Genomic DNA, 144179 nt, shown 5'->3' on the forward strand with positions numbered 1-144179 from the left:
TTGCTGTCCTCCATAGAAAAACACTAGCCTGGCCGGTAACAAACCAGGGGCCCGATGTAGGTGGCCCATTACCAGTCGGTAAACCCGAAATTCTGTAAATTTTAGGCTTACCGACCGGTATTGAGCCATTTCTGATGTAGTGGATGATTCAGTAAATACCGAATCGGTATATAGAGATTTGGTATTTACCGAATCATTATTTACCGATTCGGTATTTACCGAATCGGTAAATGGCATGTAGGAAGCACTTTTAAGAGTGCTCATGTGCTGTAAGGATTTGTTATTTACCACCAACTATTAGTTGGTGGTAAATACCGAATACCTTTGAAAATGCAAATCTGTGCATTTTCAACAGTGCCATGTGGCAGACATACATGCCCTTAGGGCATGCATGTGTGCCACATGTGCACACAAGCACTATTCAGGGGTGCAACAGGGTGTCAATGTGACACCCTGCCACCCTTGAATGTTTCCCTATTTTACCAAAGCGGTATTTACAGATTTGGTAATTCACATTCATTCCTATGGGCCTTTAGGCCCATAGGAATGAATAGGAATTACCGAATCGGTCAAATATCGATTTGGTAAATACCGAATCGACTTACCGAATTTTTATCTACATAGCATTTACTGATTCTAAAATAACGAATCGGTAAAATTCGGTATTTTAGAATCAGTAAATTTTCATTACCTACATCTAGCCCAAATGAGGTGGCAACCCTAAATGTGGTTGAACTGACTCCATATAGATATGCAGTCTGCCTGACTCATAATAGATCCCTAAACCTCTCATTCCTAGTGAAAAAATTACATTATAAAAATTGCACCAAGAAAAGACAAATTATGCGGCATAAAGCAGCACATTTTGTAATAGTACTACTTCATCATTTCGTCATTTTTAAACTTTTTAAAGCTGTCTGGATATTGGTTGCACCTCAAAAGTACCTCTTTAACACCCGATATACTATCAAGTCAAATAAAACAACTCCCTTTGGATATATCTCATTGGATTTTACACTCAATTTACATTCCACTCAATGTCCTTCCACATATTTCCCTGGAGACACCAAGGTGGAATCCCATGACTGTACACTTCTTTCTTTATTTGTAAGAGGCACAACATTTATACTAAATACCAAAAATGTCTTACACATTTTGAATTTTTTTCAATTTAAAACTGAATAATATATATAATATAATAATATACATATATAATATATATAATATACTGTAGTGGGGCCTACTCCCTCAATATTACTACTTTATTGGCATACACCCCTTCACTGGAGGAGAAGTGTTGCAGTATCTGGCCGGAATTTTTCACCAAACTTCAGGGTCACAGAATAGGGATATCTGGGGAATACACATCAACTCTATAAGAGTGTGTGAAATATAAGTCACCCAGAACTTCAGGAACATGTAGGAAAGCTTGACACAGTCAGGACCACACAACTAAATGATTGAGACTGCATAGAAGGGAAACTGCTATCTCTGTACTTCTCAGTGGATCAATAACATCTCAAATTCAAAGGTAATTTGCAAATAACTAAACTTCAGCAATGACTGGAAATGAATCTACATTCAGCAATGGCTATAAAGCAGCATTCTATATTATAATGCTCATGGTCACACCCTAAGGACACACAACACCTCTGTGGAAGAAGCTGAAGAGTCAGTCCCACAGTAACCATTTCTATGTCACTGGTAGGTGGGCTGTCTAGTTAGGCTTCAAGTGGCACATGCATGTACCGCCCATTTATATGTCACATTCTCACAGGTGATACCATTAGTAACATAACCTCAAGGGGTTTGCACCATGTCAGTGGCATGTCATGGCAGGCCAAGACTGAAACTGTATTTAGGAAGCTGCTAAAAACTCACTTGTTTATCCAGTAGCCTTTGCTTTCTGCCGCTCCGTCACTCTCTCCACAGCGCGGGGACACGCCGGGATGGCGTCACCAGTGCGCTTTATAAGCCCCCTTTATATATTATATTATTATGTCCACATCAGACTAGAAATAATAGGGCAGAGTAGGTAACTCAAAGTACTGTATCAATATCACAATTTTTTCTTAAAGTTATGTTTAATTAGAAGTTGCTTAGCATGTGGAATTTGTGTGATGCTGGTGTTCAGTGCTTTCAAATGTCACTGATGAGTTTTGTACTCACATTACTTGCCTTCTTAGGAAGACTCGGACTTCAGATAGAGGCTGGGAAGAATATTTCTTTCCTGCCCAAAATGCAATATCAATTACAGTGTTCCTGATTGGTGATTTTGAGTTCAAAGTCTAGTATGCATCAAGGGGGAAGGAAGAGGGAGAGGTTGAAGCACTGGAATCCCTTGACAGAGATAGGACAGGAGGACCACAGAAATAGTCACTGCATAGTTTCAGCTGGTGTTTGGAAGTGGGGCTTAGAGGCAGTCTTGCACAGTGTTTGTGAAATATCTTGTAAAGAAAAAAAGGAGCTTTAAGATCACCCACTACTTACCTTTACTTAGCATTGGCTGGCTCCAAGTTGTATGTGATTTCATGGAAAAATGGTTTAATGGAATACCATTACTGTGAAACCAATTCATCTAAAAGGTTTAATGAAAGATAAATAGCATTTACCATTTCATAGAAACCAATTCATAGGAAGTCTTTCTGTTCAAAAGTGGCTTCTGCATAATTATTTTTTAAGTATAAATGAAATGCATGCAGGTCTTATTTTCAGAAATATTTTTGTCAAAGGTATTTAATTCAATCCTTTACACCAGGGAGCATTTTTCGGATTTATATCTTATATATTGTAAATTAGTTTGGATGCTCTCAATTTGATGATCCCTCACTACCCCTAAACACCATACATGTCAGCCCCTTAAAACTGCTTCCCCATGCATAAACTATACACATCTCTGACCCCTAAACTCCACCCATTCTTGAACCCTGAAGGCCCCTTCTGTTCCTAAGCTCTACACATCCCTAAACTTAAAACTCCCTCACTACTGCTCAACTCCAACCATTTATGAACCTTAAAATCCCTTTTCTACATCTAAACTCCATACATCGCTGAACCCTTAAAATCTTGCAACACTCCTAAACTTCAATCATAACTTAACCCTAAAATGGACCCTCACCACCCCTGGAAATCATCCATTCATGAACCGTAGATCTTCTCACCACCCCAAACTCTAGCATCTTTAAACTCTAAATACCTTTTCTGCATATAAACTCTACCTATTCCTGAAGGCTGAAAACTCCACACTACCCAAAACTCTACCCATTTCCAAATGCTAAAAACTCTTCACCGCCCTAAAGTCTTTACCCATCACTGAACCTTTGAAGCCCTCACCTGTCCTAAACTGCACCCATCCATAAAACCTAGGAGAACTCTACACACCACAAATCCCTGAACTCTAAAAACCTCTCACTATCCTTAACAGACTCATGCCTTTCGCTTAAATGATGCAAATCCATTCAGTAGTTCCTGAGAAAATCACAATTGAAAGTACATATATATCTATTACCGCAGTGGATCCGCGCATCCTGAGCGCACCCTAAGCGCCCAGGTTCCATCACGCACTGAATGCTAATTGGCTGTCAAGTGGTTGTCAACATTCGAAACCAGGAAGTGTTGGTAGCCATTTTGTGCCTTGGTAGAAGCGAGGGTCTAGAAATCAGTGGAACAAGAGTTCAAAATGTATAAAGGGGGCAGGCCGAAATATCTTCACCCTCTAGACCTGCTTAGGGGGTCCAACAAGGACCCCTAGGGCCCAAAAAATTGTTTTTAATTTTTTTTTTAAAACTTAGAAATGTGTGCAGGGTGCATGGATCAGCCGTAAAAAAAAACAAAAAAAAACGAAGCGCGGGCTCCTGTGGTTGTTACAAAACTAGCTACCTGGGCCAAATCCTGGGGTCTAAAATATTAAATTTGATGGGGGTCCAAAGGGCCTGGTAGCCCTGGGACCGCCATCCCTCGGTGCTACAAAATAAACAGGTGGGGGGCTCAAAGGTACTCCCCCAGTAAAATACTCGGGTAGGGGGGCTTAAAGGCCCTCTCCAGCCCCTGGGACCGCTACTCTTTGGGGCTTTCAAAAAAATGGGTGGGGGGGCTCAAAGATCCCTCTAAGCTCCGGGGATCACCACCCTCCGGGGCTTTTTTGCATGGCCCCTATCCTGGGTAACACCAATCTCCAGGATCGGCTCCTGCTGTGTCTCAGGGTGCCTACCCCTGAGACACTGCTGTTTGGAATGGCAGGGCATGAGTCGAGGTTTCCACTCTGTCATAGCAAACTTGAGGGCATATTAACAAGGGCCATTTTGTTGCATTTTTTTAAAAGGCAAAAATGTGGTGAAAATGATATCGCCTTATTTACTGTTTAGACGTATATACAACGTTGGGGAACGTGGGTGGAGCCCGAATGTCTCTATGGTCCTAGACAGCTCCCACGTCCTTCTGAAGCCGCCATTACTTTTCCACACGAGGACCTGCTAATATGCAGCTCCCCGTGGGGAAAAGCAATCTGCTTGGCATTTTGAAAGAGTGAGCCGGGTTCCCTGTTATCTCTTTCAAAATCCAGACCAAGTTTGCTATGGCAGGGAGGGAGCCTCAGCTCACACCCTGCGCAGGGAAAATGTGCGCGTCCACATAACATACTCAAACACCAGAAGTACCCGGTTAACAATAAATCCACAGCTCAGCCGAAGGGGGGGGGGAGACAAACAGCATTGTAGAAAAAATCTTCCGGTAAGGCAACAAAGGATTTTCAAGTCCATTATCTCCATTTTAGCAGCAGTTTGCTGCTGCTAAAGAGGCGATAATTTTAACACTGTCCTTTCAAATATCAAAACACACAAGATGATGGACAGAAAGTTGCACAATGGCAAAACATTCCCCCCGGTCACAGATCTGGGTTTAATCGTTCGTTATTTTGCTCACCAAGCCACCCCAGTTCAGACATGGCCATATGCAAATCAGCCTTGACCCTGTGCCTCATGGGAACTGTCCAGCCCGAACTGCCAAGCCATGTCTTCCCTGGACCAGAATCAAGCATCCTAGGACCATGTTCTTGCTGTCATCCATCTTCAGCCAGGTCACACACGTCATAGTTAAGAATTAGCATTTAAAAAACCTTGCAAATTCACTGAAAAAACCATAGGTTTCACACACGTGATAGTTAGGAATTAGCATTTAGAAAACCTTGCAAATTCACTGAAAAAAACATAGGTTTCACACATGTTATAGTTAGATGGACATTTCACTCATACAAAACCTTTGAAATTCCCCCATTATAGTTAGTTCAGCTAACTATAACTCCCGCGCCCGCAATGCACTGCTGATGACGTCACATATTACATCACTCATCACATGGTCAGTGACATCACTGATAACATCTTAAATGACATCACTGATGACATCTCAAATGACATCACTGATTAAATTATCCACTGAATGTGTGTCGATCTGAAAAATAAATATTTTTGTATATGTATATCTAAAGGTCGATGGAAGAATAAATGGGTAAATAAGTTATCTGAACTAACTATAACGGGGGAATTTCAAAGGTTTTGTGTGAGTGAAAAGTCCATCTAACTATAACATGTGTGAAATATATATATATATATATATATATATGTGTATATATATATATATATATTTTTTTTTTTTTTTTTTTTTTTTGGAAGATCGCCACACTGCAGACTGCCACTGCAAACATCCAAAATGACGAGGAGTGAACCCAATAGTTTGCTGGTGCAAACAAGTGATATTTATTCCATAGTTGCCAGCGCTGCCGCCATGACGCGTTTCGCCTCCAAGGAGGCTTGATTACATTATAGATATATATATATATAGTGTCTCAGAAAATGGGGTCATATATGAGGTTTTGTTTTTCCCCATCTTGCATGCTTTACATATAGCGCACTTAATGAACCCCTTACTCTTTTGCAACCAATCGTCATTTTTGGCTAATTCTGGGCTTCTCTTCACAAGCATATCGCTCATTGACCTGGCTCTACTGTAGGTTATTGCTGGGTATTCTGCCAGAGTTTCACCAATTACGGGGTCCCCCTTTATGATTGGCCAATTTCTGCCAATGATTTTGTGTATCTGCTTGTGCTGGCGACTGTATGCTGTTATCAGTCTTGGTTGGCCATTCATGTTTTTGGTTACTTTATGGGTTCCATCCGGACACCCCTCCAATTCCGTGGAGGTACCTAGTTTGTTGGCCCTTTGCATTGCTTTTTCAATTATATTCAGTGAGTAGCCCCTCGCAAGAAATCTCTCTTTACTGCTTGCTTGTGCTACTGAACATGACTCCTCAGTGCTGCATATTCTCCTGATCCTGACCATCTCCCCATAGGGGATGCTCCGGATCAGGTGAGCAGGATGGTGACTTGATGCATGTAGGACCGTGTTTCCCGCGGTGATTTTGCGGTGCAACCTCGTCTGTAATTTTCCTTCCTCAATGTGAACCTCAACATCGAGAAAGTTGACATGATTCTCACTAATTGCCCCAGTAAACCTCAGATTCAAATTGTTTACATTGATGTCAGAGATTAATCGCTCAATCTTGGATCCCCTTCATACCAAGAAGAGATCATCTATAAATCTGTCTAGCGACACTATGTTGTTTTTCATTGTATCAGCAAATGCGACGCCCAGGACCTGCTCCTCCCACAGCCCCATGTGCAAGCATGCGTAGCTGGGGGAGAAGCAGGCCCCCATCGCAACTCCTCTCAGCTGCTGAAAAATCTGATTCTGGAACATAAAATAATTGTTAGTGAGGCACAACTCAATCATTTCAATGATCATGGCATTATGTTCTAGCATACAAGCTGGTCTTTTCTTTAAAAAATGAGTTATTGCTTTCAGACCATCCAGATGATTGATGCTTGTATACAAAGCCATCACATCAAGTGTGATTAATAAATAATCATCCTGCCAAATCACTTTTACTTTTTCCAGAAAATCCATAGTGTCTCTCAAGTATGAGGGTAAACTCTTAACATGTTCTTTTATATATATATATATATATATATATATATATATATATATATATATATATATATATATATATATATGAAACAACAACGGGGTCCTTCCGGGATCCTTCCTCCCCAGTCAGGTGGCGTCACATTCGGCGGACCGCACCGACCGAAAAAGGCAATAAACAGCAGGTTGCTTGTGAAGCAAAAAATACGCACTCAGGAGTACTGCAGCAATGAGGATTTATTTGTCCAAATTTACACTCTCTGGACAAATAAATCCTCATTGCTGCAGTACTCCTGAGTGCGTCTTTTTTGCTTCACAAGCAACCTGCTGTTTATATATATATATATCTATATCTATCTATCTATATATATATATATATATATATATATATATATATATATATATATATATATATATATATATATATATATATATATATATATATATATATATATATATATATATATATATAAACACACTTTCACCCCACGGAGAGAGGCCACTGCACGATGATAGTTCGAACTCTTTTTAATTGCAGCTTGCCAGCAGGGATTGCAAACCAGCACACAGCAGAAAATAAATGTTGCCAAACGCGTTTCAGAACCCATGTTCTTTCTTCAGTGGCAAGGTAAAAGTTACTGCAGTTGGGAAAGTCGGCAATATCAGTTTTTTTAGTCCTGCCTTAATAGGCGTGGCCAAACACATGGCCTGCTGGATCTAGTAGTCAAACATTATTTCTCCAGTGTGTCCGTTATTTTTTCATTATTTCCCCAAAGCATGAATTTTGATTCCAAGTGGCACCGTGGGCAAAGGTTTCAATCACCTGCTTCTGCTTTACAGATGCAATTGCGAACATCCCGCTGTAAAGCGCCGTGCATCCACTGAGCAAGCACCGAGTGGCGCCTGCCTGGACCCGTAGGTACACGATGAGCCTCTCCCAACAGCAGCTGGGCGCAGCCGCTAATTCAATTAAACACACTTTCACCCCACGGAGAGAGGCCACTGCACGATGATAGTTCGAACTCTTTTTAATTGCAGCTTGCCAGCAGGGATTGCAAACCAGCACACAGCAGAAAATAAATGTTGCCAAACGCGTTTCAGAACCCATGTACCTACGGGTCCAGGCAGGCGCCACTCGGTGCTTGCTCAGTGGATGCACGGCGCTTTGCAGCGGGATGTTCGCAATTGCATCTGTAAAGCAGAAGCAGGTGATTGAAACCTTTGCCCACGGTGCCACTTGGAATCAAAATTCATGCTTTGGGGAAATAATGAAAAAATAACGGACTCACTGGAGAAATAATGTTTGACTACTAGATCCAGCAGGCCATGTGTTTGGCCACGCCTATTAAGGCAGGACTAAAAAAACTGATATTGCCGACTTTCCCAACTGCAGTAACTTTTACCTTGCCACTGAAGAAAGAACATGGGTTCTGAAACGCGTTTGGCAACATTTATTTTCTGCTGTGTGCTGGTTTGCAATCCCTGCTGGCAAGCTGCAATTAAAAAGAGTTCGAACTATCATCGTGCAGTGGCCTCTCTCCGTGGGGTGAAAGTGTGTTTAATATATATATATATATATATATATCTATATATATCTATATCTATATATATATATATTCACAGAAAAAACCATAGGTTATAGTGGATATATAGTTAGGAATTTGCATTTACAAAACCTTGAAAATTCAATGAAAAAACCATAGGTTATAGGCCATATATAGTTAGGAATTAGCATTTACAAAACCTTATTTTACTCGCATAAAACCATTGAAATTCCATATATAGTTAGCTAACTATAAGCGCTAACTATATATCGCGCACCCGCAATCCACTGCTGATGATGTCACATATTACATCATTCATGACATGGTCAGTGACATCACTGATGACATCACTGATGACATCTCAAATGACATCACTGATGACATCACTGATGACAACATCCAGTGACTGTATGTTTCTGTAAAGTTAAAATATGTCTTACATATTGAAGAATGAGTGGATGTATAAGTGTCTGGATGAAGGATTTAGTAGGTGCATGACTGACTGTATGAGTGAGTGATTAAATGTGTCTCACTGAGTACATGGGTTAGTGACTAAACTGTCTTAATTCGTGCATCAGTATGTTTGTTGTTGTGTAAGCTGCTGCATGTGTTGATCAGTAGCTATAAGAGTGGCCATATGGGTTATTGATTGGTTGCCCAAATATTTGAATGGGAGGCTGAGTGTGTGTGTGGGTGGCTGGGAGGTGCGTGACTCTGTGCATAGATGTGTAAGCAGTTGATTCACTAGGAGTATGAGTTCAAGAGTGCATGTGGAAACAGCTATATGGGCGGTTGACTGTGCATGGGTGTGTTGGTGAGTGAATGGATTTCTCATTGCTACATGTGCAAGTAAGTACGTATGTAAAACACAATACATGTGAGAGTTGAGATATATAAATAACTGAACATAAGACCCAGTGAATGTGTGAGTGGCTGTATCGATCACTGTGAGCTTGTATCAGGGATTATATAAGAGAGTAAATATGTGTTATTATATGTTTGAATAAGTAAGATGTGTATAACTGTATAGTTGAGGAAATGGAGGTGTGATTGATTCTTTGCATGACTGACTAGGTGTGTGAGTAACTCCATGGATGAGTGACAGTCTGTGAGTGTCTGTTTATACTGAGTGTATGTAAGGTTATATTAGAGTCTGAAGAGGTTCATTGTATTATCACATGAGTGATGTGATCAGTGATGACAAATGAGATGTCATCAGTGATGTCATTTGAGTTGTCATCAGTGATGTCATCAGTGATGTCATTTGAGATGTCATCATTGATATCATTTGAGTTGTCATCAGTGATGTCATTTGAGATGTCATCAGTGATGTCATCAGTGATGTCACTGACCATGTCATGAATGATGTAATATGTGACATCATCAGCAGTGGATTGCGGGTGCGCGATATATAGTTAGCGCTTATAGTTAGCTAACTATATATGGAATTTCAATGGTTTTATGCGAGTAAAATAAGGTTTTGTAAATGCTAATTCCTAACTATATATGGCCTATAACCTATGGTTTTTTCATTGAATTTTCAAGGTTTTGTAAATGCAAATTCCTAACTATATATCCACTATAACCTATGGTTTTTTCTGTGAATTTCATTGGTTTTTTAATAGCAAATATGAAAAGCTTTAAAATGTCAAGTACGTGATAGATAAAAACATTTTCGTATTTATGCACGCTGATGTGCTTTGAACGCTGCCCCCCCCCCTCCCCTCTTTTGCCTTAGTAGTACTCTCTCTTTGCAGATACAGAAGGGTAGTTAACGCAGGCCTTTACCCCCGTTGTAATCCGTCGTACCTCCTTGTCTCTCCATTTGATTGATTGTTGTCCAAGCATTTACTGTTTTAGAATTGGTTCTCTTTGGATCATTCTCTATTTACAAACAAGCACAAAGTCGCAATACTCTGTTTAGTCTTTGCAGATAGTGAAAAATCGTGTAAAAAAATAAAAGTAATCGAGCAAAATCAGTAGGCCACTAATTGGATCTCTTTTTGACCTCGCTAAAATAGAAATATTAGGAACAACCCTTCTTGAGAAATACGAAAATAGTGAGATGAACTGAGCTCCACACCATGAGGGCTGCAAGACAGCTCGGCTCCATCACCCATCCCGCACAAAATAATGACAAACCCTATGCAAATATTAAAAATATAGACAACACACCAGCAAAGAAACAGGGTAAAACATTTTATTAAAAAACTATTTACATAACGTTGGTTTATAAGATGATGTCAGTAGTGGACCGATGTGTGAATAGATCGAAAACAGCACAAGGCTCCAAGATCCGGATAGCAAGCTCCTGGATGTTGGGTGCCATAGTTTAGAGTTCTGAATTTCAGCCTTTTTCAATGCCTGTGCTTTGTTGAATCAAAATGGCGGCTTGACACAAAGCTGACTCAAGCGTTGTTACTGATGCTATGCAGACCAAAACTGGTTTTCAGTTTGTACATTTTTCTAGATTTTTCAATCCAAGTTTGGTTGACTTTGTAGAACGATGGCTTCAGATTTTCAACATACGGTGTGGTGGCGCTGACTGGGAGGGGGCGCTTCGCTCCTGCCCCCTCCCCAAGTAAGATTTTCATACGTGAAAGTACGTTAATGGTTTTGGTCCCTGAGATGCTTCGATGTCACTACCATTCTCAAATAGCATAAGTTCTAGATGTTGGGTGCCATAGTTAAGAGTTCTGAGCAGCGCTTGTAACACTGTCTGAAGCTTATTTCCACCTACTGCAGCTTCACTATTCTCAAAGTAAGTGAGTGTCGTTTGTGGACCTGACTGCATTAGAAAACAATGTGATATGTTACCTTCCTAAACAGCTTGACGGAGGCCCCTGAGGGGCACTGTGATGGCCATGGACTCGGAGAAGACGCTTGGCTCCGACACCCTCCCCAAGTCTTATAGCACTGGTGTAGCCTGAGATCGCCCCCGACATAGGCGGCCGGCTCCCGGGGTCCGGCGGTACTTTTTGCCTTTTGATGACTCTTCAATTCTGGACCTTGTCCCACAATCCGTTTGACCTGAAGACAAGCTGTAGTGAGGCGCCCCTTTATCGTTTTAGTTGCCATTCCGCCCGCTTTTGCTACACTGTGCCTCTTCCGCCATTCAGCTGTTTTCCGCCCGCTCTTGCGACTACAGCGTCTCGCTCACCATGTAGTTGAGATGCGCCCGCTCTTGCGGTGCAGCGATAGGCGGCTGCCACAGGACTCTCAAAATGGCGGCCGGCTCTTCGGTTTTGGGCCTGGTCCACTAAAATGGCCCTGGGACACCTTGGAACTCGGACGCTTGTCTGCTAGGGCTTGGGTCCCATTCTCGAAAAGCGTCCCCTCAGCCGTGAAGATTCTACAAAAGTCTTGGGGGCCTCCGACTCCCGCAGGCTTCTGGTGGGGAGCGGCTGCCATGATTGCTCGTGGAATGGCCACGACGGAGCTACGAGATGGTAGTGGTCTCATGCTGACGCCAGCTTTAGTCTGAAACATCCAGAAACACTGTAGACTACCAATTCGATCAGTTCCGGTAGCGCCCCAACATGACCCGGAAGAGAAGAACTTGCCCTCCCCTCTTTGACTGATGGTTCTTGTTGCCTGTCCCCTCTGTTGTCATTTAACAGAACTTTTTGGACTGCTGAAAGGGGTTGTGTTCTGAACGCTGGTTGGTGGAGACATTTAGACTATATTCTTGACCTACGTTGTCGCGTAATGCGTTTTATGACACGCCGCGTTAGCGCATCCGGAAGTAATCCGAGGCGCGGCGCGCAGCGCGTAACGTAAGCATAACAGGTCATGTGACTTGTTAATAAAACTTTTCATTGGTTCATTTTACTTTTGTTAATTTAATGATGAAAAGCTTGGTCATATGACCTAAAAATTACGCTTTTTATTATTTTCGAACAATATTTTTTTTTCAAACATATGTTATAATATTCCAGGCTAATGTACTTTCCCGGAAAATTTACAACTGTCTTGCAAGTAAAATATATTCCTTTTTCGAGAAAAAGGGCGTTTCTTCCTTCCATGACGGAGCCGTTGAGTAAAAGAGATTCGGCCTGCTGTCTTAGTCGCCGATACGCCTGATTATCAGATTCTTATCGATCACTTTATGTTGCAGACATGAAAAACACAACTGCCCTTGACCATTTATCTTTACTGCGTTCCTACATATTATACCTTTTATCCGTCATGTAATTGGACTGCTTTATTTCACTTGCCTTTTACTGATTCGAAAACAGTCACTAAAAGTAAAAACTTTACAAATGAAAATACTACTACCGTGTTTTGTTTTAAAAACCTTTATTGTGAAAATGTCAGTATACAAATACGGGCCTATAACCACGTGGGCCGGCCACGGAGCAAACTCAAATCGTATATGATGAGGAGACATTTACACTGTAGAAGAACGTAACGAGCGGGCCATTAGGTGACAAGAACAAAGGTGTCTAACAGTTGCGGAATCGGTGGACGTACATTTTGTAATTAAAATACGACAGGGCCACTTACAATAACATTTTCTAGATATACATTTGCGGGCAAAGAGTTACGAGTCCCATTTATACCGGCGCCATTTTGGGCGAGGCCGGGCAGGTCCAAGATATAGTCAAAATGTCTCCACCAACCATCGGCCAGACCAGAACCCCTTTCGGCCCTTTATGTTACAAGATGGTGTCTTCCATTCAGAAAATATTGGTGGCAGCATTTTGAAAGGAAACAGAAACAGCCGTTCTCCTAGTGAGTTTCACATTGTTACATTTAGGAAGAATGTTGAAGAGTAGTATGTGGAAAATCTGAAGCCATTTTTCTACAAACTCTCAATCAGACTTGGATGGAAAAAAAAACCTGAAGAATGTACAAACTGAAAACCAATTTTTGTCTGTATAGCACCAACAGTAACGCTTGAGTCAGCTTTGTGTCAAGCCGCCATTTTCATTCAATCAATAGCGTCCCCCTGCACACATTCAGGGACCTGGTCGTGTCTTCAGATGAAACGCATTGTAGGAAAAGAAGCAGAAAGGAAAAGGAAAAAAGTTCCGCCGGACCTAGTGAAGCTGCAGCAGGTGCAAATAAGCTTCAGACAGTCTTACAAGCACTGCTCAGAACTCTCAACTGAGGCACTCAACATCCAGGACTTGCCATTCGGATCTTGGCGCCTTGTATTTTTGTTTTGTTTTTGATGGAGGGGAAAGAACAAAAAACAGACATTGAAAAAGGCTCAACAGTGCAGGGCGCCTTGTGCTGGTTCCGACCTATTCACACATCGGTCCGCTACTGACATCACCTCATAAACCAACGGGGCACCCCACGCCGACTTTCGGCGCAGCATTGTAGGATGGCCACACCAGTGCGGCAATTTGCTGGACTCCACCTCGGTGCCATCCAGATCTCGGCGCGTTCATTCATTCAATAGCGTCCCCCTGCACACATTCAGGGACCTGGTCGTGTCTTCAGAAGAAACGCATTGTAGGAAAAGAAGCAGAAAGGAAAAGGCAACAAGTTCCGCCGGACCTAGTGAAGCTGCAGCAGGTGCAAATAAGCTTCAGACAGTTCTACAAGCACTGCTCAGAAATCTCAACTGAGGCACTCAACATCCAGGACTTGCCATTCGGATCTTGGCGCCTTGTGCTGGTTCCGACCTATTCACACATCAGTCCACTACTGACATCACCTCATAAGCCAACGGGGCACCCCACGCCGACTTCCGGCGCAGCATTGTAGGATGGCCACACCAGTGCAGCCACTTGCTGGACACCACCTCGGTGCCATCCGGATCTCAGCGCGTTCGAGTCACTGTGCCGGAAGAGTGACCGGAACTCAGCTGAACACGCCGTCTTTCGGCGCAGCATTGTAGGATGGCCACACCAGTACGGCAATTTGCTGGACACCACCTCGGCGCCATCCGGATCTCGGCGCGTTCGAGTCACTGTACCGCAACAGTGACCGCAATTCAGCTGGACACGCCGTCTTTCGGCGCAGCATTGTAGGATGGCCACACCAGTGCGGCAATTTGCTGGACACCACCTCGGTGCCATCCGGATCTCGGCGCGTTGTGCTGCCTTCGGCCTATTCGCACATCGGTCCGCTACTGACGCCGCCTCACGTGCCAACGGATTTTCTACGCTTTTTGTAGCCCTATGTCGCATAACAGGTCATGTGACTTGTTTATAAAACTTTTCATTGGTTCATTTTACTTTTGGTTTGCTAAAGATGGAAGGCTTGGTCATATGACCTAAAAATAACACTTTTCATTGGTTTAGAACATTTTTTTTTCCCAAACGATGAAAGCCCCACCTTGTTTCTGGATCATTCAGACTGAAGCTGGCGTCAGCATGAGAGCACCACCATCTCTTGGCTCCGTCGTGGTCATTCCGCGAGCAATCATGTCAGCCGCTCCCCACCGGAAGCCTGCGGGAGTCGGGGGCCCCCAAGACTTTTATACAATCTTCACGGCTGAGGGGACGCTTTTCGAGAATGGAGCCCAAGCCCTAGCAGGCAAGCGTCCGACTTCCAAGGTGTCCCAGGGCCATTTCAGTGGACCAGGCCCAAAACCGAAGAGCCGTCCGCCATTTTGACAGCCATGTGGCAGCCGCCTATCGCTGCACTGCAAGAGTGGGAGCAACTCCACAACATGGTGAGCGAGACGCTGTGGCCGCAAGAGCGAGCGCAACTCAGCTAGATGGCCGCCACCTGGGGAGGCCCGTTCACGCCGCCTCCCCCCCCCCCCCCCGGGCCGCCGCACGCCAATTTTCGGAGCAGCATTGTAGGATACCAAAACCAGTGCGGCAGTTTACTGGACATCACCTGGGTGCCTGTCGTACATGTTGTGTCAGCCATGTGACACTGGACACAGACCGCTACTGACGAGGCCTCCCCCCGCACCACCCGGGACGCCCCACGCTGTTTTTCTGTGCTGCATTGTAGGATCCCTAAACCAGTGCGGCACCCAGGCGACATCACCTGGGTGCCGTCCAGAACTCTGCACGTTGTGCTGCCTTGGGACTATTCGCACAACAGACCGCTACTGACGAGGCCTCCCCCCGCCCCACCCGGGACGCCCCACGCCAATTTTCGGAGCAGCATTGTAGGATCCCTAAACCAGTGCGGCACCCAGGCGACATCACCTGGGTGCCGTCCAGAACTCTGCACGTTGTGCTGCCTTGGGACTATTCGCACAAAAGACAGCTTCTAACCATTGTTGCTTTTTGTGTTAATAAATGTTTAAATGTTTTTAGTTTTTGTTCTGTTCATTATCGTTAAAAGTTAATAAAGTTTTATAACCTTAATTTGTTGGAGTGTTATCTATTTTTTGAAAAACGGGTGAATGGGGCCTTGAATCGGGTTATTGTCATGTGTGGGCTTTGGAAGTGTGCTGCTGCAGGATCGGACATTTCAAACTCAAATGCACGTTCTTTTTCTTACCTTTCCGAAGCATGGAGCGCAATAGCAGGCAGAGAAAGGGTGATGCACGTGTTGAACACTACCTGACCTGGCAAGTTGCTGGCAGTGCCCCCCCGCCCGCTCCTGAAAGAGGGCACACACACACCGCCGCCCCGAGTACTTCACAAATCTTTAAAAGACCATGCGCTTGTTCATGAGGCTTAAATGGTTTATCACCTCTTCTAGAACCCCTACATCGACCCTCTGACGTTTCATGGAAAAATTACCATGTAACACAATACCAAGCCCTGTCAGCTGAAACCCCCAAGGAATCGTAGGGCATATTATCAAGGGGGTTTATCTCCGCTTTTTTGGCTTTAAAAACCATGAAAGTGGAGATAAAATTATTTCCCTATTATCAAGCTGTCGCTAACACCAGTTAGTGACACCTAAAAGGAGATAGCGACCATCTTGGGCCCGGCTTTGCATGTCAGTGATACTTATCACTAATGACATGCAAAGTGGCGTGCCAAGATGTTAGCGACTGGAAACAGTCCCTAACATCGCTACCTTCTATTACCAACTTTTGGAGATATTCGCGCTAAGCGCGAATATCTCCAAAATCTAACACCTGCCCTGAGCAGTTCTTAGCCATGTTATCCAATGGGAGGTGGATAACATGGCTAAGAGCATTAGGTCGATAATACATGAATATCGCTGACTTTTCTGCGATAATAGCAAGGTTTATCTGCGATAAAAATCGCCGATGTGCGGCGATAATTTTTGTCTCTAAACAAGTTATAGACAAAAATTATCGCTAGTTGTTCGTAATATGCCCCCGGGTTTTTGCTTGCAGAAATCGGGAGGCGGGAGACTAGCACTGAAATCAGTACTCACACGCCTGAATCAGGAGGATTGGCATGTCTGAATTCTCTACAGCTGGGGCCATAAACTACATCCGCAGGGGTAGGTGATAGCCTGGGACCAGCCTGGCATCTAAAATGGCTGCCGTGCACGACAAAATTGTGGCATTCGAAAAAAGGCAAGATGGCGCAGCCGCTGGAAGAGATATATCAACATATATCAGCCTCCTCAGCCACCCTCAGGAAACATAGGGGATTAGGATATGTCTCCCGCACCCCCTTATACCTAGTACTTTAATTAACGAAGCACAAAATGGCGAATTCCCGTTTCGCTACCAGTTTGCGGCCCAGTTCGCGGCCCGTGAAGCGCTTCTACCGTGAAAAATCATTTTTTTTTTATTTTCCCCACGGGACCCTTTAATAACCCCAACAACATTCCTAGGGGGTCAAGAGGGGGATACCTTGCCCCCTTTCATTAAATTCCCCCTTAGTTTTTCACCTTTTCTTCTCTCTCGATCCTACCGAGAGACAAGATGGCGGCCGCTCCGGACTGTCACGCAGCAAAAAAAAAAAAAAAGCTCACGCACAGCCGCTGGAAGAGATGTATCAACATATATCAGCCTCCTCACCCACCCTCAGGAAACATAGGGGATTAGGATACGTCTCCCGCACCCACTTATAACTAGTAATTTAATTTACGAAGCACAAAATGGCGAATTCCCGTTTCGCTACCAGTTCGCGGCCGCGCTTCTACCGTGAAAAATCATTTTTTTTTTATTTTCCCCACGGGACCCTTTAATAACCCCAACAACATTCCTAGGGGGTCAAGAGGGGGATACCTTGCCCCCTTTCATTAAATTCCCCCTTCGTTTTCCACCTCTTCTTCTCTCTCGATCCTACCGAGAGACAAGATGGCGTCCGCTCCGGACTGTTTAGAATGTTGACAGACACCGGAGAGCCAATCAGCTTTCTGCGCGCAAAGTTCCGATAAGCGAAAAGTAAGCGGACCGGATCGCTGCCCAGAGCGCTGTTACAGATATATATCTTGGTTTGAACGTTAATTTCTCAAAAACTACTGGAGCACATATATTGAGACCTAGCAAAGGCACATCGGGCTAACAGTCCCTACAATTTTGCCAAGTTTCGTGCAAATCCATTCAGCCGTTCGAGCTAAAAGTGAGTCCAACCGCCCTATGGAAAAATGAATGGGAAAAACGCGTTTTGGGACCCCCCTTTTTTCTCAGCCCCCCCTTGACGAAACCCCACCAAATTTTCAGGGGCTGCTCAGAAACGAAATGTGCCATTTTCCTGAAAATTTCAGCCGATTCCGTCCACAAACGCCAAAGTTATTAGACATAGAATTTTCAAAAGTCCCATAGGGAAAAAATTCTAACTATATATACCTACTGGCGATAGCCAGTAGGTAATATATATATATATATATATCGTATGTATATATATATATCTATATATGTATATATATATATATATATCCAAGAAATCCACGCTTGATCTCTACAGGGTGAGGCGTCTCCCCACTCCTCAGAAAGACGCAGACACGGTCCAAGTATGTGCAAATCAGTTTATTTCGAGCAAGCACATCGCATGATGTTTCGGCTCCGAGGAGCCTTGTTCACATGACAGTGTCAATCATCATGAGCCGTTCTTTTAAAGAGACAGCCACTCGTTGAAAAAAAGTTTTTGATCACATGCTCTGTTTAAAAATAGACAAGGAAGAAATGTTTTCCGCTTCGACTTGCATTTAAAATTATCACACTTATATATTGGATGGCAAATCAGAAGCACAATTGATTTATGATATAAAGGTAAAATACTCTTAGGTCTGCAATGGGTAAAATTATCTGAGCTTGATTGTCATGGGTCAAATACAAAAATATAAATCACTCTGTAATAGAAAATTGCCTCAAGAAACATATATACACAAAAATAGAATAAATACTATTATTATACATTTGTATTTTTACATTTTTACATATTTACATTATTTACATTAAAGTGCTTGTGCTTCAGTGCTTGAATGCCTGATTGAAATTTTTGCATTTATGCAAAAAATAACACCCTTGTGATAACTATCTGTAGATAAATTACAACATTGGTAGTGCAAATCAAAGCATGTTTGTAATGTAAATGTAAGTATATTTTCATCCTGAGACGCTTCATTCAATGTGCTCTTCGCAACCCACAAGAAAATCGTTTGTTAGCTATATAATCATTCTCCAGTTGTTATACATTTATTTACTTCCATGTCTATGTTAAAGTGAAAAATAGTGCAAAACATATCAAAACAAGTTAATATGGATCAAATCAGCTTATCAGGAATAAGGACCTGTTAGCTGGACCATTAACATTTGTATATATGTAGTAAATATTTTATTTTTATATTTTCTTATTTGCTTTTTTTATACCTGTTTTTTTACTTTTTTTCTTTTTCTTTGTTTTCTTTTCTATTTGATAGCAGCTACAGTTCAATTCTACAGTACCTGAATGATTGATAAAGGAAGCTAGTTGTTATCCTATAGATACATTAATGGCTGACCTCTGTCCCAGCCCAGATTTGCCATGTTACTATAGGAGATTAGCGTAGTGTCCCTGGTATCAGTATATCTATTCAATTACAGTAAACATGTATACAAATCTTCAGTAATGTTCAATCCTGTTGGGGCCTTGGTGTTTAACATGAGGATATATTTAGTTTTGAGTTTTCTCAATCTGGCTTCTCTGTCGCCTCCCCGTCTATTTGTATTTACACTATCTATTACAAAGTACGTCAATGTTTTATTGTTGCTCTGATGTACTTCTCGATAGTGGCGGGCAACAGGATAGGTGTTATCCCCGTTTGAGATCGCCCTGAGATGCTGGAGAATTTGTTGATGTACAGGGAGTTTTGTACTTCCTACGTACATCAACGGGCAAGGGCATTGTAGGACGTATACCGCATGGTCGGTTTTACAAGTCAATACCTGTGATATTGGGTGTACTGTATCACTGAAACCGTCTTTATAGCTTTTGGTATTGACACCATGGGTACAGGCTTTGCATGTCTTACATTTATAAAAGCCTTTGCCTGTCTGCCACCAGCTGCTGCCTCTGATTGGTTCTGGATTAGTGTCTACAATTTGATCCCTCAGGGATGGAGCCCTACTATAGGTGAGAGAGACCCTAGTAGGTAAATCCTTACCTATAATAGGATCTTTCGTAACCAGTGGCCAATGTTTATTGACAATCCTATAGATCTCCTTTGATTGTCTGCTGAATCCTGTAATTATTCTGAACTCACTTTTGTTTAGATCAGTTTGATCTTGTCTTTTTTGGTAATTGCCTGTTAGTAACTCATCCCTGGATAATAAGTCAGATTTAGCAATAGCTTTATCAATGATCTCAGCTGAATATCCTCTGTCTAAAAATCTCTTTTTACTTTCTCGTTGTGCCAACTTCAACTCAACAGGATCACTGCACCCTCTTTTCATCCTTAGCATCTCCCCATAGGGGATGCTTGCTATGAGGTGCCTAGGATGGCCACTCGCAGCATGTAGACTGCTGTTTCCAGCAGTTTTTTTTCGGAATATCCTAGTGTGCAGTTTGTTGCCTTTTGTATATACCTCAGTATCTAAAAAGGTAACTTCATTTTGACTGAGTGTTGCAGTGAACCTAAGATTTAGTTCATTTACATTAAATTCAGTGATGAATTTTTCAGCAGACTCCTTGTTACCCCGCCAAATAATAAACAAATCATCAATGAAACGAAACCAAACAATAATGTTGTCCCTTATTTCATTCAGGTAAGTGGTTCCGAGGACCAGCTCCTCCCAAGCTCCCATGTGCAAACATGCGAAACTTGGGGAGAAGCTGGCCCCCATTGCCACCCCCTGTATTTGTTGATAAATCAACTGGTTGAACATAAAAATGTTATTCGACAAACAAAAATCCAACATGTCCACCAACATAGCATTATGGGCTTCACACCCCTCAGATCTCCTAGAGAGGAAGTATTTCACTGCTTCCACACCCTGAGTGTGGGATATGCTGGTATACAGCGATGTTACGTCCAAGGCCATAAGCCAATCACCCTGTCTCCAATCTGCCTCTTTAAGTTTTGTCAAAAAATCACTAGTGTCACGTACATATGATTTTAATTTTTGTACATAGCCCTGTAGGAAATAATCAATGTAAATTGATGTTCGTTCCAATAAACTGCCCCTGGCAGAGATGATTGGCCTGCCAGGGGGTTTGAGGGGATCCTTATGAATTTTTGGGATGAAATATATGATTGGTAATACAGGATTATTGACCTTGAGATATTTATATTCTTCCCCACTAATCAAGTTGGCTGATTTCCATCCAGATAATTTTTTGTGGTACTCAACTTTGATTGTGGTCATTTTTTGGGGTAGGATACGTTCATAACAGTTCCTGTCGTTGATCTGGGTGTAAGCCTCCTTATCATAGTCCGATTTAGTCATTAGTACTATGTTGCCCCCTTTATCACTACCACGGATCACAATGTTTTATCCTTGGTTAGGCGGGCTACCAGTGTTTTATATCCATGGGATAGTCTGTTAAATTTCCATTTGGGCATGTTAGATTTGAGATCTTTTAAGTCACTTACCACGTTTTCCTGAAAGATATCTATTGAGTCTCGTGGGAGAATTGGTGTGAAGCTTGATGGGGGTTTAAATGGAGTAACCTTCACTGTGCGATTACCGCTTTCATCTATATCCCCATGATTTATTGTCTCAATATTTTCCCCATATCCTGCTTCATCTGTTTCCCAAAGCTCCGTGATATCACGTGTGCCCTGGCTCAACATTGATTCATGCTCACTGGTGGGGTCAACAATAACAGATGATGGTTTTTCTCTCTGTTTAGTCTTAGTTGCAAAGAACTTGCGTAGTTTTAGTTTTCTCACTGCTTTATACATGTCGCACCTTGTCGCTGGGTAGTTAAAGTTACATTGGGGTACAAATGATAAGCCAAGTTGTAGTATTTTTTCCTCCTCTGATGATAGTACTGTAGGAATTAAGTTCACTATGGTCCTGTTATACTCAGTATTTAATTGGATTGGTTTCCCGGGTTCCTGTTTTGGCCTTTCCCTCGCTTTTTCCCTTGATAACCTCTTTTTGCTGGCTCTTGCCCTCTGGCGCCTCCTGAGGTTTGCTCGCTGTTTATATGTTTTTGCTGCGTGCTTGCCCTCAGTGTTTGCAGTCTCTGCTGACATAAAAAAACCATCTCCTGCCCCGGTGACGGTCTGATGTTGCCAGCCCTTTGTGCTTGGTTCATGCGCTCTGATTCAGAGCCTGAATCCGGGTCCGAACTGAATGTTGAATTCGTGGTATCATTTTGCTCCCTTGGTTGTTTGTTGGGCTTTCGTTTGCGTTGAGATTGAGCTTTATTTCCCCCGCCACGTAGGGCATCGTATTTCCTGGCAAAAGTAAATATTTGACCAAGTTCATAGTCATTACGATCCCTTTGAAATTTATATGTCTTTCTTTCAATAATTTTAGTTTCCTCCTTTTTCAGGCGGGCTTGCATAGCCTTTAGAAGCTGTTCTTTCTCCTCACTTTCACACAAACTCGTCAATTGTTCATTGATGTTATCTATTTCCTCTAGCATCTTTGCGCAGTCAATATCTGCATATTTGATTAAAATTAATACCTGGCGTCGAGAGGCATCTAGATTACATTCCGCCCACTCTTTCATTAACTCAGGGTTAGGGTCATCGTATGTGGGTGTTGTCAGAATGCGCAACCCCCGCGGGATTCGATTTACCTCCACATACCTTTGTAATGATTTCGACTCCCACCACTTGGACTGTTCGCTTCGGGATTTCTTTTCCAAGGTCTTAATCAGGTCCCGTAAAACATTACTGCTGCTGCTACTGGCTGCAATGTCAGGTGTCTCCCCGCTGTTGGAAGGGAGCGGAAAACTGTCGGAGAACATTGTTAGCGCCAATGCCTCCCGGTCTCGGACACTGTCAGCCGACATGCCCGCTAATGCTGTTAACGATATTACGGCGCTTCTGGAGTTCACAAGTTCAGTTGTTGTCTTCTCCTCCGCGTCGCTGCACAATACCCCTTTCCTGAAACAATCCGCTTATCCGTACACTTGGTTTTACAGAGTCAATTGCACCGGCTTGTTCCGCAATTCAGTACGCAACTTGTGCTGTCTCTGTTTTCCGGTTAGGGTTCAATGTAGTTTTGGCGGGCTCAGGGGTCAGTTAGCCTTACTCCTTCCGGGGTACAATTCAAATCCAGGAACAGGGTCCAGGGATGTTTCCGATTAGGCGCTGAGCAAATCAAGGAGGGTCCGTGTAAAAACCGGTTTGGAAGCTTGCCGGTTAAACATCCAAGAAATCCACGCTTGATCTCTACAGGGTGAGGCGTCTCCCCACTCCTCAGAAAGACGCAGACACGGTCCAAGTATGTGCAAATCAGTTTATTTCGAGCAAGCACATCGCATGACGTTTCGGCTCCGAGGAGCCTTGTTCACATGACAGTGTCAATCATCATGAGCCGTTCTTTTAAAGAGACAGCCACTCGTTGAAAAAAAGTTTTTGATCACATGCTCTGTTTAAAAATAGACATGGAAGAAATGTTTTCCGCTTTGACTTGCATTTAAAATTATCACACTTATATATTGGATGGCAAATCAGAAGCACAATTGATTTATGATATAAAGGTAAAATACTCTTAGGTCTGCAATGGGTAAAATTATCTGAGCTTGATTGTCATGGGTCAAATACAAAAATATAAATCACTCTGTAATAGAAAATTGCCTCATGAAACATATATATACAAAAATAGAATAAATACTATTATTATACATTTGTATTTTTACATTTTTACATATTTACATTATTTACATTAAAGTGCTTGTGCTTCAGTGCTTGAATGCCTGATTGAAATTTTCGCATTTATGCAAAAAATAACACCCTTGTGATAACTATCTGTAGATAAATTACAACATTGGTAGTGCAAATCAAAGCATGTTTGTAATGTAAATGTAAGTATATTTTCATCCTGAGACGCTTCATTCAATGTGCTCTTCGCAGCCCACAAGAAAATCATTTGTTAGCTATATAATCATTCTCCAGTTGTTATACATTTATTTACTTCCTTGTCTATGTTAAAGTGAAAAATGGTGCAAAACATATCAAAACAAGTTAATATGGATCAAATCAGCTTATCAGGAATAAGGACCTGTTAGCTGGACCATTAACATTTTTATATATGTAGTAAATATTTTATTTTTATATTTTCTTATTTGCTTTTTTTATACCTGTTTTTTACTTTTTTTCTTTTTCTTTGTTTTCTTTTCTATTTGATAGCAGCTACAGTTCAATTCTACAGTACCTGAATGATTGATAAAGGAAGCTAGTTGTTATCCTATAGATACATTAATGCCTGACCTCTGTCCCAGCCCAGATTTGCCATGTTACTATAGGAGATTAGCGTAGTGTCCCATGTATCAGTATATCTATTCAATTACAGTAAACATGTATACAAATCTTCAGTAATGTTCAATCCTGTTGGGGCCTTGGTGTTTAACATGAGGATATATTTAGTTTCGAGTTTTCTCAATCTGGCTTCTCTGTCGCCTCCCCGTCTATTTGTATTTACACTATCTATTACAAAGTACGTCAATGTTTTATTGTTGCTCTGATGTACTTCTCGATGTTTTGTTTGCAATTGCCGCCATAAGTGTGCTGGGGATGCTCAGACGTGGGTCCCAGGCACTCCACACCACTGGAGTCAAGCTAGCCGGGCTGATGAGAGGTGTTACCTCGAAACCGGTCCGGTCCTCGGATGCTTGATTCCGTTCTGGGAAGGACATGGCTTTTGTAGTTCGGACTGGACTGTTCCCATGGGGCACAGGGTCAGAGCTGATTTGCATATCGCCATTGTCTAACCCAGGGTGGTGTGGAGTGCAAAAAAACGATGGATTTGGGCCCAGATCTTTGGACTGGGGTGAATGTGTGACATTGATCCACATTCTGTCCATCACCTGTTTTGTTTGCAATTGCCGCCATAAGTGCGCTGGGGATGCTCAGACGTGGGTCCCAGGCACTCCACACCACTGGAGTCAAGCTAGCCGGGCTGATGAGAGGTGTTACCTCGAAACCGGTCCGGTCCTCGGATGCTTGATTCCGTTCTGGGAAGGACATGGCTTTTGTAGTTCGGACTGGACTGTTCCCATGGGGGACAGGGTCAGAGCTGATTTGCATATCGCCATTGTCTAACCCAGGGTGGTGTGGAGTGCAAAAAAACGATGGATTTGGGCCCATATCTTTGGACTGGGGTGAATGTGTGACATTGATCCACATTCTGTCCATCACCTGTTTTGTTTGGTACTTCTCGATAGTGGCGGGCAACAGGATAGGTGTTATCCCCGTTTGAGATCGCCCTGAGATGCTGGAGAATTCGTTGATGTACAGGGAGTTTTGTACTTCCTACGTACATCATATATATATATGTTTATACAACCCCAGACATCCTACAGATCATTAAACCTGCTCTTGGTGTTTAGTAGCTCGTTTCTCTGTATGTTATTTACTTTATTTAGAGCTTGTGTTAATACCCCATCCTTATAACCTCTAGCCTTGAACCTAGATAGGCTTTGTTTCGCTGCCTTCTGAAATTCTCGGTCACATAAATTATTTCTTTTGAGTCCTAACAACTCTCCATAAGGGATGCTGTTTACTAAATTTTTAGGATGATTGCTAGTGGCATACAGTGTCGAGTTGCCTGCGGTCGATTTACGGAAGAGTTTCGTGTGAATTTTACCCCCCTCTATGTACACCGTAAGGTCCAGATAGTTGACCTTAGAACTACTTATCTCTCCTGAGAACTTCAGGTTGACCTCGTTTTTATTCAATACCTCAATGTATGTGGCTGCCAATTCAATTGGGCTGTCCATTATAATGAAAAGATCGTCTATATAACGATACCACCCTTTGATTTTACGGTTCCATTCTTGATTGGCTTCCGACCAGGCCACCTGCTCCTCCCACCATCCCATGAAAAGATTCGCAAAACTGGGGGCCGAGCAGGCGCCCATAGCCACGCCCGACATTTGCTTAAATAATTGCTTGTCAAACAAAAATATATTGTTATTCAAACAAAACCTAATGAATTCGGACACCATCTTATTGTGTTCATAGTATCGCACCGATCTTTGGTCTAGGAAACTATGTACTGCCTTTAGGCCATCCTCATGCGCAATGCACGTGTATAAGCTAGTTATATCTAGTACCATCATACAGTAACCTTCTCTCCATTCGATGTCATTAATACAATTTAGGAAGGGTTTTGTATCTTTTAGATAGGATTTCAATGTTACAACTTGTGGAAAGAGAAAAGAATCAATGTACATTGATAAATGTTCAGTCAAGCTGCCTTGCGAGGCCACAATGGGTCTCCAAGGTGGATTAAGCTTGTCCTTATGTATCTTAGGAAGGTAATAAAAGGTGGGCGTAATCGGACTTAGGCATCTCAAAAACAAATATTCATCAGAATTTAGCATATCCATTTTGTACCATTTTGAGATCATATCATGGTAGGCTGTTACGCTTTGATTGTAATTTCTGTCACTGATTTTCATGTACGTTTTGACATCATCCAACTGTTGAATGGCCTGAATATTCATGAGGAATTGGCCGTACACTTGGGATAGTGGTTTTAGGAAGGGATTATTCTTTCTCCTACTATTTCTTCTTTTTTCTTTCTTTGTTTTTCTTCGTTTGCACTTGAACAATATGCATTTAGTAATTGACTGAAATGAATTGTTTTGAGAATGTAATACTGAACTGAACTGAACAATATTGACTGAAATGATTTAAAATCATGCGGAAAAGAAATTGTGAACATGATGTATTAATTTAACCGGCATGTGAATGTAATTTGTGTGTGTGGGGTTTACTATCGGACTGGAACAAGTCCCATCCAGGGCGAGATTAGGTCTTTTGAGGTCTTCATTTGGCTGTATATGGCAGGTTATGCCCATTCAGGGCAATAATGAATTGCATTTGTTATTCCTTAGGTAACACATGGTTATTAATAGCATGTGATGATACCTTTAACCTTGCCTTTTAGTTTTGCGTTATATAACGTTTGGTAAAATGCACGTTACAATATGGCGGCGCTTTTCAGCTTTGATTGTTGGTCCTCTTTTGATGTCCATGATAGAAAACATGTAATGGTTAAATATCACCACTGGCCGCCACGCCAACTGTGAAACAATTGACGAAGGCTAAACGACGAACTGCGTCTTGTTGATGTGCTGAGGGTTTTCAAATAAATATCCTTTGGAAACCACCCCCGCGAGTGCTGCTATCTGTTACAGGTTTAATGATCTGTAGGATGTCTGGAGTTGGATAATATTGACGGGTACACCCTCGTTACGGAGGAACCCGCTCCGGAGTGTGGCAGGCTGGTGTTCTTGGTGCTGACATCTATATATATATATATATATATATATATATGTTTGAGCAAAAGCCTTGAGCTTATGGAAGTGCACACGACGCTGCCCCAAGCCTTCCAGCCCAGATTGCCTCGCTGAGTTTGCCTTTCCAGAATCCTTCCATATTAGCCAGGTCCGACGCGTTTCGAGGCAGGAACGCCCCGTAATCATGGATTGCTGCACAAGGGGATTGAAAGACACAGCGCTTTTATTTCAATGTTTCACGTTGAAGGTAGCCGCCCTAAGTGGGCGCGGCACCTTCAGGACAAGCAGTGGCATGCTGGTAATTTGAGTCCAAATAAGCGCTGGTAAGTGAAAACCTATAGTAGGCTCAGTCCCCTGTGATTCATTTCAGCTAAGTATTGTCCTTGAGTAGGTGAAGGCATCCGGTTTTGCAAGTGTCTGCGCCCATGAGACAGCGTGCCTTGCAGAAAGGATGGTTCCCTTCCGCGGCCGTTTCCTTTCCGACTTTTCAGCCCTCCTGGAAGCTGGTGCCACTTCCCACGACCAAGACAGCCGTGTAGTAAATGTTTGAGCAAAAGCCTTGAGCTTATGGAAGTGCACACGACGCTGCCCCAAGCCTTCCAGCCCAGATTGCCTCGCTGAGTTTGCCTTTCCAGAATCCTTCCATATTAGCCAGGTCCGATGCATTTCGAGGCAGGAACGCCCCGTAATCATGGATTGCTGCACAAGGGGATTGAAAGACACAGCGCTTTTATTTCAATGTTTCACGTTGAAGGTAGCCGCCCTAAGTAGGCGCGGCACCTTCAGGACAAGCAGTGGCATGCTGGTAATTTGAGTCCAAATAAGCGCTGGTAAGTGAAAACCTATAGTAGGCTCAGTCCCCTGTGATTCATTTTAGCTAAGTATTGTCCTTGAGTAGGTGAAGGCATCCGGTTTTGCAAGTGTCTGCGCCCATGAGACAGCGTGCCTTGCAGAAAGGATGGTTCCCTTCCGCTGCCGTTTCCTTTCCGACTTTTCAGCCCTCCTGGAAGCTGGTGCCACTTCCCACGACCAAGACAGCCGTGTAGTAAATGTTTGAGCAAAAGCCTTGAGCTTATGGAAGTGCACACGACGCTGCCCCAAGCCTTCCAGCCCAGATTGCCTCGCTGAGTTTGCCTTTCCAGAATCCTTCCATATTAGCCAGGTCCGACGCGTTTCGAGGCAGGAACGCCCCGTAATCATGGATTGCTGCACAAGGGGATTGAAAGACACAGCGCTTTTATTTCAATGTTTCACGTTGAAGGTAGCCGCCCTAAGTGGGCGCAGCACCTTCAGGACAAGCAGTGGCATGCTGGTAATTTGAGTCCAAATAAGCGCTGGTAAGTGAAAACCTATAGTAGGCTCAGTCCCCTGTGATTCATTTTAGCTAAGTATTGTCCTTGAGTAGGTGAAGGCATCCGGTTTTGCAATTGTCTGCGCCCATGAGACAGCGTGCCTTGCAGAAAGGATGGTTCCCTTCCGCGGCCGTTTCCTTTCCGACTTTTCAGCCCTCCTGGAAGCTGGTGCCACTTCCCACGACCAAGACAGCCGTGTAGTAAATGTTTGAGCAAAAGCCTTGAGCTTATGGAAGTGCACACGACGCTGCCCCAAGCCTTCCAGCCCAGATTGCCTCGCTGAGTTTGCCTTTCCAGAATCCTTCCATATTAGCCAGGTCCGACGCGTTTCGAGGCAGGAACGCCCCGTAATCATGGATTGCTGCACAAGGGGATTGAAAGACACAGCGCTTTTATTTCAATGTTTCACGTTGAAGGTAGCCGCCCTAAGTGGGCGCGGCACCTTCAGGACAAGCAGTGGCATGCTGGTAATTTGAGTCCAAATAAGCGCTGGTAAGTGAAAACCTATAGTAGGCTCAGTCCCCTGTGATTCATTTTAGCTAAGTATTGTCCTTGAGTAGGTGAAGGCATCCGGTTTTGCAAGTGTCTGCGCCCATGAGACAGCGTGCCTTGCAGAAAGGATGGTTCCCTTCCGCGGCCGTTTCCTTTCCGACTTTTCAGCCCTCCTGGAAGCTGGTGCCACTTCCCACGACCAAGACAGCCGTGTAGTAAATGTTTGAGCAAAAGCCTTGAGCTTATGGAAGTGCACACGACGCTGCCCAAAGCCTTCCAGCCCAGATTGCCTCGCTGAGTTTGCCTTTCCAGAATCCTTCCATATTAGCCAGGTCCGACGCGTTTCAAGGCAGGAACGCCCCGTAATCATGGATTGCTGCACAAGGGGATTGAAAGACACAGCGCTTTTATTTCAATGTTTCACGTTGAAGGTAGCCGCCCTAAGTGGGCGCGGCACCTTCAGGACAAGCAGTGGCATGCTGGTAATTTGAGTCCAAATAAGCGCTGGTAAGTGAAAACCTATAGTAGGCTCAGTCCCCTGTGATTCATTTTAGCTAAGTATTGTCCTTGAGTAGGTGAAGGCATCCGGTTTTGCAAGTGTCTGCGCCCATGAGACAGCGTGCCTTGCAGAAAGGATGGTTCCCTTCCGCGGCCGTTTCCTTTCCGACTTTTCAGCCCTCCTGGAAGCTGGTGCCACTTCCCACGACCAAGACAGCCGTGTAGTAAATGTTTGAGCAAAAGCCTTGAGCTTATGGAAGTGCACACAACGCTGCCCCAAGCCTTCCAGCCCAGATTGCCTCGCTGAGTTTGCCTTTCCAGAATCCTTCCATATTAGCCAGGTCCGACGCGTTTCGAGGCAGGAACGCCCCGTAATCATGGATTGCTGCACAAGGGGATTGAAAGACACAGCGCTTTTAATTCAATGTTTCACGTTGAAGGTAGCCGCCCTAAGTGGGCGCGGCACCTTCAGGACAAGCAGTGGCATGCTGGTAATTTGAGTCCAAATAAGCGCTGGTAAGTGAAAACCTATAGTAGGCTCAGTCCCCTGTGATTCATTTTAGCTAAGTATTGTCCTTGAGTAGGTGAAGGCATCCGGTTTTGCAAGTGTCTGCGCCCATGAGACAGCATGCCTTGCAGAAAGGATGGTTCCCTTCCGCGGCCGTTTCCTTTCCGACTTTTCAGCCCTCCTGGAAGCTGGTGCCACTTCCCACGACCAAGACAGCCGTGTAGTAAATGTTTGAGCAAAAGCCTTGAGCTTATGGAAGTGCACACGACGCTGCCCCAAGCCTTCCAGCCCAGATTGCCTCGCTGAGTTTGCCTTTCCAGAATCCTTCCATATTAGCCAGGTCCGACGCGTTTCGAGGCAGGAACGCCCCGTAATCATGGATTGCTGCACAAGGGGATTGAAAGACACAGCGCTTTTATTTCAATGTTTCACGTTGAAGGTAGCCGCCCTAAGTGGGCGCGGCACCTTCAGGACAAGCAGTGGCATGCTGGTAATTTGAGTCCAAATAAGCGCTGGTAAGTGAAAACCTATAGTAGGCTCAGTCCCCTGTGATTCATTTTAGCTAAGTATTGTCCTTGAGTAGGTGAAGGCATCCGGTTTTGCAAGTGTCTGCGCCCATGAGACAGCGTGCCTTGCAGAAAGGATGGTTCCCTTCCGCGGCCGTTTCCTTTCCGACTTTTCAGCCCTCCTGGAAGCTGGTGCCACTTCCCACGACCAAGACAGCCGTGTAGTAAATGTTTGAGCAAAAGCCTTGAGCTTATGGAAGTGCACACGACGCTGCCCCAAGCCTTCCAGCCCAGATTGCCTCGCTGAGTTTGCCTTTCCAGAATCCTTCCATATTAGCCAGGTCCGACGCGTTTCGAGGCAGGAACGCCCCGTAATCATGGATTGCTGCACAAGGGGATTGAAAGACACAGCGCTTTTATTTCAATGTTTCACGTTGAAGGTAGCCGCCCTAAGTGGGCGCGGCACCTTCAGGACAAGCAGTGGCATGCTGGTAATTTGAGTCCAAATAAGCGCTGGTAAGTGAAAACCTATAGTAGGCTCAGTCCCCTGTGATTCATTTTAGCTAAGTATTGTCCTTGAGTAGGTGAAGGCATCCGGTTTTGCAAGTGTCTGCGCCCATGAGACAGCGTGCCTTGCAGAAAGGATGGTTCCCTTACGCGGCCGTTTCCTTTCCGACTTTTCAGCCCTCCTGGAAGCTGGTGCCACTTCCCACGACCAAGACAGCCGTGTAGTAAATGTTTGAGCAAAAGCCTTGAGCTTATGGAAGTGCACACGACGCTGCCCCAAGCCTTCCAGCCCAGATTGCCTCGCTGAGTTTGCCTTTCCAGAATCCTTCCATATTAGCCAGGTCCGACGCGTTTCGAGGCAGGAACGCCCCGTAATCATGGATTGCTGCACAAGGGGATTGAAAGACACAGCGCTTTTATTTCAATGTTTCACGTTGAAGGTAGCCGCCCTAAGTGGGCGCGGCACCTTCAGGACAAGCAGTGGCATGCTGGTAATTTGAGTCCAAATAAGCGCTGGTAAGTGAAAACCTATAGTAGGCTCAGTCCCCTGTGATTCATTTTAGCTAAGTATTGTCCTTGAGTAGGTGAAGGCATCCGGTTTTGCAAGTGTCTGCGCCCATGAGACAGCGTGCCTTGCAGAAAGGATGGTTCCCTTCCGCGGCCGTTTCCTTTCCGACTTTTCAGCCCTCCTGGAAGCTGGTGCCACTTCCCACGACCAAGACAGCCGTGTAGTAAATGTTTGAGCAAAAGCCTTGAGCTTATGGAAGTGCACACGACGCTGCCCCAAGCCTTCCAGCCCAGATTGCCTCGCTGAGTTTGCCTTTCCAGAATCCTTCCATATTAGCCAGGTCCGACGCGTTTCGAGGCAGGAACGCCCCGTAATCATGGATTGCTGCACAAGGGGATTGAAAGACACAGCGCTTTTATTTCAATGTTTCACGTTGAAGGTAGCCGCCCTAAGTGGGCGCGGCACCTTCAGGACAAGCAGTGGCATGCTGGTAATTTGAGTCCAAATAAGCGCTGGTAAGTGAAAACCTATAGTAGGCTCAGTCCCCTGTGATTCATTTTAGCTAAGTATTGTCCTTGAGTAGGTGAAGGCATCCGGTTTTGCAAGTGTCTGCGCCCATGAGACAGCGTGCCTTGCAGAAAGGATGGTTCCCTTCCGCGGCCGTTTCCTTTCCGACTTTTCAGCCCTCCTGGAAGCTGGTGCCACTTCCCACGACCAAGACAGCCGTGTAGTAAATGTTTGAGCAAAAGCCTTGAGCTTATGGAAGTGCACACGACGCTGCCCCAAGCCTTCCAGCCCAGATTGCCTCGCTGAGTTTGCCTTTCCAGAATCCTTCCATATTAGCCAGGTCCGACGCGTTTCGAGGCAGGAACGCCCCGTAATCATGGATTGCTGCACAAGGGGATTGAAAGACACAGCGCTTTTATTTCAATGTTTCACGTTGAAGGTAGCCGCCCTAAGTGGGCGCGGCACCTTCAGGACAAGCAGTGGCATGCTGGTAATTTGAGTCCAAATAAGCGCTGGTAAGTGAAAACCTATAGTAGGCTCAGTCCCCTGTGATTCATTTTAGCTAAGTATTGTCCTTGAGTAGGTGAAGGCATCCGGTTTTGCAAGTGTCTGCGCCCATGAGACAGCGTGCCTTGCAGAAAGGATGGTTCCCTTCCGCGGCCGTTTCCTTTCCGACTTTTCAGCCCTCCTGGAAGCTGGTGCCACTTCCCACGACCAAGACAGCCGTGTAGTAAATGTTTGAGCAAAAGCCTTGAGCTTATGGAAGTGCACACGACGCTGCCCCAAGCCTTCCAGCCCAGATTGCCTCGCTGAGTTTGCCTTTCCAGAATCCTTCCATATTAGCCAGGTCCGACGCGTTTCGAGGCAGGAACGCCCCGTAATCATGGATTGCTGCACAAGGGGATTGAAAGACACAGCGCTTTTATTTCAATGTTTCACGTTGAAGGTAGCCGCCCTAAGTGGGCGCGGCACCTTCAGGACAAGCAGTGGCATGCTGGTAATTTGAGTCCAAATAAGCGCTGGTAAGTGAAAACCTATAGTAGGCTCAGTTCCCTGTGATTCATTTTAGCTAAGTATTGTCCTTGAGTAGGTGAAGGCATCCGGTTTTGCAAGTGTCTGCGCCCATGAGACAGCGTGCCTTGCAGAAAGGATGGTTCCCTTCCGCGGCCGTTTCCTTTCTGACTTTTCAGCCCTCCTGGAAGCTGGTGCCACTTCCCACGACCAAGACAGCCGTGTAGTAAATGTTTGAGCAAAAGCCTTGAGCTTATGGAAGTGCACACGACGCTGCCCCAAGCCTTCCAGCCCAGATTGCCTCGCTGAGTTTGCCTTTCCAGAATCATTCCATATTAGCCAGGTCCGACGCGTTTCGAGGCAGGAACGCCCCGTAATCATGGATTGCTGCACAAGGGGATTGAAAGACACAGCGCTTTTATTTCAATGTTTCACGTTGAAGGTAGCCGCCCTAAGTGGGCGCGGCACCTTCAGGACAAGCAGTGGCATGCTCGTAATTTGAGTCCAAATAAGCGCTGGTAAGTGAAAACCTATAGTAGGCTCAGTCCCCTGTGATTCATTTTAGCTAAGTATTGTCCTTGAGTAGGTGAAGGCATCCGGTTTTGCAAGTGTCTGCGCCCATGAGACAGCGTGCCTTGCAGAAAGGATGGTTCCCTTCCGCGGCCGTTTCCTTTCCAACTTTTCAGCCCTCCTGGAAGCTGGTGCCACTTCCCACGACCAAGACAGCCGTGTAGTAAATGTTTGAGCAAAAGCCTTGAGCTTATGGAAGTGCACACAACGCTGCCCCAAGCCTTCCAGCCCAGATTGCCTCGCTGAGTTTGCCTTTCCAGAATCCTTCCATATTAGCCAGGTCCGACGCGTTTCGAGGCAGGAACGCCCCGTAATCATGGATTGCTGCACAAGGGGATTGAAAGACACAGCGCTTTTATTTCAATGTTTCACGTTGAAGGTAGCCGCCCTAAGTGGGCGCGGCACCTTCAGGACAAGCAGTGGCATGCTGGTAATTTGAGTCCAAATAAGCGCTGGTAAGTGAAAACCTATAGTAGGCTCAGTCCCCTGTGATTCATTTTAGCTAAGTATTGTCCTTGAGTAGGTGAAGGCATCCGGTTTTGCAAGTGTCTGCGCCCATGAGACAGCGTGCCTTGCAGAAAGGATGGTTCCCTTCCTCGGCCGTTTCCTTTCCGACTTTTCAGCCCTCCTGGAAGCTGGTGCCACTTCCCACGACCAAGACAGCCGTGTAGTAAATGTTTGAGCAAAAGCCTTGAGCTTATGGAAGTGCACACGACGCTGCCCCAAGCCTTCCAGCCCAGATTGCCTCGCTGAGTTTGCCTTTCCAGAATCCTTCCATATTAGCCAGGTCCGACGCGTTTCGAGGCAGGAACGCCCCGTAATCATGGATTGCTGCACAAGGGGATTGAAAGACACAGCGCTTTTATTTCAATGTTTCACGTTGAAGGTAGCCGCCCTAAGTGGGCGCGGCACCTTCAGGACAAGCAGTGGCATGCTGGTAATTTGAGTCCAAATAAGCGCTGGTAAGTGAAAACCTATAGTAGGCTCAGTCCCCTGTGATTCATTTTAGCTAAGTATTGTCCTTGAGTAGGTGAAGGCATCCGGTTTTGCAAGTGTCTGCGCCCATGAGACAGCGTGCCTTGCAGAAAGGATGGTTCCCTTCCGCGGCCGTTTCCTTTCCGACTTTTCAGCCCTCCTGGAAGCTGGTGCCACTTCCCACGACCAAGACAGCCGTGTTGTAAATGTTTGAGCAAAAGCCTTGAGCTTATGGAAGTGCACACGACGCTGCCCCAAGCCTTCCAGCCCAGATTGCCTCGCTGAGTTTGCCTTTCCAGAATCCTTCCATATTAGCCAGGTCCGACGCGTTTCGAGGCAGGAACGCCCCGTAATCATGGATTGCTGCACAAGGGGATTGAAAGACACAGCGCTTTTATTTCAATGTTTCACGTTGAAGGTAGCCGCCCTAAGTGGGCGCGGCACCTTCAGGACAAGCAGTGGCATGCTGGTAATTTGAGTCCAAATAAGCGCTGGTAAGTGAAAACCTATAGTAGGCTCAGTCCCCTGTGATTCATTTTAGCTAAGTATTGTCCTTGAGTAGGTGAAGGCATCCGGTTTTGCAAGTGTCTGCGCCCATGAGACAGCGTGCCTTGCAGAAAGGATGGTTCCCTTCCGCGGCCGTTTCCTTTCCGACTTTTCAGCCCTCCTGGAAGCTGGTGCCACTTCCCACGACCAAGACAGCCGTGTAGTAAATGTTTGAGCAAAAGCCTTGAGCTTATGGAAGTGCACACGACGCTGCCCCAAGCCTTCCAGCCCAGATTGCCTCGCTGAGTTTGCCTTTCCAGAATCCTTCCATATTAGCCAGGTCCGACGCGTTTCGTGGCAGGAACGCCCCGTAATCATGGATTGCTGCACAAGGGGATTGAAAGACACAGCGCTTTTATTTCAATGTTTCACGTTGAAGGTAGCCGCCCTAAGTGGGCGCGGCACCTTCAGGACAAGCAGTGGCATGCTGGTAATTTGAGTCCAAATAAGCGCTGGTAAGTGAAAACCTATAGTAGGCTCAGTCCCCTGTGATTCATTTTAGCTAAGTATTGTCCTTGAGTAGGTGAAGGCATCCGGTTTTGCAAGTGTCTGCGCCCATGAGACAGCGTGCCTTGCAGAAAGGATGGTTCCCTTCCGCGGCCGTTTCCTTTCCGACTTTTCAGCCCTCCTGGAAGCTGGTGCCACTTCCCACGACCAAGACAGCCGTGTAGTAAATGTTTGAGCAAAAGCCTTGAGCTTATGGAAGTGCACACAACGCTGCCCCAAGCCTTCCAGCCCAGATTGCCTCGCTGAGTTTGCCTTTCCAGAATCCTTCCATATTAGCCAGGTCCGACGCGTTTCGAGGCAGGAACGCCCCGTAATCATGGATTGCTGCACAAGGGGATTGAAAGACACAGCGCTTTTATTTCAATGTTTCACGTTGAAGGTAGCCGCCCTAAGTGGGCGCGGCACCTTCAGGACAAGCAGTGGCATGCTGGTAATTTGAGTCCAAATAAGCGCTGGTAAGTGAAAACCTATAGTAAGCTCAGTCCCCTGTGATTCATTTTTGCTAAGTATTGTCCTTGAGTAGGTGAAGGCATCCGGTTTTGCAAGTGTCTGTGCCCATGAGACAGCGTGCCTTGCAGAAAGGATGGTTCCCTTCCGCGGCCGTTTCCTTTCCGACTTTTCAGCCCTCCTGGAAGCTGGTGCCACTTCCCACGACCAAGACAGCCGTGTAGTAAATAGTTGAGCAAAAGCCTTGAGCTTATGGAAGTGCACACGACGCTGCCCCAAGCCTTCCAGCCCAGATTGCCTCGCTGAGTTTGCCTTTCCAGAATCCTTCCATATTAGCCAGGTTCGACGCGTTTCGAGGCAGGAACGCCCCGTAATCATGGATTGCTGCACAAGGGGATTGAAAGACACAGCGCTTTTATTTCAATGTTTCACGTTGAAGGTAGCCGCCCTAAGTGGGCGCGGCACCTTCAGGACAAGCAGTGGCATGCTGGTAATTTGAGTCCAAATAAGCGCTGGTAAGTGAAACCCTATAGTAGGCTCAGTCCCCTGTGATTCATTTTAGCTAAGTATTGTCCGTGAAACATTGAAATAAAAGCGCTGTGTCTTTCAATCCCCTTGTGCAGCAATCCATGATTACGGGGCGTTCCTGCCTCGAAACGCGTCGGACCTGGCTAATATGGAAGGATTCTGGAAAGGCAAACTCAGCGAGGCAATCTGGGCTGGAAGGCTTGGGGCAGCGTCGTGTGCACTTCCATAAGCTCAAGGCTTTTGCTCAAACATTTACTACACGGCTGTCTTGGTCGTGGGAAGTGGCACCAGCTTCCAGGAGGGCTGAAAAGTCGGAAAGGAAACGGCCGCGGAAGGGAACCATCCTTTCTGCAAGGCACGCTGTCTCATGGGCGCAGACACTTGCAAAACCGGATGCCTTCACCTACTCATGGACAATACTTAGCTAAAATGAATCACAGGGGACTGAGCCTAACATAGGTTTTCACTTACCAGCGCTTATTTGGACTCAAATTACCAGCATGCCACTGCTTGTCCTGAAGGTGCCGCGCCCACTTAGGGCGGCTACCTTCAACGTGAAACATTGAAATAAAAGCGCTGTGTCTTTCAATCCCCTTGTGCAGCAATCCATGATTACGGGGCGTTCCTGCCTCGAAATGCGTCGGACCTGGCTATTATGGAAGGATTCTGGAAAGGCAAACTCAGCGAGGCAATCTGGGCTGGAAGGCTTGGGGCAGCGTCGTGTGCACTTCCATAAGCTCAAGGCTTTTGCTCACACATTTACTACACGGCTGTCTTGGTCATGGGAAGTGGCACCAGCTTCCAGGAGGGCTGAAAAGTCGGAAAGGAAACGGCCGCGGAAGGGAACCATCCTTTCTGCAAGGCACGCTGTCTCATGGGCGCAGACACTTGCAAAACCGGATGCCTTCACCTACTCAAGGACAATACTTAGCTAAAATGAATCACAGGGGACTGAGCCTACTATAGGTTTTCACTTACCAGCGCTTATTTGGACTCAAATTACCAGCATGCCACTGCTTGTCCTGAAGGTGCCGCGCCCACTTAGGGCGGCTACCTTCAACGTGAAACATTGAAATAAAAGCGCTGTGTCTTTCAATCCCCTTGTGCAGCAATCCATGATTACGGGGCGTTCCTGCCTCGAAACGCGTCGGACCTGGCTAATATGGAAGGATTCTGGAAAGGCAAACTCAGCGAGGCAATCTGGGCTGGAAGGCTTGGGGCAGCGTCGTGTGCACTTCCATAAGCTCAAGGCTTTTGCTCAAACATTTACTACACGGCTGTCTTGGTCGTGGGAAGTGGCACCAGCTTCCAGGAGGGCTGAAAAGTCGGAAAGGAAACGGCCGCGGAAGGGAACCATCCTTTCTGCAAGGCACGCTGTCTCATGGGCGCAGACACTTGCAAAACCGGATGCCTTCACCTACTCAAGGACAATACTTAGCTAAAATGAATCACAGGGGACTGAGCCTACTATAGGTTTTCACTTACCAGCGCTTATTTGGACTCAAATTACCAGCATGCCACTGCTTGTCCTGAAGGTGCCGCGCCCACTTAGGGCGGCTACCTTCAACGTGAAACATTGAAATAAAAGCGCTGTGTCTTTCAATCCCCTTGTGCAGCAATCCATGATTACGGGGCGTTCCTGCCTCGAAACGCGTCGGACCTGACTAATATGGAAGGATTCTGGAAAGGCAAACTCAGCAAGGCAATCTGGGCTGGAAGGCTTGGGGCAGCGTTGTGTGCACTTCCATAAGCTCAAGGCTTTTGCTCAAACATTTACTACACGGCTGTCTTGGTCGTGGGAAGTGGCACCAGCTTCCAGGAGGGCTGAAAAGTCGGAAAGGAAACGGCCGCGGAAGGGAACCATCCTTTCTGCAAGGCACGCTGTCTCATGGGCGCAGACACTTGCAAAACCGGATGCCTTCACCTACTCAAGGACAATACTTAGCTAAAATGAATCACAGGGGACTGAGCCTACTATAGGTTTTCACTTACCAGCGCTTATTTGGACTCAAATTACGAGCATGCCACTGCTTGTCCTAAAGGTGCCGCGCCCACTTAGGGCGGCTACATTCAACGTGAAACATTGAAATAAAAGCGCTGTGTCTTTCAATCCCCTTGTGCAGCAATCCATGATTACGGGGCGTTCCTGCCTCGAAACGCGTCGGACCTGGCTAATATGGAAGGATTCTGGAAAGGCAAACTCAGCGAGGCAATCTGGGCTGGAAGGCTTGGGGCAGCGTCGTGTGCACTTCCATAAGCTCAAGGCTTTTGCTCAAACATTTACTACACGGCTGTCTTGGTCGTGGGAAGTGGCACCAGCTTCCAGGAGGGCTGAAAAGTCAGAAAGGAAACGGCCGCGGAAGGGAACCATCCTTTCTGCAAGGCACGCTGTCTCATGGGCGCAGACACTTGCAAAACCGGATGCCTTCACCTACTCAAGGACAATACTTAGCTAAAATGAATCACAGGGAACTGAGCCTACTATAGGTTTTCACTTACCAGCGCTTATTTGGACTCAAATTACCAGCATGCCACTGCTTGTCCTGAAGGTGCCGCGCCCACTTAGGGCGGCTACCTTCAACGTGAAACATTGAAATAAAAGCGCTGTGTCTTTCAATCCCCTTGTGCAGCAATCCATGATTACGGGGCGTTCCTGCCTCGAAACGCATCGGACCTGGCTAATATGGAAGGATTCTGGAAAGGCAAACTCAGCGAGGCAATCTGGGCTGGAAGGCTTGGGGCAGCGTCGTGTGCACTTCCATAAGCTCAAGGCTTTTGCTCAAACATTTACTACACGGCTGTCTTGGTCGTGGGAAGTGGCACCAGCTTCCAGGAGGGCTGAAAAGTCGGAAAGGAAACGGCCGCGGAAGGGAACCATCCTTTCTGCAAGGCACGCTGTCTCATGGGCGCAGACACTTGCAAAACCGGATGCCTTCAACTACTCAAGGACAATACTTAGCTAAAATGAATCACAGGGGACTGAGCCTACTATAGGTTTTCACTTACCAGCGCTTATTTGGACTCAAATTACGAGCGTGCCACTGCTTGTCCTGAAGGTGCCACGCCCACTTAGGGCGGCTACCTTCAACGTGAAACATTGAAATAAAAGCGCTGTGTCTTTCAATCCCCTTGTGCAGCAATCCATGATTACGGGGCGTTCCTGCCTCGAAACGCGTCGGACCTGGCTAATATGGAAGGATTCTGGAAAGGCAAACTCAGCGAGGCAATCTGGGCTGGAAGGCTTGGGGCAGCGTCGTGTGCACTTCCATAAGCTCAAGGCTTTTGCTCAAACATTTACTACATGGCTGTCTTGGTCGTGGGAAGTGGCACCAGCTTCCAGGAGGGCTGAAAAGTCGGAAAGGAAACGGCCGCGGAAGGGAACCATCCTTTCTGCAAGGCACGCTGTCTCATGGGCGCAGACACTTGCAAAACCGGATGCCTTCACCTACTCAAGGACAATACTTAGCTAAAATGAATCACAGGGGACTGAGCCTACTATAGGTTTTCACTTACCAGCGCTTATTTGGACTCAAATTACCAGCATGCCACTGCTTGTCCTGAAGGTGCCGCGCCCACTTAGGGCGGCTACCTTCAACGTGAAACATTGAAATAAAAGCGCTGTGTCTTTCAATCCCCTTGTGCAGCAATCCATGATTACGGGGCGTTCCTGCCTCGAAACGCGTCGGACCTGGCTAATATGGAAGGATTCTGGAAAGGCAAACTCAGCGAGGCAATCTGGGCTGGAAGGCTTGGGGCAGCGTCGTGTGCACTTCCATAAGCTCAAGGCTTTTGCTCAAACATTTACTACATGGCTGTCTTGGTCGTGGGAAGTGGCACCAGCTTCCAGGAGGGCTGAAAAGTCGGAAAGGAAACGGCCGCGGAAGGGAACCATCCTTTCTGCAAGGCACGCTGTCTCATGGGCGCAGACACTTGCAAAACCGGATGCCTTCACCTACTCAAGGACAATACTTAGCTAAAATGAATCACAGGGGACAGAGCCTACTATAGGTTTTCACTTACCAGCGCTTATTTGGACTCAAATTACCAGCATTCCACTGCTTGTCCTGAAGGTGCCGCGCCCACTTAGGGCGGCTACCTTCAACGTGAAACATTGAAATAAAAGCGCTGTGTCTTTCAATCCCCTTGTGCAGCAATCCATGATTACGGGGCGTTCCTGCCTCGAAACGCTTCAGACCTGGCTAATATGGAAGGATTCTGGAAAGGCAAACTCAGCGAGGCAATCTGGGCTGGAAGGCTTGGGGCAGCGTCGTGTGCACTTCCATAAGCTCAAGGCTTTTGCTCAAACATTTACTACACGGCTGTCTTGGTCGTGGGAAGTGGCACTAGCTTCCAGGAGGGCTGAAAAGTCGGAAAGGAAACGGCCGCGGAAGGGAACCATCCTTTCTGCAAGGCACGCTGTCTCATGGGCGCAGACACTTGCAAAACCGGATGCCTTCACCTACTTAAGGACAATATTTAGCTAACATGAATCACAGGGGACTGAGCCTACTATAGGTTTTCACTTACCAGCGCTTATTTGGACTCAAATTACCAGCATGCCACTGCTTGTCCTGAAGGTGCCGCGCCCACTTAGGGCGGCTACCTTCAACGTGAAACATTGAAATAAAAGCGCTGTGTCTTTCAATCCCCTTGTGCAGCAATCCATGATTACGGGGCGTTCCTGCCTCGAAACGCGTCGGACCTGGCTAATATGGAAGGATTCTGGAAAGGCAAACTCAGCGAGGCAATCTGGGCTGGAAGGCTTGGGGCAGCGTCTTGTGCACTTCCATAAGCTCAAGGCTTTTGCTCAAACATTTACTACACGGCTGTCTTGGTCGTGGGAAGTGGCACCAGCTTCCAGGAGGGCTGAAAAGTCGGAAAGGAAACGGCCGCAGAAGGGAACCATCCTTTCTGCAAGGCACGCTGTCTCATGGGCGCAGACACTTGCAAAACCGGATGCCTTCACCTACTCAAGGACAATACTTAGCTAAAATGAATCACAGGGGACTGAGCCTACTATAGGTTTTCACTTACCAGCGCTTATTTGGACTCAAATTACCAGCATGCCACTGCTTGTCCTGTAGGTGCCGCGCCCACTTAGGGCGGCTACCTTCAACGTGAAACATTGAAATAAAAGCGCTGTGTCTTTCAATCCCCTTGTGCAGCAATCCATGATTACGGGGCGTTCCTGCCTCGAAACGCGTCGGACCTGGCTAATATGGAAGGATTCTGGAAAGGCAAACTCAGCGAGGCAATCTGGGCTGGAAGGCTTGGGGCAGCGTCGTGTGCACTTCCATAAGCTCAAGGCTTTTGCTCAAACATTTACTACATGGCTGTCTTGGTCGTGGGAAGTGGCACCAGCTTCCAGGAGGGCTGAAAAGTCGGAAAGGAAACGGCCGCGGAAGGGAACCATCCTTTCTGCAAGGCACGCTGTCTCATGGGCGCAGACACTTGCAAAACCGGATGCCTTCACCTACTCAAGGACAATACTTAGCTAAAATGAATCACAGGGGACTGAGCCTACTATAGGTTTTCACTTACCAGCGCTTATTTGGACTCAAATTACCAGCATTCCACTGCTTGTCCTGAAGGTGCCGCGCCCACTTAGGGCGGCTACCTTCAACGTGAAACATTGAAATAAAAGCGCTGTGTCTTTCAATCCCCTTGTGCAGCAATCCATGATTACGGGGCGTTCCTGCCTCGAAACGCTTCAGACCTGGCTAATATGGAAGGATTCTGGAAAGGCAAACTCAGCGAGGCAATCTGGGCTGGAAGGCTTGGGGCAGCGTCGTGTGCACTTCCATAAGCTCAAGGCTTTTGCTCAAACATTTACTACACGGCTGTCTTGGTCGTGGGAAGTGGCACTAGCTTCCAGGAGGGCTGAAAAGTCGGAAAGGAAACGGCCGGGGAAGGGAACCATCCTTTCTGCAAGGCACGCTGTCTCATGGGCGCAGACACTTGCAAAACCGGATGCCTTCACCTACTTAAGGACAATACTTAGCTAACATGAATCACAGGGGACTGAGCCTACTATAGGTTTTCACTTACCAGCGCTTATTTGGACTCAAATTACCAGCATGCCACTGCTTGTCCTGAAGGTGCCGCGCCCACTTAGGGCGGCTACCTTCAACGTGAAACATTGAAATAAAAGCGCTGTGTCTTTCAATCCCCTTGTGCAGCAATCCATGATTACGGGGCGTTCCTGCCTCGAAACGCGTCGGACCTGGCTAATATGGAAGGATTCTGGAAAGGCAAACTCAGCGAGGCAATCTGGGCTGGAAGGCTTGGGGCAGCGTCTTGTGCACTTCCATAAGCTCAAGGCTTTTGCTCAAACATTTACTACACGGCTGTCTTGGTCGTGGGAAGTGGCACCAGCTTCCAGGAGGGCTGAAAAGTCGGAAAGGAAACGGCCGCGGAAGGGAACCATCCTTTCTGCAAGGCACGCTGTCTCATGGGCGCAGACACTTGCAAAACCGGATGCCTTCACCTACTCAAGGACAATACTTAGCTAAAATGAATCACAGGGGACTGAGCCTACTATAGGTTTTCACTTACCAGCGCTTATTTGGACTCAAATTACCAGCATGCCACTGCTTGTCCTGAAGGTGCCGCGCCCACTTAGGGCGGCTACCTTCAACGTGAAACATTGAAATAAAAGCGCTGTGTCTTTCAATCCCCTTGTGCAGCAATCCATGATTACGGGGCGTTCCTGCCTCGAAACGCGTCGGACCTGGCTAATATGGAAGGATTCTGGAAAGGCAAACTCAGCGAGGCAATCTGGGCTGGAAGGCTTGGGGCAGCGTCGTGTGCACTTCCATAAGCTCAAGGCTTTTGCTCAAACATTTACTACACGGCTGTCTTGGTCGTGGGAAGTGGCACCAGCTTCCAGGAGGGCTGAAAAGTCGGAAAGGAAACGGCCGCGGAAGGGAACCATCCTTTCTGCAAGGCACGCTGTCTCATGGGCGCAGACACTTGCAAAACCGGATGCCTTCACCTACTCAAGGACTATACTTAGCTAAAATGAATCACAGGGGACTGAGCCTACTATAGGTTTTCACTTACCAGCGCTTATTTGGACTCAAATTACCAGCATGCCACTGCTTGTCCTGAAGGTGCCGCGCCCACTTAGGGCGGCTACCTTCAACGTGAAACATTGAAATAAAAGCGCTGTGTCTTTCAATCCCCTTGTGCAGCAATCCATGATTACGGGGCGTTCCTGCCTCGAAACGCGTCGGACCTGGCTAATATGGAAGGATTCTGGAAAGGCAAAATATATATATATATATATATATGTATATATATATATATATATATATATATATATATATATATATATATAGATATATATATATATATATATATTCCAAGAAATACAAATCCAAAGGAAAAAAGATCCACACACGCCTACTTGATCGATTCAGCAGTTTACTTTCGGTTCAGCCGAGAAGGACGCCGTGTTTCGACCACATCTGTGGTCTTGGTCACATGACCATCGCCTCCTTTACATGACTTTTAAAGGGTAAATGCACATTTAAAATGATAGACATAAAAGAAATGTTCAAGCACAATAATTAAATTGTGACAACATAAATAATCATAATAACAGGCGCAGCAGTTTTGTCAAAAAGCGATTCATACAATACTGATCATTCTCAATAAATGTATATGGTTGTATTTGTAAGTCTCAATAGTTGTGTCCATTTAAACTGTATCAGGCTAATCAGTGATGGATGACCAGTGCGTGATTAGTCGTTTGTGCAGAGTTTAGGGACTATTGCCCTTTTCTTAAGAGGAGACTATGTGCTGTGGTGTGGCTAGAGGGGTATCCTTCGTGAGTGGGATGAATGTAGGACCTGACTCAATCATTGTGCTTCATACTCATTGGTAATGGGCGTATAGTACCCACAGCATGCACTTAATAGTGACTAGGAGTAAAGGTGGATGGTCCGCCGATACACTCCGATGCGCGTAATCCTAACACAGACGTTAAGTTCAAGGTGATTTCCAGCAATGGTCCTGTACAAAATCAGAGTACAATATGTTAGCAACATAGCAAATCATAATCAATATTACAGTTGTTCATGGCACTAATTCACTTTAAACAGTTACATAAGATTTCTAAAAAATAAGAGAGTTGAAAATGTGCCTGTGTTAGACATAAGAAAAGGTGCAATTAAAATTAAGGAAAGGAGGAAGAGGTCAGGTGTGATAAGTCCACCAAGGCCACGGTGCTTCTATGGGGGTGTGTGACTTTACGGGTGAGAATACAAATCCTTGTCCTGATTCAGGCCGTCAGGGAATTTTGTGCCTGCTAGGAGAATGAATCGTGACTAAAGTTTGGGTAGAGCAGCTGTGCAGTTGCCCCCTTTCGGGTTGGGTGTGACCGTATCCAGTTCAAAGAATTTGGCTTTGGTCCAGTCAGCCCTGTGTTCCCTTGAGAAGTGTCTTGCTGTACTGGACTATGGTCATGATTTGTGATCGCCCGCCAGTGTTTCAAGATGCGTTTTTTGATTGCGAAAGTAGTGGACCTGATGTACCACAGATGGCAGGGGCAACCTATCGCGCATACCACAAAATCTGTGCTACAAGTGATGAGTTTGGGGATTTTCCAGAGGGTCTTGGTTCTCTCTAGCGTGAACTCTAGTACGTTACTGCTATTTTTACAGGCTTTGCAGTTCCCGCACTTACGGAAGCCCTTTGCTTGCCTGAGCCAACTACCTTCCTTGGGTTGAAGATGGCTGTGTACCAGCATATCTCTCAAAGATGAACTCCTCATGTATGTTATAGAGGGTCCCATCTGTTTCTTAGTATACTGCATATCTGGTTCGATTGGCTGCAGCAGTATCTGGTGATAATTCTAACTGGTTTCTTGGCGGCATTCGCACTGATCTTGGTGTGCTTGACGTACCATAAAAAATAGCATAAGAAGCTATACCTACCAATAGCCCCAATACCAATTACCAAATACCCAGTCAGTTGGCAGTGAAGAAAGTTCAATCGTTTATTATGCAAGATACTCTATAGAGGAGCCTCTCCAACCCTCACCCATCAGGTGTGCAGAGAAGACTGCTGGCTTACATTAAAAACAGCACATATATACTTTCAGCACAGTACATGAAGTCACCGTAAATGGAAAAACACTACTTGGCTCTTGGGCCTCGAGGAAGGACCATATATGGCACACATGATTAGTTCAAAGCTCTGCTTAGTTATTATTGGGGAGGTCAGGAGGGGTGACTCCCTTTCGTCCCAGTGCCCGGGAGTGCAGGCACGGTGCCTTCAGGAATGCGCTTATCGCACCCAAAGCCAGATGCGACCTTGAGTCCCAGGACAGAGGAAGAATGGTGTGTATTTAGCTGCTATCAGTAACTCAACAGAAATGGGGCCTGACAACTATTGGAGAGTAACACGTGATCACTGTTTGGGCCTGGCACGCAGAGCGAACATGGCGTCTGTATGGTTCTCGGCCTACTCGATGTAAACAGAACACACGAAAAGCATATACCCTTATCAACTGGCTAAAGCAGATATAGGTTAGGCATTATGCATATAAAATGCAAAGAGTATACAGATGCATCATGCTAACACAATATATATATGGCTAATACTGCTAATATAGGGGAAATTGGATTTGTATCCCTCAGCTTAACTTTGTCTAGAATCTCCTCCCTTGACTGGCTCTCAATTCTTTTTTCTGCCTGGGATAGTGCTTTCTTGAAGTACCTCCTTTCCTTGAATCTCATCTTCATTTCCTGCTTGGTGTTTTCATATACTGAGGTGGTGCTACAATTGCGTTTAGCCCTCAGGAATTCGCTGCAGGGAATTCTCCAACTAAAGCTGGGCGGATGGGAGCTACCTGCGTGCAGAATTGAGTTTCCTACAGTTTTTTTCCTGAACAGGTTTGTGCTGATTCTTCAGTTTCCAACATTGAGTTTGAGGTCTAGAAAGTCAACGGATTTCTGACTATAATGTTTTGTGAATTTTAAATTAACATTGCTCTGGTTAAGACAGTCAATAAAACGATTCAGTTCATTTTCAGACCCTTTCCACACAAAGAAAATGTCGTCAATATATCGCAGCCATTTAGAAACACAAAAAATCCAATGTTCAGTTCGGTCATTCCAGAGCACCTGCTTCTCCCACCAGCCCACCATAAGGTTGGCGTAGCTGGGAGCGAAGCAGGTGCCCATGGAAGTACCCTGTAGCTGCTTATAGTATTCCCTCTCAAAGATAAAAGCATTCTCTTTTAGACAAATGTCTATCATATCCAAAAGCTTGAAAGTATGTTCCAGAAATTCAGCCGTGGGTTTTTGGAGTAAGAATTTAGTGCCATCATCATGTCTAATAATTGTGTACAACCCCTCCACATCTAGACACACCAACCAGTGATTTTTCCCCAAAGTTACATCTCTTATCTTTTGTAAGAAGTCAGTGGTGTCTTTAAGATAGGACGAGAGATCTTTTACAAAGGGGAACAGGAAGTGGTCAACATATGTACTGGTGTTCTCAAGGGGACTATCCTTAGAGGACACAATGGGTCTTCCTGGTGGGTGGTTGGCATTTTTAAGGACTTTGGGAAGGAGGTACAGTGTCGGGGTAGTGGGGGTGTCGTTTTATGAGAAATTGCTTCTCATCCCATGATGGTAAGCCCTTATCATGCCATTCCTGGAGTTTGTTTAAATACATGTTTTTCAGATCAGCAAGATATTTGTATCTACTTTTCCATAGGATGTAGGGTTGTTAAGTTGGTATAGTGCTTCTCTGGTGTACATGGCCCTGGTCATGATAACAACGTTACCTAATTTATCGGAGGGTTTGATGACAAACTCTCGGTCATTTTGTAAATTATTGACTGCCTCCCACTGGGTTTTAAACATATTCCTGCTATGTGTGTTCTTTTTCAAGAGCTCAAGGAGATCTTGGGCTACTAGGTCACTGAAGACATTAATATTGTCTCTGACCGTGGTTGGGACGTATCTTGATTTGACTTTAAAACTTGTGAAGGCAGTTTCTCCAGTGTCTATTCTCAGGTTAGCAGAGATGTCAGAGGTGTGGGAGGGATTAAAGGGGCCAAATGTCTCCCTAGCAGCTAGGGGAGATCCCTGCTGTTCAAGAGTAGTCATGGTTTGTAAAGTATGAATATCATCAATAGATAGGCCTGTGTCCCCCACTACTGTAGGTCTAGTTGAGGTCTGGGTTTGGTTCTTTTTAAGAGCATTCATTTTTGATTGTTTGAGCTTTCATTCAAATTTGTGCAAATCCACCCATGCCTGTGCATAATTAAAAAGTATCTCTGGGCAAAAGGACATACCTAATTCAAGTACACTCATTTCATAACTAGTAGAGCCTTTTCAGTCAGATTCATTACCGTCATTCTGGGTGTAGTGTCCTCCATTATTGCTTGGTTGTCTTCTGGCCTCCTGTTCCCATACCAGTTATTCTTACATTTCCAGCAAGTGATCTTCTGTTTGTGGTTTTTCCTGCATTTTCTTGCTTTTTTCCTCTCAGTCTCGCTCGATTGGATGGTTCCTTTGCCTTTTGGAGGAGGGTTAACTCCTTGGAAAAAAACTGTTATTTGGTGCTAGTTTAGGCGGTGCTCTCAATCGACTCCAAGTCTGATCTGAGGTCAGTTGTTGACCCTTCTTTGCTTGTTTCCAACAGGCTTAATGTCTGGTCCTTCGTAAGTTCTGATTTCATTTTATCGGACTTTTGGGCAAAGGTCAGAATACACCCTGACGTATAGTCTCTCTCATCACGCGAAAACTTGTGCTGTTTCCTGGTTATGACGTATTTTTCAAAGGCTTTCATGTTGTCATCAACTGATTTAATTATCTTCTCAGTCTCTTTTTATTGTTTTCTTGTTTCTTTATATATATATATATATATATATATATATATATATATATATATATATATATATATATATATATATATATATATATATATTCACTGAAAAAAACATAGGTTCCAGCCCTGATATAGTTAGGAATTAGCATTTAAAAAACCTTAGAAATTCACTGAAAAACTATAGGTTTTAGGGTTGTTATAGTTAGCTGGGCAGCTCACTCATACAAAACCATTGAAATTCCTCCGATATAGTTAGTTGTACTAAATATATTTAGTGCACCCACAATCCACTGCTGATGATGTCACATATTACATCATTCATGACATGGTCAGTGACATCACTGATGACATCTCAAATGACATCACTGATGACATCACTGATGACATCATCCAGTGAATGAGGTTTGCTTCGTTATTTAAATATGTATTATATATATAGCAATTTGCATTGAAGAATGAATGGATATATAAATATAAATATTTAGATGGAGTATTTAGTAGCAGTGTAATTGACTGTTTACTTGACTAATTTATAGTGTCTCACTAAATATAGTGGATAGCGACTTAACTGTGTGAATATCTGTTTCACTTTTTTCAGTTGTTGTGTAAACTGGTTCTCCAGTTGGTTACTAGCTATGTGAAATTCTATATTAGTTATTGATTAGTTAACTGAGTATTTGTATGGGAGAGTGGATGTGTGTGTGGTTCGGTGGGGGGTGTGTGTCTGCCCAAAGATGTGTGAATAGTTGATTCAGTAGGTATATGAAGTTAAAACTACATGTTCTAACATTTGTTTGGGTGAGTGAATATCTTTATGGGTGTGATGATGAGCAAATATATTACTCAATGGTACATGTCCAACAAACTAGAAAAGTGAAAGGCAGTGTATGTGTCAGTTGTTGTATATAAATACGTATACATAAGACTCAATGATTGTATGAGTGACTCTATGGATAACTGTATACTTGTAATAGTGATTTTATAATACACTAAGTATGAGTTACTATCTAAATGAATAGATGAAGTGGTGTTTGTATAAGTGTGTAGCTAAGTAAGTATGTAAGTATGATCCATTGTTTGCATAAGTGAGTAGAATGACTTCATAAGTGAATAGGATGTGTGCTGGTGTGTAATGTCAATATAGGTGTATAAGTATTTTTGATAGTGTTCTATTGTTTATTGACAGCATGTATGAGTGAATCTAGAGGTAAGTGATTAGATGTGTGTATACATCTAGGAATCACTGAGTGGGTTTTTAGATACTTTTATTGCTGTGTCAATGGATTCAAATATGATACTCTGTATTTTACAATGAGTGATGAAAGATTTTACTAGTGTATGAAGAGGCGTATGTGATTGTCACGTGGATGATGTCATCAGTGATGTCACCAGTGATGCCATTTGAGATGTCATCAGTGATGTCACTGACCATGTCATGAATGATGTAATATGTGACATCATCAGCTGTGGATTGCGGGTGCGCGAGATATAGTTAGTACAACTAACTATATCGGAGGAATTTCAATGGTTTTGTATGAGTGAAATGTCCATCTAACTATAACACCCCTAAAATCTATAGTTTTTTCAGTGAATTTCTAAGATTTTTTAAATGCTAATTCCTAACTATATCAGGCCTGAAACATATGGTTTTTTCAGTGAATTTCAAAGGTTTTTTAAATGCTAATTGCTAACTATATCAGGCCTGAAACCTATGGTTTTTTCAGTGAATTTCGAAGGTTTTGTAAATGACAATTTTTAAATGTATTAATTGTTATTTTTTTATGCTGATTTACTACATTTTTAAACTATTTATTTTTAGATATTTTATTTTTTTGATTACATTACATATTTTTTATATAAATTGAAAAAAAATGGTTTTAAAAAATATTGAAATTGTAATTTTTTTATTTTATATATTTTTTAATTTATATATTTTATATTGCAGGCAATGATATCCTATTGAAGGAAATTCAAGTAACTGTAACTACGAATAGAATTACTTTTCAGGATCAGTAGTGGGCTAAAAGATGCAGCACTGAGGTCTCTCCTGATAACAGGTGAGTAAATAGGAATTCGTAGTTCAGCTGATTTTTGAGGATTTATTTTAAGTTCCAAAACTTCACACTTAGAAAAATTTCCAAGTGAAACGAGTCAATGTTAGCCTATGGAAGGAAATTCAAGTTTCTGTAAGTATGGTTACATTTACTTTTCAGGGTCTGTTCGGGGCTCAAAGATGCAGCACTGACGTCTCTCGTGATAACAGGTGAGTAAATCGGGATTCGTAAATCGGCTGATTTTTTAGGAATATTTCGCTCAATAGTGAAGGAAGGGGTAGGGCCTGAGGTGACATGTGTGCAAACACGCCCTGTGGCGCGTTTTAGGTTGGGGAATATATTCCTCTTCAATCCTGAGGTCACCTGTGAGCCAACTAGCCCACCAGGTACCCCCAGTATGCGCCATGGAGCTGTGTTGCAGAGAGGTGTTCAGAGGGCATACCCCCTTTTTACAACACTCTGCAACGCAACTCCATGGCGCTTACTGGAGATACCTGTTGGACTAGTTGGCCCCTAGGGGACCTCTGGATTGAAGAGGAATATATTGCCCAACCTAAAACGTGCAACAGGGCATGTTTGCACACATGTCACCTCAAGCCCTGCCTCCTACCTTCACCACTGTGCAAACATGCCCCGTAACGCGTTCTAAGTTGGGGGATTAAGTCCCCTTGCATACTGGGGGTCCCTGGGGGCCACCTAGCCCACCAGCAACCTCCAGTATGCGCCAGGGGGCTGCGTTGCAGAGAGGTGTACAAAGGGGAGTGGCCTCATTACACCTCTCTGCAAGGGAGGACCCTGCCCCATACTGGAGGCTCCTGGTGGGCTAGTTGGGCCCCAGGGACCCCTCAGTATGCAAGTGGAATTAATTCCAGAGGGGGCGTGGCCTCCTCCTGATTCCGTTAAAAAAAAAATACTTTTAAGAAGGGGGGCTGTGTTCGCCCCCTTCTTTTTATTTGTTTTTTGGCCCTGGGGACCCCATCCTCCAGGGCCTGCCCCCAATTCTTTTATTTTTTACGGTAAGGGGGCCGCGTGGCCCTCCCTCCCGTGGCCAATTCCAGCCCCGGGTACCCCATCCCCCGGGGCATGGCCAACTTTTCTTTTTTTTGTGGAGGGGCCCCCTCCTATGCCCCCTTAAAGCCCCAGGGACCCCCATCCCCCAGGACCTGCTCTCTCTTTCAAAAATCAAAGCAGTTTGCTGTGGTAGGGTGGGAGCCGCGAGGCTCCCACCCTACCATAGCAAACAGCAGTTTCCTGGTGGTAGGTACCCTGGGACACTGCAGGAGTCGGCCCTGGGGGGCTGTGGCGGTCCCCAGGGCCATCAAGGGCTCCAGTACGGGGCCGTGTGGCCCCCTCCCACCTGTTAAAAGCCCCAGTGGGTGGTCGTCCCCGGGGCTGGGGGGTCCGTCACGGACACCCATATTTTACATATTTGTCATGCCTGATAGGAGGATGTCTCGGAAACACCATGAAGTTGAAGCTCTTTCCTGACCTCCCCCACACCGGTTCACTCTACACCAATGATATATATATACTTGGTGAGGAGAGTAGATGCCAGTGCAAGGGACACAGGGAAACAAAACAAGGAAAGATGGGGAAGACACAGGAATCCGAAATCCAGGATGCAAAGAGAACTGGTCAACACTCACTGTCTCTTCTGAACCCCTCCTGTAGATAAAGAGAGAGTGATTAGGAATATGATGAATTATATCTGTGAGTGTATATGCTATAAAGCAGAGATGTATGGTACCTGATGATTACTTGCAGTGCTTCTACCTGTAATCAATCTTCCTTCTGTTGACCTCACAGTAAGGTAGGTAGGGTGATACATGAACAATGTATTTTCCTATAAAATAGGGGTAATTGGTTATCAATAAGGGGGAGCCCACATAATGCCTATATGTATAAGTATAGGTGACGGAGCGTACCTAATGTTTCCAGTGCCTGTATGAATATTGACTCCCTGTTCTCCACAAAAGTAACTCCTGCATCAAGTAAGTAATTCCCTGCAAATATAAAGGATATTATCAGGAATCCTATACAAAGTCTAAGGCATCTATAGATCTTTAAGGTATCGCCCGTACCTGTTTTGTCTATTCAAATGAAGATATAAAGTACTTCAGGAGCTCTAAGTATTATATTCTGATGCTCCGCTAAACCAAAGAGATAAACCTCACCGAGGTAAAATAAAGCGCGAACAATAAATCCTGCAACTAATGTCTGCAGACAAAGACGTCCCTGTGTGACACTACACGGAGTAGCAAACACTAACGAGTGTTCACTCCAGAAATAATAATCAACTCTCTAACTTATCTTGTCAGTAGGAGAGAGTCCAGCACCGAAGACCGTCACCGAGCCAAGAGGAATTCCGCCGCAGCCCGAACGCCACCACCGTGACCCGGAAGCTATGCAGGAAACCCGGAGGGAACGCAAAGCGTCGTAGAGACGGAAAGGGGAAACTATATAGTGATAGCGCGCATGCGCTAGACTTGCGCATGCGCTTTCTTGATACATTCTCTTCCGCCAACCATGTCTTTGCCAACCACGGCTTCCGTGGATCGGCAGGCATGACAATATTAGAGCCTAGGGGAGGTGGCGGTCCCCGGGGCGTGTGGGGGGCTTGAGCCTCCCTACACAGGTTTTTTTTTCTTTTAAAAAACGAAGCCCTGGGGGGTGCCGGTCCCCGGGGCTGCGGGGGGGCTGTGAGCCCCCCGCATACTATATAATAAAGCCCCGGTAATTGGTGGTCCCGGGGGCTGGGGCCTTAGAGGCCCCCAACATACATATACAGGCCCCGGGGGCTGTCAGTCCCCGGGGCTGCAGGGGGGCCCATGTGCCCCCGCTAATATAATTACTTTGACCGGGGTGGCGGTCCCCGGGGCAGTGTGGGGGGGCCTGAGAGCCTCCCCACCTAATGTAAATAAGCCCTGGAGGTGGCGGTCCCCGGGGCTGGGGTGGGCCCTCTAGGCCCCCCTTTACACAATAAGTATTGCGTTCTGTGCATTTGTTTTTCTGCTTTCTTGTGCCTCGGTTCTACCGAGGCACAATATGGCTGCCAACACTTCCTTGTTTGGAGTGTTGACAGCCAATTAGCATACAGCTCGTGCTCAGCAGGGTGCGCGGATCCTGCGCGGCCATAGATATATCTATGATTTTACATTTAATTTTCTCAGGAACTACTGAACAGATTTACACCATTTAACCAAAAGGCATGAGTGTGAACCAAGGGCTACCTCTTTGACAAATTTCCTGTAATTCGGTTCAGCAGTTCGGGCTGTAGCCATGATTAACGGTTCCTTTGGAAAATTGCATGGGGACCCCCTTTTTTCTCGGCCCCCACTTGACGAATCACCCCGAGACTTTAAGGATAGGAGCGGACCGGAGCTGGTCATTAGTTTTGAAAATTTTGCGAAGATTCGTCAACTGGCATGAAAGGTATTCCAAATAGAATGTTGAGGATTTCCTATGGATAATAGGCCCTAACTATAACTACCTATATATATATATATATATATATATATATTCCCATAAAAAAACTTCGGTTTCAGCCACGTTATAGTTAGGAATTAGCATTTAAAAAACCTTGAAAATTCACAAAAAAACCATAGGTATCACACATGTTATAGTTAGCTGGACATTTCACTCAAACAAAACCATTGAAATTCCCCCGTTATAGTAAGTTCTGCTAACTATAACTTGCGCGCCCGCAATGCACTGCTGATGACGTCACATATTACATCACTCATGACATGGTTAGTGACATCACTCATGACATCACCGATGACATCTCAAATGACATCACTGACATGAGCCAAGTAGCCCACTAGGTACCTCCAGTATGCGCCAGGCAGCTGTGTTGCAGAGAGGTGTTCAAAGGGCATGCGCCCTTTTTACAACACTCTGCAACACAGCTCCGTGGCACTTACTGGAGATACCTGTTGGACTAGTTGCCCCCAGGGGACCTCTGGATTGAACAGGTATTAATTCCCCAACTTAAAACGCGCCTCAGGGCATGTTTGCACTCACATCACCTCAAGCACCCCCCACCTTCACCACTGTGCATAAGCGCCCTGTAGAGAGTGTTCTAAGTTGGGGGATTAAGTCCTCTTGCATACTGGGGGTCCCTGGTGGCCAACTAGCTCACCAGGAACCTCCAGTATGCGCCCGGAGGCTGCGTTGCAGAGAGGTGTAATGAGGCCACGCCCCTTTTTACACCTCTCTGCAACGCAGCCCCTGGGTGTATTTGCAGAGGGGGAACTCATTCCCCTTGCATACTGGGAGTCCCTGGGGGCCAACTAGCCCACCAGGAATCTCCAGTATGCGCCAGGGGGCTGCATTGCAGAGAGGTGTAATGAGGCTATGCCCCTTTTTACACCTCTCTGCAACGCAGCCCCCCGGTGTGTTTGCAGAGGGGGAACTTCCCCTTGCATACTGGGGGTCCCAGGGGGCCAACTAGCCCACCAGGAAAATCCAGTATGCGCCAGAGGGCTGCATTGAAGAGAGGTGTAATGATGCCACGCCTCTTTTTACACCTCTCTGCAACGCAGCCCACTGGCATGTTTGCAGAGGGGAAATTAATTCCCCTGGCATACTGGGGGTCCATGGGGGCCAACTACCCACCTGGAACCTCCAGTATGCGCCAAGGGACTGCGTTGCTGAGAGGTGTAATGAGGCCAGGCCCCTTTTTACACCTCTCTGCAATGCAGCCCGCTGGTGCTTTTTCAGAGGGGGAACTAATTCCCCTTGCATACTAGGGGTCCCTGGGCGCCAACTAGCCAACCAGGAATCTTCAGTATGCGCCAGGGGGCTGAGTTGCAGAGAGGTATAAAATAATTACTTTGCAGGGGTGGCGGTCCTTGGGACAGTGTGGGGGGGATTGGGGCCCCCCACACTTCTTTTTCCCCATGCCCCCTGGGATTTGGTCCCCCCCAGGGGGTAATTTAAAAAAAGCAGACTGTTTTTTACCGCAGGGTACGCGTACGTACGCGTAACCCGTGATTTTTTTTTCAAATGTTGGGCCTTGGGGGTCCTTGTGGGACCCCTGAGCAGTTTGTTTTTCTGCTTTCTTGTGCCTCGGTCTACCGAGCACAAGATGGCTACCAACACTTCCTGGTTAGGAGTATTGACAGCCAATGAGCATGCAGCTTGTACTCGCAAAGATACCCATACGTACGCATATGCCTCGATTTTTCTACAAAAAAAAGAATTGGGGGGCCTTGGGGGTCCTTGTGGGACCCCTTGAGCAGGCCTAGGGGGTCAGGATGTTTCTACTCTGCCCCCTTTTTGCGTTCTACACATTTTTTTTCTGCTTTCTTGTGCCTCAGTCTATCGAGGCACAAAATGGCTGCCAACACTTCCTGGTTTGGAGTGTTGACAGACAGTTGACAGCCAATCAGCATTCAACTCGTGCTCGGAAAGGTACGCGTACGGTATGCGGACCTGTACATGTACAGTACGCAGATGGTAAGCGCCTATAGATATATCTATGATTTTACTTTTCATTTACACCATTTAACAAAAAGGGTGATCTGAGAACCGAACTCTACCTCTCTGACAAATTTGGTGTAATTCCGTTCAGCCGTTCGGGTTGTAGCCCTGGCTAAAGGTCCTATGGAAAATTGCATGGGGAAAACACGTTTTGGTACCCCCTTTTTTCCAAGCCCCCGCTTCATGAATCACCCCCAAACATTTAGGGAAGGAGCGGAGCGGAGCAGGCCATTTTTTGGGAGAAATTCGCGAAGATTCGTCCACCGGCGCCAAAGTTATTCCAAATATAATGTTGCAGATTTCCTATGGAAACTAGGTCCAAACTATAACTACCTACTGCAACAATGTAATGAGGGCAGAGTAGCTGCTCCTCAGTGTATAAAATGTGCTGTGTGTATCAACTGCCAGGCTGCGTCCAACTAGGGAAGTCGGCTTGCCGCACACAGGACCGGGAAACATGTAGGTGGTCTTCAATTGAAGGTCTCACCCTGCTTTTTCCCTATTGGTTCCGGTCCTCGGCTTTCGTTCAGGGCAGCTTGAACGCAGCTACTCTGCCCTCATTACATTGTTAGGATAGGGAATCCCATCCTCTCATTTCACATAGGGGGCTGCTATTGCCCTGAAGAAAGTCCCGGACCTTCATGGCCACGCTGGACTGAAACATGTTGGCACTATGTTATGTTAATTTATTTCTTCTATAGCGCTCGGCTACTCCGAGGATCATCCCGGCGCTAGGGTCTTAGGACCATAATACCCTGTAATGACCCTATTGTATAAATAATTTTTATACAGTATTTTTAACTTCTCGGATAGACCCCAAAATAAAGGGACACCGGGGATCTATCTGGGTGATTTTATCTTACGTAAAGCCCCCTCCTTGAAAATATCAGAAGAGCTTCCCAACACTGTGGTCGAGCCCAACCCGACTTGTAGGGGTCAGGGTGACCCGATGATGAAGCATGACACCACTAGGGTGTGTGAGGGTAATATAAATAAGCTAGTTGTTTCCCCCACATACGTGGTTGCGCTAGTCACAACCTTATAGTATCACTAGTCTTATCGCCCCTACCCTTTTCTCTCTAGATCACAGGTACAGTTTTTTATAACTACTCAATTGACCACTACGTGGTCCACTGGAGTATTTTTTCGTGCTAGCACTCTTAGTTGGTTGTCACAGCAACCATGCATGCTAGTAAACATAGAAGTTTCACACACAAAAGTGAGAATGATAGTGCATATAAATAATATACTTGTTATAGATTATTTCTCTGTCAGCACTAAAATAATGTAACAGAAAAAATTACAGTAACTAAATAAAAATAAAATAATAAAAGCTAGTCACTGAAGCAGTAAAACAGATCTGGGGCCTGTAGAGCATAGTGAGAACAAAAAGACTAAATATTCATCAATTTCTTCTTACCCCCCCCCCCCCATTATTTTGCATGTATCCAAAACACACACATAGCATTTTTCTGAAATAATACGATCACTGGATTTCCAAGAAAGTGAATGTCAAAGGCAAAGTGTGCCAAGTTTGAGATCTAGGATGCATGCATATGTACTAAGTAAACCATTCTATACATTTGACTCCATATATTGCTGGTTGCATCTAAGACTAACCTATTATCAAGGACAAAGAGGTACCACCCAAGTGGGCATTTAAAGGAAATCCACCACAATTAATGCAGAAAATGCTATTAGGGGTAAAAATACAGAGCCCTCAAGGATATATTGTGTATAAGTATAGCAACTAAAGAGTATAAAATAACAAAACTAAGAGAAACGAAAAAATGGGCCTAAGGAAAATGAGCAGGACCTGGAGCGGAACAAGCAGTAATGAAACTACAAATGTACAGTTAGCACCTCATCTGCATTAATCCCATACGGGATTTTAGAATTCAGTAAGATGCTATATCTTGATTCTAACAGTGTCAACTGTCTGTTCCCTCCTCTCAGATTCTTGGGGATGGTGTAGATCACAAAGAAGGGGAGATCTTTAGCATTGACACCATGACACAAATGTATGTGTCTGGCAACTGGGTAACTGGGGTCATCATTTGTAATGGCCTTAAGGTGTTGTAATATACAGACATGTACAGGGTGGATGGTGCTACCCTCGTATTGTTTGTTACAAGAATATTGAAGAACGTAGACATGAAAATCATTTTTCCAAGTGTAGCTGCCTCGGATTTCATAAGGTGAGTGTCTAAAAGGTAGTTGCACCATTCTGGTATTGACACCATGCCTACAGGCATTACATTTTGAGCATCTTTGGAAACCTCTCTGTGGTCTCAACCAAATTAGATCCCTTACTGGTCGTGGTTGAGTTACACACAAGCTCTCTACGCTTCGAATTGACTCTCCTGAAAGATATCAGCAGTGCCCTGGCGCAAGTCGGGCCGATAACAGGGTCACTGTGAACTGTCCGCCAGTCTTTGTAAAGTATCTTACGGAGATTTGTATGATATGTGTTATAGCCTGTGATGAGTCAAGGGGTTCCTACGGAGCTTTTGGTATTCTTATTCTTACTCTTGGCGGAATTAAATAGTAGATTTTCTCTTTTGGTATTTTGAGTTTTGACACTAGTAGTAGCTAGTGTTTATAGGCTATACCCTCTGGACTCTAGTCTTCGAAACAGATCACATGTGGATCTCTTCAGACCTGCTACAGTGCTGCAGTTGCGTTTCATTTGGAGACACACAACGTATACGATCCAAAACAATTAACAAGCTAAAGCCTCTTAGTGAAATCAGAACAAATAGTAAAAGTAACACAGATCTAGCTGACCCGACTTAGGGCCCTCAAACCAAACTACCAAGCCAATAAATCCTTTATTTGGTAGGTGTTATGCCTCAAACTCTCCTACACACAAAACTTTGCCCCTGACAAGGATATAAAAACATATTTTCACATTAACTCCATTGTGTGCAAAAACAAAACCTGAAATGCGAGTTTAAAAACTGTTTTGGATTTGTGCAGTGGAGAAAAATGTATTCTCTATTCTCAGATATTCTCTAGCCTTCCTGAGATGGTATGCTATCCTGCCATTCCTATATACTGGTCAGATCATTTCTTATCTAAATTCACTCTTGGACTACACACCCCTACCACTCATTTTTTCTCTACACAGATAACCCCGAGAAGGAATTGGAAAAAACTTGACATCTCTGCCCTAAATAAAGCTCTCTGTGGTAATTCCCCCCTAGAAGACCTCAAAATGGAAATGGCTGCTGAAACAATGCAAACCTGGCTTTCTAGTGCCGTTGAGTTATGTTTGCCCACATCGCACAAAAAACTCAATAACCATCGCCCCCCACCCCCATGGTTCACTTAAAATTGAAAAATCCATATGTAAAGCACTAGAGAGGAAATGGCATAAAAATGACTCGCCTGAGCAAAAAATTATATACACCAAGGCCAGAAACAACTACCACACCTCTTGCATAAAGACAAAAGCCATCTATGTTTCTAAAGTCATCTCCAAAGCCACCAACTGTTCAAAAAAGTTATTTAATATGGTCAAAGAACTGGCGGGATCTCAAACAGTCGCAACCCCTCGGCCATTAAATGAGTTACAGTGTGACAATCTCGCTGAATTTTTAAGAGGAAAAATTGAAAATATAATCCTGGAAGTGAATAGTCCCAATCTTGAAAACACCATTTCCACAAATCAAGAGGACACTATAATCTCCACTACCCCTACGGGCACTCTAGACTGTTGGCCTCCTATCAATATAGAGGATTTTAAAACTATTCTTGAAGGTATTAAATCAGGTTCACCTAATGACCCCCTTCCCATCAACATCTTGAAACAACTTGATAACCCTCATTTGAAGGTGATTCTTAATACTCTCCATACCTCACTTTTTGCAATCCACTGTACCTGCACCCTGGAAACATGCAATGTTGACTCCCCTTATAAAAAAAACCACGGCAGAGCCGGAGGTTCTGTCCAATTACAGACCCATTTCCCTCTTACCAGTCTTTTTTCGAAGATCTTGGAAAGACATGTTCACTCACTTCTAACCCAATTCACGGAAAACAATAATTCTCTCCATTCTTCTCAATCCGGATTTCGGGCCGTTCACTCCACGGAGACAGCATTATTAGGTGTCACAGAATAGCTCCGTAAACTTTTAGATGAAGGTCAAACAGTCACACTTATTCTATTAGACCTTAGTGCGGCCTTTGATACCATCTCGCACAAACGGCTAATACACACGCTTAAAAAAGCGCGCATATGTGGGGTGGCACTAGAGTGGATCATTTCTTTTTTGGAAAATCGCACGTTTCAAATCATGTCAACCATTGCCTGCTCGAGAACATACACCTCACCTCATGGGGTACCCCAGGGCTCAATCCTCAGTCCACTGCTATTTAACCTTTATGTTAGACCTTTAGCGGTTATAGCAGATCAAGCTGGACTGACTTTATTTACCTATGCAGATAATTCTCAAATCATCTTTTCCCTCTCTAACTCTGACCCGCTTGCTCCTTCCCATCTCAAACAATGCCTCACCAAAATTTCCAATTGGATGACCAAAACCCAACTAAAACTTAACGGTGATAAGACCGAAGTTTTCATCTTGAGTAAACAGAAGCATCTTTGGAAGCTCTCCCACTGGCCTACTCAAATGGGTAATCTCCCGGAACCTACCAGTCACGTTTGGAACCTGGGCATCATCGTGGACAGTACTTTGTCCATGCACCAACAAACTGTTAAAGTAGCTGCTTTATGTTTTACCATCATAAAATGGCTCTGAAAAATCCTATGGATGTTGCCCGCATCTACCCAAAAAAACGTAGGCAACGCTCTTATTACATCTAGACTTCACTACTGCAACATTCTTTATCTTGGGTCAAATAAAGCTGTGGTCCGCAGACTGCAGCTAATCCAGAATTCTGCTGCGAGGTTGCTTTGCAGGATTCCAAAGAGCTCAAGCATCTCTGGATATCTACGGGACCTACATTAGCTCAGGGTGGAGAACCGTGTTAATTTCAAAGCCCTGAGCTAAATGTTTAGGATTAAAGCAGGTACAGCTCCCAAATATCTTCAAGCACTAGTACGCCTCCATGTACCCTTCCGTCATCTAAGATCTGAAACCTCGGGCAACTTCTGTGTGCCCAGGGTTAAACTTTCCAGAGTGGGTGGGAGATCTTTCTCCTACCTGGGCCCCTCTATCTGGAACACTCTTCCTACTTTCATCCGCAAAGAGACTAACTACATGAGCTTTTGGAAAAACCTCAAAACCTGGTTGTTTGATCAGTAAAGGACCTGCTTACTGCCTATGACCGTCCTGGCGCCGAGAAACCCTTTTTGGGTAGCTGAGCGCCTTACAATTTCAACAAATAGATAAAAATAAATAAATAAAATGTGACCAACAACTGCTCAAGCCATTTAATGCTATATCAAGAAACATGTGAGGTAACAACTATTGAGTAATAAGAGCAGATACATAGGGTGTTTATTAGTGATTGATTGATGCAACATTATAATTGGATGCTATTTAGGTATAGGTGACTGATTACATAATGTGCATGTTGAACAGACATTATCCCAAGGAGGTTGAAAAGGAAACCGTAGTTGAAGGCGCCATTGGTGTTCAAGATTAAACTTGCCTTGAGTATGCTCACTAGCTTGAATTACATGCTTTGAAGAAGCGGTTATTGTAATATTTATCCAAAACATGTACATTAAGCAATTGTGGAAGACAAATGTACCATAGAGAGAATTGTTATTTTTTTACTGAAAATGAAATAGAAAGATTTTGAAAGAAAAGTTGCTTGTATAAATGCAGGGAGCTCCACAGAAACAATAATATGCTACTATTTGAATAAAAATGTTGTATGGAAAAATATGCAATATTATTTTTCAAATTGGTACTGTTGTGGTCATTTACACTCCTTCCAAATTACAGAATTCAATTTCTGGAGCCAGTTATGCAAAAATTATTAAATGTAGTAGCTTTTGAAATGTACACGCTGACAGTACACGATAATGCAAAAACACAGGGCCCGATGTAGGTCGCCAATTACCTGTCGGTAACGGCCGGATTTCGTCCGTTACCGACCGGTATTTAAGATCTGACATGTAGGTAGGCTTAATTTACAGAATCAGTATATTTACTGATTCGGTAAATTTACTGATTCTGTAAAATACCGAATCGGTAAATTTACCGAATCGGTAAATACAGATATAGATGGCACTGAAAACAGTGCCACAGGCCATTACCAATTCGTTATTTACCATGTAATACTATTACATGGTAAATAATGAATTCCAGTGTACATGCACATCTGTGCATGTACACCGGTGCTATGTGGCACACAGACGTGCCCTAAGGGCATGTATGTGTGTCACATGGTACACAAGGCAAAATCAGGGGTGCAACAGGGTGTCAAAGTGACACCCTGTCACCCTTGCAAAATCTGTAATTTCACCGAAGCGGTATTTACCGATTCGGTAATTGACATTGATTCCTATGGGCCTGTAGGCCCATAAGAATCAATGGCAATTACCAAATCGGTAAATACCAATTCGGTAATTACCGAATCATACAGATTCGGTAAAAATTACCAAATTTTTACCTACATCTGATTTACCGAATCTAGAATACCGAATCGGTAAAATTCGGTATGCTAGAGTCGGTAAATCAGATTTACCTACATCTGGGCCACAGTGTGTTAGGAAATGATCTGCAATAATTGTGAGGTTGCATGCTTCTAGAGTGCTCTAAATATATAACTTGTACAATACAACATTATAAAAAATATTTTCAGTGTCATCATTGTGCCCTAGAACAAAACTTGAAATGCATCTTAAAAAAATGTGTTGCCTTCGTGTAATCATGGTATGCAGTACAGCAAGCAAACAATGTTCATTGTACTATTTCACTACTGATTCAAAACAGGATAGCGATGGACAGGAATAGTGGAAGTACTTCAAGTTTCTTTCCAATTGATTATTTATCATGTGTGTAAAATGCTGCCTGACACATACTGTTACATGCAGGTGAAAGGTACACATTGGAGAGCAAAGAGGGCTCAAAAAGGATATAGTTTTGGTTTAAAAATAGCTTTGTGTTATTAACGTTTATTGGTAAAAACTCATACACATACTAGAAGCAGCCTTCTAAAACCTTGTATTCAAGACAGCCAGTATATTTTAATAGAATGAGCCTTCTCAGAAGATCAAAGCCTGATTTGATAGCAGAGGACGGTTCATTTTGATACAGCGAGGCAGGAGCATGCAGAGCTTCAAGTACCACGGTGATCATTTTAAATTAGGCGAGTATGCAGAGAAGCGGGCCTTGCTGTGCTGACTCTAGTTTTCAGTTTTTAGCAAATGTTCAAAGCAAAAGAATCACTCTGTCTATAAGCAACAATTCCAAACTCAAAATAGGTATGCAAGAGCAAAGCTATTGATCTATATGATAACATTAATGGGACGACTCAGCAGGGGTGGAGATTTGTCAGTGAGATTTGGGGGATGTGAATCTCAAATTTTCCAACAAAAAAACACAGAGATACAGTGCAAATGGGTGAAATGACTAAGGTTCGAGAAGGACTTTTCACGTGAGGAGCAGGTTCAACACTGATTTGCATAAGACAGGCCTTTTGGGCAGATTTAGAGTTTGGAGGACAGGGCACTCTGTCGCAAAGGCTAGAGAGTACACTGCTTACCAAACTAAATGCCTGCTCAACTAATTTTGAGTCATCGTAAAACTTCCTCTGATGGTCTGACAGAGTAGGGCCCATCAGAAGTTAGCCATCCAACCATTCAACCTATCTAGAAGGAACTGTCAGATGGCTTTCTACTGTCTGTCACCACTAGGTAAACACTGTCAGAGAGGGACAATTAGAAAGAAAAAATACCTCCACACCATGGGAGAACATTCCCATGGAGTAAGGTTCAGTAGATATTTCATTTTTCAAAAAACAAACTCCCACTTTGGGAGCTTGTTTCTGAAAAACTTTGGAAACAGTTGAGGGACTGCCTTTATGTTTAACAGTGCCATCCATCAAACGTTTTCTACATTGACATTAACCACCATGATAGCAGTTCCTGCCAATGTATAAAAATGTCTTTGGGGACAGCAGACATCTCTAAAGGGAGAGCAGAATTAAAGGCAGGGTGCCAGACATATTGTTCTCCCCTAAACTGTCTGCCTTTACTCCATCTTCCAAATCCTAAATCGGGTCCACTGTCTTGCGCGGCACAGTTAACGAAAAACAATGACAAGCGTGGAGAATCACGACGCGCGCACTTAGGACCCGGCCCCTCCGGACCCCGCCCCTGGTCTCTAGTGGTTGGTCGGACAGGCGGTCCAATCGGCGTCCGCCCGACCCACTTCGGGGTCAGGCGATATCGCGTGACCTGGGGGTTAGGGGGCAGAGACCTTTGGCCTATTTAGGGTCAACTCCCTGTGACTGGGGTCTCTGTTCCCGCTACCACTCCAGGATACCTGACTGCACACGCCAGCACCTGGCCATTCTCGTGTTCCAGACCGGCATTCCGAAACTAGAAGCAGAAGGATCGGGCGTCGTTCGCGTAGCCAGGTAAGGGGTCGAGTGCCTTGGGGGCCTCGTGGGCAGCCGTGAGTCACGGTGGGTGCTAGGATGGGGATAGGATTGTCGCTGCCTTACGGGGCTTACGGCTGTGTGCGGGGATCCCTTGTGGTGCGGGCTCCTGACGGGCAGCGTGAACGGTGCTTGGGGAGGGGCCGGGAGCAGGGAAATCGTGGCGCGTTAGGAGCAAAACAGAGCTATTGCGAGTTAGTGCGTGAGGGCCAGGTACAGACAGCATGGCGCCTAGGAAGGGAGGACAAAAGAGGAAGGATTCTGATCCAGAGTTAGCACAGATTATGAAACTGCTGCTTGCAAAATTAAGCAAGGATGCTCCCTAGAGCGGAGAGGATAGAGATTCCTCACAGGAGGATCAGCCCGAGATAGTGGAACGGCCGCGCGGGGGGGTGCCACCGAGGGCCGCTTTTCCTCCACTAAAGAAGAAAACCAAAGCACAGCCAAAGAGGAAGGGGGGAGCCAAACAGAAGTAGAGTAGGCCTAGCCCTGCCGGGGGGAAGGGGGACGAGGGATCAGTAGGTCCCGTCCCCACGCCTCCTTTAGCTGCAGAGCCGGTCGACCCTTCCGTTCCCATTCCGACTGTGCCACAGGTTGTAGTTCCCGCGCCATCAGACCCAGTGGGTTCAGTATTGTCTGAGATTAGGGGGGCGCTGAAGCCGTTGGCCCCAGGAGACGCGGTACCAAAAACCGCGGACCCACCGCAGCCGGTGGCCGCAGTGGCAGCCGCGTGTGACCCGATGGAAAGCTCGCTGGCATCAGTTTCAACATTAGTAGGCCAATTATCGGCCCCGAATAAAGTATTGGAGAGAGTGAGCGCTGGAGCGGCGGCACCGTGGGTGCCGCCCCAGGTCACGGAGCAGGGCGCGTTGCAGGACATTCAGAGACAGTTGGCGCTCTTAGTCGAGTCGCGCAAGGCGCTCCCCAGCGTGGCGATTGGAGCGCAGCCCCCGCGACAGCATTAGCTGTAACACTTACAGGAGGTAAGCCTGGTGAAGCAACAGCGAAGAGCAGCGAGGTAGGGGCTGTACAGGGGAATGTGTTGTCTCAGTCAGGGATGTTAGCTACACACATGAATATGGAGGGGTGGGAAAAAATCTGGAAGGGCGCTTATGTTGATATATTCTCCCTTATCAGGCCCAAGAGAAGAGGTGAGGACTACAAGGACAGGGAGTGGAAGGAGACCTAGGATCGAGGAAAAAATAACGAACTGGCTGTTCAGTTTCCACGTTTATGTAACAGTATTGTTGGAGAAAAGGCCGGAGTTGGCTATCCCGTTGGTGTTTTACACTAACAAGATCGTGAAGTCACACTTCACACACGGGGGCTCAGTTTGGTTGACTTGCGATAGGGAGTTTCATTGGGCGAAAGAGGAGAACCCAGCCATTTGTTGGGATCAGGTTGAGGTCAATGCCTGGTTAGAAAGCGTGAGCAGTAGGGAGCACCCCGCTAGGCAGCCTTTTCGGACTTCCCAGGGAGGGCCGGGTGAGAAGAGTGGGACATGCTGGGCATTCAATGGCAAGGGGTGCACATGGCCCCCCGGGCAATGCAAGTTTAAGCATGCATGCGCCTTTTGTGGTCACCCCTCCCACCCTGAATCCAAGTGCAACAAGAAAACCAAAGAGCGGGGGGGTACCACGCCCAAGGATATCAAGCCCCCCAGGTGTAATCTGCCTACCCCGGTGGATATTGGAAGATTGACTTATTGGCTGAATGAGTACCCAGACAGGGCAGCTGCTAAGGTGTTGTTTGATGGTTTTTCCAGGGGTTTCCGTATCCCAGCGTCTCATGTCCCCCCCATTAGCCAGTGTAGAAACCAAGTATCAGCGAGAACCCATTCCTCTGTAGTGGCCACGAAGGTGGAGAAAGACCGGGCCTTAGGCCGAGTAGAAGGCCCTTTCCCTGTTCCTCCATGGGAGAATTACGTGTGCTCTCCTCTGGGAGTAGTGCCCAAGAAGGAGCTGGGGCAGTTCAGGATGATTCATAACCTCTCTGCACCAAAAGGTACGTCTGTAAATGACTCCATTGATCCGGCATTGTGCTCAGTGACGTACTCGTCCTTCGATGCCGCAGTTCAGAAGGTGAGGCACTTAGGCCGGGGGGCATTGTTAGCGAAAACGGAAATTGAGTCAGCATTTCGCTTGTTTCTCGTTCACCCCGAGGTTTACCATTTGCTAGGCTTCCAGGTGCAACAGCAGTTTTATTATGACAAATGTATGCCGATGGGGTGTGCGGTCTCCTGCAAGTACTTTGAGACTTTTAGCTCCATGCTGCAGTGGGTTTTTTCTCGGAGGTCAGGGTGTACAGATGTGATTCATTATTTGGACGACTTCATGGTGATGGGCCCAGCGGCATCGGATTCCTGCGCCTTGGCCCTGGGTCAGCTGGTAGCTATGTTTAAGGAATTTGGAGTGCCGCTGGCACCGAACAAAACAGTCGGCCCGACACGTGCATGTCCTTTCTGGGCATCGAGATTGATACGGTAGCTGGGTAGTGTAGATTGCTGATGGATAAAGTAAGAGCTTTTTCCCTAGCCATTGAAGTGGCCCTGGCAGGTCCGAAGGTGACTTTGCACCAGTTGCAGGTGCTGGTGGGTCAGTTGAATTTTGCTCTGCGAATCATTCCCATGGGGCGCCCTTTCTCGAGGTCTATAGGCAGAGCGATGGTAGGTCTTACCCAGAGGCACCGCGGTTAAATGCGGGGGTTAAGGATGACCTCAAGGTGTGGCGCGATTTCCTGAGGGACTTCAACGGGCGGGTAGTGTGGCCCGCGCCGCCGGTGTCCAGCGTTGAGCTTGGAGTATACACTGATTCGGCTGGAAGCATTGGTTTTGGGGCGATCCTGGGTCCCGCCTGGTGCGGTGCGGCTTGGCCAGCAGCTTGGCACACGGCAGGCTTGACAAGGAACTTAGCCTTCTTAGAACTTTTCCCCATTTGGGTGGCGGTCACAATCTGGGGAGAGCGCTTCAGGGACAGAGCAGTGACTTTCTGGTCGGATAACATGGCAGTTGTTCAGGTTATCAATCGGCAGGGGGCAACTTGCCCGCATGTGCTTAGGTTTTTGAAACTGTTGGTGTTGGCATGCTTAAGATTGAATTTGACTTTTAAGGCTGCGCATATACCAGGTGTTGATAAACATGCTGCTGATGCTTTGTCTCGTTCCAAGTTGCAGGACTCCCGGAGGTTCCATCCACAGGCGGAAGAGCACATGACGACGTTCCCTACGTCACTGTGGAGAATTGGAGCCCCGCTTTAGTGGGGCTGGTAGGTGCGGCTCTGAGTGATCGCACCAAACGTGCCTATCAGTCGCAGTTTAAAGCTTACAGATCATTTGTAGAACAGGCAGGGGCAGCAAGGATCTTTTCTCCTGAGACGATCTACACCTTTTTACAGGTTTTAAGGGATCAGGGCAGAGCAGTGGCATCTGCTAGGGCCTCCCTTTCAGCGATAGGCTTCTTTGCTAAATGGGCAGGGGAGCGGGAACCTGGGGCATCGTTCTTGATGAGGAAAGCTTTAGCAGGGTGGGCCAGACTAGAAGGGCCACGGCGGGACTGTCGTAGGCTTTTGGATCTCCCAACCTTGATTGATATTCTGGGGGTGTGGACCGCTATCTGCGATTCTGTGTTTGAGGGAACCATGCTGGGGGCGGCCTTCTGCCTGGCCTTCTACGGGGCGTTCCGTCTGGGTGAGATAGTTGGGGCCTCCAGACTAGATCATGGGGGGGGCTGCAGCTCCGGGATACCATCCTTTCCCCGGGGGGCCTAGTGCTGTTGTTGAGGCGTTCCAAGACCGATCAGGCAGGAAAGGGGGCCACCATTTGTTTGCAGACGGCACCGGGGGTAGCGGCCTGCCCCGTATCCCGTATGCAGGCGTACCTGGCCCTGCGCCCAGCTGGGGGGGGGTGGCGCTTTTCATACATGAAAATGGGGATTGCCTGTCTCAATACCAGTTCAAGGCAGTCTTTGGTTTGGCTCTGGGGAAACTGGGGCTGGGAGCAGCGGGTTACTCTTCACATTCCTTTAGAATTGGCGCTGCCACTTTGGCGGCCAGGGCTGGTCTCGCCTCTAATGTGGTGAAAGGCATAGGTCGCTGGACGTCCGAGTGTTATAAGAGATATGTAAGGCCAGAATTGTTGTGAAAACATGTGCGTATTGTGTCTAACGGTTCCATCTCTCTCCTTCTGATTAGTATGCCCGCGTCGGTGGTGTGGGTACTCGGGCACTCTTTTGTGCGTTGCGCGGCGGTGCACTTGCAGCAACAACAGGTGGTGAAGCCGGCTGGATTGGGTGAGACCAAATTCCTGTGGCGTGGCGTTGGGGGGATGCGAATCCGGCACTTGAGGCGGCTCGTCGAGGAGCTCAGGGCACAGGAGCACAAGTCACCTGATTGGATTATCTTGCACTTGGGAGGCAACGACATGGTCGACAGAGGACGCTTGGCGGTCAAGGAGGCCCTACTGGCGGAATTTGCCTGATTGGGGCATAATTTTTCATCAGCTAGGATTGTTTGGTCAGGCATGATATCACACAGGACATGGGGCCCAGGAGTGCGTCCCAGATCTTTGAACATTTCCGTAAGATGACTGAACGGCAAACTAGCAAGGTTGTGCTCAGTGAAGGGCCGCTTGTGCTACCTTCAACACCGGATGATTTCTGGAGAAGCGATGTACCACCAGGATGGGCCACATTTGTCGGACTTAGGAACAGACACTTTTATAAGAGAACTTTGGTCATTTATTCTGAACGCAGGTGGGGAGGTTGTCAGACCCGTGGGCCTTGGCCACCCTTGTGGCGGAGAAGAGACCTGCGATCAGTAACCAGTGACTAAACAAAATGTATGGGAGGCCGCCTGGCGGACTCCATAGGCCAGCTCTGAGGGGGGATATGATAAGCTCTCCGCTGGGAGGAAGTGACCACCGGCTGGGGAGGCTAGGGCGACAGATTTCGAGCCTCCCGGGCGTCCCTGGGCAGCCTGGTGGTCGAGAGGTGGGCCCCGGTAATGGCAGACAAGGACCAGAGGTTGGGGCCCACCACTCTATGGGGCAGGTGCACGGCACCTGGCGTAGGATACCCAGTTGCGAGATGTGAGCCAGATGGGGTTCCACCCTTAGGGCTGGGAGGGTTGAAGGAGCATGATATGCTCGGAAATGTAATTATAAATGTAATTGTAAATATCAGATATGCATGTTATTTGCTTGTCATGTTTATACAATGTTATGATTAACATGGCCTTTTTTACCCCACCTGAATCTCTTGGTGATTTCAAATTAGGGACTATGCATGTCTATGTCAAATTGGAGGGAGGCGGGGACATATCTGGAGGGTACGGGTCCTATGACAAGCGCGGAGAATCACGACGCGCGCACTTAGGACCCGGCCCCTCCAGACCCCGCCCCTGGTCTCTAGTGGTTGGTCGGACGGGTGGCCCAATCGGCGTCCGCCCGACCCACTTCCGGGTCAGGCGATATCGCGTGACCTGGGGGTTAGGGGGCGGAGACCTTTGGCCTATTTAGGGTCAACTCCCTGTGACTGGGCTCTCTGTTCCCGCTACCACTCCAGGATACCTGACTGCACACGCCGGCACCTGGCCATTCTCGTGTTCCAGGCCGGCATTCCGAAACTCCCACCCACCCGTCCCTTAGATAAAATGGTTTGAAGGGCGTTCTGCAGAGAAGAGACCTGCGATCAGTAACCAGTGACTAAACAAAATGGATGGGAGGCCGCCTGGCGGACTCCATAGGCCAGCTCTGAGGGGGGATATGGTAAGCTCTCCGCTGGGAGGAAGTGACCACCGGCTGGGGAGGCTAGGGCGACAGATTTCGAGCCTCCCGGGCGTCCCTGGGGAGCCTGGTGGTCAAGAGGTGGGCCCCGGTAATGGCGGACAAGGACCGGATGTTGGGGCCCACCACTCTATGGGGCAGGTGCACGGCACCTGGCGTCGGATACCCAGTTGCGACATGTGAGCCAGATGGGGTTCCTCCCTTGGGGCTGGGAGGGTTGAAGGAGCATGATATGCTCGGAAATGTAATTATAAATGTAATTGCAAATATCAGATATGCATGTTATTTGCTTGTCATGTTTATACAATGTTATGATTAAACATGGCCTTTTTTACCCCACCTGAATCTCTTGGTGATTTCAAATGTGGGGACTAGGCATGTCTATGTCAAATTGGAGGGAGGCGGGGGCATATCTGGAGGGTACGGGTCCTATGGTTTGGAATGCTACTCCGAGTGATTGCCAGTGGTTAGACTATATGTAAGCATTTTTCCCATCACCTTTTTGGTGTTTGATTTCCAGTAGTATGCCTGGAAATCTGAGACTGATACAGATTTCCAAAACTACTACTCCCAATGTTTGAGAATTCTAAAAAGTAGTAAAGCATAGATTTACAAAGGATTTGTGTCAAATTTGCAAAATGTTTTTTAACATAGACCCGACCCTTTGGCATTTACATAGCAACGCAAATGTTCTTGTGCATTCACTCATTGAATTTGATACAAACCCATATCTACAAAGAATTGTTGACATGAATGTGCACCAAGATACTGTGACTGCTTGAGTCTGGTGTAACGAGGAGAAGTTTCTTTATTTCTCCTCGTTGTTTCTGCTTTGCATGTGTGCTGCATTCTCTAACACACATGCAAAGAGGAGATGTGCTCAATGGATAGGTTTTTTTGTGCAGGAAGGTAACCCTTCATACAAAGGCACTATCCTGACCACAATGCACACACCATTTGAATATGGTGCACAGGACCTGCGATGGCGCTAGCCAGCACAAAGTGCACCACCGCATAGAAAGAGCAGAACTGCACTATTTCCAGGATAGGTGAATAGGCACTCTCCTCTACAAGTTCTTAATTTATTTAGCCCTCAGTGGGCCTCACAGGTGAGTTCAACTTAGTGTTGCATGCTTGGGATCAGTAGTGCACTTTCATGAATTCCTTTCCCTCTAGTAGGTTTCTGCGCAGTAGCATAATGTTAATTTAATTTCAAAGCCCTCCAGTGGGCCTCCAAAGAGAAAATGTTCAGTTTATTTTTCCTTTTCTGCTGTTCCACTAAAGAAGGCTCTAATCAGCTCCATGTCCTCACGGCCCCCTGATCTAGAGGGGTGGTGTAGGCTTCCTGGCTGTACTGCCGTCATAAATCAATCATCAAAATATCCCTAGTTGAAAACACACTCGAAAAGCAAGAAACCTGCATTTTCAGTCAGATGCATTTCGTTGCCACACTCATTTCAGAGCAGCAGGTCCTTGGTCACAGGGTTCATGATACTGAGCAGGATAGGTGTAAAGGCACTCTCTTCTACATGTGCACACTTGTGGTTTTTAAATGAGTTCCCGGAAAGGAGACGAATCATGTGACCAAACTCGTTGTGTCGAGTGAAACGCGTCATGGCAGGCATTATGCCTGTTTAATTTTGTGGACTATTCATCAATAAATTCACTGCTCTATAAATCAACATTGCGTGTAAATCGCAAGTTCTTTGGGAGTGCCTGAGGTCCGCGCCAGGTGGTTCTGTCAGATCGAGTGGCAGACAGGAGTTTTTGTTTGATTGATATATATATATATATATATATTACCTACTGGCGTTCGCCAGTAGGTATATATAGTTAGGATTTTTTCTCTATGGGACTTCTGAAAATTCTATGTCTAATAACTTTGGCGTTTGTGGATGGAATCGGCTGAAATTTTCAGGAAAATGGCACATTTTGTTTCTGAGCAGCTCCTGAAAATTTGGTGGGGTTTCGTCAAGGGGGGGCTGAGAAAAAAGGGGGGTCCCAAAACGCGTTTTTTGCATTGAGTTTTCCATAGGGCGGTTGGACTCACTTTTAGCTCGAACGGCTGAATGGATTTGCACGAAACTTGGCAAAATTGTAGGGACTGTTAGCCCGATGTGCCTTTGCTAGGTCTCAATATATGTGCTCCAGTAGTTTTTGAGAAATTAACGTTCAAACCAAGATATATATCTGTAACAGCGCTCTGGGCAGCGATCCGGTCCGCTTACTTTTCGCTTATCGGAACTTTGCGCGCAGAAAGCTGATTGGCTCTCCGGTGTCTGTCAACATTCTAAACAGTCCGGAGCGGACGCCATCTTGTCTCTCGGTAGGATCGAGAGAGAAGAAGAGGTGGAAAACGAAGGGGGAATTTAATGAAAGGGGGCAAGGTATCCCCCTCTTGACCCCCTAGGAATGTTGTTGGGGTTATTAAAGGGTCCCGTGGGGAAAATAAAAAAAAAATGATTTTTCACGGTAGAAGCGCGGCCGCGAACTGGTAGCGAAACGGGAATTCGCCATTTTGTGCTTCGTAAATTAAATTACTAGTTATAAGTGGGTGCGGGAGACGTATCCTAATCCCCTATGTTTCCTGAGGGTGGGTGAGGAGGCTGATATATGTTGATACATCTCTTCCAGCGGCTGTGCGTGAGCTTTTTTTTTTTTTTTGCTGCGTGACAGTCCGGAGCGGCCGCCATCTTGTCTCTCGGTAGGATCGAGAGAGAAGAAAAGGTGAAAAACTAAGGGGGAATTTAATGAAAGGGGGCAAGGTATCCCCCTCTTGACCCCCTAGGAATGTTGTTGGGGTTATTAAAGGGTCCCGTGGGGAAAATAAAAAAAAAATGATTTTTCACGGTAGAAGCGCTTCACGGGCCGCGAACTGGGCCGCAAACTGGTAGCGAAACGGGAATTCGCCATTTTGTGCTTCGTTAATTAAAGTACTAGGTATAAGGGGGTGCGGGAGACATATCCTAATCCCCTATGTTTCCTGAGGGTGGCTGAGGAGGCTGATATATGTTGATATATCTCTTCCAGCGGCTGCGCCATCTTGCCTTTTTTCGAATGCCACAATTTTGTCGTGCACGGCAGCCATTTTAGATGCCAGGCTGGTCCCAGGCTATCACCTACCCCTGCGGATGTAGTTTATGGCCCCAGCTGTAGAGAATTCAGACATGCCAATCCTCCTGATTCAGGCGTGTGAGTACTGATTTCAGTGCTAGTCTCCCGCCTCCCGATTTCTGCAAGCAAAAACCCGGGGGCATATTACGAACAACTAGCGATAATTTTTGTCTATAACTTGTTTAGAGACAAAAATTATCGCCGCACATCGGCGATTTTTATCGCAGATAAACCTTGCTATTATCGCAGAAAAGTCAGCGATATTCATGTATTATCGAGCAAATGCTCTTAGCCATGTTATCCACCTCCCATTGGATAACATGGCTAAGAACTGCTCAGGGCAGGTGTTAGATTTTGGAGATATTCGCGCTTAGCGCGAATATCTCCAAAAGTTGGTAATAGAAGGTAGCGATGTTAGGGACTGTTTCCAGTCGCTAACATCTTGGCACGCCACTTTGCATGTCATTAGTGATAAGTATCACTGACATGCAAAGCCGGGCCCAAGATGGTCGCTATCTCCTTTTAGGTGTCACTAACTGGTGTTAGCGACAGCTTGATAATAGGGAAATAATTTTATCTCCGCTTTCATGGTTTTTAAAGCCAAAAAAGCGGAGATAAACCCCCTTGATAATATGCCCCACGATTCCTTGGGGGTTTCAGCTGACAGGGCTTGGTATTGTGTTACATGGTAATTTTTCCATGAAACGTCAGAGGGTCGATGTAGGGGTTCTAGAAGAGGTGATAAACCATTTAAGCCTCATGAACAAGCGCATGGTCTTTTAAAGATTTGTGAAGTACTCGGGGCGGCGGTGTGTGTGTGCCCTCTTTCAGGAGCGGGCGGGGGGGCACTGCCAGCAACTTGCCAGGTCAGGTAGTGTTCAACACGTGCATCACCCTTTCTCTGCCTGCTATTGCGCTCCATGCTTCGGAAAGGTAAGAAAAAGAACGTGCATTTGAGTTTGAAATGTCCGATCCTGCAGCAGCACACTTCCAAAGCCCACACATGACAATAACCCGATTCAAGGCCCCATTCACCCGTTTTTCAAAAAATAGATAACACTCCAACAAATTAAGGTTATAAAACTTTATTAACTTTTAACGATAATGAACAGAACAAAAACTAAAAACATTTAAACATTTATTAACACAAAAAGCAACAATGGTTAGAAGCTGTCTTTTGTGCGAATAGTCCCAAGGCAGCACAACGTGCAGAGTTCTGGACGGCACCCAGGTGATGTCGCCTGGGTGCCGCACTGGTTTAGGGATCCTACAATGCTGCTCCGAAAATTGGCGTGGGGCGTCCCGGGTGGGGCGGGGGGAGGCCTCGTCAGTAGCGGTCTGCTGTGCGAATAGTCCCAAGGCAGCACAACGTGCAGAGTTCTGGACGGCACCCAGGTGATGTCGCCTGGGTGCCGCACTGGTTTAGGGATCCTACAATGCAGCACAGAAAAACAGCGTGGGGCGTCCCGGGTGGTGCGGGGGGAGGCCTCGTCAGTAGCGGTCTGTGTCCAGTGTCACATGGCTGACACAACATGTACGACAGGCACCCAGGTGATGTCCAGTAAACTGCCGCACTGGTTTTGGTATCCTACAATGCTGCTCCGAAAATTGGCGTGCGGCGGCCCGGGGGGGGGGGGGGGGGGGAGGCGGCGTGAACGGGCCTCCCCAGGTGGCGGCCATCCAGCTGAGTTGCGCCCGCTCTTGCGGCTACAGCGTCTCGCTCACCATGTTGTTGAGTTGCTCCCACTCTTGCAGTGCAGCGATAGGCGGCTGCCACATGGCTGTCAAAATGGCGGACGGCTCTTCGGTTTTGGGCCTGGTCCACTGAAATGGCCCTGGGACACCTTGGAAGTCGGACGCTTGCCTGCTAGGGCTTGGGCTCCATTCTCGAAAAGCGTCCCCTCAGCCGTGAAGATTGTATAAAAGTCTTGGGGGCCCCCGACTCCCGCAGGCTTCCGGTGGGGAGCGGCTGCCATGATTGCTCGCGGAATGACCACGACGGAGCCACGAGATGGTGGTGCTCTCATGCTGACGCCAGCTTCAGTCTGAATGATCCAGAAACAAGGTGGGGCTTTCATCGTTTGGGAAAAAAAAATGTTCTAAACCAATGAAAAGTGTTATTTTTAGGTCATATGACCAAGCCTTCCATCTTTAGGAAACCAAAAGTAAAATGAACCAATGAAAAGTTTTATAAACAAGTCACATGACCTGTTATGCGACATAGGGCTACAAAAAGCGTAGAAAATCCGTTGGCACGTGAGGCGGCGTCAGTAGCGGACCGATGTGCGAATAGGCCGAAGGCAGCACAACGCGCCGAGATCCGGATGGCACCGAGGTGGTGTCCAGCAAATTGCCGCACTGGTGTGGCCATCCTACAATGCTGCGCCGAAAGACGGCGTGTCCAGCAGAATTGCGGTCACTGTTGCGGTACAGTGACTCGAACGCGCCGAGATCCGGATGGCGCCGAGGTGGTGTCCAGCAAATTGCCGTACTGGTGTGGCCATCCTACAATGCTGCGCCGAAAGACGGCGTGTTCAGCTGAGTTCCGGTTACTCTTCCGGCACAGTGACTCGAACGCGCTGAGATCCGGATGGCACCGAGGTGGTGTCCAGCAAGTGGCTGCACTGGTGTGGCCATCCTACAATGCTGCGCCGAAAGATGGCGTGGGGTGCCCCGTTGGCTTATGAGGTGATGTCAGTAGTGGACTGATGTGTGAATAGGTCGGAACCAGCACAAGGCGCCAAGATCCGAATGGCAAGTCCTGGATGTTGAGTGCCTCAGTTGAGATTTCTGAGCAGTGCTTGTAGAACTGTCTGAAGCTTATTTGCACCTGCTGCAGCTTCACTAGGTCCGGCGGAACTTGTTGCCTTTTCCTTTGTGCTTCTTTTCCTACAATGCGTTTCTTCTGAAGTCACGACCAGGTCCCTGAATGTGTGCAGGGGGACGCTATTGAATGAATGAACGCGCCGAGATCTGGATGGCACCGAGGTGGTGTCCAGCAAATTGCCGCACTGGTGTGGCCATCCTACAATGCTGCGCCGAAAGTCGGCGTGGGGTGCCCCGTTGGTTTATGAGGTGATGTCAGTAGCGGACCGATGTGTGAATAGGTCGGAACCAGCACAAGGCGCCCTGCACTGTTGAGCCTTTTTCAATGTCTGTTTTTTGTTCTTTCCCCTCCATCAAAAACAAAACAAAAATACAAGGCGCCAAGATCCGAATGGCAAGTCCTGGATGTTGAGTGCCTCAGTTGAGAGTTCTGAGCAGTGCTTGTAAGACTGTCTGAAGCTTATTTGCACCTGCTGCAGCTTCACTAGGTCCGGCGGAACTTTTTTCCTTTTCCTTTCTGCATCTTTTCCTACAATGCGTTTCATCTGAAGACACGACCAGGTCCCTGAATGTGTGCAGGGGGACGCTATTGATTGAATGAAAATGGCGGCTTGACACAAAGCTGACTCAAGCGTTACTGTTGGTGCTATACAGACAAAAATTGGTTTTCAGTTTGTACATTCTTCAGGTTTTTTTTTCCATCCAAGTCTGATTGAGAGTTTGTAGAAAAATGGCTTCAGATTTTCCACATACTACTCTTCAACATTCTTCCTAAATGTAACAATGTGAAACTCACTAGGAGAACGGCTGTTTCTGTTTCCTTTCAAAATGCTGCCACCAATATTTTCTGAATGGAAGACACCATCTTGTAACATAAAGGGCCGAAAGGGGTTCTGGTCTGGCCGATGGTTGGTGGAGACATTTTGACTATATCTTGGACCTGCCCGGCCTCGCCCAAAATGGCGCCGGTATAAATGGGACTCGTAACTCTTTGCCCGCAAATGTATATCTAGAAAATGTTATTGTAAGTGGCCCTGTCGTATTTTAATTACAAAATGTACGTCCACCGATTCCGCAACTGTTAGACACCTTTGTTCTTGTCACCTAATGGCCCGCTCGTTACGTTCTTCTACAGTGTAAATGTCTCCTCATCATATACGATTTGAGTTTGCTCCGTGGCCGGCCCACGTGGTTATAGGCCCGTATTTGTATACTGACATTTTCACAATAAAGGTTTTTAAAACAAAACACGGTAGTAGTATTTTCATTTGTAAAGTTTTTACTTTTAGTGACTGTTTTCGAATCAGTAAAAGGCAAGTGAAATAAAGCAGTCCAATTACATGACGGATAAAAGGTATAATATGTAGGAACGCAGTAAAGATAAATGGTCAAGGGCAGTTGTGTTTTTCATGTCTGCAACATAAAGTGATCGATAAGAATCTGATAATCAGGCGTATCGGCGACTAAGACAGCAGGCCGAATCTCTTTTACTCAACGGCTCCGTCATGGAAGGAAGAAACGCCCTTTTTCTCGAAAAAGGAATATATTTTACTTGCAAGACAGTTGTAAATTTTCCGGGAAAGTACATTAGCTTGGAATATTATAACATATGTTTGAAAAAAAAATATTGTTCGAAAATAATAAAAAGCGTAATTTTTAGGTCATATGACCAAGCTTTTCATCATTAAATTAACAAAAGTAAAATGAACCAATGAAAAGTTTTATTAACAAGTCACATGACCTGTTATGCTTACGTTACGCGCTGCGCGCCGCGCCTCGGATCACTTCCGGGTGCGCTAACGCGGCGTGTCATAAAACGCATTACGCGACAACGTAGGTCAAGAATATAGTCTAAATGTCTCCACCAACCAGCGTTCAGAACACAACCCCTTTCAGCAGTCCAAAAAGTTCTGTTAAATGACAACAGAGGGGACAGGCAACAAGAACCATCAGTCAAAGAGGGGAGGGCAAGTTCTTCTCTTCCGGGTCATGTTGGGGCGCTACCGGAACTGATCGAATTGGTAGTCTACAGTGTTTCTGGATGTTTCAGACTAAAGCTGGCGTCAGCATGAGACCACTACCATTTCGTAGCTCCGTCGTGGCCATTCCACGAGCAATCATGGCAGCCGCTCCCCACCAGAAGCCTGCGGGAGTCGGAGGCCCCCAAGACTTTTGTAGAATCTTCACGGCTGAGGGGACGCTTTTCGAGAATGGGACCCAAGCCCTAGCAGACAAGCGTCCGAGTTCCAAGGTGTCCCAGGGCCATTTTAGTGGACCAGGCCCAAAACCGAAGAGACGGCCGCCATTTTGAGAGTCCTGTGGCAGCCGCCTATCGCTGCACCGCAAGAGCGGGCGCATCTCAACTACATGGTGAGCGAGACGCTGTAGTCGCAAGAGCGGGCGGAAAACAGCTGAATGGCGGAAGAGGCACAGTGTAGCAAAAGCGGGCGGAATGGCAACTAAAACGATAAAGGGGCGCCCCACTACAGCTTGTCTTCAGGTCAAACGGATTGTGGGACAAGGTCCAGAATTGAAGAGTCATCAAAAGGCAAAAAGTACCGCCGGACCCCGGGAGCCGGCCGCCTATGTCGGGGGCGATCTCAGGCTACACCAGTGCTATAAGACTTGGGGAGGGTGTCGGAGCCAAGCGTCTTCTCCGAGTCCATGGCCATCACAGCGCCCCTCAGGGGCCTCCGTCAAGCTGTTTAGGAAGGTAACATATCACATTGTTTTCTAATGCAGTCAGGTCCACAAACGACACTCACTTACTTTGAGAATAGTGAAGCTGCAGTAGGTGGAAATAAGCTTCAGACAGTGTTACAAGCGCTGCTCAGAACTCTTAACTATGGCACCCAACATCTAGAACTTATGCTATTTGAGAATGGTAGTGACATCGAAGCATCTCAGGGACCAAAACCATTAACGTACTTTCACGTATGAAAATCTTACTTGGGGAGGGGGCAGGAGCGAAGCGCCCCCTCCCAGTCAGCGCCACCACATCGTATGTTGAAAATCTGAAGCCATCGTTCTACAAAGTCAACCAAACTTGGATTGAAAAATCTAGAAAAATGTACAAACTGAAAACCAGTTTTGGTCTGCATAGCATCAGTAGCAACGCTTGAGTCAGCTTTGTGTCAAGCCGCCATTTTGATTCAACAAAGCACAGGCATTGAAAAAGGCTGAAATTCAGAACTCTAAACTATGGCACCCAACATCCAGGAGCTTGCTATCCGGATCTTGGAGCCTTGTGCTGTTTTCGATCTATTCACACATCGGTCCACTACTGACATCATCTTATAAACCAACGTTATGCAAATAGTTTTTTAATAAAATGTTTTACCCTGTTTCTTTGCTGGTGTGTTGTCTATATTTTTAATATTTGCATAGGGTTTGTCATTATTTTGTGCGGGATGGGTGATGGAGCCGAGCTGTCTTGCAGCCCTCATGGTGTGGAGCTCAGTTCATCTCACTATTTTCGTATTTCTCAAGAAGGGTTGTTCCTAATATTTCTATTTTAGCGAGGTCAAAAAGAGATCCAATTAGTGGCCTACTGATTTTGCTCGATTACTTTTATTTTTTTACACGATTTTTCACTATCTGCAAAGACTAAACAGAGTATTGCGACTTTGTGCTTGTTTGTAAATAGAGAATGATCCAAAGAGAACCAATTCTAAAACAGTAAATGCTTGGACAACAATCAATCAAATGGAGAGACAAGGAGGTACGACGGATTACAACGGGGGTAAAGGCCTGCGTTAACTACCCTTCTGTATCTGCAAAGAGAGAGTACTACTAAGGCAAAAGAGGGGAGGGGGGGGGCAGCGTTCAAAGCACATCAGCGTGCATAAATACGAAAATGTTTTTATCTATCACGTACTTGACATTTTAAAGCTTTTCATATTTGCTATTAAAAAACCAATGAAATTCACAGAAAAAACCATAGGTTATAGTGGATATATAGTTAGGAATTTGCATTTACAAAACCTTGAAAATTCAATGAAAAAACCATAGGTTATAGGCCATATATAGTTAGGAATTAGCATTTACAAAACCTTATTTTACTCGCATAAAACCATTGAAATTCCATATATAGTTAGCTAACTATAAGCGCTAACTATATATCGCGCACCCGCAATCCACTGCTGATGATGTCACATATTACATCATTCATGACATGGTCAGTGACATCACTGATGACATCACTGATGACATCTCAAATGACATCACTGATGACAACTCAAATGATATCAATGATGACATCTCAAATGACATCACTGATGACAACTCAAATGACATCACTGATGACATCTCATTTGTCATCACTGATCACATCACTCATGTGATAATACAATGAACCTCTTCAGACTCTAATATAACCTTACATACACTCAGTATAAACAGACACTCACAGACTGTCACTCATCCATGGAGTTACTCACACACCTAGTCAGTCATGCAAAGAATCAATCACACCTCCATTTCCTCAACTATACAGTTATACACATCTTACTTATTCAAACATATAATAACACATATTTACTCTCTTATATAATCCCTGATACAAGCTCACAGTGATCGATACAGCCACTCACACATTCACTGGCTCTTATGTTCAGTTATTTATATATCTCAACTCTCACATGTATTGTGTTTTACATACGTACTTACTTGCACATGTAGCAATGAGAAATCCATTCACTCACCAACACACCCATGCACAGTCAACCGCCCATATAGCTGTTTCCACATGCACTCTTGAACTCATACTCCTAGTGAATCAACTGCTTACACATCTATGCACAGAGTCACGCACCTCCCAGCCACCCACACACACACTCAGCCTCCCATTCAAATATTTGGGCAACCAATCAATAACCCATATGGCCACTCTTATAGCTACTGATCAACACATGCAGCAGCTTACACAACATCAAACATACTGATGCACGAATTAAGACAGTTTAGTCACTAACCCATGTACTCAATGAGACACATTTAATCACTCACTCATACAGTCAGTCATGCACCTACTAAATTCTTCATCCAGACACTTATACATCCACTCATTCTTCAATATTTAAACTTTACAGACACATACAATCACTGGATGTTGTGATCAGTGATGTCATCAGTGATGTCACTGACCATGTCATGAATGATGTAATATGTGACATCATCAGCAGTGGATTGCGGGTGCGCGATATATAGTTAGCGCTTATAGTTAGCTAACTATATATGGAATTTCAATGGTTTTATGCGAGTAAAATAAGGTTTTGTAAATGCTAATTCCTAACTATATATGGCCTATAACCTATGGTTTTTTCATTGAATTTTCAAGGTTTTGTAAATGCAAATTCCTAACTATATATCCACTATAACCTATGGTTTTTTCTGTGAATATATATATATATATATATATATATATATTTATATATATATTTTCTCCATTCCGTCGTCTCACCTCGCTCTGGAGTAACAACCAGCCAGGGTAAGTAACACTCGGACACGGACCAATAAAGTTTCCTTTTCTCTTTTATTAATTAGTGCAGGTAAAGTCCATTCCTAACTATAACTGGTGTGAAACCTATGTTTTTTAGTGAATATATATATATATATATATACATATATATATATATATATATATATATATATATATATATATATATATATATACATACATATTCTCAAACGTGTCCACATCCGTTTCGGTGTGAAAACATGGAAAGCACTCTGGTCTCCGATTTACAAATGTGTTTATTGCGGACCCCCTACCCCTCCAACAGACGGGTTTCGCCTCACGGCTTCGTAAAAAAGAAAAATTTATATATATATATATTCGAGCTCCTGCTTCGTTACTGTTGCGAGGAGCACTCGAACATTGGCTGAAGGCCCCAAGCATTGCCCCCTTCACATCACAGGTACAGAGGCTTTCCCCTCCCGATATATATATTACGTTCCTTTTCAGTCCATCCTTTGTGTTTATTACTTGGAGAAGGCGTGTAACATTAGTGGTTTTCATTTCAGCCCTTTGTTTCTGTTTACTATTTAAACACTTTTTTTGTTTCTGGCGCGCTGTGTGAACAAGCTCTCTTGTAGAGTGAAACGCGTCATCCTAAATTAACAACGTCTTCCCTGTTTTCCACTGGTGGATTTACTTTTTTGAGGCTTGCGTTACCTGCTGGTTACATGGTACTTTGAGGCCCCGACCGTTGGTTCCGATATCTATCCGGAACCTGGACTGTTTTCTTCATATATATATATATATATATATATATATATATATATATATATATATATTACCTACTGGCAGTCGCCAGTAGGTATATATAGTTAGGATTTTTTCCCTATGGGATTTCTGAAAATTCTATGCCTAATAACTTTGGCGTTTGTGGACGGAATTGGCTGAAATTTTCAGGAAAATGGCACATTTTGTTTCTGAGCAGCCCTTGAAAATTTGGGGGGGTTTTGTGGAGGGGGGGCCGAGAAAAAAGGGGGGTCCCAAAACGCGTTTTTCCCATGTTAATTTCCATAGGGCGGTTGGACTCACTTTTAGCCCGAACGGCTGAATGGATTTTCACGAAACTTGGCAAAATTGTAGGGACTGTTAGCCCGATGTGCCTTTGCTAGGTCTCAATATATGTGCTTCAGTGGATTTTGAGAAATTAACGTTTAAATCAAGATATATATCTGTAACAGCGCTCCGGGCAGCTATCCGGTTAGCGAACCTTTCGCGTAACGGAACTTTGCGATGAGAAGCTGATTGGCCCTCCGGTGTCTGTCAACATTCTAAACAGTCCGGAGCGGCCGCCATCTTGTCTCTCGGTAGGATCGAGAGACAAGAGGAGGGCAAAACAAAGGGGGAAATTACCATAAGGGGGCATAGTAGATCCTCGTTGACCCCCTAGGTTTTATGTGGAGGTTTTAAAAGGGCCTAGGAGGGTCCAAAAAAAAAAAAAAAAAATTTTTTTTTGCGTGATAAGCGCCAAGTTCGCGAACCGGAAAGCGTTCTGGGCAGCGAACTTTATGGATAAAAGAATGAAAGACTTTTCTAATGCTGTATGTTAATTGTTTGTTGTTTTTCTTGTTTTTTTTTGTTTTCTTTTTTTTAAAGTGTTTTTTTTATTTTGATTCTTTTTCATAATTTATTAAATTTTCTAACATTTCAGTGTCTGAAATGTCATTATTTTCTTGATGTATTGTTTGCAATCTGTGAGGTTGCAAAATGTCCTCATTTGCAAGGAGGACATCTACTGCTTGGACACATTGCAGCAGTTCATTATCCAAGCTTTCATCCATAAATTCCATGTCAATTTGTTCAATTAATTCCTGGCTGCTCTCTTGCAGTTCCATCTCAAAAGAAACTTGCTGCTCGCCTTCCATTTTGCCTGAAATTTGGATTAAAAAAATATATATTAGTAGAGATAGGGCACTGTTGGGATTAATTTTAGATAGGCAGTTTTTATCAGTGAATTTATCTTTTGGCAGTGTATAGTATGAGAGTGGAAATAGGACTATAAAAAAGTGTATGTGATTTAACCAAGACAAGCCTTACTCCATTGATAACTATAACAGAGAAGTCTATCTAAATACATTACTACTACAGAGGGATAGTGTATATCTAGCAAAAAAAGTCTACTATATTAAGTCATAGTGCACAATATATTAAATTATAACTTACCTTCACAAAGAAGTTGAAGTTTTTTGAAGCTATTGAAATAGGAGGTACAACAAGAAGTAGTAGTCAAAATGGCTGTGTTTCCTTCTCTCCCTTTATATATATACAGGTATATAACCAATCAAATGTCAGGTAATAAAAGTAGAAAATGAAAGTAACATTTTCATTGGTTGTCAATGCCAACAATTCAGATGTGTTTTGTGAAGTAATTTACCTCACGGTACTTGGAGAGGTCTACAGGCTAAATGGCTAAATGGAATTTCAATGAAATTTGTGAGAATGGAAGGGATTGTTATGTAGTATGAGCTAATCTATATTTGGTGAGAGTGTCTCTAGTCGTTTTTCTGTAAATTACTTTCCCGCCTTTTTTTAGGACCGCTTTCCGGAAAGCGGCCCGGTTAGCGAACCTTAAGCGTCACGGGAGTCCACCATTTTGTGTTTCGGTCGCATTAAGATACAAGATGGAGGGCAAATAATGTTTAGAATGGGTAGAAGGGGTCATGGTAGACTTATCTTGACCCCCTAGGTTTTCTGAGCGTGGCTGAGGAGGCTTATATGTGCGGAAAAAAAACTTTTTTTAAAAAAATCAGCGAGGTTAGCTTTCGGTTAGCGAACCGGGTAGCGCTCCGGGGAGCGAATTTTGTGGAAAATTAGTGAAAAAAGTTAGAGGAAAATAATAATTGTGAGTGATCAGATGTAGGGTAGCTCTGAGAAGAGCTTTTGGGTTTATGGTACATTTAGGTACTTATAAGTAGGTACCAATGCACAGTCTTAAATTCAGAATGAAAATTCTGTTGCCCTCATCTGAGAAGTGAACTCCATCTCCTCTGTAGATATCTTGCATGTAGTAACGCAAGTTATTGTTGTACAGAGAGCCCATTCCATGGTCTCTCATGTAAGCTGAAACAGATTTGTTTACATGCTTCCTCGCTTTCTCAATTTGTGGACAAAATTGGTTGGACCACCTCCATTTCTGTCTTTGGCATATATTGGAATATACCAAGTCAGTTTGAGGAAAAAGTGCCATTAATTGCTCAAAGGTGTCCTTTAAAAGCATTTCCAGACCTACCCCTGTCAAAGTGCCCAAATCATTACCTCCACAGTGCACTATTAACAGGTCAGGTTTTGGCAAATGCATAAAGGTTTTCACCAATGGTATCAATTGGTGACATTTTAATCCTCTTTGGCCCAACCACTTAATTTCCACATCTTGTAAATTGAGGTTAGGTAAATTTCTGCTCTCAGCATACCTTTGAGCCCAGTGGATGTAACTATGTCCAACAATCCAGACCTTAAACATGGTGGGAGAAGGTTGTTCTGCAGTCAGATGAAGTGTGGTAATGAAAGGGCAGTTGAAACAGTAGGAGTTTCTAAAGAAAAAAAACTGTGGATTTACAATGCTAATGATTCATTAGCAGTGATTGGTGCATTTCCATTTCTGAAAACAGAAAGTTAGGGTGCATGGATGTGTTCTTTGAAAGATGTAATTTGAATGGTCAAGGAAAAATCATTTAATGAAAGATTGCACTGGATACGCAGGTGCACTGAGAGTTCAGAGTTCAATTGAAACATTGTTGTGTGAATTTGCAAACATGAGAGGTCTTCCAGGAGGTGGTTGCTATGGATTTAAGTGAAATTTGATACATTCTGAGAACAGCAAAAATAAACCATTTAACATGTATAATTAATGTTCTTCTGTTTGTACTTATGATATACATTTAGAAATGTGAGGTAGATATGGAAAAACTGAGTCTTTTGTAAGTGTCAATTTTAATGCTTATAGTGCTGTATTTCCGGGTACTGTTTTTTTTAAAAGGAATAGGCCTCACCTCAAAGACAGCTCTTCAAAGCAGACATCTTATTTGCATCCTGAAACTATCATTTAAAATATTAGAGACAATTTTATGATGGCTTTACATCTTCAACATCAAGATACAGTTTTTTGTAAAATATATATATTTAGGATTGTGTAGGGGACGTAGAGAAGCAGAGACTTCTGTAAATGTCAAAGTTGTTGAAAAACTGTTTGTTCTTGAACCTTTTCCCTTGTCTTTTCTAATTTTTAAGTACATGTTTTAATATTTTTGGAAATGTTTGTTCTCTGTTTTACAGATTGAAAGTATGAAAAAATATTTTAAAAAGGTAACAAGAATTATAAGGTAAATGTTTTCTACTCTTTTTACCCGCAATGCACTGCTGATGATGTCACTGACACTATCTCTCATTTACTCTCTATAGCTGTCTTTCTTTTTACATTATTCTCTGTTTACTTCCCTTATACTAACTCTTCTTTTTTTTAAAAAAAATTTTTTTTAGTTCGCTTAAAGTTCGCGAACCGGTCAGCGAACTTGAAGCGAACCAAAAGAAATAGAGCTTGCCAGAGTGATAAACATTCTAGCAATTTTATTTGAAAGGGGAGGTAGTTCTGAAAATAACTTTTTTTTTTTGTTTTTGTTGTTTTATATATATATTTTTTTTTTCTGAACATTTTTTGATTTTTTTGTATTTTTAGAACAGTTTTATGTTTTTTTTGTGTTTTTTATGGAGGGGAAACAACAAAAAAACAGGCATTGAAAACGGCTCAACAGGAGCAAAAAAAAAATTACTTCATGGGTGCATTAGGGCACTTATGGTTTTCGAACACCATATTAATCAAATTGATGCTCATGTTCCCATACGACAACATTGCACCGCAATATATACAAGTAAACCTCATATGTTGGAAATTTGGTTGAATATTTGGCACAGTTTCCTGTGCCTCTCTTCCTGACAAAGACATTGATGAGGTAGATCTGGCCACAGGAGTTGTCGGGGGATTGTCTTGTAGGTCCCTTAACTCAGCCCGGCTGTAGTTCAAGGGATGCCACCTGGTCATATGTCTATGCATAGTATAGTTGCCCATACTATATTTCTTCTCTGTGCCTCTTGACAATCTGTAATCACAGATGAGGCAGGTGACATATTTCGCATTCACCTTCTTCTCCCCTGGAGGGATGGAAAAAAACTGCCAGATGAAACTAGTTTTTCTCTTTGAAACACGGGGCAACTCTGGGATAAATTGTTGTTGATCTGGATCCTCTTCTTCTTCTTCCTCCTCTTCCTGCTCTCTGTTGGAGGTAAATTGACTTGGTGGTCCTCTCTTCTTATGAGGAGGTGGAGGTGGTGGTGGGGGTGTACCAGCTGCAGCAAGAATGGAAGCCATTGTTGAACTTCAGGTAAATGGTCTTTCTCTCACCAAGATGAAAGTCAGAGTGAGGAAAGAAGGAGGGGTTTACATGATTTGGGAAAAGCAAAAGTTCTGAACCAATGAAAAGTGTTATTTTTAGGTCACATGACCTAGTATTACATCATTAGGAAACCAAAAGTGAAATGAACTATTGAAAAGTGTTATTATCGAGTCACATGACCTGCTGTCTTTACGTTTCGCGCTTTGCGCCACTATCCAATCCGCTTCCGGGTCCGCTAACTTGGCGCGTCGGATAACGTATTACGCGACAACGCAAAACGTCATGATAACGTAACAGTTACGCTTAAGGAACGATTACCGGCTCGCGCACCAAGTCGCGGCTTTGAATTCAGCTAACGGGAAGCTGACCAGTTCGCGGACTAGGAGCGGAACAAATTTTTTTTTTTTTTAAATGTATAAAAAACATGTACAATATATTTTATGATTTAAAGAAGAATACATTTTACAGATACAAATATTAGCTTTCAAAAAACCATTGAAATTCAATGAAAAAACCATAGGTTATAGTCCATATATAGTTAGGAATTAGCATTTACAAAACCTTATTTTACTCGCATAAAACCATTGAAATTCCATATATAGTTAGATGCGCTAACTATATATCGCGCACCCGCAATCCACTGCTGATGATGTCACATATTACATCATTCATGACATGGTCAGTGACATCACTGATGACATCACTGATCACAACATCCAGTGACTGTATGTTTCTGTAAAGTTAAAATATGTCTTACATATTGAAGAATGAGTGGATGTATAAATGTCTGGATGAAGGATTTAGTAGGTGCATGACTGATTGTATGAGGGAGTGATTAAATGTGTCTCACTGAGTGCATGGGTTAGTGAATAAACTATATTAGTTTGTGCATCATTATATCTGTTGTTCTGTAAACTGCTGCATGTGTTGATCAGTAGCTATATGAATAACTATATGGGTTATTGATTGGTTGCTCAAGTATTTGTATGGGAGACTGAGTATATGTATGAGTGGCTGGGAGGTGTGTGACTCTGTGCATAGATGTGTGAGCAGTTGATTTACTAGATGTATGGTTTCAAAAGTGCATGTGGAAACAGCTGTATGGGCGGTTGACTGTGTGCATGAGTGTATTGGTGAGTGAATGGATATCTCAGTGCTACATGTCAAAGTAAGTACATATGTAAAACACAGTACATGTGAGAGTTAACATATATAAATAACTGTGCATTAGAGCCAGTGAATGTGTGAATGGCTGTATGGATCATTGTGAACTTTTATTAGGGATTATATAAGAGAGTAAATATGTGTTAGAATATGCTTCAATAAGTAAGGTGTGTATAACTGTATAGTTGAGGAATTGGAGGTGTGATTGATTCTTTGCATGACTGTCTAGGTGTATGAGTAACTCCATGGATGAGTGACAATCTGTGAGTGTCTGTTTTCACTGAGTGTATCTAAGGATATATTAGAGTCTGTAGAGGTTCATGGTATTAACACATGAATGATGTCATCTGTGATGTTGTCAGTGATGTCATTTGAGTTGTCATCAGTGATGTCATTTGAGATGTCATCAGTGATGTCATTTGAGTTGTCATCAGTGATGTCATCAGTGATGTCACTGACCATGTCATGAATGATGTAATATGTGACATCATCAGCAGTGGATTGCGGGTGCGCGATATATAGTTAGCGCATCTAACTATATATGGAATTTCAATGGTTTTATGCGAGTAAAATAAGGTTTTGTAAATGCTAATTCCTAACTATATATGGACTATAACCTATGGTTTTTTCATTGAATATATATATACATACATATTCTCAAACGTGTCCACATCCGTTTCGGTGTGAAACCATGGAAAGCACTCTGGTCTCCGATTTACAAATGTGTTTATTGCGGACCCCCTACCCCTCCAACAGACGGGTTTCGCCTCACGGCTTCGTAAAAAAGAAAAATTTATATATATATATATATATATATTCGAGCTCCTGCTTCGTTACTGTTGCGAGGAGCACTCGAACATTGGCTGTGGGCCCCAAGCATTGCCCCCTTCACATCACAGGTACGGAGGCTTTCCCCTCCCGATACGCTTTCACAGTTCTCTACCGAAACGCCGACGCGTTTCAAATTAACATTCTTCTTCAAAGGCTACCGGTAAAGAAAGCATGCAAGAACCTTTCACTGTTTGGTAGTACTCCTTTATTGCGCGCCCTCTATGGGCTGTGGTGAATCCGATGCGCATGGAATGCTGGTCCTTGAAGTGCGGGTTCGTAAATTAATGCACAAATGTTCTGCTGCAAGAAATTGAAAGCTCACAGTTGAGCCTCGGTCGGTTCAAGTCTCCTAAATCCTTCGTCAATGCAGCACTTGTTGAAGAATGCTGGATGCTGGTCCCCCGCTGTCCCCAGGTTCTCGGGGTGGTGCTGCCTCGGCGGTCAGAACACCGCCTAAGTATTCGAGCTCCTGCTTGGTTACTGTTGCGAGGAGCACTCGAACATTGGCTGCGGGCCCCAAGCATGGCCCGCTTCACAACACAGGTATGGAGGCTTTCCCCTCCCGATACGCTTTCGCAGTTCTCTACCGAAACGCCGACGCATTTCGAATTAACATTCTTCTTCAAAGGCTAACGGTAAATAAAGCATGCAAGACCCTTTCACTGTTTGGTAGTACTCCTTTATTGTGCGCCCTCTATGGGCTGTGGTGAATCCAATGCGCATGGAATGCTGGTCCTTGAAGTGCGGGTTCGTAAATTAATGCACCAATGTTCTGCTGCAAGAAATAGAAAGCTCACAGTTGAGCCTCGGTCGGTTCAAGTCTCGTAAATCCTTCGCCAATGCACCACTTGTTGAAGACTGCTGGATGCTGTTCCCCCGTGGCCCCCAGGTTCTCGGGGTGGTGCTGCCTCGGAGGTCAGAACACCACCTAAGTATTTGAGCTCCTGCTTGGTTACTGTTGCGAGGAGCACTCGAACATTGGCTGAGGGCCCCAAGCATTGCCCACTTCACATCACAGGTCCAGAGGCTTTCCCCTCCCGATACGCTTTTGCAGTTCTCTACCGAAACGCCGACGCGTTTCGAATTAACATTCTTCTTCAAAGGCTAACGGTAAAGAAAGCATGCAAGACCCTTTCACTGTTTGGTAGTACTCCTTTATTGTGCGCCCTCTATGGGCTGTGGTGAATCCAATGCGCATGGAATGCTGGTCCTTGAAGTGCGGGTTCGTAAATTAATGCACCAATGTTCTGCTGCAAGAAATAGAAAGCTCACAGTTGAGCCTCGGTCGGTTCAAGTCTCGTAAATCCTTCGCCAATGCACCACTTGTTGAAGACTGCTGGATGCTGTTCCCCCGTGGCCCCCAGGTTCTCGGGGTGGTGCTGCCTCGGAGGTCAGAACACCACCTAAGTATTTGAGCTCCTGCTTGGTTACTGTTGCGAGGAGCACTTGTACATTGGCTGCGGGGCCCCAAGCATTGCCCGCTTCACATCACAGGTACGGAGGCTTTCCCCTCCCGATACGCTTTCGCAGTTCTCTACCGAAATGCCGACGCGTTTCGAATTGACATTCTTCTTCAAAGGCTAACGGTAAAGAAAGCATGCAAGACCCTTTCACTGTTTGGTAGTACTCCTTTATTGCGCGCCCTGTATGGTCTGTGGTGAATCCATTGCGCATGGAATGCTGGTCCTTGAAGTTCGGGTTCGTAAATTAATGCACAAATGTTCTGCTGCAAGAAATTGAAAGCTCACAGTTGAGCCTCGGTTGGTTCAAGTCTCCTAAATCCTTCGCCAATGCACCACTTGTTGAAGACTGCTGGATGCTGGTCTCCCATGGCCCCCAGGTTCTCGGGGTGGTGCTGCCTCGGCGGTCAGAACACCGCCTAAGTATTCGAGCTCCTGCTTGGTTACTGTTGCGAGGAGCACTCGAACACTGGCTGCGGGCCCCAAGCATTGCCCGCTTCATATCACAGGTACGGAGGATTTCCCCTCCCAATATGCTTTCGCAGTTCTCGTACCTGTGATGTGAAGCGGGCAATGATGTATTGGGTGTTTGGATTGGCGCTGTGGTTCCCGAGTTTACCCGCCTCAAAGGTTCACAGTTCTCGCTTTATAATAGTAGTATATATATATTTATATTCATCAGAATCAAACGCATATGTAGCAATCAGGATGTCACTCAACAGTGTCTATTAGAATCTAAAGATTTCTTCAAAGGGGTTACAATAGAGCCGTATTAGATCGGGCTTTAAATAAAGTATTGATTTAGAAAAGGGGGTGGTGATGAACAGAGTGTCTGAGTTAAACAGACCACTCTTACCCAGTCCAAAGATCAGGGCTTGATCCATCACCGTTATTTATCTCACTGCCCCATCCCAGCTCAGAACCTGGCTATATGCAAATCAGTCTGTCCCTGGCCCAGTGCATCATGGGAACAGGGCAGACTAAACTACCAAGCCAATTCTTCACCAGAAAGGAGACAAGCTACCGGGGACCGGTTTCTGGCATTTCAGCCTATTTGCACTGGGACAGGAACAGACTAATTTGCATACAGCCAGGTTCTGAAACTGGGATGGTGCAGTGAGCTAAAAAACGGTGTTGGATCTAGCCCTGATCTCTTGACTGGGTGAGAGCTTTCTGCTTAATTCAGAGACTCTGTCCCTCACCACCCCTTGTTGTAAATATTTTTGTCCACCCTAAGCGTGGAAGGGTATTCTCAGATGTGAGACCCTTGCTCATTGCACCATCAGGATTCAAGCAAACCGGGCCGAAGACGGCTGTAATGCCAGAAACCGGTCCCCGGGAGCTTGTTTCCTTCCCAGTGTAAGAATTGGCTTTTGTAGTTTTGGTTTGCCCTGTTCCCATCATGCACTGGGACAGGAACAGACTAATTTGCATACAGCCAGGTTCTGAAACTGGGATGGTGCAGTGAGCTAAAAAACGGTGTTGGATCTAGCCCTGATCTCTTGACTGGGTGAGAGCTTTCTGCTTAATTCAGAGACTCTGTCCCTCACCACCCCTTGTTGTAAATATTTTTGTCCACCCTAAGCGTGGAAGGGTATTCTCAGATGTGAGACCCTTGCTCATTGCACCATCAGGATTCAAGCAAACCGGGCCGAAGACGGCTGTAATGCCAGAAACCGGTCCCCGGGAGCTTGTTTCCTTCCCAGTGTAAGAATTGGCTTTTGTAGTTTGGTTTGCCCTGTTCCCATCATGCACTGGGACAGGAACAGACTAATTTGCATACAGCCAGGTTCTGAAACTGGGATGGTGCAGTGAGCTAAAAAACGGTGTTGGATCTAGCCCTGATCTCTTGACTGGGTGAGAGCTTTCTGCTTAATTCAGAGACTCTGTCCCTCACCACCCCTTGTTGTAAATATTAAATAAAGTATCAGCACGCCCACGTGAGACACTATTGACCCCCAAAGTCAAACTAGACACTAATGTGACCAGTGTGACAACAGCAAGATTCATCACTACATATTGCGCCCAAAGTTCTAGGCTTAGTCAAATAATTAGATCTGAATGGCCGATTGTGCTGACAGATGTAATTCTAGGTCCATTTTTGCCCAAATCTCCGGCTATCACTTTCAGGAGAGCTCCCTCCATGAAAGATTCTCTAGATCGTACACAGCCAGAGCTTCAACCTAAGACCACTTGGCTTAATAAACCTGGCTTTTATAGATGTACTTCGTGCCGTGCCTTCACTTTTGCAGTCAATGGTACTCACTATACATCTGCTTTCAGTGACCGTGTCTTTCCGATCAGGGAACATCTGACATGTCGCAGTGACTTTGTAGTCTACCAATTAAACTGCACATGTTCTTTATCATACATTGGGAGCACTAAGTTGCAAGCTTACCAACGTATTCTGCAACACATACGGGCCATAGTTAATTCGGATATGAATTACCCTGTTGCGCGCCACTTCAAATCAGTGCATGACAAAAAAGTGAAAGACCTAAAATACACTTTGTTGTGCTCTGTGGCTAACCCTGGAAGGGGTGGGGATCGAGAACTTCTCCGTCAAAGATAAGCCTTTTTTATTCTTTTGCTCGATACCAGATCCCCCAACGGTTTAAATGCTTTTGATGAATTACATCATTATCTGTGAAATTTGTAGTTTTCTGTCAGAGTCTTTATTGAAATGAATTATGCTCCTTATCTTATATTTTGATGTTTTTCTTCAAATTTTTGATGGTTTGTGTGATCCATACTTTCTGATTTGGAAGTTCAAGATGAAATAGCTGTTGATGAATTATAAATGAAAAGTAGTCTTTAAAATTATGGAAAATTTTATATGCACATTTGATGTATTTTCAGTTTGCATATATTCTCTATATTGAGAGAATTTTGGTAGTTTTCTTTAAGAGAGTCTTCTGTTGCTATGTTTATTCCATGTATTGAACAGTCTATTCTTTGGTCTAATGATCTGCATTTGTACATACAAGCAATCTCGTGATGATCATCTTTCTATCAGGCCATTATGTTATGTTTAGGAACCTCATTTTGCACTTGCAATAGATTTTCTTTTGGGGTTTCTATATTTGTCCCTCTGTTATACGATGGGTGGACGGGTTGATTACATCACCATTTTTTCTTCTATTTGATACACAGAGAGGGTTTGTGTTATTTACTATGAACTCGCTTTTGTACTTTGTAATGTGTTACACTTGGCCTGTTTGAGCACTATGCTCTGATTTATTTTCTGGCACATGTATTTGACATGGGGTATTCTTTTGTTGTTTGACGTTACATTTAATGTATTGCTTGTCTGCACTTTTGTAATACCCATGCGGCCTGTTTCTTTAGGCGCTTGGGCTTTTAATCCTGATTTAAACCACTGCCTACTCCTGACGCGTCATGTGACCAAGCTCCGTCCGCGGAGCGAAACGCGTCAAGGAGGGCACTTGCTCTTGCACTTTCTGCATAACAAAATGCACTGCTGACACTGGACCTTTGTGCTGGCTGATGATTTATCATCGCATTTTGGTGTTGAGGCTTTTTGAGGTCTGCGCCCGCTTGAACCACTATCCAGAGCGGTTGGGATCCTGTTTGTTTATATATATATATATATATATATATATATATATATATATATATATATATATATATATATATATATATATATATATATATATATACATATATATATATATATATATATATATATATATATATATATATATATATATATTCAAACCTTCAGGAAACACTTTTGAGAGAGGCCACAGGAAGCTGGAATCAGTTCTTTATTAAATCGACAACTTGCCAGCAGTCACTTCACCCAAATGCAGGCATACCAGTCTTTAAACACTGCCAGACGCGTTTCAGGATTCTTCCATCCTTTCCTCAGTGGCAACTTGAAGGAATAAACATCGCGCTGTGAAATACAGTTTGTATTCATAATACCTGCCTTGATGGGCGTGGCGCTCCTACCGCCTTGTGGTGTTTGTAGTTCATTTAGTCTTTCCCAAGTGGGTACGATGCTCACTCTTGATATTCACAAATTAATAAACCCCAGTGGGTCGGTGTCCTGTATTTGAGGCTGTGGCTGCCCTGTTTTGTAGTGGTCGAAACGAACTTAATGCAAGCTGCAGCCCTGCGCTGCAGTCTGTGCTTCTTCCTTCCGATATTTCAGGCTCCCAGTGAAAACTTGAACGGACCCGTGAACCTCAGTGAGCCTCTCTCAGTGACCGTGCAAAAGCCTCTAAAATTCAAACCTTCAGGAAACACTTTTGAGAGAGGCCACAGGAAGCTGGAATCAGTTCTTTATTAAAACGACAACTTGCCAGCAGTCACTTCACCCAAATGCAGGCATCCCAGTCTTTGAACATTGCAGACGTGTTTCAGGATTCTTCGATCCTTTCCTCAGTGGCAACTGTTGTGGGAAGGACGAGATGACACACCAGCAAGGTTAAGATAGAAGTATTTATTATACTTGTAATAAGGGCCCGCAGAGAGCCAGCAGATAAGATAACGCTATCAGCCAGGGATTACAGCGTCTGGCGATAGAACCAGGTGACGTCACATAAGTAATCTCGGAGCGTTCGGAGATGACGTTATGTGACGTGTCAACAACAGATATAGAAAACACACTATACATGGTGAATGCGACTCTATTCACAACATCTCCCTTTTTCCCCAAGAAAAACACAAAATAGCAACCACGTAAAACATGCACTATTCAATTACAAACTCTTCAAAGTGTTTAGGCATTCTGATTTCTCTTCCTGACCTAGTTTTGGTATGCATGGCATATGATTGGTTGATTCTGGGACAGTGACCGCTTGCAGACTCTTTAGCCTCACCGGGACCCCCTGGGCTACCTACGCTAAGGTCAGACTCTACACTGGATTTCTACGCTACATTCTCTTTTCTCCCAACACCATCCCCTTGACCATGCTATGATTACCATCAATTTCAGGGTGACTTTGATCTTCATGTACATTTTCCCATTCCAGTATGCTGTCATCAAGACTTCCTTCTTGATCATCCTTCCCTCTCATTATAATCTTTTCTTGACCTTTTTTGAGTTTGATTACATCATCCTTGCTCCTCCAACCTTTTCCTTCCATGCATACAGCCCCCCGGGACGTTCCGCACACCAGAACAAGGTTGCTATACACAGACTCTCCTTTTGATACCTTAACAGGCTTCCTGACCAATACCCAGTCACCTTGTTCTATTTCTTCCTCTCCCACTTTATTGGGCAAGTCGGAATACCTCTTTTTTTCTCATTTGTTTGTCAACAATCCGCTCCTTGACCCTGAGCACGTTGTCATCTATCACATCTTGAGTGACCTCATCTCTATACCAGTCGTTGAATTTAGGAGTGAGTATGCTGTTACATTTCCTCCCCCTCATTAGGAAAAATGGGGTATGTCCTGTTGTGACATTTGGTGTGTTGTTGTGTGTGTTTATTTTTTCACGAATAAAATTCTTCACATTTAATTTAGAAGCTACAGCCAATTGGATGCCTTGTTTTATGAACCTGTTCACCCTCTCCACTTGTCCATTATTCTCAGGGCTTTATAAGGGTATTTTCTCTTGTTTGATCCCAACCTGTTGTAAAAATTCCATCATCTGCCTGGACACTAACTGTGTTCCATTGTCGGAGACAATGATATTTGGCTGTCCCTCTACTGCAAACACTTTAAAAAAAATAATTTATCACAACATTTGTGGACACCGCATTTACAAACTTATAGTGTACCCACTTCGAATAGTAATCAGTCAGTGCAATTATATGTCTTCATTCTTCATCTAACACATTAAATGGCCCTGCAAAGTCTATTGCTATTTAGTCAATGGACCACTTGGAATCTCTACCATTTGCAACTCTCCCTTTCTCAACTTCCAGTGTTTATCTGCTTTTAAGCACTGTTCACATCTGTCAATGTACTTCTTCACCTCAGAGTCCATTGCTGGCCACCACTAATGAGATCTAAAAATTTTCCTAGTAGCACTGCTACCTGGGTGTCCTTTGTGACCCAGCTCTATTATTTTCCTCCTCAGCCCTTCCGGCGGAATGAATAGCTCTCCTCTTTTCAAAAATCTACTTTCTATGGTCAGTTCACTGTCTACCTGTTGGTAACTTTTCAGCTCACTCTCCAGATTCCTTATTGGAGGCCACTTTGTTCTTATATAGCTCATTGCTTTCTCCATTACCTTGTCCTTTTCTAGGTTTGTCATCCACTCTTCCTCTGTTATTGATCCACTGCACATTGAAGTGGCGTCAACCCAAGCCACCACACATTCCGTGTCATCAAGCGTGCATTCAGGTTGTTTGCTTACCGGCAGACGAGGCAAACAGTCTGCCCTGCAGTTTTTACCACCTTTAATGTGCTGTATACTAAATGTGTACTCTTGCAGTTTAGAGAGCAGTCTTATTAATCGGGAACTGGCTTTGCCATTCCCTCGTCCTTCACCATCTATCATATAGACCAGTGGTTTGTGATCTGTAAGTATAGTGAATTTTTTGCCCCATAGGTAGTCTTTCAATTTGTGCACTTCCCAAACACATGCGAGTGTCTCGCGCTCAATTGGGCTATAATTTCTCTCTGTTTCGCTTAGCCTCCTTGATATAAATGCTATGGTATTTTCGTCCTTGCCCTGAACTTGGCAGAATACGGCGCCAATACCCTTTGTGCTGGCGTCCACTGTGATGATGTTCTCTAGTTCAGGGTTATAAGGTTTCAAAGCAGGTGCTTTTGTGATTTCGTCTTTTATAATTGCAAAGGCTTGCTCTTGTTCGCTTGACCATTTGTAGCTTACATTCTTCCTTAGCAATTTCCTTAACGGTTCAATCTTGCCTGCATATCCCTGGATGAATCTTGAATAGTACTCACTGAGCCCGAGGAATGACTTTAAGGTCTCTTTATGTTTGGGTTCAGGAGCTTCCCTTATGGCTTCCACCAGATCATCTTTGTGTGTTATACCATCAGGTGTCAAAACATGACCCAGATACTCAATTTTGTCTACCAAGAACTTGCACTTCTCTCTTGAGACAGTCATCCCTTTACCTTCTAGTGTACTCAATACTTTATCTAGAATTTCCAGGTGTTCTTGTTCTGTTTTTGAATGTATGAGGATGTCGTCCTGGAATGCCTCGACTCCTTTCAACTCCCTAAATAAGATGTCCATCAGCTTTTGAAATACACCTGATGAAGAGGCCAGACCAAAGGGTAACCTGATGTACCTGTATGCCCCATATGGTGTTACAAATGTGGTCAACTTTTTCGACTCCTCTGTTAACTGAACCTGGTGATAGACAGCTTTTAAGTCTATGAGAGTAAAATACCTAGAACCCGAGACAGACTGCAGGATTTCTTGTATCCTTGGGAGTGGGTGGCAACTTATCAGTATGTTTTTGTTTAGGGACCTGAGGTCCACACACAATCTTATCTCGCCTGACTTCCTTTTCTTGGAAACAACGTTTGCCGACACCCATTCCGACTTATCTGTTTCCTCAATTACTTCTTCTTTGATTAACTTATCCAACACTTTTTTCAACTCTCCTTTGATGGAAAATGGTACGCTTCTTACCTTATGCTTTGTGGGCAGGAGCGCCATCTTTCAATTTTATTTCATGTGTGAAACCCTTTACGCACCCAATTTCACTTTTGAATACATTTTGTATTTTTCCAGCAAGTGCTCCATGCTTTTACTTCGTTCCTCTGTACATATACTGTTTATTAGATCTTCCTTGAAAACAATGGGATCCTTCGCCCCTGGCTGCAAAATCACTCCCATTTTGGCTAGATCCTTCCATCCTAGTAATATCCCTCCTTTCTTGGCTACGTATACTTTTGTTTAAATTTTTCCCCCTTTGAATGTTATAGTGTCTATGAAATATCCAATCATATCTATGTCCTGCTCCCCAAAAGCCTTTGGGTTTACGTCAGTTTCATTTAGATCCACATTTTGCCATCTTTCATCAAATAGTTTGTCAGATATAATGGTAATTGGGGATCCTGAGTCAGCCGTGACTTGTACTTCAACCTCACCTATTTTCCCTTCACCTACCGGACCTTTTATTTTGCCATCTTCCATTTCTACATACAATATTATATTGGCACACATCTCTTCGTCATATTCACCAACTGTATTTATTTTTATATTCTCTTTTATACCCTTGGTTTTGCATAGCGCTGTGTAGTGGCCAAATTTTTTGCACCTTAAACATTTCTTACTAATAGCTGGGCATGTTCTACAATCCGCCAAATGTTCCTGTGATCCACATCTATAGCAATTCATGTTTCTCATTCCTACTTTTTTGTCGTACCGATTCTTCTCTCATCCTTTATTATCACCTTTTCTCTTTTCGTGTAAATAAAACACGTTTGCATTACCACTTGTGCTGGATAACTCTTTTGTTGACACTAAAGATCTCTCCTTTTGCGATATCCACTACCTCTTGTAGTGTGGGTTTCCTACATGCCAGCAATCTTTCCTGCACCTTTTTAGAGTAACAGTAAAAAACTACTTGATCCCTGATGTATGTATCAGTCATATCCTCGAATTCAGACTCCTTGGCTAGTACTCTTAAACATGCTATATATTCCTCCACGGACTATCCTTCTTCCTGCTTCCTCAAGGCAAACTTATGCCTACCCACCATTATGTTACTTTCTTATGCGAACTGCTTTTCAAGTCTTTTTATTGCCTCTTGATATTCATTCAATGGTATGAAAACCCCTAGAGGGCTTTCATACTCTGGCAGGCTATCAAACACTTCCTGTCCAGCTTTTCCTAGTAGGCCAAATTAAAGTGCAGCTTTCCTTTCTGCGTCGTATCCTTTGCCGCCTATGGATACTAAGTAATTCTCAAATGCCCTCAACCAATTCTTCCACTTCATGACAGGCTTCCCTGGCTCCTCTAGAAAAAATGGTGGCCACATATGTTATTACTTTGTGCCATGTTTCTGTTGCTTAATTTAATGCTCTTCCTTACTGTTGTATTTGCCAAGGTTTGATTTTTAGTTTAACTTCGCCTGGATAACTTGCGTGTTGTTTATATTACGTTTTTATCCTCTTATCTGCTTCTTTTGCTGTGGCTGCGCATAACGCGATGCATGCGCCTATTTTGAGCTTCTTTCACCTGTGCCGCTATACACTCGCGTATTTGCCTTGTCAGTTTCACAGCTGATTTCCTCAATTCTATTCAGGATCGGCTCACGCGCTGCACGTTGCCTGAGTTTGCTGACGTATGATGCTGCCAACCAATGACTTCCTCAGCCTGTGCCTACGTCACCTCCCAGCATGCCTCACGCGTCTTTCGCTGACAGGATCCTTCGCGCTGCTATGCTTTCAATATGCGGCACAGTCTTTGAGGTACTCCACTTACTTCATTATTTGTTGTACAAGTCCTTCAATTACCGGTACGTTTGCAGCACGTCATATCCAGTTTGTCGCTCCTTGTATCGATTATCCTTCAGTTGGTTCTTTTTGCTTATCGCGCCTGTGAGCCCTTGCTGTCCTTTGACCCTCGTCACCAATTGTTGTGGGAAGGACGAGATGACACACCAGCAAGGTTAAGATAGAAGTATTTATTATACTTGTAATAAGGGCCCACAGAGAGCCACCATATAAGATAACGCTATCAGCCAGGGATTACAGCGTCTGGCGATAGAACCAGGTGATGTCACATAAGTAATCTCCGAGCGTTCGGAGATGACGTTATGTGACGTGTCAAAAACAGATATAGAAAACACACTATACATGGTGAATGTGACTCTATTCACAACAGCAACTTTAAGGAATGAACATCCTGCTGTGAAACACAGTTTGTATTCATAACACCTGCCCTGCTGGGCGTGGCGCTCCCACCGCCTTGTGGTGTTTGTAGTTCATTTAGTCTTTCCCAAGTGGGTACGATGCTCACTCTTGATATTCACAAATTAATAAACCCCAGTGGGTCGGTGTCCTGTATTTGAGGCTGTGGCTGCCCTGCTTATTAGTGGTCGAAACGAACTTAATGCAATCTGCAGCCCTGCGCTGCAGTCTGTGCTTCTTCCTTCCGATATTTCAGGCTCCCAGTGGAAACTTGAACGGACCTGTGAACCACAGTGAGCCTCTCTCAGCGACCGTGCAAAAGCCGCTAAAATTCAAACCTTCAGGAAACACTTTTGAGAGAGGCCACAGGAAGCTGGAATCAGTTCTTTATTAAAACGACAACTTGCCAGCAGTCACTTCACCCAAATGCAGGCATCCCAGTCTTTAAACACTGCCAGAGGCGTTTCAGGATTCTTCGATCCTTTCCTCAGTGGCAACTTGAAGGAATGAACATTGCGCTATGAAAAACAGTTTGTATTCATAACACCTGCCCTGATGGGCGTGGCGCTCCCACCGCCTTGTGGTGTTTGTACTTTATTTAGTCTTTCCCAAGTGGGTAGGATGCTCACTCTTGATATTCACAAACTAATAAACCCCAGTGGGTCGGTGTCCTGTATTTGAGGCTGTGGCTGCCCTGTTTTGTAGTGGTCGAAACAAACTTAATGCAAGCTGCAGCCCTGCGCTGCAGTCTGTGCTTCTTCCTTCCAATATTTCAGGCTCCCAGTGGAAACTGGAACGGACCCGTCCTGGAGGGTGGAGGTCCCCAGGGCCATGTACAGTGGGTTGCAGTCCCCAGCGTCATGTATGGCTCTAGGACGGAGGACTTCCTTGAGTAGGGGGCCTGCACCAAGGAGGTGGTGGTCTCAGGTGCCAACAACGGCCTGGAAGAGGGGCCACATGGCCACCCTCTCAATTCTTTAATATACAGTTTGGCCCCAGGGAGGCGGTGGTCCCCAGGACTGGAGGGGTCTGTGAGGCCCCCCACATGAAAATGTTAAAGCAGCAGGGTCCTTGAGGCCCCCTATTACACAAGTCTAGGGGAGGTGGCGGTCCTCCTGCATTACCACATAGACTGCCCCGGGACCAGGCCCACCCAGGGGCATTAATTTAAAAAAGCACTACAGACCGCGCTTTTTTTTTTTTAAATGTCGGCAGGACAATGCTTTTTTGGCCCTGGGGGATTCTTGTGTGCGCCGAGGCCTAGGTTGGCCAATTGTTTCTACCCGGTCCCCTTTTCTTTAAATAAAAATATTTTTTCTAGTGAGTCAGATCAACCAAGTCACAAGATGGCTGCCACCACTTCCCGGCTTGAAGTGTTGGCAGCCAATCAGATCCCAGGCAGGATATCGGAAGGGGTCGCGGATCCACCGCAACCTCAGTTGTATATCTGAGAAATCTTTAAATTCCTCTGCAACTACTAAATTAATTTATACCATTTAACAAAAAGGGCACTTTCTGGACCAAGGGCTGCCTTTCTGCAAAATTTGGTGTAATTCTTTTCAGCAGTTCGGGATGTAGCTGTGTCTAAAGTTTCCTATGGAAATTAACATGGAGAAAAAGTATTTTGTAACCCCTCCTTTTCTAGACCCCTGATTGACCTATCTTCACAAAATGTTCAAGCCAGCAGCTGAAGTGAGTGGCATATTAGTTTTGAAAGTTTTGCGAGGATTCGTCACACTATACCAAAGTTATTGACAAATTAAAAAACGTTCTTCCTATGCTGGAGGAAGATATATAAGGAAATCAAATTTATAGTTTTTTGAGATGATTATAACTTTAACTGCTGAATTTATATGGTTTTGTACAAGTAAAATCTGAACCTAACTATAACATCTATGAAACCTTGTTTTTTTAGTGAAGGGCTAAGGTTTTTTATAATTCTATTTTGTTACTATAATGTCCCTGTAATCTTTGGGTTTTTCAGTGAATTTTTAGTTTTTTTTAACAGTAAGTAATATTTTATTACATGCAGCCCCCCTCTCTTGGCCAATTATGGCCTGGTAATCCCATCCCCCCGGGCCCATCCAAATAGTAAATGGTCAATTTTGACCCTGGGAATGTTATCTCCAGGGGCTTGCCCATCAAAAATCAGGGTGAGGGGAACATTTGTCCCCCTCCCCAGGTCAATTAGGCCATCCCCGGGAGCCTAGACAAAAATTAATAGGGAGGGGGGCACTCAGCCTCCCTCCCCGAGCCAATATAGGCCCAGGGTCCCCATACCCTGGGGCCCAGCCAGTATTTATTTTTTGGTTTTTGTAGAGCGCGTAGTCACCCTTGAGTATCCCAGCGCTAAAACCTCGAGCTCCTAACGGGGGGCACAGGGAAGTTTCGAAGCAAAATCAGGGAAAAAGAAGGGTTTTGAGGGACTTTCTAAATCGAAGGAGGTTTGGTTCAGCTCTGAGGTTCGAGGGGAGAGCGTTCCATTTTCTGGCCGTGTTCACCGAGAATCTGCGGCCACCGATGCGGGTTTTCTTTACCTTGGGGACAACAATAAGGTTTCCCTGTTCGGACCGAAGCGCTCTCGACGGTCTGTATGGAGTGATCCAGGTGCTCAGAATGGGGGGACCCGCATTGTTCAGGACCTTGTGTGCCAGACAGAGGGCCTTGAAAGCGACTCTTTCCCTCACGGGGAGCCAGTGAAGTTTTTTCAAGGCAGGTTTGGCCGAAGTTCTTGCTGAGGTGTTTGTGAGCAAGCGGGCTGCGGCATTTTGGGTTTTTTGTAGTGTTTGCAAGGTGGCTTCCGGCGCCCCTAGGTAAATAGCATTACTATAATCCAACCTTGCTAGCACTAAACCTTGAATTAGCAGAAGGCGGGACTGGAATGGCAGTAGGGGGAGCACTTTCCTACATGATCTCAGGAGCCCATAGCAGATGCCGGCTGTTTTCCTGGCCTGTGTCCGGAAAGTGAGATCTGTCTCTAGCCACACTCCCAGACTCTTAACCTCTGTCTTAGGGGAGGGGGGGTCACCCATACAGGCGGGCCAGATGTTAGGGGGGAGACTCGGGGTTTTGTGACCGAGAAGCAAGATCTCTGTTTTTGACCCGTTAAGCTTTAGGTCAGAATCGCCCATCCATTGATGGACAGTGGACAGGCAGTCTTGCAGGTTGGAGGGCTGTAGCTTGGGGTGGGAGAGGGTCACTACCAGCTGAGTGTCGTCAGCGTAGCTGACGATTGTGACTCCGAAAGGGGCGACCAGCTCCTCCAGTGGGGCCATATACACATTAAAAAGTGTGGGGCTTAATGAGGAGCCCTGGGGTACTCCACACCGGAGGGGGATTGAGGGAGACCGGCTTTCTCCTTCCCAGACTTGGAAGGAGCGTCGGGAGAGAAAGGATGTGAGCCATCTCAGCGCACTGTCTTGTACGCCAGTACTCTCTAGGCGCTGGACTAGGACCTGGTGGCTGACAGTGTCGAATGCTGCGCTGAGGTCCAGGAGGACCACTGCCACTGATCCTCCTGTATCCATGATTTCCCTCGCTTTTTCTACTGCCGCCAGGAGGGCGGTGTCTGTGCCCTGAAATGGTCTAAAACCTGTTTGGGAGTTCTTTAGGCAGTGGTTTGCTTCCAGGAAGTGGGACAGTTTTTTGTTTGCGAGCTTCTCCGCGACCTTACCTATCCAGGGGAGGAGCGAGATGGGTCGATAATTGGATAAGTCCGTGGGGTCTAGTGACGGCTTCTTCAGCAGACCTTTGACAACGGCCTCCTTCCAGCTTTGTGGGACTACTCCTTGGGCAAAAGAGGTGTTAATGAGGGCCGTGAGTCTAGCTGTGATGGTTCGTGCTATGTTTTTCGTGAACCGTACGGGGACGTGTACCCTGGAGCCCACCATGGATGGCCACTGTGTTGGGGGCTTCGGGGGGAGCCCCAATGTGCAGCCCCTGCCAGATCCCCACCTCCAGCGGGAACCCAGCATTGCTCCATTCCTCTCCTCCCATGTATCTTCTTAAATCTAAAATAACGAAGTCGAAATCCTGCACCTGCAGCAGGGGCAAAAAGAAAACTTTCTAAACACATACATTTTAACTTACTCCCATCTCGAGATCAAACGAGGAGAAACGAAACTTAAAGAAACGAAAGTTAGGGCTACAATTGGTCTTTAATGTGCACCCGTTACACAAGCCTCTACATGACTCAACTAGAACAGTGAATAGATTTGTTTTACCTAATAATCCTAATGTATGTATATGATTACCTGATTTGTCTAAACACGTTCGAAATGCTGATCAGTCCTGTAAATAGCATCACAATTTCATTCCACTGATTTTAATATGGTGATATAAACTTAATTCTAATATGCACGAAGTTCAAGCATTGAGTGCTCTATTAGCCCCCCTGATGACTAGTGTCATCAAACACAGCACTTTTCCCTTGTTCTCCTCGCAGAAAAGACCGACCTAAACAGAAGTTGTAGCCTGTCTTCCCTGCCTAAACTACTCCAGATTCTTAAGGTTCTGATAAGTGACTATCCTGCAGTCTTTCCATCTGCCTTTCCCGTCTCCTAAGAGAACTCTCAGCCTGTCTTGCATTGTGCCACTTATAATCTCTAAAGGCTCCCAACAATACAACAATCACGATTATTATGATAAGTTTTAGAATATGACCCATAATTCCTTGTCCCTAAATTCCAAACCAACTTCCAACCCTTCCAAATCCTTGGCCAATTTTATCCCAGATCCCCTCAATAGTCAAATCATATATACTGTGGTGTATCTCAGTGTTGTTACTTATATATTTCTTTAAATCCTTACTATTGTCAGGGATATCAGTGCAAAACTGTTGGACCCTCAGCAATTTACAGACTCCTCCCTCTTTTGCCAATAATACATCTAACACAAGACGTTTCGGAAGCACCATAGCCCTTATAGAGACTATCTCTCCATCAACAAGCAGTAAAGCTTGGGCCGTATTCACTGACAGTTTGTCCACTAGTGCTGACAACCTTCTAATCTTTACATCATTCAGACCACTCACAGGCTGAGTATCATTGCACCAAATACATCACCAACAATTTCTTCTGCACTTGTGCCACGTTTCCCTTCCAATGGCCACAAGTCTTCCATGTGAAATATTTTAGGAAATACCACAGCCAAATAACATGTCCCAAACCAATTTGGAGGCAATCGTATATATGTGTTTCTACCATAAACAAAATACACCTTAGGCACTATGGTCAATTTATCCAGTAGCACCTTCTTTATTAATTCTTCAATCAAGAAAATGTGCTCACATTCACTCTCTTCCACAAATACTTTGTCATAATATGTATGATCTTGTCTAATGCAAAGTTTCCCTTTTTGGTGTAAATCTAGAGCTATTGGACCAGAGCTTCCTTTTGCCTTATGATCTAACTCTTCTTGGGTCCATGGAACCACCTCATGCTTCGGATCAGGCCTGAATAATGAATGTCTATGCCTGTCCTCTATCTGATCCTCAAATTTATTTTCTATATCATACAACATACAAGTCAAATTGTGTCAATGAGCATATGCTGTATCTAACGTTATTGTGCACACAAAATATTTTGACATCCTCTCTTCCTGCCTATAATATTCATGTTTGTTCAGATATTTAAGTACAGGGACCTCAGGGAGCACTACATCATAATTGGAAAAATAAAACTCAAAATGTGCTTTACCATACAACATACTCAGCAACACGCTACAAGGGATGCCATATGTCAGGGGTAGGTGATGATATCTAATGCCTTCCTCTACCGATGCTGGCAACTGCATGCACACATAGCAATCCTTCGCGTCCATGGTTTCCACATATTCATACAACAATCTTGAATACACATTTAACCTAAAGTCAGCCTTGGAGAGATCTACATGTAATAAGCAACTAGTTTCTTCTACCATGTCCCTATCTGATTCTGATGCACACTTTCTTATGTCTGATATAGGAGGTGTAGGTGTCCCCCGTTCCCCTTCTTCCGCAACATTGGACTCGACCATGGATGTAATGACCACTACGGTGATGACTACAATTACTCCCACTATGAGGTACGAATTTTCAGACTCCATACTGACTCAATTCTCCAACAAGTTGCAGAAGTGGAATCAACAAAGTCTTTTCTCTTCCCTTTATGATTCTGCACACAAAGTCCTCACTGGATTCTTTTGGGAATTTTGAAGTGCTTCCGTATTCTGTTCAACAATAACGATCTACAGTTCAACAACAGCCATACCTAGCCCTCTTTCTTTTTCTACTGAAAAGGCCCTAAATTTATTCTTCTTCGACTTGGGTCTAGGTTATCTTCTTTAGAGTAATTATTATGTACTTTCTTTCTCTTTATACAGTTCAATTGTCATCACAGATCAAATCAGTGCTGAGAGCATCAACAACGAGTTCTAAGATCTCCATACAAAACACTGCAAATTCTTGAGCTGAAGTCTGGCGGCCAAATGTTGGAAATGAGGGTTGATTTAGGATCAGAATCCGCAATCTACTTAGCCATGGAGGATCAGATACCGTTAGAGTCAAGAGCCCGAGAGCCTTGTCTCCTGTGACTAACAGTTCAATGTCAATGATCAGTGTGGACTCTCCGCGTCTCACTCTTCCAGACTTCAGCCTCCTGGACATCCCTGGTCTCTGCATCTGTGACCAGGTATGTTCCCTTGGCAGCAGTGTACTTTCGGCATGGAACTTATTCTCTCTTTGATCTCCTTAAGCCTTCTTGACTTGGCTCTGTGTCACTTTGCACAGATATAGAAGTTTCAGAGATGGGAGCAAGATCCTTTTCTGATGTAAGCCTCAGATTCAGTCTTTCTTTTCTCACTGGCCATGCTCCACTTCCAGAGTCTGTTCTCTTCTCCACCCTCGCCTGCTCCACACATGTCTGGTCAGCTGCATCCGACTCCACTTCAACTCCAACATTTCCGTCTCCTTCGGTGTCTGTACTGGGATATTGTGCAGCGTGATCCCCTTCAGCTTGATCTAGTTTGAGCAGGAAAACTCTCAGCTTGACTTGTCCCCTCTTTCAACCTTGTGATCTCAGCTGGATTTCTTTGTTCAAGTGGAGCTGTTTCTTTTAAGGGTTCTGCAACTCTGCATGTGAGGGAGGCATGGATCCAGTTCGGTAGGCCTCCACACTTCACAGCTGTGCTTGTAACCAGGATCACTTGGTACGGACCTTGCCACCGTGCATCAAGATAATTCTTTCTCACATAGTTTCTGACTAAACTCCAGTTCCCCGGGCTCAGGTCGTGCAGGAGATCTTTTGAGGTGCGTGCAGTTGCAGCCTTGACCTGGTGAGACACAGAATTAACCACGTCAGACATCCTTTGCAATAATTAAGAACCAAATCATCTCTGATTTTTATCAATGCTGTAGCTGGCACTGCTAGGAAAAAGGAGGGGTTGTGCCCAAATTACCCTCATGTACATGAGCACATGACATCAAAAAGATGTATACAAATACAAAGGAGCACAGAGGGATCGATTCAGTATTTATTTGTAACCAAGGGTAAATTAAAAGCCTTGATATATCCAAAAATGAATGTTATAAAGTAATAAATACACAAATTATAGTCACATATATAGCTATATCAAACAACTAGGTGGAGCACAAAAAACGAGCAACAATGATTATATACAGCGAGAGTACCTTCACTTGTACTCAATCTTTCCATATAATACAATATACAACATATACATCACATATATATATATATATATATACACACGAATTTCACAACAACACAGCCCTACAAAAAACTAAAAAAACAAAAACATTTTTTACAGAAACAATACTTATATATCTAGGTGCGCATTCCTGAATTTCAATGCTACACTCCCGGGTAGTCCTATGTAACAGCGCCTCGGTAAATTAATTACCCCAAAAAGGTTATTTAAACCGGCGCTTATGCTAAAGTCTAGCACAAATTAACAATTGAAACGGACTCCTCCACAGAATGTCGACGCAGTCGCGGTCGCGTTTCAGCCACACGTATCTATGGGCTCCCTCAGGACAGAAGGGCCAAATTACACTAAAAAATAATGAACATTATTTACAATTTATACACAACAAAAAGTTCTGCCAAGAACACACTGTCCCATAGGTTACTAGTGTAGTGCCTTAAAAACAAGAGCAGGATGGAAGGGTGGAGAAAAAGAAGAAAAGGCAAAAAGGGGGGGGAGAAGGGGAAAAGGGGGAAAAAAGAAAAGTAGGCACATGAAAAAGGTTTAGCAAAAGAGGAGTAAAAAAGAAGAAAATCACAAACACAAGTGAACATATGGATAAAGAACACCACCACCTGTGTAAATACTCAAGAGTTGGTGACACGCTGCACCTGTAGAATTAAGAGTGGTGTAAAGGCCCCTGTGAAATCATCACCAAATACGAACGCATCCCAGGACGGGGTAGGGCCAGACCAAAAGGTCAAGGGAATCTCATAAGTACTCACAGTATCCAACAATAAATTACGGACCCTGAGCACCGTGGCTGGAGAATCCAAGGGGGTACCTATGCATGTAAAAGAGGGGTAAATCTATAATGACCTGGTATGTGTCCCAAAGTGCATTAAATAAAAACACCAAAAAAGACAAGGAAGATCAGGCATTGTGTCAAATGAAGCTGGCACTGCAACAACAACAGTTGATGAACAGAATGCAGAACAATGTCATACATTCACCCAGTACTGAGATCTGGGCCTACATCCATTGTTTTTTGCTCACCAAGCCATTCCAGTTTGAGCCTAGCCATATGCAAATCAGTCTTGATCATGTGCCTCATGGGAACTGTCCAGCCCGAACTGCCAAGCCAGGTACTCCCTGGCCTGGAAACAAGCATCCGGTTTTGGTGTTTCACCCCTCTTCAGCCAGGATAGCTTGAGTCCAGTGGCATGGAGTGCACAGGACCCACGTCTGAGCATACCCGTCCCATTCGGGGTGTCAAATACAAAAACAACAGTTGATGCACTGCAGGCAAACACATTGCCCTCCCCATCAATATTTCCTGGGGGGAGAGTCCCGTTCTCATATCTGGAGTACTATGCAAACTTATCAGCACCAAGGGTAGCGCATCTGGCCATTTCAAAGACCTCAACGAGCAAACCTTTGCCACTCTCATCTTGATGGTCCCATTTATCAGCTCCATGAGGTCAGACGCTTCCGGCCTGTAGCTACAATGCCGTCTCTTATCAACTTGTAAGGCGGCACACAACGGCTTGATGATCTCAGTATGAAAAAGTGTGTTCCTCTATCCGATTCCAACGAGGATGGAAATTCAAACCGTGGGAAGACCTCTTTGCCACTGTCACACTGCCTAGTTAGATATGCCTCAACCCAATGTGAAAATACACAAACCACCACAAAAACATACCTCAAACCCATTGCATCTGGGCATTTCAATGAAATCCAACCTGCTCTAATTCATGCTGCTTCTTTGTCTTCGGGGACCTCCTCCTGAAACCTTTTAACCTCATCCCAGGTATCAGCCTCAACCAACATCATGATGAGCTCGGTCTGTTCTGTGCTCTCTCCTACATATTCTCCATTAAAAATACAAGCATGTATAGCACAAAAGCGAGTTTCTTCATTGGCGTAGCAGTTTCCCTTGGTAACAAAGTCCTCCCCTTTTCAATGTGCTGCACACTTCACCACCGCTATTTCTTTGAGTTTCTGCAATGCTTCTAACAGTCATTGCACATATTCCCCATTCCTGATAGGAGATCGTGATGATGTTAAGAACCCCCTCTGTGGCCATAATTGCCCAAAATCATGAACCACTCCAAACCCATACTGACTATCAGTGAAGATAGTCACTCAGACTTGATCAGAAATGAGGCATGTGCGTATTAGGGCAAGGATTTTGGACACTTCTGCATAGTATACTCCTTGCAAACAAGCAGCTTCCACAAATCCGAAATAGTAAAAACATAAAAAGCTGCTCTCAAACAACCCTCATTGTCTCTTAAACACGAATCATCAACAAAAAGGACCAGATCAGATTTGGGTAATGGTTCATCGACACTGTCGGGCCTGGGCTTGGTAGAAAGTTCAGTCACCTAAGTTTACCAAAGTGAGGCTCTCACTCCACTGGCCCAAAGTAAAATACTCTATATGAGACTAACAATACTAGGAATTGCCGACTTCAACCCCGTATGGGCCCGCAAGGGGGAATCTACAAACTGCATCTCCTATGTTGCTGTACGAATTGCAACAAAGACCGTTGGCGACTCCTGCGTCCAATCTGTATTGCGAATGGAATAAAGTATTGCAGCGTCAGCCTTATGCCTTTCCATCACCGACACAACAACAGTAGCAAGATTGGCAAAATTCACTCAACAAATCAGGATCGCCCTAAAAGCAGCTAACGAAATCTACAAAACTCTGGCGAAGGGTACTGCAAATCTGGAGGAAGAAATCTTAGCGGCCTTAAAACACCCCTAGCCCGCCAGTCTAAGAAAGCGTTAACTTCAGCGAGGGCCAAAAGGATTGTAAGAGGTGTTGTCCTTTATTCTGTACAGCTGTTTACCCAGTGAGGCTTAAAAAAGGGGCTTCATGAAAACGTGCAAGGGACCACGACATTGACTATAACCTCTGGGGAAGGACGATCATGTTGGCAGAGGGCTGCTGTGCTCAATTTTACATAAGATAAACAGTTGCTTTTAGTACCATGTTTTTTAGCTTTTACTTGTCGACCATTTTTTACTGTAATTATTTTAAATATTTGATCAGTTAATAAATAAATACAAATACATCTAGGCACTTATGCTCCCACAATCTTCTCCTTCAAAAGGTGGATATGGCATCAAGGTAGCAGGATTCAACATAAAAGATCTTTTCCAAAAAACATTTTCGGATGCCAATATAACTTTGCTCATACCTGGTGAGCCTATTATTTGTCAAATGCTGTGTTTTGGTTCTCGTCATCAGGAGTTGCACAGAGTGCGGGACATAGACAGTTAGTGGGTGACCCATCACAATGTTTTCACATCTTTCAATGATGACACCTGTTTCAGAAACGGATCTGAGACATCCATGGAAATGCAAAAGCTACCGGGTCTAGGGTAGCTGGAAAATAAGCCACTGGTCTACGGGCATCCCCATGTGAATGAGTTAGTACAGCTAGTAGGCACCCCTCTCTTTCATGGCAGAAGAGCAAAAATGCTTTATTATAGTCGAGTATTCCCAGAGCTGGAGCCCGACATAGGCTCTCTCTCAGCTCCCGGAAGGCCACTAAACAGTCATCATCCCATTGTATAGGATCAATTACATCCTTGCGTGTCAACTTCAACAAAGGTTTTGCCTTAACACCTTCAGCACGGTGCAGATTCCTGCGCTGTGCTGAACGTTTTAATGAGCCAAGGGGCTCATGACGGAACGGTTCCGTCATGAGCACAGGCCAACCGACGCTCATGACGGAACCGTTCCATCAATAGCATCAAAGGGGTTAAGGGAAAACTTTGGGATCCACTGTCGACAGTAGCCGACCATTCCCAAAAACATTCGGACTTCCTTTTGCATCTTAGGAGCAACAATTTTTTAAATTGCCTCTATGCGATCTGGTGACACCTTTCTCTTTCCTTTTTTCGATTCGATGACCTAAATACCTAACCTCAGGCAAACAGTACTGTAGCTTGCCCGGGGACAACTTGAGCCCATTCTCTGCCAGGTGATTGAACAGAGCCACTGTATCTATCTTGCAAGCATCGTACATCTCCAAAGCAACCAAAAGATCATCTATGTACTGTACAAGAACTGAATTCTGTGGCCTCCTCAGACCCTCGAGATTCTTCTTCAAGATTTGATTGAAAATAGACTGGCTTTATGTATACCCTTGTGGGATATGACACCATGTTAACACAGGGTTCTACAGCCGGAAAGAAAATACAAATTGGCTCTCCTCATGGAGGGGAATCGGTAGAATGCCTGGCATAGGTCAAGGGCCGTAAATCATTCAGCTTTACAAGGTATTTGGGACAGAATTACTGCTGAATTCGGTACCATAATACAACATGGAATTACAATCTCATTAACTCTTCTCAGGTCGTGCACTATTCTATACTTGCCACTAGGTTTCTGAACCCCATTATAGGTGAATTACAGGGACTTCCTCGTATCTCCTTTTTAATGCCTTGAACAATCATAGATTCCATCACAGGTGTAATTCCTACCACTGTCTCTGGGGTTAACTTATACTGCGGAGTTCTGGGGTATTCAGCATTCAGTTTGACCTGTATCTTAACTGGTTCAACTCCTAGAATCAGACCTATCTCTTCACCAGTAAAATCCCCTACCACAGGAGAGAATGAGTACCTCAAATCAAATGGTAACTTGTCCTTAGTCAAGATAATGAACATCTTGGCACACAAATTCTGACTTGCCACCTTAAAGACAGCGTCGTCATCACAAGTCCATCCCCTTTGGAGTACAATAGATGGTACAGTTTAGCTTGCACAAGGGGTCAAGTCCTAGTAGAAAAACTGGACACAAATCACACACCACAAATTGATGTAGATCCTGAAATGTCCCTATTCTCACAGGTAACTCATTTGTTAGTGGATTGGTCATTTTGTGATTGGTAACTCCTACCATTTGGATTGATTGTCCAGAAAGGGACAAGTTGGGAACCACTGCTGACCTTACAGTGGAACGGGCTGCACCAGTGTCAATCGAAAACGTAATGGAATGACCGTTAACATCTGCCTCCATAAATAGTCTGCTCTGGTCTACCTCTAAGGCTGCTCCAAGGGTCCTCCTCTCCCCTCTTACTCTGTCTTTGCAAGGGGTTTGGATCTGAACCGTCGGTCAATTCAATAATGGGAATCTGTTGATATACATAATTAGCGGAGGATATTCTCAGGGTTGAGGCACCTGTATCTGCTGTTTTGGACCTCCCCATACATGGACCTAGGTCTAGTCACTGTGTTCAGACCATCAGGTACCTATACAGTTTCTTCATTTTTGGGGTTGATTAGCTGGATTTAGGTGACACTTGTGCTTCCATTGCCTGATCTTGTGATAATAATGACAAGCAGTGCTCCTCCTTGGGTTAACCCACTCAACTCCTGTCCCTGTGTCCATTTCTCCTACCCTTCCCTGTCCTGGATGAGCTGTCATATTTTGCCTGCTCCTCGACCCCTCCCTTGTCTTCGACCCAATGTACCTCTATTCTCCTGTATTAGATCTAGCCTCTCAGCGTTCCTTAACTGCACCATCATCAACTTATCCTTCATGTTCCTATTTGTGGACTCCACTTGATCGCTACAGTACTTGGCATAATGCAGAATCCCGTCCACTGACTTGTTCTGTTAACATATCAAATGTTGCTGAATCATCAAACTAATCTCAGCCCTCAATTCAACACAAATTTCGAGAAAAACTAGCCAATGTCTTTCTGTTCAAGGGCATCCAGCCCACTATGCTGTTTAAAAGCCAATATGAGTCTCTCATAATAATCATGTACTGATTCCTTAGGTGCTTGCATGGTACGATCATTCTTGAGACAATCAATAGTTTGAGGGGCAAACTTAGACTGAAGCCATGTAATTGCCTGCTTGTATTTTCTCATTTCCTCTGATGAAGGCCCATGTGTTACGGGATCTCTAACTAGCTCTGCGGTGGGTCACTTAATCACAATTTTCACACTGTCCACAAGTCACCTGGGACCACAATGTCAAATAAAATATTTAAATCTATCTACAATACCTTTGAAATCTTCACAAACTGATCAATTTGTTTATACCATTCTGCAGGCTTTTCCCTTAGCCGAGGGAAATCATTGGTGAAGGATGCCAAATCACCCCTGCTCCAAGGCCCATGTACATACCCTCCATTCTGCACCTCTCGCAGTGGGAAATTTCCTACCTTCTCTGTCCCCCCTCCCGAAGGTAGAGTGTCTCCTATCCTTTTCTTCTTGGACCACTTCTCTTCCCACCTATCCAACTCTTTCCATGCCTTCATTCCTATGACTTTTTCTCGAATATGGGCTTTCAACCCTACTATTCTTTTCTCTTCCAATTCCTGGTCAGTGTAATTCAACCTGTGATTTCCCTTCAACATTTTTGTTTCCATCACATCCACATCGTACTTCCATGCCAACTGAACTAATGAACTCATTTTGCCTTCCAAGTGACATCCTTGGCCACTGATAACTGCTCGGGTTCCCATCGATCACCTCATCCACTTCTGCCTTTAACTTCAGTACATATAACAATTTTGCCTTCACTGCGAGCTCAAGCCATCCATGATTTGTCACATTACATGTTCCATCCCTGTCACAACTTTGACTTCTCCAGCGTTCCCTGTCTCCTGAACTCAGACAGTGGTCTGGCCTTCCCTCTTACATCTCTGACTCTTCCATCAACTTTCTTACCTTACATTCGGGATCCCAAGTTGTGATCTAGACAACTCTTGTCTCATTCCTATCTCAGCTGAGTTCCTCATAGTGTCTCTCACTGGTGGAACCCACATTCTCTAATCTAAAATTTGCCAGTGTACCTGTTCGCATCAGTTCCGATCCTGTGCACACCTTTGAAGGGTATGCCGTTGCTGGCAATGGAGTGCTCGCTTCCACAGGCTCCAAAGGTACACCCATCCCTCCCATCGTAAGACTTCCTCCAAAAAATAGTTTCTTCCCCCATTCCTGTCAACTGTTGACTCCCATTTTCTCCCATACTCGGGTTGTATATCGAGACCATGGGTCCAATAGTAACTGGCACCGTGATGGCTTCTTGTAGCCGTATGTCACAGTTGGTACCTTTCATCTCAGTATTCCCAACTTCTGATCTTTCTGACCCTCTGATCCTAACAAAATCTTTCCCACTACTCTTGAACATACGCCTACCTGAGCAGATTCCACTACCTCCGGGTTTCCTTCTACCAGTTCTCCCTTTCCCTCCTCAGACAGAGGGTTGTAAGGTGGAGGAAGCTCCACCAACAGTCTGTCTAACAAGCTATCATCTGTGTCACTGTCATCCTCTATATTTGCTCTTTGTGCACCAGCTCCTTGTACCAATGTTGGATACAATCTCTCTCCCTCTATGGTATCAACCCTCCATCTCTTCAACGGTGCATCCAGCCTGGTATCCTGATACGCCTACATTGCTTTTCTCATCCTTCCCTGTAAGTTTTCTCTCCATCTAGCTTGTGCTGCCCGCATCCATGCATCTAAGGCCTCAAATTGTGTGGGTCTAGGTGGAGGTTTGAATAATGACATCACCCACCTTACTAGATATAGAGTGCGGCGCATTAGACTGAGCATTCCACGGCCGGCTGGGTCTAGAAGCCTGGGTGTGGGTTCCTGAAGTGTGAGCCGCCGGTTGGGGCAGTCCTGAAGGCTTGCAGAGGAGTGAGCGGAACTGTGCATGGGGGCTGAGGATTGCCGCAGGCCCCTAGGTGTGAGTGTACGTCTGGGGACCCTGCTTGCGGAAGGGGGCAGAGAGTTGCTAATGCCCTGGAGGCGGCGGAATGCTTGTTTGGTGGCACGAAGGTGAGCAGCCTGTTTCTCTAACACTTTACAGTAGAGAATATAAAGCGTGCTTGGAGACACCTGCACCGGCTGCCATTTTGTGGCAAGGATCCACTTCTTCTGCGACAGGCCCGGAGGGGTGGTGGACAGTTGCTGGCAGGAGGCTCCACGGAAGGGATTCTGGATTGCCCATTCTGTTCAGCTTGGCACCGGGGAACCGCTGAGGAGATCTAGTGCCCCCATCCTCCTCTGCTCTTGCGCTGTCTGGGACGGAGGAACTGATAGAACAGTGTTGCGGGGCCTACCGCTGGGATAATTGTGGTAAATACCACGCTGTGGGAAGAGTTAGTATTGGACGCAGAGCGCCTCCCTCCAAGAGTGTGGTTTGGTTTCTGAAGTGAGCGCAGACAGGGAGAGGGGGTGCACGAACATGATAAAATTGTGCTGTCGAGATTGGCCCCTCTGGAGCTGCTGGGGTGACTGGACCCGCCGAGCTGGACCATTCGCATGCACATGTTCACGAAACGCCACTTTGCTGGGGCCCTGCTGCTGTGTGTACTGTGCCTCCATACCGCCACGAGATCACGCCCTAATCTGCAGGCATGGGTCGTACAGATAGATCGCAACCTAAGCTGTCCTTCGACCCAAGGGGCACCAAGGCGAGGAATGCCACAGCGAGCCAGGATGCGGGGGAACGCGACCTAGCTGAGGACCCTTCACAACAGGACCTCCGAGGATTACTGCTGCAATGGAGAAGGGCTTGCAGGGCGGCATTGCCTCGCTGGGATCTAAGATGGACGCGCCTTCCTATCGTGTGGACCGCATGGCGGAAAGATTGGATAAACAGGTGGAGAGGATGGACATGGCAGGGCTACGCATCACGGACGTGGAGGAGGCGCAGACTACCCTTGATACTGACAACAAACAGATGTCCAGGGCCATGCGGTCCCTCTTGGACAAGACAGAGGACTTGGAGGCCCGCTCTCGGTGATGCAACCTGCGCATCATGGGCTTGCCCAAATCCACACTGACGGGAAACATTGAGATTTTTGTGGAGGGCATCCTTAAAAAACTGCTGGGTGACTCAGCCTTCTCTGCGATGTTCGTGGTAGAAAGAGCCCACCGATCCTTAGGCCCGCGACCCAAACCGGGGGCCCTCCGAGGCCAGTGATTGCTAAATTGCTTAACTATAGAGACCGAGATGCGGCGCTACGATTGGCAAGGGAAAAACAACCTCTCCAATTTGAAGGATCCACCCTCTCGCTGTTCCCGGACTTCACCGCTAAGGTGCAAGAGGCCAGACGACTATTTGCACAGATGAAACGTCAATTGCGTGAACTGGGAACTGATTATGCAATGCTATATCCTGCGAAACTCAGGATTAACCGGCAAGGGAAGTCTCTGATCTTAACGGATCCTGCAGCACTGCAAAGAGCCATTAAAGAATGGCGAAAAGAAAATAAGCCTGCCCGGAATGGAGAGGCGGAAGCGGCCGGGAGCTCCTTGGAAGACCAGGACTAGTGTCTTGCTGTACAGATAAGTTACGGACTCTGTATGAAGTGCATTGCTGGCAGGCTTTATGGAGGGGGGCGGGAATATGTTTGAAGGAACTGCTGCTTAAGGAAGGGGTGCCTGAGAGACTCTTCCATACATATGGAGGGTGTAGCCCTGTTTTCTACATGTGACGATTGCACACACGTTCTATAGACATTGAGATGGGGAGAGGGAGGTGGCTAAGTGTATGCGCTCTGTGTAAACCCTGCAAATTGCCTGCTACCTCTGCCCTTGTGCGTATTACACTGAATTTGCATTGCAGGAATTGTTCCCTTATATTTATGGGTATTCGGTTGTCGGGGGGAGTCTGGGGTGGGTTGGTTGAGGGAAGGGGAAATTCGCGGCCTATTTGGGGTTGGGCAGGCGTGGGTGAGCAATGAGTGCAACTGGAAGGGATGGGAAGGAGTTTGTGACTTGGTGGGGGAAGGACAGGGGTGGGGGGCTGTGGGGGGACGGTTTTGTGTTTTTTCGGAGCTATTGGGAACTGGAGAAGGGAGAGTGTACGTTGTATGTGTGGTTGTTGGACCTTTTCATGTAGACACGAAGTGCCAGGTGCGATCGACACAGACATGGACTATATTGTGCAGACGTTCTAGCAGAATGTTTTTCCTGAGATTACACTCCAGAGTAACACCACAGACACCATCACATTACTGACATGAAATGTTAGAGGTCTTAATGACCATCGCAAGGTGCGGAGCATCCTACAGTACCTCATGAGGCATGGGGTGGATGTAGCGTTGCTGCAAGAGATCCATTTACGCACGGACAGCCTGATGCTACGCTACAGGGGTTTCTCGAATAACATACATACTGCAGGTTTCACTTTGCATGCTAGAGGGGTGCTGACGTGGGTTAACCCTAAGGCATCCCTGGCCTTTACTCCTGTTCTGACGGATGGGGAGGAGAGGTACAGTCTCACCAAATGTACAGATAAAGGTATTGAGTTTCATGTGATGAATACTGATGGACCTAATTACCCCTATCCCGATTTTTATTCTGACTTTGCGGCTAGGATCTGGGAACACTGCAGGTTTTGTGGGGGGGCAACTTTAATATAACTAGGCAGCCAGTATTGGATAGATCTGATGGCCCTGATCGCCACCCTTCGGCCTCTGCCAGAGTGCTGGATGTGGAGATGACTCGCTTGGGTCTGCGGGACGTATGGAGATCAAGGCATCCTACGCAGGGGGGTACACGCATTATTCTGCTCCACATGATATATATACGCGGATTGATTACTGGCTGTCCACTTCCAATCTCCTATCCTATCCTTCCGCACACCTTTTCGGACCACTCCCCGATCCTTATTACGTTGGCTGGAGTGGTGAAGCGTCTCCCGCCATTTGCATGGCGCTTTCCCCCTTGTTCCTTGTTGGATGATGCCTTCAGGGAAGAATTGGCAGTGGCCATAGAAGAGTTCTTTGACGTCAACATCAGCTCGGTCGACTCGTTTTTGACCGTTTGGGAGGCCTTTAAGGGATATATACGAGGTGTCACCACCTCCAAACATGCAGGGGTCCTTAAGTCCATCCGAGGATGGCTGGCACTGCTGGAAAGAAAAATTAAAGACATTGAGGCACCACGGTTATTGGCTGATGATGAAGCTTTGACTTGGGAACTCGCCCAGACGTTGCACGAGTACCATAAGGAGGCAGACACTGAAGTTAAACATCTGGGGAAGTATGCAACGGCGCGGACATACGGGGAGGGGGAGCGCCCAGGGACAGTACTAGCACAGATGAACAAGCACCGCAGGAGCAGTTCGGGGATCCCCAACATGAGATCTTTACAGACAGACGAGCCCCTAACAAATGAGCAAGTGGCGGATCGCTTCAAGGAATATTATACCATGTTATACGCCTCAAGGGGCCCTGCTCGGGAGGAACGTATTTTGGACTACCTGACTCATATTCAGTTGCCCTGGATGCCCAATTTGCATCCCGAGTTCTTGATGAGGCCGTTTGAGCAGGAGGAAATAGTCTGGGCGCTGTCGTCTATGAGAGCGGGGAGCGCGCCAGGCTGCGACGGGCTAACTTTGTCCATTTACAAAGGGTACTCAGATTTGCTGATCCCGCGACTACTGTCGCTTGTTGAAGACATAGCGGAGATGGGTGAGATGCCTCCCACGATGCGAGAGGCGATAATCGTTGCTATTCTAAAACCCGGTAAGCCCCCGGGAGACTGCTCGTTGTACCAGCCCCTCTCATTATTGGTTGCCAAAATTATTGCCAATCGCCTTAGCCCCATGGTGACTACACTGGTTGCCCCCGAGCAGGCGGGCTTAGTCCCTAGCCACAATCCCACTTACAACTTGAGAACGGTATTTGCATAGTTTCAGCATACCCGCCCTGAGGTTTCCGCCATAGCTGTTTTTTTGGACATGGAAAAGGCCTTCCACTCAGTGGAGTGGCCATTTCTGTCCCACGTCCTGAGTCGCATGGGCACGGCGGACTTATTTATTCAGTTGGTGGATACGCTCTACACATCTCCCATGGCTAGGGTCCGCATTGGGTCGCTTGCCACTGACTCTTTCCCTATTGGACGCAGAACCAGACAGGGTTGCCCACCCTCCCCTATGCTTTGTGTTTTGGTGGCTGAACCTCTGGTGTGCGCTTTGCGTGAATATCATTGGCATAGGGGTATCCGGTTCCCTACATACCACTTGATTGTGTCTACGTACGCGGATGACACCTTATTGTATGTGCGTGATCCGGAGGTGAACCTGCCAACGATGCAGCGCAAAGTAGTCTTCTTTGGCTCCCCGTCGGGTATCCAGGTCAACTGGGACAAATCACTTATGTTCCCGCTCACGCCCACCACCAAGTTTTTTTAATCGGAATATCCGATCCAGTGGACCACGGAAGCGGTTCGGTATCTAGGGATCCGATTGCACACGGACTCTGAGGTGATCCTCCGGGAAAACTACGGGGTAGCTATGTCTAAGCTGGAGGATGATGTGACAAGGTGGATAGCCCTTCCTCTGTCCTTGATGGGTCGCATCTCGATTATAAAGATGATTGTTCTCCCTCGATTCCTGATTCTATTTAGCAACATCCCCATGGTCCTGTCGGGTACGTTTTTTCAACAAATGCACACAGTAATACTACGGTTGACATGGGCCAGGAAACAACCTAGAGTCACGTGGGATATCCTCACTCGCCCGCATGAGGCAGGAGGGCTGAATGCTCCGGATCTGGAGCTTTACTACCGAGCTGCGCAGGGCGCACACGCGTATCATTGGATGCATGGTCCTGGAGATATCCCCCACATGCGAATAGAATCAATAGTTGCTGCACCGGTGCCGATTCACGCTCTACTGGCACATCCTAGGGATCGACGAACAGGACTTCTAGACTCGTTGAATGTTGTTACGCATGCCTGGCATCATCTGATGGATGTGCAGGCTAGCTCGCTACTGTATGCCCCCAAGGCGCCCTTGGAATGGTGTCTGTGGCTTGCCCCATGCAGGGTGGGGGGGTACTGACAGCGTTAGCCTCCTTAGGTTTAACACACATGGGGGATCTGTTTCTGGAAGGTAGGGCATGCACCTGGGAGGAGCTGGACTCAGGGGACGATACCCACTCCCTTCTCTCTCGCTTTCAATTTCATAGGGTTCGACACGCTCTGAGGGACCTATTGGGGGAGGACATGACGGAGCCTCCTGTGGTCACTGCATATGATTTCATGATTAATGCTAAGACCTCGACTAAGTTAATCACAAATCTGTATCGCATTACCCTTACGGAAAGAAAAACGGATTACACTAAGCCTCGCATAGCGTGGCAGGCTGACCTAGATCTTGACTTGCCTGAGGAAACGTGGAGGTACAGCTGAGCCAACATCAAAAAGATATTGTTAAATGGCCGTCACCGACAGCTGCATTTTAAGTTCTTAAACATGGTGTATTATACCCCAAAATGACTATTCTGATATGGGCTGCAAGAGAGCCCACGCTGAGAGAGATGTGGAGCGCAGGTGGCTGATTTTTTGCATTTGTCCTGGCTCTGCCCCAGAATTTCAGACTTTTGGGGCGCGGTTTAAGGTGAAATCAATAGGTTTACGGCACTGACGTTAGCCCCTGCACCGCTACTGGCTATCTTGGGATACTCTAAGGACATCGGGACGGATTTTAGAAGGCTCATTTATGTGGCCTTGCTTATTGCCAAGAGGTGTATTGCTCTGTCTTGGATGCGGGGCCCGGCGCTGACGCTGTCGCGGTGGAATAAGGAGATGCTTTACTGCTGCACCCAAACAGAGTCATATAGCGAATTATTGCCCCCCCCTGCAACAGACCGAAGAACTACTGGGCCCTATACTTGGAGAATAGGTCAGACCGGGATGGTTGCACTACTCATGGGACAGATACTGACTCGCTTGCATGGAGGTCGCAGACGCACTCGCCCCCTCAGACCGACGAGTAGGGACCTGCTAGACAAGAGGGCACGAGTGAGGTCTCTGGATCCGTGTGTGACTTGCCCTTAGTGGGTTAGGCCTGGATGTATTGGGAATGTATACGATATTATGGTATGTCAGTATGGCTTTTTGTCTTGGAAATTATGTTGTACTTTATTGTCTTATTTTGTGCATGCCGATGTGTTGCTGATACATAATCCTGTTTAATGCTCTGGTCCTTTGTTTTTGTTTTTTCTTAGCCTCTTAAGTGCTGCGCCTATACCAGCGGCTGACGGTACCACTACCTCAGGAGTGCTGCCGTTGGACGTTCCAGCTGCACCTGCGCAATGGAACGTTCAGCACTGGAGCTGGACGTTCCAATGCAGCTAAGGTGTTAATGTCCTGTTTGAAATGCCAATAAAAAAATTAAACAAAAAAAAATCTCCTCTGCATAGATTTCATAATACCTTAAAACATCTCCTGTTGAATTAAATGTTTACAAAACACAATTCTCCCTGTTCACATGCTTTGCGGAGAACCCTTCAATCCCAGCGCAGCGTTACACCGACCTGCCTATCCCAGCATGGCGCACACTGACGCCACTGTTACCACTGTTCCCTCTTTGCAGTGGTTCACCCGCCTTCACAATCTCAAAGTATACATTCGCTCTCACATTCACACAACCAAGTAACTGTTTATCCTAAAGCTACTAAACCAAGTAACTACCAATCGTAACTACCAATCAGGCATCCACAGTAACTTACAGTTACATAAATCCAAGTAATTGTCTGTCGTCTACAAGAACGATAGTACTTTCTTTCAAGAGTATTCACACTCCATGACCCACGACCTGCCTTAGTCACTCGAATCGCTGTAGTCCAATCCCTGGCTTGAGGTTTTCCACATGTGACTCTATTAGAACCACTCACACAAAGTTTCCTACCCCAAGGGAGTCGTCCATAGCGCTCTGCAACACCCACATCAATGATCAGACAATTACAGTACAAAGCTATCCTGGGATCTTGGACTGTTCTTGAGTCCGCTTTCCAAAACTTCATGATCCGCATGTGTTCGGACCAGTAAACCAATAAAGTCACGTTCACTCAACTATCATTCAAACCCCGCAAGACATCACACAATCAGTTCACCACAATCTAACACACACATCATTGTTCATACACATGCCACGGCCTTCTCTGCCGCACCATCAATTTCCGCCGACCTCCGTCAACTCCCGCCGTCCTTTAATTTCAATCATGGGGCTCTCTTTTGGGCTCCATGGGTCTGATTCAGCTCTGAATTTTCCTGGGTTCTCCCCTCACCTCTAGAGGCAACCATCAATTTTGGCTACCAATTGATGGGGCGGGATTCTGAATTCTAAATTTACTTCGGAAAACCTGGCAGATGGTTTTTATTGCCTGCTAAGAAGTGTAGGGGGAAGAAAACAAATTACAATTAAAAATGTCCCGTCCCATCTGACTAAAGGACTACAGACTGAATTCAAGTTTTGTTGATTTATTACAAAACGAAAATCAACAGAATATAGACACACCTCAAAATCAAAGAGTAACGATACTTGAATACTAGTACAGAGCCCAATCTTTAAATATAGTTCATTCGGCACAATAGGCACAGAACAATGAATTCGAAAATCAGAACACAGCTGAGTATAGACACTGCATCCAAATTCCTTTTCAATTGTATTCCTGATATTAAAAAATATTCTCTCCCTACTCTACTTCTAAAACGGCATCCCTTTCTAATTTCCCAGAAGAATATCCCCAAAGGTATCAGCACGTGTTGACTTTCTAAGAAGTGCACTCACATTAAATGAGTCAGGTACCATAAAGCTACAGAGCTCGTTTTAAGATGCTCTCCTTCCTCATGCTCTGTCCCTGTGCCTAATATAAAAAGACAAAGTTACACACCTAACAGGTCACATGGTCAGTTATTCTGTGAACACCTTCTTTGAGTAACTTTCCACAGACTCCAATTGAGTCGAAGTCTTCTTTGTCGATCTTATTTCCCAGGTTTCACCAGACATGTATGGTGTCCTCCCTTTTCTGTGTTCAAGTTCTTCAAAGAAATTCCTCTCCTCCCATGTATCTTCTTAAATCTAAAATAATGAATTCGAATTCCTGCACCTGCAGCAGGGGCGAAAAGAAAACTTTCTACACACATACATTTTCACTTACTCCCATCTGGAGAGCAAACGAGGAGAAACAAAACTTAAGGAAACGAAAGTTAGGCCTAAAATTGGTCAACCCAAAAACATTGTTTAATGTGCACCCGTTACACAAGTCTCTACATGAATCATTTTTAACAGTGAATACATTTGTTTTACCTAATAATCGTAATGTACGTATATGGTTACATGATTTCTCTAAACACATGTGAAATGCTGATCAGTCCTGTAAATAGCATCACAATTTCATTCCACTGATTTTATTATGGTGATATAAAATTCATTCTAATATGCACGAAGTTGAAGCAAACAATAAAATATATGCAAGTGCCGTTTGTACATGAATATAATGCACCCTTACAAATTTAAGAGCGTTGACCGCTCTATCAGTACCCAGGGTTTGTAGATTTCTCTTGAAAGTGAGAAAATCACCAATTTATAACTAACAATATTCTTTTTTTGCAGGTTTATACAGTGTGAACTCACCCCAAATGTATCAGAGCGCTTTAAATAAGTACCAGTTGCATTACAGACGGACACATTCATTTTTAGGCATGGGGAGATTAAGAGATTTTCTGAGAATCACAGGATGCTTGAGCCACCTGCCAGACTGAAACCTGGCTCCCAAACTTCAAAGTGTGTAATTGGGAAATAATTGCTGTGTAAGAAAGCATATGTTTTTTTTTTCTAAAAAAATAGCATTAACTAAAGGTTTGCTGTGCTAACATTACAATCGTTTCAGTTCTCAGGAACTAGCAGATTTGTACCATAAACAATTTTTGTTACCACAGCTTTCATGTTTTTCTCTGAGGTATTCAATTTCTCCTAATTATTGCGGTTTCAGGCTACTTGCAGTTTGTGGAGAAAACGTGTCAAACCCAACGGAGATTCTGGAATCCCAACAACTTAATAATTTCTGAAAAGTAAACAACAACATTATGAATTTAGTAGGGGGACATTTGTTTAGACTGTTCAATGTGTTCCCAAAAAGATTAACAGAATGAAACTGAGTAGGAAAATATAGCTTTGTGACTATGTTTTCCTCTGTAACTTCCTGTCATGATGGCAGATTTACTAAAGCAAAATACTTTTGGATGCTGTAATATATAGGGGTTGTAGGTTCTGCAAAAACATGCAATATTCAAAGCAAACAACTGAGCTGAACCTTACAATAATTTTTTATTGTCTACTGACCAGGCACCAATTCATATGGTAAAATATAACAACTAAAAAATGGGTATGAAGGAAATCTGTGTATTTCGGAAATGCACACAAGAGTCTGTATTTTGGGTGGGGTGTGGCTAGGCGCTGATCAAGATGGATGCCTCTTGAAGGGGCTCCGGCGGCTCACCGAGTAATTGCCCCAAAATTCTATACAATTATCAGACCCTGCATTGGCCACCAATCAGGCAGTTACAAGTGGTGTACCAGACGGCACGGGGAGGATTTACGGGCACATTCCAGGCCAGGAGAAGGGAAATAGAAGTCAAAGACTGCAATGGCGATGAGGGGCCTACTTGCCGGAAAATTGCACTGACGCAGTAGTTAAGAGTGGCAACAACGATGGTTCCCCAGCTAACAAATCAACATATATAACATCAGATTGTGGCTCCTCCGATAATAAATCAACAGATTGCGTGAAGATGTTGTCTTGGAATATAGCCGGTCTTTCAAAAAAACTCCAAAAACCTGACTAGCAGGATTATACTGATAAATTTGATCTTTGTCTTTTTTAAAAGACGTGGCTAAGGGAACCACTATTTAAAGTAGGCTATAGAACATTTAGCATAGAGGCCCAACAATCAATTAGAGGAAGACCATCAGGAGGCCTCTTAATTTGGATACAAAATCACATAAATGCCTCTATAGAAATATTACCTACTGCCACAGATGATATACTGGGCTTAAGCTTTAAATTTACAAATAAGTCCTAGCTATACTTATTTAATATATATATAAGACCAAGAGAGCGTTCAAACGAATCACTAGTAATTCAGCATTTGGAAGACGTCCTTGACCCTATTAAATGTTGCTATTAACATCTGTTGGGATTAGATACAATTTTTAAGGAAGAAGACCTAGCAATGGGTGTTCTGCCCCTAAGGACAGAAAAGACTCTCTGGGATGCTCTGTCTCTGCAATGCAATTACTTAATTTTACTATAGAGTAAGGATTAAGTTCGTGCAATGGCAGATCCCCCTCTGATCTTGAATGCTCTAATACTTTTTCGAGGGGCCTTTCCTCATCCTGGATAGATTATATTATGATAAGTGCTGCTTATTGGGCTTACGTGCAGGACTTTAAAGTTGATGACAAAGGAAAAAGTGATCACTTCCCTCTGTGTTTAGATCTCACAGGGAAATATTTTCTGCTACATTCACTGATACAACCTGGAATGAGCACAGAGGTCATACAGCCTATAGTGAGCAATAATAGGAGGGCAGTAAAATGGCCATCTATACTGGAAAAGGTAGAACCCCTTACTTGTATTTATAATATCTTTAGTGACCTTGTATCGCTCTTCTTAATAGAGTGCCCTGAAATCATACCCATAACACAGATTCACCAAAAGTTGTTAGAAAATATAAAACCCTACCTAACTAAATCTGAGACCGGGAAGGCTAAACATAGTAACAAGATGTGGTTGTCTAACCAATGATTTGACAAAGAATGTGCAGCGGCCAAACAACGTCTCATTAGTGCCTTGCAAATCAAGGAGATAGTTATGATTAGGCAAGAAAGAAATGCATATAAGAAATTTCTGAAAGTAGCCCGTAGAAACTGGGAAAATGCTAGTTGGAAGAATTGATAACAGCTTCAAAGGCAGATGACCAATCCTTGTTCTGGTGGATTATTGCCAATGGTAGTAACTTAAGTAACCCGGCCCAAGACTATAATCTGGACCCCTGCACTTGGCATAGACATTTTGCTCATCTATATGCCCCTCCGGCTTTAATGATCAGAGATTCTCCATGTAGCACTGAGGATCTCATGACGTCAAATGAGATTGCACCATTACAATTCAGCATAGAAGATACCACACTGGCCATAGGCGCTATTAAGTCATCGAAAGCTCCTGGCCCTGATAAGATACCGGGTGACCTCTTAAAACACGCGCCTGAGCTGTGGGCCCCATATATTAATCTTTTATGCAATGCAATCGCTACAGGCAGCCCATTCTAGAATCTTTCAAGGGTGGGGAGATCGTCCTGATATTCAAGAAGTGTTTCAGGGACAAACCCACTAATTACAGACCTGTCAGTTTGATAGATATAATGCAAAAGGTTTATGCCAAACATATCCTAGATAAGTTAAATGACTGGATGATTGAAAACAATTTACTTTCCCCATGCCAAGCGGGTTTTAGAAGGAGAACCAGAACCATAGACCCGGTATTCAGGCTCGTTACTATAGCCTGGAAATAAACAAGGCTAAGATTTGGCCACTTAAATGTGGCCTTTATTGATTCAAAGTCTGCATTCGATTCAATCCCCAGAGACCTGTTATGGTTAAATTTACTACAGCAGGGGGTACCAAAAATATTTTAGTCCAGTTGATTAGGCTTCACAAGGATAACTTTGCAAAAGTCCGTTGGGGCAAAGGTGGGGAACTCACAGACGAGATACCAGTCAAGAGAGGCATGCACCAGGGCTGCGTTCTGGTGCCAACTTTGTTCCTTTTATATGTTAACGATATGTTTGAGTTCCTGCAAACATCCAAACACGATTCCCCGAAACTAGAAGGGAACCATATTTGTGCATTAACATTTGCTGACAACACAATTCTGTTGTCCCAAACGACAAAGGGCTTGCAAAATCTTCTAAACACTCTTGATGAATAATGCAAATTAAAAGGCTTGGAAATAAACTCAGTAAAAACTAAATAAATGTCCATAGGGCCCCATAAGTTAAAAAAATATATATAAAGCGGGATGGAGCGATCTTAGAGCGTGTTTCCAGTTTTGTTTATCTCAGGGTAGCCATTGATTCTAAACTTTCATGGAACCCACAGATAAAGAAATCGAGATCAATTTCAATGCAAAATTCAGCACCAGTTATAAAAAAAACCTCTTTGCAACTACGACAAAGGCTATTACACCAGCCCTAGAAGTCTACAAGTCCAGGGTTCAAACTGTTGCCTTATATGGCTCAGAGCTGTGGGGGGAGCACTCTCCCCTCTAACTGTGGGGGAAAATAAGGTTTTAAGAAGGCCAATTGCCCTTCCCCAAAATACACTTGTGATCCCCTTAATGTATGACCTGGGCATAAAACAAATCGAGCAAAGGGCAGTTTGAATGACCTCGTCATATTGGATAAGAATATGGACCACCGAGGAATTGCAAACTTATAGACAAGCACTGAGTGAATTAATGATTCTTGACACTCACGTCACTTTCACGTGGTTGGCCCATATTCGTAAATGGCTTCTGGACCTGGGCTTGAGTAGATTCTGGGAATAACCGAGTACGCTGACTCCGGACCCAAAGCCGGAAATCAAAACCATTTGCTGGAATTTTATCAGGCACAGTGTCACTTTAAACTGTAGATCTGGTACACTAACAACTCAATTGCTGATGTTTAAAATAACCCAGTTTTGAAATTAAATTGAACCTCTACTTGCCAAGGATTTGTATCTGAAATTCAGGTATGGTATTCTCCAGATAAAGGCTTTTACATCCAAGTGGGGAACGATATAGGAAGGGGGAAAAGATTGTAAGTGTACCCAGTGCCATTTAGGAAGCAAGGAGGACATTGCGCATGTCTTATTTTTCTGCCCTGCTCATGTAAATCCTAGAAGGAAATGGATAAAAACCTCTGGGCAGGGAATTGAGTACTAGAAAATATAGTGGAATGCTTCGTATTTGAAAAACTGACAGCTCTAAGCTTATTGTATTTGGCGTCAGTAGATTTTTATTGGCTATTAATTTTATAAGGATGAAGAAAGGGCTTAAACTCTACTTTTCATTTTTTTTTAAATATGCTTTTATTTCTTATGGGAGCCATATGAAATTTAAATGTTCATGTTATATATAGTCAATGATAGCACAAACCTACAACGTAGATTTTAATTTTTGAACTATGTTCTGTTAAAGTAGCCTTGATAATATAGTACTCTGAACTTTGCACTTTATGGAATTTATCATATCGCTGCTAACTGTAAATATTAGGTCTCCCGTATTGCACTGTAATCATCATGAGGATCAATGTATTGTATATGTTTTTTAAATATGTTCTTAGTATTTTTGATGCTTTGATGATTCTGTGAATGGAATAAAGATGCTTTGAATAAGTTAAGTGTGGCAGAGAAAGATGTCAATGAGCTGCAGCTGGCGAGCGAGAGTGGTGCCCGGCGGTGAGAGGGGGGGAAGCAGCCATTTAGGCCATTCCCCACTGGGCTTAGTGGAGATTGCATCAGCTGAAGGCAGCCTGAAAGCCGGAGCAGCCACAGCAGCGGGCGGAGCCGTAACCCTCGGCCCAGAACAGAATTGACACGACCTGCATCAGGAGTGGTTGATAAAAGTCAGAGAGCACGCTCCACATAGCCACCGACTGAGAGGAGGAGGCTTTGACAGATGACCAGGTGCTGCAAAATTGCGGAGGTATTGGGGTGAGGGACTTCAGGTGCAGGGCAACTGGGCGTGGTCAGAGTGACACGAGCCTGGAGAGATGTGCGACTGGGAGATTGAGGAGCCCACAACTCACTGCTTGGGCCTCGGCCTCACCCTCTTTCTCCCTGATACCAACCACATTGTTAGACCATGGTGGCCTTGTGATAAGGATACTTGCTATACTTTGATGAGGTGACAGAGCCCGTGTGCCTCAAGATCAACTGGAGGGGGAAGGCCTACACAGGGTACACACTGAACACCCCAAGATCTGACCTCCGAATAAAGATCACAGACGGCAGCACCTAATCCGAGTATCCACCTTTAAGTGAGGTTAGCAGCCAAGGTACAATCATTGATTTAGGAAAGATGTCGGGGAGTAAGGGTGCATATGCAACACACCAAACAAAATTAGACAAATTCACACATTTTAAACTAGACTCCCAAGGCACGTCAGCTGAGGAGCAACAACCACTCCCTTACCCAGAAGGCACCCCAACGCTAAAAGATATAATGGTGGCAATCCAAGGGGTACGTACAGTGTTGGAAGGTAAATTAGATATAGTGACATCAGAAGTCATCCTAATGCATACCGACCTCCCTAACCTTGTCTCACATGTCAAGACCGCGGAAGACTCATTAGTCACTTTTTAGACCTCCACTAAAACACTAGAAAAACAGGTTAGAGCTCTGTTGACTACTACTGCTACACTAGAGCCAAAGGTTGATAAGTTTGAGGGGAGATACTGTAGAAACAATGTCAGAATCTTGGGGGTGCCGGAACGGGTGGAAGGTCCGACAACAGATCTTTTTGTTGAGGATCTCATTGTAAAACAGTTACAATCGTGAGACCTCTATAACTTATTTTCAGTGGAATGGGCCCACCGAGTCCCAGGGGATTCGCCTTGATATGGGTCCCCCCCCTAGCCCGATAGTGGCACGAATCATTAACTATAGCGATAGAGATATAATATTGCAAACTGCTCGGTGTGGCCTACCTCTCAAATTCAAAAATATTTGACGATAACATTCTTTCCGGACTTTACGATTAAAGTGCAGAAGCTACTGCGCTCCTTCATGGAGGGCAAGAAGGCCCTATGAGAGAGAGAAATGAAATATGCAATGATATTTCCAGCAAACTCGGAGTTGTGGCAGAGGGCTAGACTTGGTGGTTTTGTGAGACCCCTGTCAAACTATGGGCCTGGCTGGATGGCTGGCATAAAGTAGAGGGTGCAAGCATCCAGGAAATAGAGAGCTGCGCGCCAGTACAGTTGAGAAAAATTTTCCAGAGACTGTAATATCTTAGAATCCCTTGTCTTGACGTAGCCAAAATTAGAGACACCACGATCCTGATACATGAGTCCAAAATTTTAGAGACTGAACAGGGTCCTATTATTCTGGCCGAAATGCAGTAAAGATGATCCATAATTTGGGGACGGGAGGGCGGAGGCTGTCCCAGGTTGGGTCACGTTCCTCAGCAATGGGTCATAGAGAAAGGGATACACAGGCTCTCTGCAATTTTGAGGGGTGGGCAGTTTTAAGTCTACAGTACAGGGAGGGGCCTTTGGGGGTTGGCATTACAATGTTTTTGTGTTCTTTGAGGGATTGAATGGGGGATAGCAGAAATGGCAAAAGGCAAGGTACAGCACAGATATCCAGACACCATGTGTTAACATGTATTTCTATTGAACTTGTTAATAGGCACGAATGCCTTCCCTGGACCCCTGGTAGGCTTGGAAACCCACCCTCTACAATATGTGTGATGTGTACTTCCAAGTATGAAACGTTGAAACCTGAAAAGAAACCCAATGACAACATATCAGAGAACTCATAGTTTCAAGCTCCTCTCCTGGCATGTGAATGGGCTGGAAGATAGGATTAAGGGAGGGGTGTTACTACACTACTTGAAGCACAATTTCCAGACATAATCCTCCTCCAAGAAACTCACCTACACGGAACATTCTATGGTGCACTAAGTAGACGGGGGTACAAAATAGTGGCACATGCAGGGTATACTAGAGAATCAAGAGAAGTTGGTATTCTACTCCCTAATACCTTCCCCTTCACTATCCAACAAATTTTGCATGACCCACATAAGCACTTTGTGGTGCTCTCAGGGTACTGGAAAGGCTGACTATTTAATATTATCACTCTCTACATCCCGCTGCAACAACACACAGAGACACTGGCAGACTTGGGCTAGCTTGTTGTACAATTACCACAGGGGGAGTTACTCATAGGTGGCAACTGCAATGCAGCAATTTGTGTGGAGCGAAATCGGAAGCCCGCACAACAGAGAGACCCCTAGGCAAGCTACTTACAGAATTTTTATCGGCTCTGGGCCTGGTGGATGTATGCAGAGTTTATAACCCAAACGCAAGTCAATATACCTTTCACTCAGGTGCACATGGTAGTCTATCATGTATAGATTACATATATGGCTGGCAAAACACCTTCCAACATTCATCGACATAATCTTCTCCTGAAGGGCATTTTGGACCACTTCCCCCACTGGGTAATCTATGGGGAAAAATGAGCCCCTCTGGCCAGGTTGCACCACTTAATCCATGGTTCTTAATGGTACCTCCAATTCGATCCGATTTGCAAAAGGCCACAGACCAGTATTTTCAAGAAAATGAGAACACTGTGGAATAGCGCTGAATCCTCTGGGAGGCCTTTAAAATGGCAATAAGAGGTCAGTGAATTGCCTTACTAGCGGGCCTGAAGAAAGAAAAAATAGCATGACTAGAGGAACTGGAGAGAGAACTCCACCTCCTTGAGTCCAATTTAATAGCCACTTTTGGGAAGCAGAAAGAATCTTAAGAGCAGAAACTACTTAATCGGTTGTCTTTAGTGTAAGTAGGTACCTGTTCTTTGTTGCTATTGTAAGGAAGCGATTGGGCTTCAAGTTTTAATGTCCTTAGTCTTAAAGTCCTTAGTGACGGCATTAATTATGATATGGATTGATATGTTTTATGACATTTTCCTTGTAATGGCTAAATAGCACTATTTTATGCATTATTTTTAGGCTAAAATATGTATTTATTTATTCTTTTTTAAATTGCAAATGTATTTGAAGATAATTTGAGAACATGGGCCTGGATATGTTTACTGTTCATCTAAATTTTATCCTTTATGTATTTCTGTATATCTTTTATGATTACCAAATCGAAATAAAGATTTTGAAATGAATAGCCACAGATCTTCATACACTTAGACACAAACTGAATATCAAGCGGAAGGAGTATATAGATATGGTAGAAGATGCGACTAGGCTCAGATACAGGGCATCTCTACAGCGATTATATGAAGTAGGAGACAAGGCAGGTAAATTACTATCTTAGCTAGATAAATGGGAAGCAGCATCAAGATGGGTGTTTGAAATTGTCACAGAGGCAAGCACACCCATACGAGACTGGCAAGGCATAGCAGATGCATTTGCATTGTATTATACAGAGTTATACTCTCCATCAGTCCAGTACCTATGGAGTGGGTCACCCATAAAGAGCAGTGCCAAACACTGGCACCTCCCCTAGAGCTCTGGAAGGAACTACTCGAGGAACTAAAATCCATGCTAGGAAAGGTTAGTGGTAACCCCAAAGCTCAGGTCCTCCACCCGCAATATCATTTACTACAACCAAACCCTAGGGGCCTAGAGCAAACCAAACGGAGTCTCTCAAAGGCCTTGAAGGCGAGAAGAAAAGGAGTCACAAATCACCTCACACTGGAAATAAAAGCGCCTCAAAGAGAACACAGGAAGAAAATATGGGAAATTCGAACAAAGAAAATCGAGGCAGAGTGGCTGAAAATATTCAACATGCTTAAAGAAAAGGGACATACTCGACTCTGGAAACACATCAGACAATTGTGCCACACCGGTCAAAGCAAAGAAAATGGGGTGGCAGCCGCTGAGTGGGTTAATTATGTAAAGCAACTGTACACAGCAGACCAGGAAAGAACGAACACCCAAGAACAACAAAGCCCACCGGCAAATGAAGAAGAGGACAAAAGAGTATTTATCAATACGATAGAGATAACCACCCTGATTAAGAAAATGAGGACAGACGGCGCCCCGGGTCCCAACGGAGTGCCAGCGGCAGTGCTCAAAACGTCTCATGGATTCTGGGCGGACCGATTAACCCCACTCTTCAATTATGCCTTTAAAACGGCCTCTATTCCATCATCATGGAAAGGCTCAATACTTTTCCTGATACATAAAAAAGACGACCGCACAAAACCTGAAAATTATCAGCTTGTGGCTCTGCTAGATAGCAAAGCAAAGGCATATGCTAGAGTGCTGCTGAAGGAAATAGAAAGCTGGGTAAAGGAGCACAACATCCTCCCATTTTTCCAAACTGGATTTAGACCCCAATGCTCCACCAGAGATAACATCCTAGCACTGGCCCATCTGTCCAGACGTGCGACTCAGCCCTCTCAACCCCCTCTGTTTTGCTGCTTTGTAGATTATAGTGCAGCATTCGACGGAGTGGATCATGGTAAGTTATGGAGAAAACTCACCAACTGGGGTACGCCTCAAAAGGTGTTAAAGGCGATAAGGGCTCTATACGTTAGGACCTGGTACACATCAAGACAAGCCAAATGTCGCTAACAACTTAGGTACTAACTAATAACGGCCTCAAACAAGGGTGAGTACTTGCCCCTTTACTCTTTAACATCTACACATCCGACTTGGGTCAAGCCCTGGAGGGGGCAAATCTAGTCATTCCAAAGTTGGGGAATGCGCGGCTTCAAATCCTACAATACACGGACGATCTTGTAATCTTGGACCATACTAGGTCAGGTCTACAGAAAGCCTTAGAAGTGCTACACAGATTCAATCTAAAGAATAACTTACTGGTAAAGCAGGAGAAGACCAAGATCCTCATATTTGGGAAGTACCATCGAAAGAAAACAGCTCAATGGCGCATAGGTGACCACCAAATTAGATCTTGTAAAAGCTACAACTATCTGGGTCCCAGGCTAATGGAAGGGGCAAAGCCAGCAGCTCATTTGAAACACCTAAGAAACAAAGGGGCCAGAATCATCTGCAGCTTGAGAAGTCTTAACCGAAAATTACACAGTCCATCCACTGAACCCATTCTGAAAGTCCGAAAAGCTAAAGTAGTGCCCTCAGTCAACTACGGCCACTTAACCTTTCCTGGCGCCCTTACTAACCTTTTCATGACTTACCAAATTTCTGTATACAAGAAATTATTAGGCATCCCACGACAGGCCAGGAGAGCCAGAGTAAGGCTGGAGCTGGGTCTATTTCGCCAAGATATTTCCTGTCTTGGCGACACTATAAAATACTACATAAGTACCCTCCGAGCTCCAGAAACAGCTTTGAAAGTGCAAATAAAAATAATCCTTTAAGAAAGCGGATCCCCTTGGCAAGCGCAATTGTCAGAAGCCACAAAACTGTTAGAAATAGAGGCGCAAAACCTGGACAACGCCAACATTCCAATAGCTGCATGGAGAAGAGCTGTGAACAGGCAGGTCAAGCACATATCACACGTAAGAGACCTGGAAAGTTTGCATCACCATCCACATCTCTCTTCATTGGACGCCTCCTATAAAGTGGGAAAATCACAGCCTTATCTTGAGCAAGCACTATCTGTCAAGTCCCGAAAAAATATCACTTCCATGAGGCTCCTCGCATTACCCATCGTGGACTTTAATCAAAGCTGGGCCCGCCCGGATAAATCAGTAGCATGCAGACTTTGCAATTGCCATCAGGAATCCTGGCTCCATTTGTTGTGTTGCTGCCCAAAGTTAGCTAGTGAGAGGCACCGTTTGGTCAACCCAATCTGCAGAGCACAGGGCTTCACACAATGCAGCAAAATCTCTGACTTGTGCTTTTCTTCAACCTCAACTCAAATAGTTGCACGGCTGGAGAAATTTATAGAACTAATTCGAGCTGCACTGTCCGTGAAAATAGAGCCTCATAAAGAAAACAGTCAGCCCGGAAGTATGGGTGCAGCGGACATACCTCCCATTTAAAAACCAATGTACTTTGGATTCAAACTGTACAGCCAGAATATGACACTGTTTTTAGGTTTTAGGCTCCACCAGTTTGTAGTAACAAGCAGGGAATTTAACTTATTTATTTTTAGATAATTCTTTTATATTGTTAGTATATTGTAATGATTTTAAATAATCGGACAATAAAAGACTTTTCACTTACTCTCCCTCAATGAGTGTCACTACATATACGGCTCGCGACTTACTAGCCACCCTTAACATGCCAACTTTGACAGCAGGAGATAGAGATTTATTAAAGGCAGATCTCACCAAAAATGAAGTGACCCAGGACATTCAGTCCTTAAATTCAGGAAGAGCAATGGGCCCCAAATTATATAAGTTAACAGCGTCCAAGATTGCCCCCAAATTAGTAAAGAAGTTTAATAAAACCTAGAGGAAGGGATACTGTCAGCAGATCAAAGACTTGCTAACATTGTTGTGATGTACAAGGTGGGGAAACCACCAGATCATTGTTCATCCTTTAGACTGATTTCCTTACTGAAAGCCAAAGTTAAGATCTTAGCCAAACTATTGGCAATTAGATTAATAGCTGTGATAGGTTATTTAGTACATCCCGACCAATCAGGCTTCATGCCTGGTAGAAATACCACATTAAATCTGAGATGGTTACCTACCCCCCCCTGCCCTCTGATCCGCATCCTCAGCGCCAAGAAACCGCCTGGTAATCGTGCGCTTTATAAATATTTTAATTTCAATTTCAATTTCATGGTTACATGGTGTACTAGGAAGTGCAGGCTCAGTTCAATAGGATGCTTTGATAGGATCGTTAGATGCTAAAATGGCTTTTGACATGCTGGAGTGGAACTTTCTCTTCACTGTTTTGGAGAAACAGGGTTTTGGCCCAACATTTTTGTCCTGGATTCGCCTCCTCTACATAAACCCTTTGGCGCAAGTATCAGTAAACAGAGGCAAATCAGCGGTATTTACCTTGCAGAGAGGCACGAGAAATGGCTGCCCCCTCTCTCCATTGATATATACGTTGGCTCTAGCATCCCTGGCAGTTTGGATCAGAGGAGACCCCCTGATTAGGGGATTAAAATGGTCAGAGTGTTGGGAAGGCCGGATTTTTGTACATGCCAATGACATCCTTCTCTACATGGCAAGCCCCTTCTCCTCGCTACCTAGTCTACTTCACATTTTGGCCCTGTATCAATAATATTCGAGCTACACCATTAATTGGGATAAATCTGTGATGTATATCCTGAGCGGTGACAATCCACGCATCCCTCGGTCTTGTATAGCCAATGTGGTGACAGAAGGGTTCCAATACCTGGGTCTCTATGTTACAAGGTACCCCGATGTCTATCATAACTGCAACCTAGACCTTCCCCTGCGAAAGTTTCAAGATTTTGTACAGCACTGGAGGACCCTACCCCTGACGTTGCTGGGAAACGCTTCTCTTTATAAGATGATGGCACTACCCGGATTTCTATATATACTTCACAACACACCATACCTGGTCCCACCAACACACTTTCAAGCAGTAGAAACAGCAGTGAGAACACTCCTTTGGGATGGGAAAACCCCAAGAATAGCTTTGCAAATATTGACAAAGAGCTGGTACGGAGTTGGAATTGCACTACTGGTACTACAATATACAATACTACTATTGGGCAGCACAATTGACAGTAGTTAATCAGTGGTCCATTGGCCACTTGATGATCCAGCCTATCAAATGGACAGACATATTATGCCAACAGGAGGCTACCTTAGAGCGATAAATGGGGAAAAACGTTACATACCACTAAACACCCCAACCTCCATGGCAGTTAAAATCTGGCAGATGACACTGGCGATGTTAGGGTGGCGCAATATCACGCGAGTCACACAACTGTGGGACTCAATACAATTAGGCCTTTTAGCAGAATACCTCAGCTTTGATAAATGGGACTTCATAGGTCTCTCTCGATTTAGGGGACTTAAGGCCCAATGGAGAGGTGATACCCTTCATTGAATTATAGCAGGAATATGAGTTGGCGTGCCCTGAAATATTTTGCTAGCACCAGATAATTTGCGCACTGCGGTGGGCCATTCCACAGGATGGGGAGATTCCTAAATCATCTCCATTGGAAGACAGACTGCTAGATGAATATATGCCAAAGAAAGCAGTGTCTTGAACAGACTGGAAAATACTGAATAACTCCCCAGATACCTTGGTGAAACCTAGAGAGAGATGGAGGGAATATCCGGGGCATATGTATGATGAGGAGAGGTTGGAGGCGATCGCTTCTCCCAGAGAGGTTGACATACACTCACATTTCCGTTGGGGGCAACTGAAAATCCTACAAAGAAAATATTTTGCTTGCACTGCACTGATTACAATGGGGAAAATGGCATTCTTGCAATGGGCCAGAGGCTGTGGATGGGAAGGCACCTTTTTTTCAAATGTGGTGGGACTATCCTTTGATCCAAGATAATTGGGGGGAAGTGATGTCATGCATGATGAAACTATGTACAGAAAATATTGAAGCCACTCCCCAACTATGTCTGCTGAATATATGGGAAGCAACAGATCTCACTGCTGGGAAATATTATGTGTTACACTGGGCCTCATGGTCACGAAACGTAATATAGCAAAAAAATGGAGAGCAGATTCTAGGCCGACCATGAGAGGGTGGGAGGCAGATATGCAGTGGTGCATGCAGGCAGAATGCATTGTCTATGAGAGTAGGGATGCCCCCAGAAATGGTCTAAGATCTGGGAAAATTGGAACACAAGTAAGGGGATGTTCTGTCCATCCGTCCAGAGACCTGCCCAACCGGAAGAAAACTGACAGCCTATGAGGGTAGCCATACCCCATGAGTTGGGAAGAATAGTGTGACACATTTGGAAAATATATGTTATGTATGTTATATATGATGTACTACACTCCTCCGGCTGTAAGAAATGTGCCACTGCAATCATGTTTCAGTATTGCAATAAAAAGATATGAGAGTTCCCAGAAAAGTCGCAAAGTGGTCTCCTGAGTGTCAAACCTGCCAATGATGTCAACAGGAGAGTTACACCATTTGGGTGTGAAAGGGAGAGTCTCCCACTGCAGACCAGAGAGGTGTGACAAGGGGGAGCACTGGAGCAGCGTACATGAGCTGCTGCTTGGTTCCTGGTGCCTTGACATGTCCTCCACATCCATAGCGCCCAATTGGAAGTACTATGGATGAGGAGATCATGTCCATAGCATCCAGTGAGCTAACAACTCTCCCCTGGCACAGAGTGTTTTTTTTTATGTTGGAGCTAAAGCCTTTGAACATGTTTCTCCCAAAATAGATATCTAGGCTAAATGTATGTTCTTTTTTGTCCCCACTTCTTGGGGATTTTAAAAGTAGCTAGGGTTTGCAGATCTCCCTAAAGGAAACTGCAGAAATAGCAAAATGTAGCAAAATGTGATTTCTCTTGGAAAAATGTTTAAAAAGTGCTGTGCAATAAAGTGTATGCTTTTTCCTGGAAATTGCATCAACAAAATGATTGCTGTGCTAAGATTACCATCTTCCCAGCTTCCAGGAAGAGGCAGAGTAGTAAAGGAAAACCAGTTTCTTGCCATAGCTTTTGCATTTTTGTAACTGATAGTCCATGTTTCCTATTTTTTACAGTTTAAACCTACTTGCAGCTTGTGGTGGAAATAGGTGTGAAACCGTAAAGCTATACATTTCTGATCACTAGATAAAAATTGAAATTCAGCAAGTGGTCAATTCTGTAAATTGCTCATCATTTTTCAAAAGAAAATAATGAGTATATGCAGGAAAAATAGCAATTGGTGATGTTGGCATGTGTAAGTATCTGCCCAAATAGCTGACTTATAAAAGCAACATAGCACTATGTCAGTTGGACTCTTCTGGTAGCTGAGAAGTATAGTGTCTGTTGGTTGCCCTAAAACACACACCATACCAAGAGTCAACAACTGAGCTGTGGCGTGTAATGTGTCATTGTGTATCAACAATGAAACAATTTATATGGTAAAATCTAATGAATTAAAAATGGGTAAGAAGGAAACATGTATTTTTAAAAAGTCCAATAGATACTTAGTTTAAGAAAATGAGCTCATCTAAATTTGAGGTTACCCATGCTATGGTTATTCAGAGGGCAATTTTCAATATCTGATCTTTCTTGCACACAGACTTACATTTGGAAGTCAATAACGGAAAGAAAATCATTTTCATTTTATAATAACAAATATTATACTATTCTGTGTTTCCCACACCTCTCCCATTGAAAACGCTACACCACTTGTGTGGCTCGGCCTAGGACGTGTGGCACTAAAGGACCCAAAATGTGGAGATATCAGCTATTCCTGTCAAACAAATGACCTGTTTTGGCGATGAGGTAAGCTGTGGATTTTGGACCCCACTTGTTTGGGTTGGCCTAGCACCCTGAAGAGGAAAGGCTCCAAAATGCAACATGGACAGAGCACATTTTTCCACTCAAAACCAACCCGGTTTTGTAATGCAGTTAGCTGTGGATTCTGGTCCTGGGCTCAGCCACCATCCAGGGATACCTACCAAAACCAAACATTTCTGAAATCTAGGCAAACATGGGAGATCAGAGTGGTCTGGGTTGTGTGATCCCATTACCTTTTCGTACCTACAATGCCCTTTAACCTCAAACTTATAAAAAACACACATTACCTCACTTTTCTGTGTGGAAAAGTTCTCGAATCTGCCCTGAAATTCAACATTCCTACTGCTCAGCCTCCCAACACTTTTACAGATAAACATTATACCACTCATGTGGCTGGGCCTTGCGGCCACAAAAGGATAAGATCAGTCCAGGGACATACTAAGGCCATATTGACTTGGCATGGTCCTGACTTGATCTGTTCTTGTCCTATATGCTAGGCTCCGACATAATAGTGAGGTAATGGTTTTTTTCTGAAGAAATGTGGGAACATTGGTTGGTTAGAACTTTCTATATCCACATGGTTTCCAGAATGTGTGATTTTAGGCATAGTTTAAAGATTTCAGGCCATTGTGGGTATGAAAATGTTGTGGGATCCACGCAGGGCACACTGCCTTAGACTCCCGCTGGTGTCTAGTTTTCAAAAATGTCTAGCTTTGGTAGGTTTAACTTGGTGGCAGCCAACCCCAGGCCTAAATACCACAGCACCCACATAGCCAAATCAAATTGTTTTTTTACAAGAAATGTTGATGTCTTCAGGTTGCATTTTGGAGCCTGTTGCACAATGGATGCTATGCTGAGCCACAAAAGTGGAGTAATGTTTTTAATTGGAAGTGTGTCAATACTGTATGGTACTAATTTTGTGGATTTGTGCAGATTCCAGAGTGTTCGCTCACAGAAATGTGAGAAAATTTGTGTTAGGCAAAATTCAAAGTTTGGAATCTTTGTGGTTAAAAAAAGTCATGGGATCAAGGCAAGACACACCACCCTTGTATAGCAAGAGAGAGGAAACTGGGATTTACTTCAACTCAAGCTTGCCCATATATAAAACAAACACAAAAAAGAATGACAATTTCTTTTTGCCTGCCAAGGGTCTGAGATGCTTTAATCTCTAAGGGACATAACGATTATTGGGGCTTTAGTGGTAGGGATGTGGCTTGATGTCCGAATGGCCCATCCCTCACCCTATAATTACTTTAAAAAATATCCCCAGTATCCCGAGGGCTTTCTGGCTTTTGGTGTGCATATTTGAGGCAAAATCCCCATTTGCCCTGAGAGGGGTCAGAAATAATGTATTGCCTCTTGTGGGAAGGAAATATTGGCAAATACAGAGTGGGCTGCCTCCAACCATTTTTTACTCACAGTAAAATCTCTAGTGTCTAGCTGCATTTCTACTCCCACAAGGGCCAAATTGAAGCAAACCAAAATCTAGACAAGTTCCCTATCTGATCAAAATGTGGGGGAAAACAACAATATTGCTCTTTTTGAGGTGGAGGCATGTCCATATGACAGGGTGAGGGCACCCCATAATTATTGTTACCCAAATGTAAAAACCATATTGTCTAGTAAGCTTTCTACCCACTTGTCAGGTGGTGCTTCAAGTACTTGTGCAGGAACAGAGATGCCTTTTCCCAACGTCCCACTTTGAATACCTCCAGGTACTGTTATATCAAATACCAAACAGAATCTCCCAAAGGGGGAAAGGGGAGTGGATAAAATAATAAAGAAGACAAAGAGACTGTCTGCAGTTATCTGCTTCTTATCTTCGGTTTCATCTCGCACTACATTGTACTTCTGGTGATGATGATCCTGAAAGCTAAAGACAATAATACCAATACTTAACTCTCTTCCTTATTATTATTATTTCAAATTGCTCTTCTAGTTCTAGTTCACATACCAGAATAACCCTAGACCTTGGTATCTCTTCTAATGTCTTCGATATCTTCCTGCAATTATGTGATTTAACTTATTCTGTCTTGCATGAAGATTATTCTAAGATAAATTAAGAATGTATGTGTTATCAATAGTATATTTCTTCACACTGGTTTTCTGTATTATTTTCTATAACTCATTATACATACCCTAGTTTGCTAATTTCTACTTTTCTTGTCTTTTCAGGTAATTGTCACAGAGTTAAGATGTATCACTGTTAAGTACACTTTGTTCTTCTAGAATTTAATATAATTATAAAATCCTTATCTGTATTATCAACAACATTCAATTGTACTTAGCTCTGAAATATTAATATCGACGTCTTATCTGTGTGCCACTTTTCTTCTCTTCGTCGCGGATACTCGAACACTGTCCTCTTCTCCTTAAGCGTCTCATGTAATTCTGCACATGTGTTCTGTTGAGCCGTTCTTGACTGCACAGGTATTCTCGGGAATTGAGACGCTACACGGATTCCGGTAGTGTTAGGAATTAAGAGTTACTGCACAGGACTAGGAAAACAGTTACTCTTCAAGTGCGCATGAGTTCTGAGGAGATGGCTTACTTCGACGAAGTAGAACGTCTGGTACTCGCACACTACTCTTTTACTGTCCTCAATCACCAACTCACTCGAAAGGTAGGGAAACCCGATGAGTCTATGACGAAACCTGACTAACTAACTACAAGGGACGGGGAAAACTGGAGATGCGTGTGCTTCGGTTCGAATTTCAGGTGAAGTGCGCCAGAGTTCGATTGTGAGGGCGCTCGACCTCGGACCTGAGGATCTGGGTTCGAGTCTTGGTAACGACGCCAAACATTCTGTGTTCCTGGGCAAATCAATTAATCTCTCAGTGCCTAACAAAAATGAATGTGTGTCCTCATGTAACGTAACTGGTGCTATGTAAAGCGCTCTGATACCCGATTTGGTTCGGGTCAAGTTTGCCCTATATTAAACTCTGCAAAAAAAAAAAAAACTCACGGCACACTGGAAGACTAGAACTGCACATTTCATGACCGGTCTGACATCTTGGAGTTTCTCTGCCTCCAAGTGTCCGACCAGGTTATAGTCTTAACCTTTATGTTATGTTATGTTATGTTATGTTAGGATTATTTATTCAGTGCACAGCTGCTCCAGTGAAGGAGGGTCCTGGCGCCTGACAAGGTATCCTACACAACACAACAACCAGACAATAGACTAAAAGCAAACAATCTCAGGGAAATAACAAAGTCTTGATGGCCCTGCGAAATAAGAAAAGATTACCTGACGCCCATATCTCTAAAGGTAGAGAGTTCCACAAAGCTGCGGCCCGAACTCGGAAGGAGCGGCCTCCCACTCGACTAAGCTTAAACGGAGGGACTATTGCCAAGTCCTGGCCTAAAGATCTCAAGGGGCGAGCAGGGACATAGGGTGTTAAAAGATTCGAAAGAATCGGGGCAGCAAGGCCCTTGAGAATTTTTTAGGAGCCAGTGGAGGGAACGTAGGGTATTAGCAACGGGACAGAACCTGGGCAAGCCAACCACAGCTCTGGCTGCTTCGTTCTGGATACGTTGCAAACGTGTAATTTCCGCTTGGTTCACCCCCACTAAAAGAGAGCTGGCGTAGTCGAGCCGAGAGATCACCGTTGCCTGCAACACCAGCTGCCTAGTAGAGGCATCAAAAAATGTCAGTGCAGGTCTTAGTCCTCACAGAATGCCAAAACAACTGGCGGCCACTCTCATGGTATGAGAAACAAAACTAAGGGCAGGATCAAACCAAACACCGAGATTTTTTGTCTCCATTACCGGAGTCGGAGTAGGCCCCAATTCCGGAGGCCACCATTTGTCACCCCAGAGCTCCTGTTTCTTGCCGATGATCATAATCTCAGTTTTTTTTGCGTTCAGCTGGAGATAGTTGGAATATATCCAGCTGGCGTGACCGCGTGACCGCTAGAAAGTCTAGTGTCATCTGTGGTGGGTATATTAGACAGATTGTATGACTTTGATCCTTAGGAGTTCTGACAGTACCCCCTCGAAAGGGAGGCTCTCCCGGTCTGGGTTTTCTTGGGAATTTTTGGTGAAAGGCCTCCACCAA

The sequence above is a fragment of the Lissotriton vulgaris genome, chromosome 12 (assembly GCF_964263255.1).
Source record: "Lissotriton vulgaris chromosome 12, aLisVul1.2, whole genome shotgun sequence".
Lineage (NCBI taxonomy): Eukaryota > Metazoa > Chordata > Amphibia > Caudata > Salamandridae > Lissotriton > Lissotriton vulgaris.